Source organism: Triplophysa rosa, linkage group LG2 (genome assembly GCF_024868665.1).
Source record: "Triplophysa rosa linkage group LG2, Trosa_1v2, whole genome shotgun sequence".
NCBI classification, from domain to species: Eukaryota; Metazoa; Chordata; class Actinopteri; order Cypriniformes; family Nemacheilidae; genus Triplophysa; species Triplophysa rosa.
The window spans coordinates 19,729,192-19,846,829 of NC_079891.1; the positions used below are offsets into that span (position 1 = coordinate 19,729,192).

General features: G+C 39.0%; 10 protein-coding genes across 12 annotated transcripts; 2 read left to right on the plus strand and 8 right to left on the minus strand.

The window, feature by feature from the left end:
- Window positions 1-1,255: 1,255 nt before the first annotated feature.
- On the minus strand, window positions 1,256-14,738 carry exoc3l2a (exocyst complex component 3-like 2a). The gene is made up of 13 exons (XM_057323177.1): window positions 14,244-14,738; window positions 11,139-11,668; window positions 10,351-10,571; window positions 9,230-10,028; window positions 8,829-8,943; window positions 8,632-8,742; window positions 8,027-8,127; window positions 7,670-7,780; window positions 7,099-7,234; window positions 6,891-7,013; window positions 6,652-6,807; window positions 6,437-6,558; window positions 1,256-4,217 (listed from the first exon to the last, which is right to left on the minus strand). The coding sequence occupies exons 2-13, from the start codon at window positions 11,651-11,653 to the stop codon at window positions 3,896-3,898; spliced, it is 2,832 nt and encodes a 943-aa protein (XP_057179160.1). The 5' UTR covers window positions 11,654-11,668; window positions 14,244-14,738; the 3' UTR covers window positions 1,256-3,895.
- A 928-nt stretch (window positions 14,739-15,666) lies between these two features.
- On the minus strand, window positions 15,667-18,964 carry ppp1r14aa (protein phosphatase 1, regulatory (inhibitor) subunit 14Aa). Its single transcript, XM_057323202.1, has 4 exons — window positions 18,705-18,964; window positions 17,189-17,263; window positions 16,970-17,002; window positions 15,667-16,284 (listed from the first exon to the last, which is right to left on the minus strand). The coding sequence occupies exons 1-4, from the start codon at window positions 18,915-18,917 to the stop codon at window positions 16,120-16,122; spliced, it is 486 nt and encodes a 161-aa protein (XP_057179185.1). The 5' UTR covers window positions 18,918-18,964; the 3' UTR covers window positions 15,667-16,119.
- Window positions 18,965-19,426: 462 nt separating this feature from the next.
- dlb (deltaB) lies at window positions 19,427-25,588 on the minus strand. The gene is made up of 7 exons (XM_057323190.1): window positions 25,371-25,588; window positions 25,000-25,239; window positions 24,575-24,641; window positions 24,189-24,446; window positions 23,360-23,721; window positions 21,686-21,902; window positions 19,427-21,411 (listed from the first exon to the last, which is right to left on the minus strand). Exons 1-7 carry the CDS (start codon window positions 25,419-25,421, stop codon window positions 20,738-20,740), a joined length of 1,869 nt encoding a protein of 622 aa, XP_057179173.1. The 5' UTR covers window positions 25,422-25,588; the 3' UTR covers window positions 19,427-20,737.
- A 9,145-nt stretch (window positions 25,589-34,733) lies between these two features.
- zgc:153990 (uncharacterized protein LOC768125 homolog) lies at window positions 34,734-39,405 on the minus strand. The gene is made up of 4 exons (XM_057361458.1): window positions 39,306-39,405; window positions 37,552-37,724; window positions 36,949-37,419; window positions 34,734-36,824 (listed from the first exon to the last, which is right to left on the minus strand). Exons 2-4 carry the CDS (start codon window positions 37,679-37,681, stop codon window positions 36,382-36,384), a joined length of 1,044 nt encoding a protein of 347 aa, XP_057217441.1. The 5' UTR covers window positions 37,682-37,724; window positions 39,306-39,405; the 3' UTR covers window positions 34,734-36,381.
- Window positions 39,406-39,623: 218 nt separating this feature from the next.
- On the minus strand, window positions 39,624-45,333 carry capns1a (calpain, small subunit 1 a). The gene is made up of 11 exons (XM_057328566.1): window positions 45,247-45,333; window positions 43,971-44,043; window positions 43,709-43,745; window positions 43,120-43,212; window positions 42,962-43,019; window positions 42,812-42,876; window positions 42,380-42,448; window positions 42,028-42,106; window positions 41,318-41,434; window positions 40,335-40,393; window positions 39,624-40,194 (listed from the first exon to the last, which is right to left on the minus strand). The coding sequence occupies exons 2-11, from the start codon at window positions 44,015-44,017 to the stop codon at window positions 40,168-40,170; spliced, it is 651 nt and encodes a 216-aa protein (XP_057184549.1). The 5' UTR covers window positions 44,018-44,043; window positions 45,247-45,333; the 3' UTR covers window positions 39,624-40,167.
- A 1,922-nt stretch (window positions 45,334-47,255) lies between these two features.
- alkbh6 (alkB homolog 6) lies at window positions 47,256-52,390 on the minus strand. The gene is made up of 6 exons (XM_057362407.1): window positions 52,096-52,390; window positions 51,945-52,013; window positions 51,802-51,862; window positions 49,456-49,607; window positions 49,245-49,343; window positions 47,256-48,308 (listed from the first exon to the last, which is right to left on the minus strand). The coding sequence occupies exons 1-6, from the start codon at window positions 52,156-52,158 to the stop codon at window positions 48,039-48,041; spliced, it is 714 nt and encodes a 237-aa protein (XP_057218390.1). The 5' UTR covers window positions 52,159-52,390; the 3' UTR covers window positions 47,256-48,038.
- A 5,297-nt stretch (window positions 52,391-57,687) lies between these two features.
- On the minus strand, window positions 57,688-78,494 carry nova1 (NOVA alternative splicing regulator 1). Of its 2 annotated transcripts, none has more exons than XM_057352766.1 (4): window positions 77,699-78,494; window positions 69,561-69,704; window positions 64,946-65,112; window positions 57,688-64,186 (listed from the first exon to the last, which is right to left on the minus strand). In XM_057352766.1, exons 1-4 carry the CDS (start codon window positions 77,853-77,855, stop codon window positions 63,170-63,172), a joined length of 1,485 nt encoding a protein of 494 aa, XP_057208749.1. In that variant the 5' UTR covers window positions 77,856-78,494; the 3' UTR covers window positions 57,688-63,169. The 2 variants fall into 2 exon arrangements, with proteins under 2 accessions (XP_057208749.1, XP_057208757.1); XM_057352774.1 differs by lacking the exon at window positions 77,699-78,494 and adding an exon at window positions 74,228-75,369.
- A 317-nt stretch (window positions 78,495-78,811) lies between these two features.
- On the minus strand, window positions 78,812-94,405 carry micu2 (mitochondrial calcium uptake 2). The gene is made up of 12 exons (XM_057352785.1): window positions 94,174-94,405; window positions 93,194-93,335; window positions 88,740-88,771; window positions 88,459-88,534; window positions 88,230-88,277; window positions 86,930-87,012; window positions 86,354-86,407; window positions 86,062-86,156; window positions 84,647-84,818; window positions 80,683-80,791; window positions 80,038-80,195; window positions 78,812-79,772 (listed from the first exon to the last, which is right to left on the minus strand). Exons 1-12 carry the CDS (start codon window positions 94,369-94,371, stop codon window positions 79,671-79,673), a joined length of 1,269 nt encoding a protein of 422 aa, XP_057208768.1. The 5' UTR covers window positions 94,372-94,405; the 3' UTR covers window positions 78,812-79,670.
- Window positions 94,406-95,411: 1,006 nt separating this feature from the next.
- Window positions 95,412-97,838, plus strand: rhogc (ras homolog gene family, member Gc). Its single transcript, XM_057355834.1, has 2 exons — window positions 95,412-95,713; window positions 96,041-97,838. The coding sequence occupies exon 2, from the start codon at window positions 96,064-96,066 to the stop codon at window positions 96,637-96,639; it is 576 nt and encodes a 191-aa protein (XP_057211817.1). The 5' UTR covers window positions 95,412-95,713; window positions 96,041-96,063; the 3' UTR covers window positions 96,640-97,838.
- A 618-nt stretch (window positions 97,839-98,456) lies between these two features.
- taf1 (TAF1 RNA polymerase II, TATA box binding protein (TBP)-associated factor) lies at window positions 98,457-114,831 on the plus strand. 2 transcript variants are annotated; one of them, XM_057355815.1, is made up of 41 exons: window positions 98,457-98,745; window positions 99,280-99,394; window positions 99,476-99,599; window positions 99,726-99,842; window positions 99,931-100,056; window positions 100,199-100,437; window positions 100,564-100,785; window positions 100,875-101,159; window positions 101,346-101,532; window positions 101,708-101,815; window positions 101,929-102,096; window positions 102,383-102,510; window positions 102,611-102,718; window positions 102,818-102,991; window positions 103,110-103,283; window positions 103,849-103,953; window positions 104,079-104,279; window positions 104,425-104,566; window positions 105,073-105,203; window positions 105,294-105,374; window positions 105,644-105,793; window positions 105,907-106,026; window positions 106,110-106,285; window positions 106,372-106,598; window positions 106,681-106,885; window positions 106,957-107,122; window positions 107,244-107,455; window positions 109,280-109,388; window positions 109,492-109,590; window positions 109,672-109,849; window positions 109,930-109,997; window positions 110,072-110,194; window positions 110,311-110,403; window positions 111,793-111,877; window positions 111,964-112,031; window positions 112,122-112,238; window positions 112,497-112,601; window positions 113,649-113,747; window positions 113,826-114,036; window positions 114,123-114,273; window positions 114,415-114,831. In XM_057355815.1, exons 2-41 carry the CDS (start codon window positions 99,281-99,283, stop codon window positions 114,644-114,646), a joined length of 5,928 nt encoding a protein of 1,975 aa, XP_057211798.1. In that variant the 5' UTR covers window positions 98,457-98,745; window position 99,280; the 3' UTR covers window positions 114,647-114,831. The 2 variants fall into 2 exon arrangements, with proteins under 2 accessions (XP_057211798.1, XP_057211807.1); XM_057355824.1 differs by lacking the exon at window positions 112,497-112,601.
- The last annotated feature ends 2,807 nt before the right edge of the window (window positions 114,832-117,638 follow it).

Consider the following 117,638-nt stretch of genomic DNA (forward strand, 5'->3'; position numbering starts at 1 on the left):
AACGAGTTTGGCTTTCTACCAAGAACCTGTCCCTTTATATTTAATTTTATATATTTTTTTCTAGTCTAGTTTTCGTGCGTGTCTTGTGGCTGAAGTTGGTTCCTGAGACGGATTTACTATTCTGGACCCGACCCGCCTTTCTACCCTCACCTCTGCCTGGGATTACGAGTGTGCCTTCCCCCTCCGGCTTCGGTTCGCGCCTCGATTGACCCTCACCCGGCTGACTACTCTCTGGATCTACCCCTCGGACTCTGTACACGCCTCGAGTGACCACCCGCCTGTTTGACTCCGCCTCTGTCTTCTCCATGGACTTTCCCGAGCTTGGCTCGATCGTTATTGTTTTTTCCTTGTGTTACTCATCCAGTAAAATTTTGTTGCTAAGACTGTATCTGCATTTGAGTCCAGTTCTTCCGTGCATGACAGTTTTAAGCTAAATTAAGAGCTTTCTTAGAGGATTCTTAGATGCTTTAAGAATACGGGCCCTGGTGTTTTGGAAAAAAAGTCTTCCAGGGAGTCTTCATTTCAGCAATTTCTGAGATGCTCTAATTGGCTATATGCATGGGTGACTTCCGTGTTTCACGTTCAGAACCCTCGGCAGTTTCCAGTTGGGGAGTCACCGTGAAATTAAACAGGAAAATTCTAAGTGTTTTACACAGTGTTGCAGTGATTATTAAAAATGATTTATCCGTGCACACCATTATTTTTTCAAAATTCATTTGCACTTGTAATCTTTAATCAAAAACACTCTTCTCCCCCTCTCAACAACAACTCTTCACCACATGACGTCAGCAACAAAAACGACGTAGGACTATACTCACTGTCCAATGGCCAGGCATTTTTAGCCCCCCCCCAGGCCCAACGTACTTCAAAAAGGGAAGGGCAAAATAAAGCCCGCCCTACATTGTTTCGAATTTCAGAAGCCGTTTCATATATCGGATATACGTCACGATATGGAAAAGAAGTCAATCGCAACTTAAAGCAGAGAGAAATGGAAAAATTATAAAATAGTTAAATTTAGCAGATGCTGTACCTTGCGGCACACAGCAGTGGCATATAAAAGTGCTGTTCTAACGTATTGTCCTGCCTTGATTTCACTGTTATGATGCATGCTGTGCTTTAATAGTTACACTTCTTTAATAAGTAAACTGTAAAAAATTGCAACAAAAAAAACTTTAAAAATGCGCTGTATTATAATGCACGTTATTACACGGCTCATTTGAATGCTTGATTCTGATTGGCCAGTCGCGACATTCCAAGGGTTGCAACCGCTCAAAACTAACACAGTTTATTGAGAGGGGCAGTTTAATATTACACAAAATGAATTATAAATATGTCTTTTAATAACATATATGACATTATATTTACAAATGATTAAACCAATTTGCCTGTTCGTGATGTTTGAACATCGTTTCTTACTTTAAAACCGAAATAAACGTGGAAGGTCTGCATTCGGTAAAAATGAGATAATAAAATATTTCAAATTCACATGTTATGTCCAGTTTTTTTCTCATGTGGCAAGTAGCCGTGTAATAAGCGGTATAATGTACAAGCAGCCGGCTGTTATCGCGAAATAAGCCGCTTCAGTGTGATAAAAGACCCTCCGCTTCACGGCACACTGTCGGGTCTTATTTCTGTGATAACATCCGGCTGCCTGTACATTATCCCTTACATAACGCACAAACATTAAAGTGTTTAATAAAAAAAATTACATCAAAGGGTAAAAATGAAATCACACTAAACACTGAAAATATGACATAAAAACCTTGCAGGTTAAAGTGCCTCTTTTTTTTACTGCATTAATCTACAAAATGTAGTAAAAGCAAATGTCAAATTTATCGAGGAAATCTAAATGCACAATTTTTATTTCGGAGCTTCTGTAGTTTCATAATACTGAAAGTGAATGCCCGCTATTTTAAGGTTATTTTATTATTTTCGTTCTATATATGTTTGTATGTGTGTGCACGCGTTTCTGTGACTGCAAGATTGTTTGGGCTAAAACGGAGCTGTTGTGTTGAAAAGGAAGTGACTGCCTGTGGTGGTGTGTATACTTGGCTCTGATAAGAGGACTCGTTTGGCACCTCTCAGAACAACAGGAATAGAGCAGTTACCCAAAACATCCCTCTGCTGACAGGCGGCAGAGCTCAACCTCAATTTAACCTGAACCCAGGTAACACATACATCCACACAACAAAAATAAACCTGTAGAGAGCAAGTAATTTTGCAAGGCTTATTAAGGCATCCTTTAGCTCCCCCAGGAACACTTAAAAGGACACTTTCTTCTGCAGAACACAAAAGAAGATCATTTGAAGAATGTTGGTAACCGGCACCCATTCACTTGCATTGGTTTTGTGTCCATGCAAGAGAAATGAATGGGTGCCGGCACTGTTTGGTTACCAACTTTCCTTAGAATATCTTCTTTTGTATTCTGAATAAGAAAGAAAGTCATACAGGTTTGAAATGACAAGAGGGTGAGTAAATGATGACAGTATTTTAACTTTTGGGTGAACTTTACCTTTAAATTAAAAACAACAAAAATTCTACTTGTATTAGGTTTTACTTTATTTCAATGGGTCTTTATTTCTTATTTACCTTAAAAGCTGAAAAAATATCATGTACATTGTCAGAATCTTTCATCATTAATCTCAGTGTTGGAGTTGTATAGATTAAACATAAAAACAGATCATCAGAATTTAAAGCCACTCATAAAAAGAGGAATTAGCATGTTTAAATGTCACAAACCAATCAAGTTTAAACTTTTTTAATATTTGCTCTTGTCTAAATCATATCATTTGAAACTGAAAGGTGTATGTACTGTTGTACCCGATGACATCACTACATGCCTCTGCTATGCTGAGAGATTCTTGCATTTACACTACATTGCTCAAGTTATCCAATTCCGAACGGTTTCCTTCAGTGTGGTACAAATCGGAAAAGAGGCACAAACGTGTAGGCATGTAAAAAGCACATATAGATTTAGGCAGCAACCGTATGTGGAAATAAATTAGAAATGTGCATTTGTATCATGTCAGCAGACAGATTGGATATCCCCATCTATGCAAGTCATACCTCACTGAAAAAGTAACGTTGGTAACCAACGTAAACCTTGGTAGATATCAACCACTATCATTACTTTTTTCATGACTATTTTCATTTCATAAGTATTTTGTTTTCATGACTCTTTAAATGTGCAATGAAAGCAAAACCTTGTATAACCCATTTTACTTTCTTTAGCCTTCCAGGTATGCCTTGGAATGTTTTGATGATGTAAGTTGGTCATCAAAAAATTAAGATCAAAGTCAACAAATCGGAAATGGGCATCAAGACCTGCAGTGTATATGCGGCCTGTTTCTGTAAGCACTGAGCACAGCCTATACAAGTTACTACTAAAATTCTCAGCTTTAGCACATCTTCACCGTACTACTGTAAAAGTACTTTAAAGTACTGTGCCACTCTGCTTTAATCATGGGTTTGTTCACACAACAGAGATCCAGATACTCAGTACACAGCAGCCTATTAACAGTCTGTTAAAAGCCTGAGAATTATAGAATATTTCCTGTCTTTTGAAGTGCCCACTGGTTTATTTCACTGCAGCTGTGTTCTGAAGGACAGGCCTTATTGTGATTTTACTTCTCATCTTGTTCTCCCTTTTGACCAGATTCTGCCCGCATACTCATCTAGCTGACTGAGAACAGAACAGACTAAACAATTCATTTAATAATTTTCCTGTCAGGGATGTCAACAATGAATGTTTTCAGATAAATATGCAAACCTTCCCCTACTTATTTTATTCTTATGTTGTTGTATACAAACAATACATTTATTTATTGTGTTGTATTTGTTGTTTATCTTTTAAATAGAATGCTGTACTGTGTAGTTATGCTGTACTGTATCATCTTTAAGGCTCATTAAAACGCTTTGTGCGCATCAACTGTGGTCTCCCGTCTGCGTGCTTCTCTTTCCGGCTCCTTCTGCTGTGTTTACGATGCGGTCTGGCACTGCCGACCCACGATGACACAGTCAGAGCACAGCGGATCAGAACCAGCCCCAGACAAGGCATGTCTTTGGCCACTGCGATTTCAGAGAAGAGGGCGCGATCTCTGGGCAGATTAATGGAGATGTCGCTGGTCTCGAAGTCCCGGACGACGGCTAAGATCTCCTGGCGGTCTGTCTGATGCACCATCCCGCGGACGTTTAACACAGCAGAGATGTGTCTCCTCCTGTGAGGGGAGATGTTCAACAAAACAGTGCTAAATAAATAAACTGCTATTTAGTTTGAATTGTTTAAATGGCTCTTTTTTATTATTAAAGAGAAAAGATAAAAGGTTTGACAGTATGGACAAAGGTTTCTTCATGTAAATATCGTAAAACAGTTTTTCTAAAACAACGAAAATCAAAGTGTTATGAATCAGTCATGCAGGAAGTGGGCAGTGATTTATGATCAAAACAATATTTTAGAAAAAAAAGTGTGATCCAGTCTGAAAACCAGGCTAAAGTCTCAATCTCTATCTAATATTTATTTATTTTAAAGTTTTACTTAATTAATATTACATATAGGAAATTATAGTCTGTTTAATATTTGAACTGTTTTTCTCTCTCCCTTATCTTAAATGTGTGCTTTAAATGTTTTGCTTATAGTCAATATGTTCATATGTGTAACAATGAAAATTGTAAAAAGCGCTATATAAATAAAGTTGACTTGACTTGACTTAATATGATTTTGCCAGGATTTCAACCTTTGACACGATGAAAGATATCAAGGTTTATTTTCACAGAATGTTCTTTACATTACATCACAAATAATGACTTTAGCTGGGTTTTCACAGACTGGGTCACAAACATGCTTAAAAAGTAGTGTGTGATTCCTATTACTGTAGGCCAAAAGTGATTATTTGTAATGTGTCTGTCCCTGAGCACTGGTCATCTTGGTTCATAATGTCAAAGTCAGCACTCTATACTGCAAAGATGGCTTGTCCCTCATATAGATAACAATGTGACAATGTGTATCTGTGACACACTTTATCATAGATAGCCAAAAACAGGAAGGAGTGCTAAGCACAAAGAAAAGTTAGCTAGCCTCGACTTTTTGCTTTTGATCTTTAGTTTGTGTGGGTGTGTGTTTGATAGGAGCGTGGCACCAGTCAGTCTCCTGTGACCTGGCAGGAACAGGAAGTACTCCAGAGCCACTTCCTGTCTACTGGGGAGGGCCGTGCGTCAGCAAGCATTGAGCACTGCCAGCCGGTGACTGAGCACACACATACACCTCTCTACATCCAAACAAAAACACTGGACTAAGTGGGGTCACATTTCACCTATTCCCCTGTTTACTGCCTGCTGCTGCCTCCCGTCCACTGGGTCCCTTCCACATAAAGGAAAGTTGGCACCGAGATAGAGCACTTCAGTGACTATTTTCAGGCAGACATTCTTAGAATGACCTCAGGAAACAGCGAGGTGTTGTGAAAAATAGTCCTCAACTGCACCCGGAAGTGAGAGGGAAACATGTCAGATTTTTCATGAATGAAAGCACTTTAAGACGACAGGGTTCAGGTGCGACCCTTCCGCAGGTCTAAAAGTGTTCAGCAAAATTGCAATAATGCATTTGTTATGTAAAAGGGCAAAGTGCTGTAAATTAGAGCGTTGAGTGCCAGAGACAGAAAGTCAAGTGTGGGATTTAGTTGCAAGTCTGAAAAGAAAATAACTTGAGATTTGATTTAAGGGAAAGTTTACCCAAAAATGAAAATTCCTTTATCATTTAATCACCATCATGTCATTACAAAACTGTATGGTCATGTTTTCTGCAGTACACAAAATAAGATATTTTGAAAAATGTTGGTTGTTAAACAACATTGGCCTCCATTGACTTTCATTGTATGGTCACAAAACCAATGCGACATTTATCAAAATATCGTATTTTGTGTTCTGCAGAAGAAAGAGATTTTGAACGACATTAGATTGAATAAATGATCACAGTTTTTTTGGGGGGGGGTGAACTAACCCTCTGAACTCAAAAGCAATTGACTTGAGACTTCATTTAGATTCGTAAACATATGACTTTGACTCGCAAGCCTTTACATCTGACACTTTTCAGATTTTAATAATCCTCAAGCACATTCTTTATCCTGTAAAAAATTATAGTTAAAAAAATGTGCAGTTTTATAAAACTAACCTGCAACATAATAGAAAATTGATACTAAAAGCTAGAATGTCTGCTGAGTGCTTTATAACTAATAATAAACATAAAGCTTTCCTTCCTTTTACGGTCTTAAATGTGAAATGTGCATCCTGTTCTACATTTTACTTCTATTTTATCATTTAGCTTTAGTGATTGTAAATTCTTCCTGAGGCCTGACCTTTCCTCAGAATCGCTTAGTAACCACTGCCATTCTTATGAATCATTATATGTTCATGGAAATATTCTTTATTTGTCCGCTGGTCTTACCGTATATCTGGAAACTCCTTCACCAAAACTCCAACCTCCATCTGAATAGAGGGTGTATCTTCCAGCACTATGATGTCTGCCAGGTGAACGATCACACTGTCCAACCAGGATGCATTTGACTCCTGAAAAACATAACCAATTTCATGTTAACTATCATTCATTTATTATTTTTAACACATTTTAAATTAAAACTACTGCGTGATAGAGCCACTCACCAGATCTTTAAACAGAGCCTTGAGTTGTTTGGCTTCATCTTGCAGACGGAATGCCACTCTCTTCCTCATTTTGAGTGATGTACAGATGACCCGCCCTCTCATGATGGCACGCACATATTCAACCAGGACCCGCCTGTGCACCTCATTCACCAATGTCTGTCAATCAAATTTACAATCAGTCAACCAACCAACCGGTGAGTGTGTGTCTAAGAGCATAGTGTTTTGGACGTGAGTCATACCTGATATGGAGGGCAGTCCATTCTGCGAAACCTTTTAAAGTGCTGTTTAATGGATGTCTCAATGCTCTCGTAGGCCTCGGTGTTCTCTAGCCACTTCCTCTTTACCAGCTTATCATAGAATGGCTGGAAACATGTCAGAAAAATCATCAATTAAAGCATTGAGAACCATATCGTGTGGGCGGAATGTGAATATGTGCTTATATCTCACCCTGATATGTTCAAACAGTATGTCAGCGAGAACTCGCACAGACTGGTTGACAATTCGCTCTAGAGAGGAATGAGCTCGCTGAGAGACGTCCTCACTGCCGAGAGTGTCACACAGACGACAGCGCTCCACAAAACTCCTACACAGTTCAAAACAGCATAACTCTAAAATCCCACAGACTTACATCATCTCAAACTCATAGTCTTTATTATCATTAACATGTAGTATTACTTAAAGACTTTTTCAACAATTAGCCAATAATTATAAAATAGACCTTTTTCTTTATGTAAGTTACCAATGAAACTATTTTACAATCCTATGTATGTTTATGTATAATAAAATTTAGAACATTAATATTATGAGTAAAATAAAACATGATATCAACCCTGGTGATTCTTAGAATAAACCATTTTCCCCTCAGGAACATCCCTTTATCAAAATTAAAACGTTGACCATACAAAAAACATTAATAAAAACTAAAGACTATTTTTCTTACACCTCTCAAATTAATCGCCCATCCCTACAGGTTGGGAAAGACTGGACTAGACTGATATATAGAATAAAGATGAAAAACCTGAATGGTGGAACGCAGTTGACAAGAGCAATTGTCCTGGAGACATAACCATCCCCACCATCCCCAAACTCTGACTGTGTGTTGTGGAACATCTCAACCTTTCTCTGGAAACTGAAATACAACCACACATATATAAATATTTTATTAGATATATATTTCATGTTTCTGGAGCTTTTGAAGTGTCTAAATACCATTGATGAATAGTCATTAAAAGTCAATAATCATAATAATCAGTTCCAAAACATTCTACTATTTGTTTTTATATTCATACTGTTATATAATACTATTTATACTTTTTATATGACTTTCAACATCATCAGAGTGTTTATGATCATACTGTATGCTCTTCCATTTCACCTGTGCAGAAAATCTGCAAGTCCATTCAAGGTGCAACGAGCAATGCGGGCTCCTAATGGCTGACTGACAGCTGTTGATCTGTCCAAATCTACTTTTAGCCTCTGGAACACACATAATGTGACACAAAGAAATATGAGAAATATGAAAAGACATTCACAAATATCTTTTAAAGGGACTTTTTTAAAGGGACAAAAATAATAATCCTGTCATCATATACTCGCTCTCATGTCATTCAAAATCTGTATGACCCTTTCTTCTGTGAAACAAAAGAAGATATTTTGAGAAATGTCTCTGTGGTTTTGTGTCCGTACAATGAATGTTAATGGTTGCCAGTGTTGTTTAGTTATCTTCAAAATAACAGCGTTCTTAAAAATATCTTCTTTTGTGTTATGCAGAAGAAACAGGAGTCATACAGGTTTGGAATGACTTGAGGGTGAGTAAATGATGACAGAATTTTCATTTTGGAGAAGAACTGTCCCTTTAGGCACAATCACACATACACACCAATATACAGTACATAAGTACAAGTAAACAAGTAAAATAGAAAGCATGCATGCATCACTTTCAAATAAACATGGTCACTGCATTGATGCTGTGTGGTTTACCTGTATAATCGATCGGGCAAGGCCAGACTGATACTCTTCAATGTGCAACTTCTGAGCCCAACGCTTCTCCTCCTCTTCCAAAACCTGAGACAGCTCAGTAGTCACCTTCTCCTGGAGCACAGAGAGCATGATGGGAGTTATTTGAACGGTTTGTTTCCAGATGTTAGTAATCGATGCATGATTTGAATTAAGATTACCCAAACATTGTCGACACAGTCCTGTTCCAGCCGATCTATGACATCATCTGGCAGAAGAGGATCTAGAGCTTCACACACTATGGTGCCCATCGCTCCAACTGTAGCCAAGACGTCCCTGTGACAATTCACAATGTCAGAGTATGTGCGTATAGATAAATGTTTTATGTATCCACAATCACAGACTGTGTGAAGTTGTGTTGTTTTCTTGTGTACAGTAATTCCCTCAGGTATTCAGCAGCGGTGTTGTTTATGATAAACAATGCAGCTGTTATTAATAGACCTGAGCAAATTCTTCCACTGGATGATTAGACATAATTGTGTGAAAGAGACTGAAGGGAGGATGTTTAAAAAAAGAAAACACACATCACGTCGCATTCACGCTCCTGTATGCATGCATGTACCTCTTGTAAATGTTGTAGATCCAGTCCAGCAGCGAATATATATCTGTGATCTGAATGGGTCCACAAGTGATGCTCTTCAGCCGTTTGGCAACAGCCTTGTGATAACTCTGCATGTAGACCTGAAACACGGCAAACTCCTCAGGATACACCGCCACCACATTGCGACGTGCTGCGTCCATGTCTTCCACCACCCTGCCCCTCAAACGCTCCAAATACATGCCCATCTGACCTGCAGCGATGCCCCCCGGCTGTGGAAGACACCAGTTGGCTGCCTCTACCACTGCCTCCACCCACCTTTGACGCATCCTCCTGGGTCGCTTGGATGGTCGCGCGCCCTCACATGAGACGGGGCGGTCTTCGGAATGATCTTCAGCTTGAAGGTTGGACTGCGCCTCTTGATGCATGGCCCAGACCTTGTCAGCTTGTTCCTCTTGCTGTATGACCAGCACCACAAGACCCAGCTGAGGTCCGGTGCACGGTTGCCGTAGCGACTCCCTCACCACATCCCACATCTCTCTCTGAAGGGCCTCGTAAAGGAGCTCAACGTCTTTCACTTTGCGTAGCCCGGCGTCCCACATGCTTGGACCGGAATCATCACTGCCTGTAACAGCCAGCAGGGGGAACCAGGGAGATGAGGTCAATGTGTGAGTAGTGATACTGCTGGATGTGGTCGAAGTGGGTGTGGTTGTGGTTTGTGTCAAGAGGGAGGGGTCAAGTTCACACTCCCTCTCGAGCTCCTGAATGTGGGTGTCGGCAAGCAGCAGGTCTCGCTGATTAACCAACTGCAAGATCTCCAACACTAAAAGTGGAAAAGAGAGAGACGTTCATTTCGTTTCTTGCCTCCGCCATGTGTTTGAACACTTGTGTGTTGTTGTGTTTGGAACAGACTGTGCACAGTTCCGATTTTCGGTGAGGAGCTTATCAGGTAGGATCTGCTACACAAGGAAGGTGTGCAATTTCCTGTCTCTGCGGAAGTATTTGTTGATTGGCCGATGACTCACTGAGACTTTGGACCATGTTACTGATCGTTAAACCAATGTATTATGGGTAGAACATTGAGACCTTTGACATGTGAGCGTAAAAAAGTTCCAGTAAAAAGTACAAACAAGTACACAGGTTACCTGATAGTGGCTCCCTGCGTTTGACTGGCTGTTCTTCCTCTACGAGCTCTTGCTCGGACTCCTGGGAGCTGTGGTTTGTTAGTGAGTCTCGTCTGAGCTTGCTCAGACTGACCATACGGAGGAACGAGGGACGTCTGCGACTGTCTTCATCGTTTTCAGTGCTCAGATCACCAGTAGGCAGACTGTCTCTGCGTTTGCTCTCTTTACGCCGACCTGCCAGCCTAAAGAGAAGAAAACATACAATGTTCAACTTCATCACAGAAATAATGGATCCACATTTATGGTCATATTGATGCATCTTTAATCTACAGACCCTAAGGAGTTTGGTCTAAGTAAAACTGAGGATAACTTTTATCAGTCCATGCATTTTTCTGAGAATCAAACTTGAGATGCACCGATATATCGGCCAATAATTGGTATCGGTCGATAAAAGCAATTTTTCACACTATCGGCCGATGGTTTAAAAACAGCCGATATATCCTGTCTATCAAAGACAGGAAAATGCAATGATTTTGTGCTCTGTATATAGAAAATGTTAAGAAACATCACCAATTTAATTTTCAATATTAATAGTCATTATATGAATTAATAACATTCAGAAAGTTGATAAATATTAATTTAATTTTCAGAATCGGTATCGGCAGATTTCACTCTGAATCGGCTATCATATCGGTGGAGACATTTAGTATCAATGCGTTTTTAAATCAATCCCATGACTGTTTTTGCTAGCATCATGCTCTACCGACAGGAAATCGAGAAGACAACACACATCGCATTCACACTCTCACCTTAGTAAAGTCATGATCTCCTCTGAGGCTCTTCTATAATTCCTTTTTTTCTTCTTATCCGAGGAAGGTGTTGCCGGGAGAGTGGCGCTTCGTAGTGAAGGTGCAGCACCCCACACATTCCTCCCGGTGATGCGAAGCCCCTTGCCTAACTTTCCCAGGGTCTTCAGCGGTGACGAGCCACAGATGCGTTCCAAAGTTCCTCTCTTTTCTTTGGATCCTTCGGTGACCTTCGACACTTCACGCTGCTCTGCGTTTGCCTCATTCTCCAGTGCCTCACTCACCTGAGATTGGTAGTCTTGTCCGTTTTCCCAAACTCCACCGTCTTCCTTATTCCACCCTATGCCTGCCCATGCCCCCTCAAACGGATTGAGATCGGATGGTGGCAGAATGAGTTCCCCGTTGCTATGGTTACTTTTAAGGATGAGTTCACCATTAGCAAGGTTACTCTTTTGAACGAGATCGCCATTGCTCTGGTTATTCTTGAACCTGCCAGGTAGCTTCTTGAGGATGGGCATTCTGGCGCTGGTTAACTAGAAGAAAAAATGCACTGCAGTTACTTTCATTTTTAATGAGCTATACATGAATCATAACAGCGTAACATCATATATAAAGGTGCTGTGTGTAATTTTTGGGGAGTTTTTATTAACATAAATGCAATACATTACTATGTCGTCAGAGGTGTTTAAAGACCTTACAGAAAGAAACGTTATGTTTTTATTACATTAGAATGAGCTATTTCTACCTACATACACAGCAGGTCCCCTTACATGGAATTCACCATGTTGTTTCTACAGTATCCCTAAACGGACAAACTGCTCTACAGAGCGTGTTTCGTAAAAACGTTATCTCCTTTGGCAAACTAGCGAAAATGTGAGGACATCTTAGTGTTGTGTCAGCCACCGTAGTGCTTCGAAAGGGAGGAGTGGAGTGAGCCGTTGGTTGCAAATTTCATACACTGGATCTTTAAGCCATGATACATTTGTAAAAAAATATTCTCTAACAGCACTCCAAGAACAGTTGTGTCACCGAACAACCGATTTCAATTTAGTTTAATTTAGGGTTAAATCTAAAGTCTAAAAATAAAAAAGTATTGTTAATTTATCACAAGTATAGTCAACTATTCATCCTGCTTTAAGGTAACCAGAGTCGAAACCTCTTCAAACCGCCTTTAACAGGTCACTACTAAATGACTTTGCCTTGTTGCATTCTCATTGTTCAGTATTCCGGTGAGCGGAGTGCATTAACAGCATGATGTGTGTGTTTGTCTATGCGTTAGCAATTTTTAAGCACCTCTAATCAAATCTCAGATCCAGATGTGTCAGAATAGTTTCCTGTCTTCAGGGTTTCTTCAGAACATACACACTCAAGCACACGCAAAAACAAAAAACATTCACTTTCTTTCTGGAATGTCTCTCACGGGACCAATGAAGCATCTACCAACAAAAATGCAACAATCTAGATCTGTTACAGACAATCTGCATGGGACAAATTGTAAAAAAAATTGCAGACCCTTTCATACAAATTAACATTGTGTTTTAAAGATTACTGATGATATTTGAAATAATATTGGGGTACCCCATTGATTTGGTGCTGTGGTGGACCTTTTTTGATTGAGTTCTAGAATCTTTGCTTTGCATTATTGAGATGTTTTCCTGATGTGGTAAAGATTTTGGATGATAACTAAAAAAGCCCTAGATCAAACTGATAGGGAAACTGCTCAATTATCATTAAGTTGTAATTTATGGCAGACATGCTTATATTTCTTAATTTGTTTTTAAAGCATCCCAAGTGAAAGCTTGGTCAGTGTTTTAGTTCTTATACCGGCGCCAGGAAAGAAAACCATTTGTAAACCATGTGTAAATGGTTTTGCTCTTGTAAGGAAAGAGATGTGTATTTCTCTAATAATATTTGTTTGTCTAAAGAGAGACTAAAATTAAACAAACAGTCAAAGACTAAAGATCCCCTCACAATTACTGCAATTAATACAATTATTTGATGATCAATTTTGGATTGCAAGTGAAGTTAATTTCGTTAAAACCAATGTCAGGATGGGCTGTGTTCACACTGTATAACTGTCTATGAATGCACTCTGCAGCATAAATATCAGTGTGCAGGGCAGTCCATGTATCTCGCCTCTGTTTTTTTCTTCTGGCTACTGGGGTTAATATGTTTATTAAGACAAAACACAGCAGACAACATGCCAGTTGTATAAGGCCGCTAAGTGAGCACTGTGTCTTAACAACTATAGTTTAACTGACTAGCAATTATTTAGGACTAACCAGTCTTACTTGTTAGATTTTAATTAGACCAATCTATCTTTTTATGTAACTGATGTAAAGAAGTTATGAGCAGTCTTGAAGAAAAAATTTAGATGGCTAACTTGCAAGAATAGACGGTTTATGCAACTGGCCCCTTGTCATTAGGTGATTTGATTTAATCATTATTGTAAAACAATTCAGTATCACCAATAAGAGAAGAAAAAAAAAAAAAATTACACAGATTATTATACACAAGAAAAAATATATCAAATACATAAAAAATGACATTGAATTACATTATATTAAAGCTTCAAACATTACCAAGCATGACCATTTTTTGCCAGAAAGTTGTCTCAACTAATTTAGTAACAAAATTAGATGAGAATAAAATGAGAAAGAATTAATTCATAATTATTAATTAAAAAAAAAACTTTTTTCTTATAATCATCTCAATCTTTTCACACACACTTTTTAATAGCTATTTAAAATCAGGGAACAGCTATGTGAATCTGATATTGTCAAAAGATGGAAATTTGTAAAACACCAATAAATGACATAGTTCTGTTTTTCTTTTATTTGTGTTTGTATTTTAGTATGTATTTTTTTTTTAATTGTGGTGACTTTTATATTCACTTGTTACTGTTTTGTTTTATTTACTATACTTAAAATTTCACTTCAATTCTAAAAACATGCACATGTGTACATATATGCAAACCTTACATCTGAAGCAATGATCTGAGAAATGCACCAGCTAGATTTAGACAGAAAACTGTAAAAAAAACTCATTTCACTACAAAAACAAACAATAAATGTTTTTTAAACAAACATACAACACCACATATCTTACCTTATGTTGAAGTGGGCAGTCAGCTCAGGGCAAATCCATCCCAGCGTCTGTGAGTGAAGTAGAGAGCCTATCAGTAAGACAGAGACAAAGTATGCCTGTATGTGTGTGTGTGTGTGTGTGTGTGTGTTTTACTCTCCAAGATTTGGGCCTTCTGCTGGAATGTCGGAGGCAGCCTTCACACTGCTACCAAATGATGAGGGATTTTCCTCAGGAAAAAGAGACACCCTCCCTAAACAAACACACACAAATCTTCACACACACACATGCAACACGTGTACACATTTATATGCACACTCAATATACAATATTAATACACTCTTAAAAATAAAGGGTTTAAAAGGTTCTTCACAGCGATACCATAAAGAACCATTTTAGTTCCACAAAGAACCATTCAGTCAAATGTTTTTTTAAAGAACCATCTTTTTCTTACCTTTTTAGAATCTGAAGAATCTTTTTTCACCACAAAGAGCCTTTTGTAAAACAGAAAGGTTCTCCCGATGTTAAAGGTTCTTTATGGAACCATTTAGACAAAAAAGGTTCTTATCTGGCATTGTGAAGCATATTTTTAAGAGTGTATACAGCCATTCACACAGTAGGACTCCAATAGAGCCTTTTGATTCCACTTGATCTAAGATCCATAGTGAATAAACAGCTAATATTGCCCATAATTCTAAATAAAAAAAATCTAATTAGTGTCTTCATTGAATTAGTAAGTTCATTCATAGAAATAGTATACATAACATAAAAAATATAATGAAAGAAGCAAAGCTGAAATACACAGTGTGCGTCTTGCCAACAACTGTCACTTCAATACGCATGTCCCAGTATTTTTATGTATATACTTTTCCATAACAAAAAGTGTACATACTTTTAGTGCATACTATGTATAGGTGAATTGGAACGCAGCTCATGAACCACCATCATACAATTTTTGTGTAAATGAAATGCAACAGTTCATGCACAAAAACAGATTTGCAAAGAAATGTAATTTTAAACATCCGTTTAGGGCCATTTCTCTAATTCTCAAAAAGGAAAGAGAAATTAAAATTTCTAAAAATATATAATATAATATGTAAAAAATAAACAAAAAATAAAATGCTGTTGACAAACAGCACAATTGTTCGTCAACAGCACAGTTATGATTTTTGTCATTTGCATTTTTTTGACAAACAACATAACATAAGAAAAAAGAAATAGCAATCAATCTTGCCTCTACAACTTGTAGTTAAAGGAATAGTTTATCCGAAAAATCTTTCATAATTTTAACCTTTATGCCCTCGCTTGAATGTACTTGGTGACCGTTTATTTTCAGTGCGTGTCTACGTACCTCTGCTTCTGTGTGTTATTTCTGCCCTCTGGTGTACGCTACGTTATAGCACAGCGTATTTAACATAAAACCCACTCTTCTGCCATTAATACCACAGAAATTCAAAATAATGGTTACTTTTTTATTAACATTTTATTCAATCAAATCTACCAGTTTCTAAAATATTAATAAAAGTGTTAATATTCCCATACATTAACAACTGTTCAGGGTATGGGATTTAAGAATATTAATGTGAAGAAAAAACTCCTTTATAACAATCAATATTACCAGATTTAGCTTTACACAGTGAGAATAGCACGTAAGTTTGCAGTCAATCAAACTTCAGTCAGCCAACAGCATGAGCAACGCAAACATAACCATATATTAATTTATGCCAGCACTGATGGTGATTATTTCACAACTTCACTTTAGTTAATTAAAATTAAAATTTGTAAACATAAACCTCTGGCCTTATTTTTTCTAGTTAGATATCCTATGTTTTCAGAGTCTGTGTGTTAGGCAGCTCAGTCCATTGACCACAATGTTCCAGACCTCAGCACCGGGATGCAATCACAGTGTCTGATGGGTTCGGTGTTGATGGTTGTCTCTGTGATGATGAATGTTACCATGGTGATGAGGGTACGTATGGAGGCAAGGATGCTCTACTCCCTCATTCTGCAACTCGTCTTGTTTATGGAGACCCTGCAGCTTCTGCAACAACTCTGCAATGAAGCCCTGAACACAAAAATCTTGCTGCTCAGAACACATACATAAACTTCTTAGCATCTTAGCATACACAAGTTTGGTACCCTCACAATTCACATTTAGCAAAAACTAGCACAAAATAAATACATTGTACATAGGTGTATGTCTACTGGTCAGCGTATGTTTCACAATCAAACAGTCAAACTTGGAATGCTGAGAATTTCGCCCTGGTATGTCTCTCTCACACATTGAAGCTGAACACGTTTCTTCAGATGTCAGTGTTCTATGTGTGTAGTTTGTGTTTTTAAGTGGTCTGTTCCATCCTCACTGCTGATTCAACATGATGTGTCAGCACATCAGCACTAGCTTACCCAGCGATACACACACAGGCGCCATTCTGCGCTTCTCACACACACAATAGTAACAATCATGTACACGCTAAACAAAAAACTGAGAGTAAACATTGTTAGTCCTAATGAAAGAATGTCTTTGTATAACAGCGAGCAAAATTACAAGGAGAGAGAGAGAGAGAGAGGGCAAGACAGCAAAAGAAAGAGAACAAATGACTATTGTGAGAAAACGTGGTAGTGAGTGTCAGCCACTGAAATGTCCCTCAGAAAGAGAGAGAGAGAGAGAGACCATAGATGGGTACTGAGAAAAAGTGAAAGAATAATCAGAACAGAAGGAGAAAAGAGGAGGAAGAAAGAGAGAGTACCTCAGTATTGCTGGTGCAGGCTTGCAGAAGCACCTGTAAAACAACCACAATTAAAACTCTTTAATCATTCAAAATCATCATTAAAAAAAAATACAATACAGTACGCCTTCAATATATTCACAAACCTTGCAAATTTATTTCATTATAAGGACTTCAAACTAATGTGCCAAGAAGTAGGCTATAGGATTTAGTGTAAGTGAGAAGAGAGGATTATGGGACCTGTAGTTTCTGTGTTCGTGTTTCATCACTTGGGAGTTCCAACAATTCATCAATGTTCACTTCCTCTGGCATGTCCTCCAACATAAACAAACAACAACAAAGTTATTTCAATATACACTTCCTTCATCATTTAAAACCAAAATACATCCCTCAAAAATGTTATGTGACTAATATTATCTAACCGCATTATGGCTCAACTGCTGAAGTTCCAACATGTCCTCACTCTCAGGTATCTCTCCAAGTTTCAAGAGCTCATGGTATTAGACACCCCAGCAATTAAGCATCTCAAGGTTTCAATATTCCATAATCGCAGTGGAAAACTTTGTCCATGCGCATCAGCTGAATCCCAAGAGCACAAAAGGAAATTGAGATAACAGACCACATTACACAACTCCAGAGGGACATCACTGTCCTGTGTTACTGTGGGACAGCCTCATAACCCAAACAGCTTATGTTTTAACTTCCGGCTTGTTGTTGCCGTTGCTGACTGGTTCTCTGGGGGTGTCCATGTAAGGTAGCAGTAGAACCAAGTGATCCCCCTCTGTAATTGAGGGAGAGTAAGCAGGACCTCCCCCGGTACATCCTGAAGCCTGGTCTTCCTCACCTTTTATGGGCAGTCAACATCAATATCTGAACATCTTATATGGCGCAACATTAATCACTCTTACACTTTTTTTAAAACTTTGTTAGTGTTAATTATATAGAGAGATTTATTCGGTTCAACTCGGAGGACAAGGTCTTTAAGATTCACATGTCCTAATCATCCTTTAGATTTGGAAACAAAATGTTTTAACAGGACAGAAAGGCAGACCTTTCAAAACATGTTAGTAAAACTGTATATTATTATTAATCAGACAAACAAATATTCCAATATAAAAGCAAACATTCATTTACTTTCATTCTGTCGTGGTTTTAAAATGCCATCTTAAAGGACAACATCACCAAACAATCTTATTTTTTACTATTCAACATGGCAAGACCATGACAGTTATTAAAATTAAGGGGATAGTTTACCCAAAACAATGTTCTGCTGAACCCAGAGGAAGATATTTGGAACAATGTTAGTAACCAAACAGATCTCATCCCCCATTGAACCCCATAGTATTTATTTTCCCTTTGGCAGTAAATGGAGGTTGAGATCTGTTTGGTTACTGACAACAAAGAATTGTATACAGGTTTGGAACAACCTGGGGGTGAGTAAGTAAATGATGACAGAATTTTCATTTTTGGGTGAACTATCCCTTTAAAGAAATATAGACGAGAGTAAGACGAACGTGCAATCTTGAGTCTAACTTGAGAGTTGTATATTAGGTAATTACAGTGTGGTCAATATTTTGGAGAAGGAAACATTTCAGCAGTCAAAACTTTCAAAATAACGTACGACGTCGACATGTCCTCGTACACGACCTCTGATGTGTTTTTCATTATTATGCATTTGGTTTATCACATCCAATCAATCAACACTGCCTGTAGCTTCTGGCGCAGCGTCAACACACACCTGTGCGTGAACACTCACCTTGCCCTCGTACAGCTCCTCGAGCGCTTCGTCAATCCATTTCTCCACGTCCAGCCTTTTCTGAAGCTGCTTGCGGTTGTATTTGACCGTAACCCGCGCTTGTCTTTTTTGCAGGTGCAACCCGTGCTCTCGAGCGGTACCTAAACCTGGGGAATTACAATCGTGTATCTCTTTTAAATCCGGCGAATGACTGGCATGTGTCTCCTCTGCCATGTTACACTAGTCTGCGCTTGTCGGGGAATGATCGAGCGCGCGGAGCGGAGCTGAGCTCAGAGTGCGAGCTCTGTGAGATGATTGGAGATTTACAGTAACGGGACGCTTGCTTAGTCAGCACTAGTTTATCTGATACTTTAATGGTTAGAAACGGATATTAAGATGATAAAAATGTATGAATAACTTAATAAAGCAAAAATCTGTGAGCAAGTAGGCTAAGTTAATTTGCAAAAACATGGTTTCAAATAATAATAATAACAATTAAAAATCAAACTGCAGTTGGGTTGTTTTGATTATGTAATCATAAAAATATAGCTAACTAGCAAAATAAAACACAATAAAAACATGACATAATAAAAAACATGATTTGATGAACTTTTAAAAACAGAATAAACCCTTCATTTGTTTTATAGGCAAGTGTTGTCTGTAGACAGAACACAGAGAACTAGATGTTTCTTATATAATTTATTTCAGATTTTCATTAAAGTAAAGTACATGTACAAAATAAATTAACATAAATTTTTACAAAGACATGACAATGATTGAAAGCAAAAGTACAAAATGCAAAATAGAAACTTAGGTGTAAATTTAGGATTAAATTAATCTAGCAAAAGTAATAAACATTCATTAGACATAAACTCCATTGAAAAATCTGATTTTATGTAATTTAACATTTTTACGATCCAATTACGAACATTTCCCCATCTCATTAGAGGAAGAAAACACGCTGCTTAATACGCTATACAAAACTTAAGCAAATCCTTCCCATTTGGTCTAAAGAACGTTGTTTAAACATATTCCTGACTGTGTTCTGCTAGCTTCCTTTCTCTACATATTTTTATTCTATTTTTTTAGAATGACAACATGGCAGATTCAGCTGAGTGAAACATTCTGACAAACATTCGGTGAAATAGTAAAAATAAAGAATTGAAACTATTATCCTCCTGAGAAAAAGGTCTTTGACAGTTTTTTCATTACTTTTATACAGACTGAGCCTAGACTGGAGTGCAATTAAACCAGCTCTTCTGTTTTACTTTTGTCTCTTTGAATAGAGGTATTTCATTTACTTCTCTTTGTACAGAGTTATTTTAATCCCTTGATCTTTGTATAAAGATATTAGTTCTCTGTATCTAGAGTTCTGTAACCTAAAGCAGTTCGGTTTTCTGTCTGTATTCTATTCACAGAGCCCAGCACACGTGTGCATGTTGGTTTCATTGTTTTTTGGTTTACAGAGTCGTCCACCCATACAGATGGTAAAGGTCCAATCCCATATTCAGTTGTTAATACATATTCATGCATTCATTCACCTGCTCATTCATTCATTCATTCATAAAAATTAAGACAAAAGCAAGTGCTACATCCAAATTCTTAATCCCTGCATGTGAGTGTGTGTAAGACATGTTTGTGTCTTTCTGTGTATGTGTTCATGCGTGTACTTTCATAAGTGGGGAGTGGACATGTAATTTGTACATAGATTTTTTGCTTAAAATGTATTTGTAAATGCGTTAGGGAAAGTGTGTAGGTCTTGTAACAAGTCACAATTTTTCTTCCCCGTTTTTAATCATTGTTTTACTTTCATTACCTTATTTTAAATAATCCTGTGGTGTGACACCTGTAGTAGGCTATCATAATGAATATAAAGTCTCATAACAATACATAATATTTATAAAAGAAGTTGCAAATTACTGTTTAATATAGCTGTAGATGAAGTATTGCATGTCACACCACAGGACACATCAGCCGTCCAATATTATTTTCTGTCAGATACCCATGTGAATGCATATGAGAGTTTGTGTGTTTAGCTTCGTATTAACACACACTCATCTGAGCCCTCCTCCAGCACTCCACAGGAAGTCCTGCCCTGCAGGCAGTGTGTTAGATCCGGCCAATGAGAGACTGAGTCTGCCCTCCGTGTTGGTGGGTTTCACCTGACTGACAGAATGATTATATGAATCTCTGTCATAGGGATAATGCTGCCTGTCCATATTATTCACTGTCTCCAAATCATTAAACACAGAATCGCACAGTTGCTGTCTATGTAACCTATGTCTCCTTCTCCTGATCACCACCAGCCCCACACACCCCCCCAAAAACACAGCTAGCACACCTAACACACACGACACTGCCATGGCTGAAGGGGAGGCCTGTGCAGCTCGAGGGGCCATCTTCTCCAAACCTCCCTGCACAGGGAACTCGCAGGTCAGCCCCATGAACCCAGGCACACACTGACACACCGGCCCTGAGAAGTGTGTGAAGCATGTTCCCCCGTGTAGACATGGGTTTGTGACACAAGCATCTGCTCGGAGACTGCAGTTTTTACCGGTGAAGCCTAGTGTACAGGTGCAGGTGTAGTCGTTTACGCCATCAATGCAGGTTCCAGCGTTTTGACACAGATAGCGAGTGCAGTCGTCGATGTTTGTCTCGCACCGGGAGCCGGTGAAACCAGGGCGGCAACGACACAAAGCGCTAGAACCCAGATCCACACATTCGCCACCTTCAACAAAAGAGACAACAGCGTTGCATTAGAGTAGGTATAGTAGAAGAGGTGAGGTTACACATCATCCTGAGAGTGTGGTGGAATAAGTGTTGTTTCGTTCAATGAGCCTTCAATTATCAATTAATGATTAGGTCACATGAAATATTGCTGGTCTTTCAAAAAAAGCTGGCTAACCAAAGAGAACAGAAGTTTAAAACTTCCCTTTTAGAGATACTGTTGGTGACCACCATTACTTTTCAACAGGGTTATATACAAAAAAGCTCCATCTCACCATTAGCACATGGTTTGTGACTGCAGCGGTCCAGTCTCTTCTCACAGTTGGATCCAGTAAAGGTTGGGGGGCAGCGGCAGACGTAGCCACCAGTGGTTTTCTCCTCACATGTGCCTCCGTTAAAGCAGGGGTCATCTGCGCATGTCATAGCGATGATCTCACAGTTCTTCCCATAGAATCCCTGAGGACACGTACAGGAGTAATCGTTCTCCAGATCCTACAGAGAAGGAAAAAATACATATTTTAATGAAGCTGAAACACTAAGGAGTTTAAGGCTTGAATAACTTTTGAAAAGTGCAAATAAAGCACATCTGATCATCTGAATTTACTAGCTTTTGAACAGATATTGAAGAAGAGATGTCTATTTAAGATGTACATAAGTGACTAGAAACATTTTAAATATTCTGAATAAATATATGTGGAAGGTTTAAAAAGATATAGCCCAAGAGAATGACTATTAATTATTACTACACAAGAGCATCAACAAATATTAATAACAGATAAAACTGTTTGCTTTTCATGTGAGCTTTTTGTTTTTCTATGAACGTTTTGTATATTAGAATAAAACATATTCAGTTGTTAAATGGTGATGTAAGGAATACTGTTTCCGGGTCCAAGCATCTATTCATTTCAAGCGGGGCTACACCCTAAACAGCTATTAATGAGCACTGTTTACTCACATCCCATATTTTATTTATTAACTCACACAACAGTCTGCAGGCTTACGGAACCTCTGACATCAATATTTGAATAAATTATGAAAAATGAATCACTGACTGGCCATGTCGGATTTCGTTACAAAGATAAAGGTTAGGATCTTGGTTTTCCGATAGTTTTACAGCTCGCCATGAGCGTATATTAGCATTTTTTGTTGTTTGCCTATAGCATCTTATTGAGCATTTGGACCCGGAAACAGTATGACCTTCCATATATGGTGGTGCGTGACGTCAGAATAAACAACCGAATATTTCCTGATGTGCTGAGCTTTCCCTTTTGGCCAAACAATTTTGTCAAATAAATACCCTAAAAAATTAGCGGTTTGTCCATTTTGTACCACACACCCCATTTTGATAATGATAATCTAACCTTAGGGGGCATTATTGTGCAAATCTCCCAATGCCCCTGAAAATCAATAAAATAAAGAAAGAATATTATATAAATTAGGTAAAAAGACCTATTTATAGGAAACTAAACAAAATAATGACAATCAATTTAATGACATTAACCATGTAAACTCATTTGTTTCATTAGTGGTCTCTGACTATTAGACCCCACCATATATTTAAAGCTCCAGTGTATGAAAATTAGCAGCATCTAGCAGTGAGGTTGCGAGTTGCAATATGGAGGCTCACACAGAACTAAAATGTTTTCACATTTTCGCTTTTTTGCAGAAGGAGATAACAAATTTACGTAACGCGCTCTGTAGAGCAGTTTGTCCATTTAGAGCTACTGTAGAAACAACATGGCGAATTCCATGTAAGGAGACCCGTGGTGTATGTAGATAGAAATAGCTCATTCTAAGGTAATAAAAACATAACGCTTCATTATGTAAGGTCTTTATACACCTCTGAAGACATAGTTATGTATATTATATTGCATTTCTGTCAATAGAACCTCCAAAAAATTACACATTAGACCTTTAATGTCATAATGATCATATGACGTTCGACTTACATTGCAACTGCCTCCATTTTTGCAGGGGTTGCAGTCACACTCATTGATCTCCAGCTCACAGTTTGTGCCACCGTAACCCGGCCGGCAAGTGCAGGTGTAGCTTCCCTGTCCGGTGTTGGTGCAGGTGGCGCCGTTAGCACAGGGTTTGTGGTTGGTGCAGTAGTTGAGGTCCTGGTTGCAGAAGAGGCCGCCCCAGCCCTCCTTACACACACACTGCCACGGCTGTGAGCAGGTCCCGTGCAGGCACCCCGGGTAATGCACGCACTCGCTGCAGGAGGGCCCCTGCCACCCCAAACGACACTTACACTCACCAGGTGACTCGCAGTAACCATGCCTCTCGCTGCAGTCGGCAGAGCAGATGGCTGTGGGAGGAGAGAAAGAGAGGGGGGGTCAGGCACACCACACACAGACAAACCCCGCCCCCCGGAGTGGGCAGATGAATGGGTGTGTTAAGTGTTGGGGCCAGCAGCTGGTGAGCTGACAGAGGTAATGCACTCTTTTGTATGTGAGCTGTGGACAAGCGTGCACACACACACACAGAATGATTTGAGAGTGTGTATCGTTGAGTTTCATTGTTCTGCTGAACAAAAGGAGTGCAGAAGCTTTGGAGAAGCTGCTCAGCTTCCATCAGGCACACACACAGACTAGATAACGGGGATGTTTCCCTGCTGCTCAGGTTCCAACACTGAACAAACACACACCATCATCTTCACTCACATATAAATACAGAGTAATCAGGAAGGGCTATTTCTTTTCAGTCCAGACATGTTGTCCCGGGGGACTGAACAGACATCTGACACACAAAGCTAAACACACAGGTGGCACTCACGGTCAGAGCAGTAGTCTCCCCGCCATCCTTCCAGGCATTCCTTGTTTCCATTCTCATCACAGGTGTAATGTCCCAGCGTGTCATCACGGGGACGGCAGTAATCTGAACATGCCTCGCCGTGGTAACCCTCATCGCAGAAAACGTGATATGAGTAACGGAGCTCACTCTGTTCGCCAAAATGAACATCCTGAGACCAATCCTCCCCGATTGCCAGGCGTCTCCGCGTGGCTAAACGACTGATCAGGTTGTTTTGATTCTCTGTGGTAGAAAAAGGTACGAATAAATAATACATTTGTAAATTGCATATTGTATAATGTAAATTGTAATTTAGTGAGGTATCGTCAGTATCTTTCCTTTCTGACAATCTTGGAAACAGGGTGACCCACCTGTGTAGTCATGATGCTCTTTGGGAGACTCTGCATTCCATGCCTCAATAATAAGAGAGAATGTCCCCTAAAAGAAGATTTGATTATTAAAAACAAGAATAGAGCAGATCTTCACGTGGTCTTTGCAGGATGATGAAACTGAGAAGCTATACCATCTCAGCAATTAAATATCATATTTCAAATGATATTCACATCTATTTCTAATGAACTGACATGTAAACATTTGTTTACGATTGTTTACCTGTACTATGTAGTTGGTTGAGGACACCTTATGTACGTTATGCAGTAATAAAATTGATATGGGTCTATCTATTTTATTATTAGGCCTACATATAGACCATCTGATTAAATACATCATACAAAAATAACCATTGTTTGCTAGACTTAATCCAGTGTATAATATTACAAACGTCAATAAAGTTTACCGGCCACTTGAAGTGGAAAGGGACGCGGATGGCAGCGCTGTTGGCTATAGAGCTCTGGTCCGCTCGGAGGATACTCGTCTGACCGGTTCCGAAAGTGCACGGCGGTTCGGCGGAGATCACGTCTTCTGAATGCTTAAGACAAATCCTGAAGAAGATGTTGCAATCTCGAGTTCTCCTACAATATCTCCTTGATGTTATGAACGAGTGAACTTTCAATTCAAACACTCCCGATGAAGCCACCTGTCCAACAATAGAGAAACCACAGGTGAGTATTGCCTCTTTTGATACAAATAAACAATGCATTTATAACAAAAATAAACAAAACACTTAATTAAAGTAAAGAATGAGCATGCGAATCAAATAAGCCTTACCAAATGCAAAAGCGACAGAGACAGAAGACAGTACAAAGAAAGATGCGCCATCCTGCTCAGTGTCCCAGTTAATCCAAAACTTCACGCAAGTATCTTCATCCGTTACTTTCCAAACGTCCTCGTGTTTAGAGTTCCAGAAAATAAATAAATAAATAAGAAACGTTCTACTAAATCCTCGGCACGTCCGTAGAAGTCATGTGTGATTGAGGAAAACAGCCCTCTCACCTCCGTTCTTCAGCGCGATGCGGCTCGTCTTCATTGAATGTCTTGATAAATGGGCACAGTTATATACATCTCGCCCCCCTCCGGATGACGTCAGAGGGGACATATGGCCTAATATTGGGCTGATTAAATTGATCTGCTCGATGTGGCAGCGGGGCTGATGAGGTCTGAGGTAGGGTTAAAGTTGGCCACATTGCTGCTGGCATAAACAGAGAATTGTAGTGACAGGTATTTAGACCAGATGGCCACAGAGTGGCTGAAGTATGCAAAGGTGACGAAACTTACTTTAAAACAGTGTGTGAAATATTACAAAATGTAACATTGCAAATCTTTAGTCCCCCTCTTTTAAATGAGTAAGAAATAAATCAAAATATTTGCAAATTCAAGTAGCCTATATTTCTTACATTTTATATAGCAATGTAGTTATGTGTTATATAAGTAAAATATATATATATATTGGAAAAGTAAGAAGTTTGAAGTTTGTGAATTAATTATTTGTTGTATTAAGTTTATACATTGTGTAAATAACAGCTGTTATGTTCCTTAATAAATTTATTTACAAAATAAAAGATAAAACCCAAAATCAAATAGATTTTGCCTCAATAAATTATAAAAACGTAAGTAAATAGTAGGTTGTACTTTTTATCACCCCCACACCCCCCAACCCAAATATAACCTTGATCCACCGGCGCGTGCGGGCCGCCGGGGCCGGGGAAGCCATACGTTTTATGTGGACCGTTCTGTGTGTGTGTGTGTCTTTTGTTGTGCAGTGCTGCATGCAGAGACGCGCAGACTGCCCTGCTCTGGAGGATGGGTGGGGAAATATCATCATGACGCTTTTGTGTGGGTCAGCGACAACAGCTGTATGTTAACAGGCGGCACATGGTCACTTATTGTCCACCCCAAACCGCCCGGACGCACCCAACCGGCATCTGTTGCGGTCGACAAAACCCCTCCAGCTATTCCACCTACACTCGTTATAACGTTTTTTAACTGTTTATACGTAGGTCTATATGCTCGGTTTATGAAATATCAAAAGTAACATCTGCGAGCAAGTATATCATTCAACACAACCTAATTCGATTTTGAAGTAGAGCAGCAGCTGTGATGTGATACGTGTGTGTGCGTGCGTGTGTGTGCGTGCGTGTGTGTGTGTGTGTGTGCGTGCGTGCGTGCATGCGTGTGTGTGTGTGTGTGGGTGTGGGTGCGTGCGTGCGTGTGTGTGTGTGTGTGTGTGCGTGCGTGCGTGTGTGTGTGCGCGGCGTTTGAGGAGGTCGGACACACTCGTGCTGGCTGTGCTGTTGTTATGGTAATTAGTGACGCGTGCCTCAGAACTCTTTCAATGAGCCATAACCATAATGCATCACTTTTAATGTATTTAAAAGGAGGCCTTACAAATAATTACTTAAAGACCACAGATATTTGAAAATAAAATATACAAGTTGGTGACAACAGTCAGTCAGGGACCGTGGAGACGTGAATTACTTGTAACCTATTATTAATCAGTATGCAACAAAAACTTGTGCTGGGAGGGTGCATGTCTACAAACATAGTGTTGTTTTCAATTGTCTTATGCGATGTGCCAGTAAAGAGCTTGAGTGAGTTTGAGATCAATAATAGAAATAGTGGAGTGTGAATGTTATTCTGCACCAGATTTCTGTGGTCCGTGGATAATGAGAATGCACAGGTCACTTAATGTATGTTTTTGAGATATTGGACATTGAAAGAACATCTAATGTTAGGAAAGGTAAACATAGATGTCTTGTGCTATTAATCCAATCACACCATTAAGTTTCATTCATAATTATTCTTGCATTAACTGTCAACTATAAAACATATCAATGTCTCAAAATCATCAAAAGACAACTTCAGTATTTTAGGTTTTTATGCAGCTTTTTGCAGTAAAACATAATCCAAATCAGACATAATTAAACACAAACATACGTGCCATGCAAGAATTTGGCAAGTGCTAAGTTTAGTTTCTATGAAAAGCAGGTCACACATGGTCCAGCCGAAAACCTTAGGATTTGGGACCCCTGACATCTGCATCTTTGAGAGAAAGGGGACCAAAGAGAGAGTTTCCAAAGCAGGATTTCAAAGTGCTTAGGCAGAGGTAAACAAGTACGATTGGAAACATAAATTATAAAAGTATGTGGACACACTTTCATTTCATTTCCGATTCATTGAAACTCAAGTCTGTTAGCAGTCTTCACAAAATGAAGTAATATGTCATACTACACTGGTTTGTGACGCATGGGGCGAACAAACTACAAGAACGAAAACATGAATGCTTCATGGATTAACCTTTTAGGTTTGTAGATATTTATGTGCCACAACCTCATGCTTCAGTTATTTTATCACAAAATCAGTATATTTTACCTTGTAACTTATGTTGTCATTGTAGCCTATATTAAATTCTTTCTATTTTTAATGTTTTTCAGATATTGCTTACTAGTAATGTGATCTTTTAATCAGGAACATTATTAACTTAACATAAAAAACTAAACTATTTGGGAGATGGAGTTGACATATCTTTCTTAAAGAAACATGTTGCCCAAAAAGGAGAATTCTGTCTTTATTCACTCACCCTCAAGTTGTTCCAAATCTGATCTGATGTTCTGATGAACACAGAGAAAGATGTTTAGAAGAATGCTTGTAACCAAACAGTTGGCTAGTTGACATTGACTATAAGGAAACATTGCTTTATAGATGTCTTTAACAGTATGAACTTTAAAAGTATGAACATAGCCCGGTTCTGTCAACTTTGCACTGGTGACTTATAAAGCATCGCGTTAACTTTAAAATCTTGCTTATTACCTATAAAGCCCTACATGGTTTAGCTCCTCAATACTTGAGTGAACTCCTCTTGTATTACAGTCCTTCACGTGCATTACGCTCTCAGGCGTCCTATCAGTTGGTAATACCTAGAATTTTAAAATCAAGTGCAGGTGGTAGATCCTTTTCCTATCTAGAGCCTAAACTTTGGAATAGTCTTCCCTGCACTGTCCGGGAGGCAGACACACTGTCAGTTTAAATCTAGACTAAAGACGCATCTTTTTAATCTTGCATACACTACTCTTCCATAATATAAATCCTTTGAGGGTTTAGGCTGCATTAGTTAGATCAACTGGAACCAAAAACACAACTGATGTACTTGTTGCATCAAAGAGTGCAGAACAGTACTCTACTCTCAGCCAGTCTTGTCTCATTGTTCCAAGGTTACCACAGCGAGCCGGATGCAGTTCATGGCCAGACCTGATGGTAGAGCGGAGAATGGGTAGCGGCGACCTAACAAGAGCTGAGATGATAGAGCTGATTTAAAGAAGGATGCGGTCACCTGACACGTCTTCACCACAAAATTTCAAATGCTATTAGATTATTAATGATAATCTTAAAACTATAATTTACCTTATTAGTAAGTTTATTTATTTTTATTTAGTCTTGTTGTGCAAGCACTGTCGAGCTTGTGCAGAGGCAGCAGCTTTTGCCAGAGGGGAACTGGAATCCCCTGGTTGGGTCTGGGTTCTCCTTTGGTTTTTCTCTCGATTAGAGTTTTGGGTTCCTCGCCACCGTTTGCATACTGTCCATTTGCCTGGCCGGGGGGGCTGCTTTAGAATTTTAAAGTTTTACTTAATATTGCATATAGGAATTTATAGTCTGTTATATTTGACCTGTGCTTCTCTCTCCTTTATCTTAAATGTTTGCTCTCACTGTGTGTGCGTACTTGTTTGTGTACGTGTGTGCGTGCGTGCGCATCCGTGTGTGTGTGTGTGTGTGTGTCTATTTCTATGTGTGTTAGTACGTGCGCATATTGTGTGTGTGGAGTGTTTTGTATGTGGGTATGTCTGTCTTCTGTGTTTTCACCTATTTCTTGTTTTTACAGGTACAACTTTAATTGTTTTGCTTATAGTCAATATGTCTTATGTACAGCTGCTTTGTAACAATGAAAATTGTAAAAAGCGCTATATACAGTAAATAAAGTTGAGTTGAGTTGAGTTGAGTCTTTGTTCTTTTGAACACAAAAGAAGATATTTTGAAGAATGTTGGAACGCATATGTTCTAGGGCACTTTTGACTATACCATTGTAATTTTTCCTAGTTTGTATTTTACCATTTTAGTAATTAATTTTATATTTAATGTTGGCTAAAACTGTGGGAAATGTTTTGTCACATGTTTGAAAAACCCAGAAGTTCTTAAACATCAATAATTCTCATGCCCAGTGTTTTGCAAGTATCTGTATCTGTTCATCTTAGAATCTGAGTAAGAGAATAAGTTTGCGTTTGCATCTGTGTCTTCATTAAATTATTGCATGTGTGCATGTTGACTCATTATCAGTGTGGTGCAGATGGGCAATGAATGATTTGTGTCTCAAATGTGTGTGTTTGGGGGATGGTGGTCCCTTGGGGTAGGACACAGGCATGGCAGGAGCATGGGAACTCCAGAACACCCCACACTCCACATGCATACATCAATTTTTATGACCCCATATCTAGATAACTCAGATCCCCACCAACATACACTCACCTAAAGGATTATTAGGAACACCATACTAATACGGTGTTTGACCCCCTTTCGCCTTCAGAACTGCCTTAATTCTACGTGGCATTGATTCAACAAGGTGCTGAAAGCATTCTTTAGAAATGTTGGCCCATATTGATAGGATAGCATCTTGCAGTTGATGGAGATTTGTGGGATGCACATCCAGGGCACGAAGCTCCCGTTCCACCACATCCCAAAGATGTTCTATCGGGTTGAGATCTGGTGACTGTGGGGGCCATTCTAGTACAGTGAACTCATTGTCATGTTCAAGAAACCAATTTGAAATGATTCGAGCTTTGTGACATGGTGCATTATCCTGCTGGAAGTAGCCATTAGAGGATGGGTACATGGTGGTCATAAAGGGATGGACATGGTCAGAAACAATGCTCAGGTAGGCCGTGGCATTTAAACGATGCCCAATTGGCACTAAGGGGCCTAAAGTGTGCCAAGAAAACATCCCCCACACCATTACACCACCACCACCAGCCTGCACAGTGGTAACAAGGCATGATGGATCCATGTTCTCATTCTGTTTACGCCAAATTCTGACTCTACCATTTGAATGTCTCAACAGAAATCGAGACTCATCAGACCAGGCAACATTTTTCCAGTCTTCAACTGTCCAATTTTGGTGAGCTCGTGCAAATTGTAGCCTCTTTTTCCTATTTGTAGTGGAGATGAGTGGTACCCGGTGGGGTCTTCTGCTGTTGTAGCCCATCTGCCTCAAGGTTGTGCGTGTTGTGGCTTCACAAATGCTTTGCTGCATACCTCGGTTGTAACGAGTGGTTATTTCAGTCAAAGTTGCTCTTCTATCAGCTTGAATCAGTCGGCCCATTCTCCTCTGACCTCTAGCATCAACAAGGCATTTTCGCCCACAGGACTGCCGCATACTGGATGTTTTTCCCTTTTCACACCATTCTTTGTAAACCCTAGAAATGGTTGTGCGTGAAAATCCCAGTAACTGAGCAGATTGTGAAATACTCAGACCGGCCCGTCTGGCACCAACAACCATGCCACGCTCAAAATTGCTTAAATCACCTTTCTTTCCCATTCTGACATTCAGTTTGGAGTTCAGGAGATTGTCTTGACCAGGACCACACCCCTAAATGCATTGAAGCAACTGCCATGTGATTGGTTGATTAGATAATTGCATTAATGAGAAATTGAACAGGTGTTCCTAATAATCCTTTAGGTGAGTGTATATGTCCATGCAAACAGGCCTGCAATAAGCCATACAGACTTTCCTCTTACCAAACCATCAAGCACCACAGCGTCGAGCTAAGTTATGAAAACTGCTGTAACTAAATTAAAACAGGGTATTAAAGCTGCCAACAAAGAAAATAAAACTCTTACATCCTCACACACATACATATAAATCTAGTTTAATGCATAGCGATGTCCATCTAGAATCCTGATCTGAGAGAACATGCCAGACCACGCACATTCATACAATCACATCACCGATAGATGACACTCAGCTAAAAGATTTCCACACGTCATGGCATCTGCTTGCCGAGGAGACTGGCTCCCATAGGACATTTCACACACACAATATATCTGCCTGCGTTAGTGACCCATACCGGACCAGCATCCTGAGGACGCACACACATCTAACTACATCTGTTGGTCCCTGGGGACAACAGACCAGTCCTTTATACGCACACACATGCATACACACACGCGTACAAAATCTGCTGGCCTTGAGGGAAAAACTAACCTTTGCCCGATGATCAAACTATTTAAATGTGTGCAGGACCAGAACTGATGTGTGTGTGTGCAGCTGCTGTGTTTTAAGCATGACAGGAATAATCTTACCGAAACTGATCTCTTATATTCAGACTAGGACACACAAAAGTGTTGCATAGTTGAGGTGTGGTCAGCTTGACTGCTCTGATATATTGAGCTGTGGTTGAGTCTGGCCTGGGTCATGTTCCCATTCTGTTCACTTTTCTCTTTTCAGTTTGTTTTTACTGTTGCTATAATAATAATAATAATATGTTTTATTTATATAGCACATTTCAAGAGCCCAAGGATGCTTCACAAAAAGGAACATTCACACAGTCAAATTTTTTTTTTTAAGTCATCATATCTACAAATAATTGACAACAACAGATCACAAAAACAGGTAACATTCATACAAACAGGGTCAAGACAAATATCAACAAATAATTGACAGACAATAGATAACACAAATAGATACACACATACAATTACATAAAAAATGGTCAGTTAGCCTACAGGTGAGAAGTTCGGAAAAAATGGAAACTGTTAGTCTGAGAAAGTATTGAATAGATGAGTTTTAAGTGGAGACTTGAAGGTCTGTAGAGTAGGGACAGCACGAAGACTACAGGGCAGCCTATACCATAATTTCGGGCCTAAAATACAGAACGCCCTACCGCCCACTGTAGAGAGCCTGTAGCTAGGCACAACAAGAAAGCTGTCATTGCTAGATCTGAGAGTCCTGGCAGGAGCATATGGTGGCAATAACTCAGCAAGGTACTGAGGTGCAAGGCCATGACAGGATTTGTACACTAAAATAATACTTTAAACTGAATGCGATTTGCCGCAGGAAGCTAGTAAAGTTGATGAAGGATGGGAGTGATATGTGACAATTTTTTGTTAAATGTAAGTACTCGAGCAGCAGAGTTCTGTACCATTTGAAGACGATCAATACTTTGGCAGGTAAGCCACATAATAAGGAGTTGCACTAATCCAGTCTAGAGGTAATAAAAGCATGGACTACAGTTTCAGCATCATGAAGACTGAGTGAGGGACGTATACAAGCAATATTACGCAGTTGAAAGAAACATGCTTTAACAGGAAGCACATAGATGAGAAATAAGAGTGGACCAAGAACTGAACCCTGTGGTACACCACAAGAGACAGTAGCTGTATGAGATCTATACTTATCAATCCTTACGAAACTCTGCCTATCCGATAGATATGAAGTTAGCCACTGAAGAGCAACACAAGTGATACAGATTTCAGATAGTCGAGAAAGGAGTACAGAGTGGCAGACAGTGTCAAATTCTGCACTTAAATCAAGTACATTTACATTTACATTTTATCCAAAGCGACTTACGTTGCATTGTATTATACATATTGATTCTGACTATGCGCAAGGATAGCTAAGTAGCACAAGGATACTGTAGGCACCTGAGTCAGAAACCAGGAGGAGATCATTAACCACTTTTAAAAGCGCTGTCTCAGTGCTATGTGAGGGGCAGAAGCCTGATTGAAACGGCTCATAAACATTATTTTTCTCCAAAGGATTCTCAAGAATTTTAGCAACAAATAGGAGATTTGATATCGGTCTAAAATTGTTCATAGCGGTGATGTCAAGACCAGGTTTCTTAAGGATCAGAGTAATGGCAGCTACTTTTAGATCCTGTGGGACATAACCAGTGGTGAGGGATCCGTTTATAATAAGCGTAATGGATTGAATGAGCGATGGCAAGACGGTTTTGAGTAGGTATGTTGGAATAAGATCGAGCGTACATGAGGCAGAGTTCAATTTCGTAATCAGTTGTTTAACCGCAGATGTACTTGTGAGCAAGAAATTGCTAAGAGGATGATCTACTAGGGGCGAAAAATGGTGAGGACAGACAGATGGAGAGAAAACTTGGTAGATGTTATCAATTTTACTTTGAAAAAATGACTGGAAATGTTCACAAAGATCAACAGAGCCATTAATTGCTTTGGAATATGGTTTAACAAGTTTGTTGAGAGAACAGGGCTTTTGGTTTACACCTAGCTTTGTTAATAACAGTGGAGAGGTAGGAAGAGAGTGCAGTATTTAATGCTTCTTTGTATAACACTACTGACTCTGAGAGAGCAATGGCATGCATTTCAAGGAACGATTTTTAAAAAAGTCACTATCATTAACTAACTATCATTAAAAAGTCAGAATCCCAAAACTAAAATAATAGGAGCTCACATATTCAATTACAGGGTAATCTACTGACAGTTTACTTTTTGCGTTTAACAGAAGAATAAACAAAAAATAGATGAAAATAAAAATGTTTAACTCGTTTCAGATGTCAGAACAGGTGCACTGAACACAACTGCACTGGCCCACAAGCAGCTCAAACAGTTTTGGGCGAATAAGGTGGAGTTACATGGGGCCCCGCTGTGCATCTCAAACGCTCCGAGGAGGAAAACAGGGCCTCACAGTAGAGGTAGCGTTGGGCTATTAAAGAGCCCAGAATGACAGATGCAGGATAAAAGAGAGGGCAGGAGAATCAGCAGGGGTGAAAGAGAAAGAAGAAAAGGTGAAGAGGTCAGCCGACCAACAGAAGAAGAGGAGGAAAGACAGTGTCGTCCTTAAAAAACAAGAATCGATAAATTTATCTGCTGTTGCTTCGCAAATACCGTCTCTTTTGTACCAGATGGCAGCTGATGTGTGGCCGGTTCCATGAAGCTATCATGTCAAAACAAACTAACAGCATTTTCTTGAACAAAAGAAGGACCAGCTAATAAGAGAATAAGAGGGATAGGTAAACAAATGTTGGCATATTTTTTTTACTTTTTATTGTGTGAGCTAAGCTATTCGTTTATTTTGTGTTTTGTGCATCATATTTGAACACAATGACAATTTGTTAGAACATGATCCAATCACTGCATGCACTTACACTTAAAAAAAATTGTACCTAAAAGAAACCCAAATTTAAAAAGAAAAAAGTCTGGTCTGTGCTGTCCAGTCTACAAGTCCTGTATGATAAATGACTGATACACTATACAGACATTCACAATCGCTTTCCACACAAGCACATTAAAGTACATTTCTTTTCAACAGAGGTCCCTAACCACACAATACAGCTACCAGCTGCCGTCTACACAAAGCACTCTCCAATCACAGCTCAACATCAGCACAGACACACACACACCCAAGATACCGCTCTGCACACCGGCAGCTGTTTAAGCAGAGTCCTGCGCAGAACAATGGTTGAGGCCTAATCACTTCACCTCCAATCCTGCCTTAAACTTAGACAGCAAAAAGCCATGCGTTCTTGCATTCTCATGTTTATACACAAACACACAAAATTCACTTGACATGACATCAGCAGATATTAAAACTATTGCAGACGTAAAAACATTGATCAAATTAAATCTTTGTGACACCTGTTGAGCTTTGTTTTTATTTACAAGTCAGACATGAAAACTTCCACAGATAGAAAAGGGAGTGACATTGAACACATACAGCAAGTGATTATTTATGATCATTACAAATGCACCAAGTGTCAATAAATAGGCTTGCTGCCATCTAGTGACAAATTTACAACATTACAGCTCAAAATATGAAGATGTCAATTTTCAACACTTCATTAACATCAATGTATATGGAGTACCAAAAGAAATTCATTATTAAAATAATTTAGTTTCATTGATGGTACTTCGACCTCCTAACATACAATATTTCATACAATCTTTCATTCTCACTAAATCCAATTTTGTAATTTAAATGTTGAGAACTTTGAGATCATCATCGTGATGCATCACAAACATAGTTTTTAGTTTAACATCATTAGACTTTATTAAAGCTGCAAAGTAAACTGAACTACCTAATGGATTGTGTTGTTCACACACTTAAAAAAAAAGTTCTTGTGTGAATTCACCCATTAGTTTTAAAAACATGAAGATATAATATTTTTGTGGAAGAAAATATTGCTGTAGGTTTTAAAGGGATTTTCGTTTTTGGGTGAACTGTCCCTTTAAACATTCATAACTGTTTTGGGACATTTTTTCCCACTAAAAACGAATTTGCCCTGCTAAGATAGACAACATAAAAATGTTTTTGTATTTTAAAACACAACAAATTTTTTCTCAAAAACACAATTAAGTGAACTTAGTAATAATTATTATAAAGCAGTGTTTGGGCCCACTATAGGACCGGTCAAGATCTTCTAAAATTAATGAAAATAACTTAAAAAAAAAAACTAGCTAAAACAATTAAAAGGTATTTAATGATGAATGTATGAGGGGGATCTTCAAATTTTATTGAATGTTATTGGACAGTGGGGGGAGGGGTGGGATTGGGGGGTTTGAGATGAAAAAGGTTGAGAAAAACCAGAGTTATAATGCAATTTGTCCAAAAAACAATGATGACATTGCACCCTCTAATGGTCACAAGCATTCCAGCAAGAAATCTGCATGCAACAGCACACATTACCAATGAACACTGTGATGTTTGTTGCTCATCATTAGGTTTAGGGGTTTAAATGACACTGTTGTGATGCTAAACAGGACTTTTTTATAATGCCGGTTTTCCGTTGACCTTTTCTTGCAGTATCGTTATAGCACCAGAGGCGAAGTCTCGTAACACCTGCACTGTTTCCCTCTGCAGCTGCAGCGACTCGCGTGCAAACTCCTGCTGTGTTTCTGCTAGCTGTTGTATTGACTCTGCAAGAATCTCTAGTGAACGAGATACTGTGCCCAGAAGTGCATTGGTGGTGTGCTGCTCTTGCACACTAAGGCTTGCGCTCTGCACTAACCGCTCACGTGAACTGTCCGTCTCCACCATTGAGAAAAAAGCTGTTTTAGTAGAGGCAGTGGCTGTGGAGGAGACGTGTCCAGTGTTGCATCTAGTTGCAATTCCATCCTCCTCAGAATAAGAGTTAGTGACAGATGCCATGGAGGATGATGGGAGGTGGTCACGGTTATCTTCGTCTGAATCTACCAAGTGGGGTTCGGGATCTGCAAACAAACAATTAAACAAAATGTAAATAAAAACAATAGGTACATTTAACATGAACATTGTTATTTAACATTAATGAAATAAATAGATATGGTCTGATTTGAGCACATTCAATGTGTTTACCTCCAGATTTGAAGCCATCATTGTGAATCGCTGGAATCCCAGCTCCGCTTGTTGCAGGAGGCATTCCTCCCATTTCCATTCCTCTGCCCGGTGAACTGTGGACTGACCCCATCCCCATAAATGCCCCATCTTCCTCCTCCTCATCCTCACCCCCACCCTCCTGCTCATCACTGTACACGCGAGATCTGGATCTCTGAGTAGCTTCCCATGGTTTCTTGTCCAATTCGAGTATCGATTCCACTATGAGTTCTATCGGAGAGAACTCCATATTGGTCCGTGCCAACCGTTGAGACAACACACCACCAGTCTGCAGGGCAGCCACTTTACGCTTTGTGTCACATTTAAGGTCTGACCATTTCTTTACAACCTCCATGATCTCTCTTTCGCACTCTCCGATCTCATTAACACGTGCTGTGATCTCTGCCCACTTCCTCCTCTTGACATCAGATGGGACGCCTGCGTTAAACTTACCTATGCAGAAAAAGATTCAGTGTTAACGTAAGTTTGTGCATTTATCTGTAATTTTCTCCAATTGTGGTATGTAAAATAACATCGTTTGACAAGTGTGATGATGTTTGCTTGTCAAATGCATGGAAAACTCACCCACAACAATGTGGCGATTCTTCCGCACTTCATCCAGAAGTATGTGCACTTCACTGAAAGAAAAGCGTGCTTTCCTCTTTCTGAAGCGCACTGTGCTGTCTTGGTTGAGGTAGGGCGAAGAAAGTGACATTTTTATTCCAAATTCCACTCTCTCCAGCTATGGGGTGGGTGGTCTGTGAACAGTGAAGATTTCATAAACAGCGCTTGTAAGACCCTGCACTTGAGTAAGTTATGCCACTCTATATGAAAATACTTCTATTGTGTGTATTTCAATCTGGTCTGTTTTTAGTTTTCAGATAGCACACAAGGCTCAGCATCAGGGTTGGAAATCAACAGGGGCTTGGGGCAAAAATGGCCAACAGATTTAAAGGCAAAAAAGCCATGTCAGATGCAGCTTCTGCAGTGTTAAGATGGCTTTTGTTGGTGTTGATAACATTTTATTTATAACAGCCTACAGTATGTCATTATTCTGATTTAAATTAATTTGACATAAAGGACAACTCCTATACAGCGGCAGAATAAAATAACCATTTAAAAAATATTTTCAGTTTTTCTGACCTATTTATAGGTATGCGTTTAGGTAAAATGGTAAAACAAAAACCTTTCTGTTAACTACTAACAATATTGCTCCAAAATTTCTAATGTAAGCATTGTTTCTATTTTCATTTATTTACAGAAAATAAAAACAGGAGAAACAGGTCAAAATAACAGAAAAGATGCTCTGTATTTTTCAGACTTCAAATACTGCAAAGAAAACAAGTTCATATTCAATTTTAAGCAACACAACAGTAATATTACATGTATTTAGGAAAGGTTCTAAATTTTTATCAAAGTTGTCATATGTCTGCTGTTTTTTTGCTGTTGGATGACTTTATGTCAGACCTGAGGTTTGATTTTGTTGAAATTCAACAGAATGACCACAATACATCTAGAAATGCTGATTAAATGACCATTTGGAATGGTTTCTTATTTTTTTCTACGGCTGTATAATAATAAGGTAAGCAAATATAAAAATCATCATTATAAAGGTGAAAATGCCGCTGGAAATCAATTCCAGGGGCAAACAGTGCCCCTAATGGAAAAGTTAATTTATGATCCTGCTGTAAATAAAACCACATAGCTGTGAAACGCTCTCTCTTCTTTGGTGTGTGGCTGTGTGCAGGAAGCAGTCTACGAGCTACTGTGTTTAAAACAACTAAAATATACGCATTTCATCTTTTGGTGAAATATTGATTATTAGATCAATATTTGTTCAGATCAATCAGATTAACAATTCACTTGATCTTAATTTGTTGGCTCCAATCAAAACACCGGTTCGCACATTCGCAGTTTCTCCTGTTGGCTAACTTACACTCAAGAGCTTCTGTGTGCACATGCTCTTACTGTAAATTCACCAGTATTACGTTCAGTTTTCCTCTTTGTTTGGTTCTTCGTCGCGATCTTGTTATTAAACCGAACACAATCCCACCCACACAGCACACAAATGTTTTACGAGCAAACGTAAAATAACGCTTTTTTCCTGGTTAGAGAATATACGCAGATTTCTCATTAGGATACAAAATTTTTACGCCTTCGGACATTTCGCCCTCGTTTTCCTAACAGCTAACGCAAATTTCCACCGTCTAGCTAGTTCAGCTAGCTAGCTATTTATGTCATCACAGTCACTTTTTGGTCTTTTTTATCCGATCTCAAAGCCCTGAAACGTTATGAGCAAGTAAAAGTACTTCATGACTCCAAATGCATGCCATAAATACCTTAAAGCGGTCCAAATGTAATGAGTATTTAGCGTTGAACCTAGATATCCCGAAACTTCGTAGAGAGCAGCGCTGCGCATGCGCACTGGCTCGACTGTTCTCTCACGGTGGCGTACATGTTTGTGTGCAGTTACCACATCTGACCACTCCCTTAACTGTAGCGCAAGTGATCGCTGTAGCAGCTCACCCAACGTGTTCAGCTCACACACGTTTAATTAAACGTTAAAACATTTCGTTAGTATCACGAACAAGTTTCTGGGCTATAATCACACCAACTGCAGCCAGTCCACATGTCCAATATATTTGGGGAAACAAACGCAAAGTATATTATTTTAATAAAAACAAACATCTTTTCAGATGTAAAAGCAAAGAAGAAAAAATATACAAGTTGTCCTTTCTCATACAATTATTTTAATTCAATATAAAATTAAATTTGACACCAGGTTTTCATACTGAGCTTGCTTTTCATGGCAATGATTTTGCATATTTTACATCCCTCATTTGCTTCATGCAGATATGGCACCAACTGAGAAAAGCATGTTTTGCACACATACATAACACAGTTTTGCATATTTGTGACTTAAAATATACTAGAAAATCAGTTACTTTTCTATGTCACATTTTAGTAATTTATTTTCTTTGGTTAGTTTTCTACTGTACAGTTCTAATAAAAGTAAAAAAAAATGCTGAAAAGTTAAGTGATGTAACCCCATAATCCCAGTGGTAGACCAAATTCATGCCAGTCTTTCCTTAGCAACAGGGCAATAATGTGAAGCAAGATATGAAGCTATGAATGCATGAAGTAACAGCATAAAAGCACTGGGATGATAGTCTTCGACAGCACTGTGGGCCTTCACACTGCTCAGGAGTACATGGTCAGCTGCAGCCACTGTAAAGAGAAACATTTCCTTTTGTTAATGTATACAACTTTGATCATCGGTAAAAAAAGAAAAGATACATATAGACATACAATTTCTAAGAAAACAGGTTTGTTTTGAGTAATCATAACATAATTTATAATTTCCTTACCTCTTGAATGTTGACCTTGATTGTGCCATCGTTGTCCTTGTCAAGAGTCTTGAAGGAACCTGGGAAGGACACAGATGACATGAATGAGTATTCTAAAATGTAGCTGTAAAGCTTTTTATACAATTGTCATTTGGACAAATACATTAACATGACTACCCACAACTACAAGTCAATGCTAAGTGATAGGTTGCTTTTGAAAATGGATTTATATGTTTATCTGTCACAATTTATTTCATGTGCAATTTATTTTGTGTTCTGCGGAAGAAAGTCATACAGGTTTGAAATGACTCACCAAATGATGACAGAATTTTCATTTTTGATTAAACTATCACTATAACGGTTTTATACTACCAGAAGTATAAGTAGTTTTCCAGACTAGGGCAAATGACGTCAAATGCATGGATGCCAAATTTACACAATGCGTGTCAATTAAATCCAATTTGTACATTGTACGTTTGATGTGATTTTTATTTGTTTTGCCCAACATGAGCTCAGTCACCATCAGACTAAGGTGTAATCAATCTGTAGGTATCTTTCCGATACATAACCAAAATTGCTTTCGGAAGTTTTCTGACTTTCGCCCATAGACAGCAACGCAACTGACTTGCAAAGCGCAGAATGTCACTTACATTCTTACATTGTTGTCTATGGGTGGGGATCAGAAAGCTCCCGAACCTCATCAAAACCATCTTAATTTGCGTTGCGAAGATGAATGGATTGTCAAACAATTTAAGGGTGAGTAATTCAAGGCAGAGTTATCATTTTTCGGCGGAGTTCCCCTTTTAAATGTGTACATGTAACTTAGTCAGTTCTAAGTACACTTACAAAAGCTGACAGTTAATAACCATAATGATTTCATGGGGTCTTTGCTTTCTCTCTGCAGTGTGCCTATCCAAATAAAGACATTAAACGAACAAAAATAAGGGTCACAACTGTTTTTGTTTTTCTTGATTATGACCCAAAACCTTCTAGAATGAACTTACGGCACATGGCATCAAGTCTCACAAGGCAACCAATGTAATTGTCAAAGTCCATGTTTCCATTCTCATCGCTGTATCTGCGAATAAGCATCTGAAAGAGCTGATCATTCAGAGGGAAACCTGTAGGAGATTTAACAATATAAAAAAGATTACGTAAATGAGAAAAAGTAATCTCTACAATGTGTGTATATGATCATCAGGGAAACAAGGCTATTATATGTTAGACAAACTATGTACAGACCCAAAACAAGTAAAGAACAAAAGCTTTGGTTTTCCATTTGTGGTTAAATTTAAAAAAAGAATGTCCACATACAGCCTTATTTTTGTAACCAGACAGACCTGTGCTCATCATCGGTGTATGCGCTGGCCTCTGGAGGTCAGATGGGGTATCAAAAAGAAAGCATAGTGTGTCTGTACAGGTTCACAGTCGTGTAGTTTTGCAATCTAGAATGTTTGCTTGTGCATATAAAATAGCAGCAGAAACAAAAACCACGCTCTAAGCTTAACACTGCCAAAAGTCCATTAATAATTTCAGGCAGTAAAATGAAATCTTAAATACTGACTTGGGGCCCCTTATGTATACGTTAATAGTGATTTATTAACCTAACCCTTTCAGATGGGGATGATGAGAATAATGATGCCCTAAAACAATGTCATGGAGACCTATAGTACAATGAAGTGAATTCATCATGTCATGTGACACGAGTTCTCACCTGCAGCTTTGAAGGCAGCTGGAAGCTCATCTGCTCCAATAGTCCCTGAACCATCCCTGTCATAAGTCTTATACACTCCCTGTAAAACAGACAGTAGATTATTTTAAATGGGTCGCACAGTTAAAGTGCGGTATTTTTTAACCCCTAATGTTAATGTTTGGTTTCTATTCAACAATTTAGAGGTTTCATTTAGTTTTGGTAATTAACAATATTATTATGGATAAATTCATAACAATAATTTTGAGATACAGATAACCTCAATAACTCATTAATACTAGGCCTAGCTTTAAAACCACACAAAGATAAATCCTCCAGCTGTAGGCGATTAAGTATTTTAAAACGTTTTACTCACTTGCCATTTCTTGATGTTGTTCCAGAGGTGTTTAAACTCATGAAAGCCCAGTTTACCTGTGCTGTCACTCTGCAGCATGGTGTCAAGGTCAAACATCATCAACATCAGTCTCAAAGCTCTCACACAACCAAGACAATGACAGAAAGAATGGCCACGTTTTTGGGACACATGTATCGTGACTAAGAAGTTGTGCCTGTAGAGATCAGCAGATTTTCACACAACTGGAACAGATATTAAAAGTGAAATATTTTGGATCATTTGAAAATGCTTTCCGATACCAATTAGAGTGAAACTCGCTATATGTAACATATTTTAAAATCCAATTAGCAGATGTCTCTCCCAAATGATCAGCAAATTTGGACCTGTTTATTACTGTATTTGTTCAAATGTGTGTAGTGTAAGTGTTCAGATAAATGAAAACAAGCTGGATACATCCATGACAGCCACCATACTTCTGCACGACTCAATGCTAAAGCCATCTGTTTTCAGATTTCCATCTGCGTGAACATACAAAACAGAGACAATGAGCATCATGAAGCACACACTGCACACATCATGTACACACATATACACAGCACTCACGTTTGGTGATGATTCGGTTGAGGATATTCATCAGTTCGTTGGGACTTACTTCCATGTCCTGAAACCAACAGAAATGTTATTTAGATTTGTTATTTTATTTATCTTTATTATATGTGCTTATTTATGAATGTCTGTTTGTGTGTTTGTATAAGACTAACATCGCCAGCCAGCTGCTGGAATACTTTGCGGAACTGTTGCTCTTCCGCACTCTCATTGGCCTCAGCATAAGCCAGCGGTCTGCGCGGTGGGGGCTGGGGAGAGATGCCAATAATATCAGCATCTCAATTGCACACATTTTTTTCTGGCCATATATTTAAAAACCCAACTTTTAACCCTAAACAATAAAACTTAAACGGATATCACGAATGAACCATAAACAAGTTTGTACAGCATTCATTAATCTAGGTTAATGGCAACTTTTTAAATATACTATTGTTTGTTATAAATTCATAATGTCTCATACAATTTATACAACGTAAAAGGTTAAGAATGTCTTAGTTTATGTAGAAATACATTTTAACCAATAATTCCTAAATGCTATATTGTATTACATCGTACAATGTAGATACAATATACTATAGTAATGCACATATATTGTGCAATCATGATGGTTCAACATAGCTTGGGCCCAGTATGAGTGTATGCAAAGCAAATATATTGGCGGTACAACACTACAGGGATATTTCCTGAAACAAAGCATCAAAAACACCTGTGTATGACATCATAATGAAAGTTCCTGTTACTTACAGGATCTGATGGCACAAACTGAGCAGGGTCGATGTTGCTGTGAAAACAAGAAGACTTAATTATGCTTTCAAATCATTCCAGCCTCAGTCAGATTCAGAACTCACAGCTCTATAAATGTCCTTCGGGGTCAATATTTCCATATAATGAATACTCAAATGAAACACCACCACATTAGTCTTAAACACTGAGATAGTGAGCACCTACAGAATGATTATTGTACCTACAGATGAAAGATAGCAAGTCTATAAGAACATTCTCTCACCTGACCACATCAATAATGCCTCCAATGAGTTTTTTGGCTAGATTCATCTTGTGGCACAGTTGGTATACTCAGTCTAAGAGGTAGAGAGAAGAAAATAAACTGTCTGTAATCTGTTACAAAATATCGGAATTTACAAGAATAAGACCTAGGCACACTTGCCCAGACTCAATAAATAAACAAAAAATAATTGTAACATTTTTAATAACTCATAATAAGAACCATAATTAATGCTTAATAGATAACTACTCCTTAAAAATAGAACAGTGTTTTTAAATGAATTCTTCTGTATCTTCAGCAAACACTGTGAAGGTAAATCCCTGAATAGGCATAATACTGATAACACAATAGGTAACGTTAAGTAGGGCTGTCACGATAAACCGACGATAAATATCACGTGATTTATGCACAGCTTTTGAGTGAAGTACGGGAAAATTCTGCTGCATCCGAAAGCCAGAGGGCGCTCTAGGACATCTTTTTATCACTGTTACTCAAGCCTCATCAGGTATTTTTATGATAATAAAGTATATTTATAATGATCATGTTTGACGGGTGTTGCTTTTTCAAATGCACATTATAAGCGACTCGCACTGCTTTTACATCGAGCAGCATTTCCTACTGATCCCAGAACCGTGCTTCATCCACACATTGCATATCGCAGCCGGCTCGAGTAAATAGGATTTGTTGGTATCGCGATAAATTATCGTGCAGCCCTGATTAAGGTTTACTTAAATATTAGCATAAATCGGGTTGTGAATGCCCATCAACATCTCTGTGCTGACAGAATGCTGACACACCCACTGCAAATATGTCCACAACCCACATTAATAAAACCAATTCAATGGTCCAAATAATCAATGTATAAACTAACCTCAGGTGCTCTTTAGTAAAAGTGTTTTGTCACATATTGAGAGTTTACAGTAAACACTTCTGGGGAAAGCGTATCGTAAATGCGAAGCAATGACAATATATTGCAAACCAATGACAAACTCTATTTAGCCAAGAACTTCCCTTGTAATTTTCTTTAAGAAACACTTGTCAACGAACTATGTTATTTGTGCATAAATAAAAAACGAACATATTTTAGATGCTACGGTAAATGCTTGCGGAAAAAAAACATGCTAACACGCTAAATGAGCAACCCTACGTGACTCCGCATAAACTCGATAAAAATGGCACGTAACATTAATTAAAAAAAAACTCTGTTTGTGCTATTGTACATGTACACATATTTATAAACCCACCCTTTATGAAACTCAATCAGAAAAATTCAACTCACCAGTCAAGAGCTGGAGCTAATGTGTCTACACACGGCAGTACAGTGCGCAACTGACAAGCTACGACACATTCCAAACGAAAGTTACGCAATCGGCGTAATGAAACATTTAGGCACACAAACAAGCATTCACAATTTGCCAGAGGTGTAAAGAGTACCTGAAAACCATACTTAAGTAAAAGTACAGATACCTTGCAGTGAAAATTACTCCGTTACAAGTCACCAATTCCAAAACGACTTCAGTAAAAGTCTTAAGATTATCTGATTTTAACAGTACTTGAGTATTTTACTCATACTGAATGTAGGCTCAAAGAAGCACTAGTCCTCAACACTTAAGAGACATGTCAGTGAAAAACTAGAAACAGTTGATCTGTGAGGAGAGCAATCGCATTTATTTTCTTAAATCATAAGACTGAACGCCGCAAAATTGCAACAAATCATGGTCGACCCCATAACCTACGTCATTACAAACACCCAAGTCTTATTTAAGCTCAAGTGCTCACAAGTAAACCAAACTCCTTCAAAAAGGTCTCTTCAATATAACGGATAAATAAAATAATTTTAAGTAAAATTAAAAAGTCAAAGCCTTTTTGCACTGGACATGCTGGTTTGGGCCTCATCGCCCGCTGCAGTCATGTCCTCATTTCACATACACTGTTAGCCCTTACCTGCCATTTCTACAGTAATATATTGGCAACACTGTTGCCAGCTAGTTACTGTAGGTGTTTTACTGTAAACTACTGCAATGGCTGTTTGAAGATACATTATTAAAGAATCTATTAACGCACTTAAGTCACACAGTCTTAGATGAACAAGTGTAAATAACAGATGAACACAATAAATCTGTCAAGATTTCACCAGAGGAGAATTAAACACAAACATCAATAACATCTTCACATATTACAGACACCACTTTCACTTTATTTCTGTCATCTGTGTAAGATCTTATTGAGATTTAACTCTAGTTCATAGTGGTTCAATTATGTTTTACATTTACATTTAGTCATTTAGCAGACGCTTTTATCCAAAGCGACTTACAAAGAGTTTAAGGAGCAATAAGCGATATGTCATACAGGACAGGCTTTAAGTCACCATTATAGTGATCAGTGTTTGCTTTGGTTGGACTCTTTCACTTTCTTGTAGCTTTAAAATGTACACTTATACAATAACACTGAAAGGGACTTTACAGGAACCGCAAATTTATGTTTGCTTAGAAACCGAAGATACATCTGAAAGAATTTGATCATTAAATAATAATAATATAGCATTTAAGATATGTTTGGTAAAGTGATTACATGCTATAATGGAAAGATCTCTGTCAGAAAATCTTTCTTTGCAATTGAGACACAGTTAAGACACTTGACATACAAACCTCATCAATGGTGACAAACAATCATGAATGAGTTTTGTACTATGTACCCAGCATGCATTGCAGCATGAAGCTGTTCAGTTGATTGTCACCATTGTTGAGATTCATATGTGGATTGTTGATTTCTCTGTGTCCGACTCATTCTATGGGTTAATATTTTGTCTATATAGTGTGAGAGCACTTTTGAAAATTGAAATACTATACATTCTCTTTACTGGTTTACGTCACTTCATGGCAATAGTCCCACCACATGGTCAAATTTTGAGCAAACATCTTTAGAGCACATTTAGGAAGAGTTAGTTTTAAAAATAAGAGCTTTTGTAGATGTGTGACCTACAGTAACTAGCTGGCAACAGTGTTGCCAATATATTACTGTAGAAATAGCGGGTAAGGGCTAACAGTGTATACATAAAACCGCCAGCGATTGACATCTACCTGATACTGCACTCGTATTCATGTAAAGAAGCCATGTTGACAAGTTTTTGTAAATTAGGGCAAAATCCACAAGATTATAGTACCTTCATTGCCCTGTAAATGGCAATATTAATTATAAGATAGGTACCATGCAAAATGTAATGTGTAATTGCATTAGTCATTACAAATGTAGTGGAGTAAAGACTATAGCCTACTTGTTCAAAAATGTAGTTAAGTAGAGAGTAAAAGTTGCTTATATCTTTAATACGAAGTACAATTACATATATTTACTCCAATACTTTACACCACTACAATTTGCGTTGCGCAAACGTAGTAGAGAAATACCTAACCATATTTCCAGGAATTTTAGGGGCAGACACTTGGCCAACTAGTTTGCATGTATGAGCCTAAAAACGTTAAAGCAGTTTTCTTTTTAAGTTGTTTTACTAGAGCCTGCAGAAGTGAAACAATTATGCAAGCTGATTTGAAACAACAAGTATTATAAAAAGCAATATACAAAACGTGACTTGATCTTGGTTGCATCAAAAAAACAAGTCAAACATACATACACAATATATTTACTTAGTTGCAAAAGCAGTCATTTGCTTTACTGTTCTTAAGATCTTGTTTGTATAAGATAAGACAAGCCTTAAGACATTTTAGTTCAGGAAGTATTCTGAAGAGAAAAGTTTCTTAGTCAGCTTTCTCACCAATTATAATATAGACATTTTAAACACTAGAGTACCACCTATATTTCATGGCACAGTATGTATGGCGTCATGTATTTTATGGCAACTTGTGAAACTTCTCCAGGGCACATTGTTATTATTACAATGTCAAACAATAAGCATAAATGCTACCCAGTAATGAATGCCGAAGATATCCTTATGCTTTGCCTTACAGCATATTGTTGACACATTTGTGTGTTGCATTTAAACACTTTACTTGGGGGGGTTTGACAGGTTTAACCGGTTTATCTAGTTCACAGTTCAAGCAAGTCCTTAAGTGTGTGTTACTTCTTGCCAAGTAACAGATTGGCCCGAATGACTTTGGGAACATGACGGATGGTAAGCGAGACTCTGGTGCTCCGGGAAAGTGTGTCTCCCACCTGAGCCCCTGCTGAAGAGAGATTTACCACGTGTTCTGACAAAACATCATCATAAACTCCTTTGATACCATGTAGGTAGCATTTATACATGTCATCCTGAAGAATCAGTAGACTTTGTCGCTGTACCAGCAGTGACAACATGTAACGGCTCTCTTCTGTTTGAGGAATTTCGGTCTGGGTGGAGAGGGAGAGAAAGACATTGATGCATTTGTACTTGATAGTCAAACAGACCCTTGGCCACTTTGATTTAAGATCTGGTTTTCTTTTTTGTTCTTCTGTGGAAAATAGAAAGTCATACAGGTGTGAAATGACAAGAGGGTGAGTAAATGGTGACAGAATTTTCATTTCTGGGTAGGGCTGTCACGATTATTAAATAATCGTCTTATCGCGATTGTTTGACCTCATCGCGATGGTTTCAGATCATCGCAATTATTGCACATCTCTATAGAAGACACTAGGGGGAGCTGTAGTGCATCTGCATATTGCATATTTTATTGTATATATTGTAACTAAAGCATGGTAATACTTGTAAAATGTACCACCACAACACAATCACTTAAAAAAAACTAAAGCATATACCATAAAAATAACCTGCAGTACAATTTGATATTATTTCATTGTGAAAACCAGTCTACCAAAATCTCATTAACATAGAAGTAAACTTTTATTGTAGTCTTGCAAGTGAGAAAAAAACAGACTAGAAGCTTTTCTATGACTGATAGCATTTGTGTCTTCAATTCAAGTATTTGGCGGTTGTATTATTGACAGGTAAAAGCCTAAACCTTAAGTATGATGACCCAATTTCTTCCTATGTATTTCCAAGAAAAAGAACATAGTCTTTATATTCAGAACAATATGGTCATTTCAAAGATGAATGAAAAAGGTATGAGAATTAAAAGTCAAAGCTCTAAAACAGACAATTAATCGTCATAATCGCAATGATTTATTAGACAATTAATCGTCAGCCAAATTTCATAATCGTGACAGCCCTATTTCTGGGTAAACTATCCCTTTAACCACTTGTGACTGGATGACCTGAAACCAATCATAATGGCAGGTGTAAATAGGTCCTTTGTGAATCAACAATAGGATTAGTTTTTCTGTTGGTACCTGATTCTGACAAACAGGCCTGTAGAAATCCAGAAGTGTATGAGAGCCCAGAGTGATAGTGGTCACTGTGGGGTGATACAGTGGTCCATCTTCATGCGGCTTAAAGACAGAAAGAATATTACATGTCAAAAGGTGGGTGGTAACAAAAAAAGTAACTACATCACAAAGTCATACAATAACTTAAATTAACAAGAATTGTCCAATATCTTACCATGATTCCCTCTCCAGGCTTGTATTCATTTACAAGAACATGATTTGCTGTTTTTCCTGCAAATGCTCCAAGCAGAGATATTTTCTCAGCGTACTTCAGCAGCCAATCAGGGAGTTTCTCAGCAACCATTCCTTTGGGATGCGGCAATCCACCTGAAAGAAGGACAATATTAACACATCCAGCTCAGCAATGACCACTGAATACTTGTAGAAGTGAGATGATTTGATGCTAATCAATGATCAAGTTACATTCATTTATAAAGAAATATTTCTGAAGGACATTTCTTTCTGGAAAAATATTAATTTTCAACGACACACATTTTTGATAACACAAATCAGGAATAAAGACTCTAAAAATTTGAATATTATAATTTACTGTAATATAAATGTAATGATAGTGAGTTTAAAGTCACCGTGAAGCGGAAGTTGTGATCGTTTTTACTTTTGTATTCTGACACATTTCCAAGTTAAAAGGAATTTCAAAGGAGAAAATTAGTGGGCGTGGCTTGTGTTTTCACTGCAAATTGATTGGATGTGTAAAAACAGCTGTTGCATTGATTTTGAAATGAAACTGGCAGCAGACTAGTGATGGGAATTATGATTCATTTGAGTGATTCGTTCTTTTTCAGTTCGTTCACCAAAATGATTCGTTCAGAGACCATTTCTATAATACGCCAGCAGGTGGCGAAAAAGAGTTGTGTTATGTCAACGAACGTATTGATGGACGTATAAACTGATTACAGGCTTTATTAAAATGTACGTCTCTGATCTACTCATTAAATAAATAAAATAGGTCTAAATAAGTGGTTCAGATGACCAACTCACAAGGTTTTTCTGCATAATTAAAAAGTTAATTGTTTGATCATTTACACATTCATAAATCTGGGATTATGTTAAACGTAAAGTTTACGTATTTGAAATAAACAAGCATGCAAAGTAGCCTACCTGTAACTGCTCTTTGCATCCGCTTTCTGCTGATTGCTGAACAAGACTCACATGCTAAATGACCGACCTACAGTGTCACTCTCGTTCATTTCGTTCATGAACGACATGTACCAGTTCGTTCAATTCGTTCACGACCGAGATCTCTCTCTCTCTCGTTCAGACTCAACAGCGATTTGGTCAGTGTGGGCGTATTCGTTCAGTGGAAGATCTAACCAATTACACGTCCCTTTACAGCCGGAACTGGAATGCTATTTGCTGACGTGACGCGAATGAGAGCTAACCAATACTTTTTTGTTTTACAGTTTTTAGAGAAGTGCATGACATGAATTAAACGTAATGACGTCGTTTTTATTTGAAAGAACAATAAATGATACAAAATGCACACAAAACACATGTGCTTGCAGTACAATAACTGAGTAAACAGGGCTTGACATTTTCCATGCAATAAAAATGACAATGTTAATTTGTCTTTGTTACATTTAACCATCAGCTTGCATTATTTTCGTAAGGATCTTTACATTGTGTCCGTTTCTGTACTTGTTGAACAAGAGACCTCATCTTTCATTTCGTTTACGAGGCAGAAGTAACAGCTCGTTCACGAACGAGAATCAGCGGGTCCTTTCGTTCTCTTACGAACGAGATGACTGATCGTTCATTTCGTTCACGAATGAGAATCAGCGGGTCTCGTTCAGACTCAAACACAAGCTCGTTCAGTGAAGGGCGTATTCGCTCAGTACATTCAACCAATCATATGCTTTGTCAAAGCTCACTCTCGAACGCCATTGGCTCGTGCTTTAGACACTCTTTTAAGCCAAGACGCTCTATGCTCGAGCGAGAGATTTCAGTTATCGAGAAATATGAGTCATTGCATTTCGTGAGCGAGAATGATTCGTTCACTTAAAAGATTCGTTCAAAAAGAACGATTCGTTCACGAACGAAACATCACTACAGCAGACTGAAGGCTTGTTCGACTTGATGAGGCGCCGCAAGATCCGACAGGCTAATGACATCAAAATACCGCGAAAGCGATTCGAAAAACCATAAAAAGTTTGCTTTCGAATCGCTCTCGCAGCACTTTGATGTCATCCGCCTGTCTGATCTTGCGGCACGCATCAAGTTGAACATGCCTTGACAGTTGAAGGGGAGGAGTTAACGGATGCTCCGGCCAAGCAGTCTAATTTACGTAATTTCAGATGGATAGTCATTTCAGGGCGGAAGTGCATTTTCAGATTTTCAGATTATGAGGGTACATGAAGTTTAAAAAGAAAATGACCTACATTGATAAGCTATTTAGTATAAACGCTGCAATATTTCATGAAAAAATAAGAGTTGTCATTTTTAATTTCACTGGGACTTTTATTAGTGCTGTGCATTCATTTATAAAGTAAAGTTTGTAACAAACCCCAGTTTTGTAGCCTCCGCCCTGATAACTGCGTCCATTTGGGTTTAGGAGATGAGTATACCTTTTAAAGCAAGAGACACAAATATGTAAAATTCTCTGTTACATCACTTACGTATGTTACGTATGTTAAGTCCTAACGTTACCTGCTTCAGCAGACACTCCTCCTCAGCCTCCTTAATGAAGTTTGGAATGTAATACACAGTTGGAGGAGCCTAAGTACAAAACACTTAGGTAAGAAAAACGAGATCAATCTTTGTTATAAATTTAGACAAAATTACAATTTACGGTGTTTACCTTTCTCACAATGTATTTTTCCAGGTCTGCTGCAATATTACAAGGATTTGCCATCGCTGTCATTATGCGAACGTTAATACGAACACCTGGCTTGTCATGCTGTAGTTTTTCTGATTTTATTTTTTAATATACAGCTGAGAAGCGCGTCTAAAAATCAAACTACGTATGAAACAACACAGTCAAAGAAATGACTTCAGTATTGTTCACAATGATGCTAACATAGTTAAAAAGTTGAAGAATGAGCACAAACATCCATTGATATGTACTATCCACATATCAGTGGTACTAGTATCAAGTATTTTTCCTCGTTCATGCTAACATTAGACACACAACTCAACATCGCCGTCTATAGGTTTGGAGCGGTATTGCAACTACAGAGGGCGCTGTTGGATTGAAATCAACCGCTGGGAATCTACGCATTTAACATAAATCCACACGAAAAGAGCATAATGTTTTAGTACAGGAAGTAGATGAAACCCTACAGGAAATATGATTTGGGCTATGTGTAAAATATCAGAAACCAAATGCGTTTTCCATACAAATACTGTGGACTCCAAATGCCAAACTGTAGGGACTACTTTTCTCCCCCTCTGTGTTTCTCCAGCTAAAATACTCCCCTTTCTCTCCGTCTCTCTCCCTCTCTCTCTCTCTCTCTCTCTCTCTCTCTCTCTCTCTCTCTCTCTCCCTTTCCCATCTTTTTTCGAACTCCCAATTTGAGCCTGCAGCGCTGCAGCTCCGGTTTCCATGGCAACGGTAGAGCAAGAGCCACATCTTGAATCAGCCATGGTTTCCTTCATTAATAGTTATTGATCAGGTGTGATGATGCTAACAACATCAACTCCAGGAGCACATTGCAGGACTGCATATGCCTTTATCACTTTTGACCACTGGACGCAGAGAGGAGAAAGAGCATGCAGATGTCGATAGTGGCCACTGCAGTGTTTCATCTGTGTCCGTTTCATGTAGATGTAGGGAAAATAAACTGAGTGAGGCCAATAACCGTGACATATGAGTGAAATCATAAAATGTGACTAACCAAAATGTACTCCATGTGTTTTATTCATAAGCCTGCATTAGTTTTAACTGATATAACCACATTTACAGATATTTTGATCTGATGACAGCTCCAAACAAAGTAGTAAGATTGTTTTTACACTGAATCCCTTGCTAGAGCAGCATGAGTAAATATTGTACCATGTATTTACCTGGTTGTACTGGTGCGTTTTTGGAGGGAGTTTGGGTTGCCAAGGTTACGCAGAACTACTGATGAAATCGTGACAGGAATATGCCTGTGTTCTGACACACACTGCTCAAAGCCATGCTCCACACAAACTTGTCGCCTTGACAACATGATTTAAGGATGAGATCCTCCCCTCCACAACTATCTTTGAAAAACAGAGACCTCTAAGCAGCGAGCAAAGCTACAGTAATCTCACACATTACTTCAGCATGGCCATAATGCTGAACGTGTGTTGCGTTTTGCAACAACAGCAGATTTTCATGCAATTCCAATGACCTTGAATGTTGATGAAGGTGACACGGCATCACGTTTATTTAAAATGTATTGCAATTAATTCTAAAATGTCCAGATGAAATTGAGCCATATGACAAAACATTATAGGCCTACTGATTGCTGTAAGGGTTTTCAATTAAATATACAGTATTGATTCTGTCTAAACTTAATGTCATTAGTGTAGTCTATGCAGTGAGACTTTAAGATTAATTGCATTGCATAAATAATATTTTCACAGACATCCAGGAGGCCTTGGGATTTGAATATTTAATGTGCATGATGTGAAATAGCATGTGTTCAGTAATGTCTGGGGTCTGTGAGACATTTTTGTCAATAATCATGTCTTATGCTGGCGATAATCCAACGTAGAGCCCTCTGTATTTGAGTCTGTGTAAGCATATAAAACGTGGTAGTAAATTTACAAGCTTCCACAATGCATACAGCACTTTTGAATAAAGGGTTAGTGTGAGAGAGCAGAAGAGAAGAGAGAGAGTGCGCGTGTGTGAGGGGAGGGGAGCAAGTGAGCGAACAAAAAGACCAGAGAGTACCAGATGGTTCTGAAATCAAAATATGCCATGATTATTTGTTGCTATTTCCTGATTCCAAAAAGCGTGTTCAGGAGAAAACAAACAAAATTCAATACTTTTAACAATAGATCTTTAGTATCTTAACATACAAACTGAATGTAAAGAATCCAAGTTATTTATGTACATCATGAACACCACTGCACCAATTACCCACCTAACAGGTGTTGAAATATCAACAAGTTAAAACATTTACATCTGAGAAACATTACACTCTCTATTAAGCCTCTTTCTGTCACAGATACCAGATGCCTGATTTATCGCGTGAGTAGGACATGCTTTTAATGAGGTGATGTGTGCAGAGAAATATGTACTTATATTTGGGACCTGTGAAGACATTGTGTATTGCATTAAACAAGACATGGAAAGATAAGGCATTGGCTTATCTAAGTTTGAGTTCCCACTCTTAGGGGCGGTTTCTAGGCCTTTGTTAAATAAGGATGTTTAAGTCGTTTTAAAAGAACATATCTTATAAAAACATTACTGGTGTGCATCTCGAGACAAAACAAATGCACTAAAATATTTTAAGATATGTCAGTGTGAGTTGTTTTCGATCAAGACACCTCTAACATTTGAGTTAGTCTGACTAGTCTTAAGCCCTGTCTGTGAAACCGCCCCTAAAATGTTACAAACCAGTTACATTAATTTTGTCTGCATCATGGACGTTTTTGCTTCTAGACAGCTCAATCCAAATTTAATAGAAATTTTGTTTCAGGACTGACAATGTTCCCAGAGGAAAATGTTATTGCTCAGAGGTTTCTCTTTATAAACCCATTCGATTTGATAGAGTTCTCTTTTGTGTTTTATTTAATATCAACTTCAGCCTGGATGTTTTTTTCCTAAAATTGCTTAGGAGAAATTAACATTTTTGGATTTGAGTAAATTTGAGAGGAGATTAATTATGAGAGGTCATATTGAGATCTTCAGTAATATACATTTTTGGACACTTGACAAATCTGAGCTCAGTCATTGTTGAGAAACCCTAATGGAGACATTTGTGAGATTTCTGGCAAGAGACTCAAGCAAAAGTTTCCATGTATCTCAGTAATGTCTTGGATAAATAATTAGGATATTAAAGAGATCTCATCTTCGAATTTTTATGGGTTGAAAAAATATCTACAAACATGCAACAGCATTAACAAATCCTAAGATTTGAATTCTAAAATTCTTCTGTTCTAAAGGACTAGACGAGACTGAGAGCATCTGTTAAATTTCTTCATTGTAAAAGCACCGCTCTGTTCATTTATTCTAATCTTATATTGGACGTAATAGGTTGCCATGAGCTCTGCTTAAGTGAAAACGAGCCCTTGGGTGTGTTATAATCAAATGTGTTACTACTGAACATGAACAGAAAACAATTGATTTTATGACCCACAGAGTTCCTTTGGGTCACTAGATTAATTTAAGTCATTTAACAATATTAAATTAATGCATCCTGTCCCACTCTGTGAAATGCTGTGTTTTTTTTTATTCCATAAAAATGTATTGATAAAATGAATATAAAAGAAAAAATTAAGAAATTACAATGTGGATGGTTTTGAAACAACATCCACAAATTGTATTAGCTGTCACAAGTGCTATATCAATGAATGTTATTGTCGTTTTAATGCTATTATGCTGTGTGTTTAGCTATAGTTACATTTTACTGTACTAAATAAAAACAGTCAATAAGAGTGCTTCAGTCTCTGTAAATATGTTACTGCTTCCTGTAAAGTACTGACACAGTACTCTTTAATATAGGCGCCGAAGCCTAGAATTGCATTCTGGGAAACATTCTTTTGATTTGTTGCTTCCAGGCATAATCAAGTAAACATAGCACGTATGAACATGTATACAAAACTGCAAATTACAGCGGTCTCACTGCCATGGCAACTGCAGAGGCATTCAAGACAAAGTGATCACTTAATGCTGTGTTGTACCATCTCAACGTTATCATATTAAGGCTCAAAAATGGTTAAGGAAAACCAAACAATAACAATAGCAATACCAATGTAAAAATTCTACAAATTATTTCACTTGATGAACGTATGACGTGAAATGCGAAGGCCCCAGCTTCTCTTTTTGTCTTTTGTGCAACAAAACAAGGTCCATTATAAGCTCTTTATGTTATTAAGTTGTGAAGATGACCCTCAAACAGAGAATTTTTATTATTATTATTATTATTAATTCATTATTTATAAATAAAATATATAACATAGCTAAATAGCTCTTAAAAATGCTTAGTTTTTCATTACGTTTATATGCGTATGGTAGAGGAGGTTTTGTTAGAGAAGGAAAGGACGATTGAAGTATGGCTCCAAGAGGTATCCAAGGCAACCAGGTAGTCTACTACAGCAGCAATACCAGATATTTAAAAAAAAATACTTGGAGGTACATGACAAACATACAAAAAATCTCCTGTTACTGTCACTTTCATATTTCAGTCTTAATACTTTTTTGAGACCTAATTTGTGTAAATGATCAATTTTGTTGTTTGAATGTCTTACGTATCTAAAATATGAGCTTCTTGGTTTTAAGCGACCTAACAGCATCACAGGCAGACGTTATGATTCATACAGATCTTGCCATTCATCATAAAGACACTTTAACCATGTCGTCAAACTGCAGTGCTGCAGGACCATACCACTTTCACTCAGCATCACCACACAACCTCTCTCTCTCTCTCACTGTGTGTGTGTACAGGTTTAGCTATATTTTTGAGAGTCAAATGTCCTCAGTAATAAGTGTTTTAACATTACAACCAACTTGTGATGACATTTTACAGGTCCTCACTATACATAAAAATGCTCATAATTCGTTTTTTAAATCTAATGTCTTGCACATGTTTGTGTGATTGTTAGGTTTAGTTGTCGGGGTAGGGTTAGGGGATAGAATATATCATAAACCTGATATAAAATCAATGGAAGTCTATGTCCCCACTAGCAAACCTGTGTGTGAACAGAGAGCTTCAAGACTGCTTTACTGGCTCTGCTTTCACAGACAGATTTAGGTAAAAAAAAATGGTTTGTGTATTTGTAAAACATTGGCTAAATTTAATACAAATAAAATAGAATGTAATGGAGTGGTCATCATAGGAACTCTTATTTTAATAGTGATTTCTTACCAGACAATCTTTCATTTGATATTATCTATCTGCTAGATTTTATTTTGCTTTGTTAAACCTTTGAACTAAAAAAAATAAAAATTTGCTTAAAAATAATGCATGCAAAAAATGTGCAAGGTTTATGAATATTTTAATCTATATAAATGTATATAAATGAGTAAAGAATTATTATATACAACAATTTTACGAATAGTTTATGACTATGTTTTTTCTCAATGTTATTAATATTTCTTAATAATCTTTCTTAATTATAAATTATTAACTCAAATTTCAAATTAATAGAAATGATTTATGGTTTAAAGTGTCAATAAGGGATGACTTGAGCTTTACTGGGGTGCTGTGCTGCGGGGGTATCCGAGACTGCTTTAATGAATGAACACAAATACTTTTCAGAGGTTTCTGCAATTTATTTTCCATTCCTCTAAACCGAACAGAACGTACAGTTTTGAAAATCAAAATAACACCTTTCACTTTCAAAGCAGTTCAGCTTCACACAGTTGGCAATTACAATGGTAACAATAGTGTCTGCATGTTCCTAGACACTCACAAACACACATCCATGCAAACATTCTCATTCTCTCTCACACACACACGCACGCACACACGCACACACACCAAAGGGAATGTTACAGGAGAGACAGTGGAATGCAAGACACTTATCATACACTCTCCTTCTGACCTCTCCTCCCCGAAATGAAGAAAAATACAAAAATAAAGACACTTTAAAAAATTACAACTCATTTACAAACACCAAAGAATGCAAATCATAAAAACACAACAACAGGAAAAACAACAATATATCTGTCAAAGTTTTCCATGTTAAAAACAGGTTGCTTGGTTCAGTTTTGCATCCAGTAGAAGGTTACACTGTGTGTGTGTTTGTGATGGGACCTAATGCTCAGTAAAGTGCATTTGATGCATCAGCAGTCAGGAGGAGAGAAATGAATTTGGGTGCTAATGTGGCTCTGGGCCTTCCTAACACTGACAGATATGATTGAGCTACATGAACTTCACAACCTCCGCCGTAAACGTCACACCTAAAAGACATTTAACATTGAAATAACATTTTGTTTCAGTTTATGCAAATGTAAATACATTCATAAATTACATGTGGGGTTAGGAGAATCAAGCTGAGAAACTAGAGAAGTCTGAAACCAATGAATGCAGTTCTTCACATAACCAAACGTGACCGAACTCAAATGACGTTTCCATGCATGGGTATTTCCCCTGAAATTAGAGGCCGAGAGATGTCTCGCACGTATGGGTTTCGCTGTCGTGAACTGGAATCCTTTCGCTTTCATAAATTCCTGATTGACTCCAGTTCCCATGGTTACGCTGCAGTTCTTAGGCCTACGTGTGCTGGCCTTTCGAAGGCCACACCCATCCGACCGAGAAAAACATAAGCAGTAAAAACCAGAGGAGAAACAAAATGCAGTGAGAAAAAAGAAAGAGTGCTCCGTTTGTGACACATGCAGAACTGTGTCTCAGAGCGACATAAGACACAGAACGATTTACTTCTTGTTTTTTTAATGCTTGTCTGTTTGTTTTGATTTCCCACCCCTCAATAATTCACTTGGATATCATGCAATAGAGACGTGCAAAAAGATAACACCTAAATCCACAAAACACACTTTCATAAATGGCCGTGTTATGAATGCTTAATAACGTGTATAACGTGTGTATGCCTACTCCATGCCGACCTACAAAGACAACATGACTTAAAAGCAGTGCGGAAGCCACAGGTCAAACGAATGCACAGGATGCTTCTACTGAGTGTATCAAAACCATATGGATGCATAAAACAATGCTTCTCTTAGTCTATGCAGCTATGGGGTAAAACAATACTAACATTGCGCTATGTCGTCTTTTTTTTCCTTCATTGATTATCTTTTCAAGATTGGAACTAAAAGATACTGATCGATTGGCACTAAAAGATACTGATCGATTGGCACTTGTTCGATGCTTCTAAATAAGTTATTGATATTTAATGTTTCACACACCTACAGTACATGTTGAGAAGCTGTGAAGGTCTAGTTTGGCACAGGTTGACTATTATTACTGCGTCTATGTAATTAATATTGATACACCTCGTTTATACCCCTGTCAAAAACGAGCACAATCCTAATCGACGGACCAGACATTTTTTCAACTAAAATATTTCTGTATATTTCACTTATCAAATAGCAGCAATTTTTCATTTTTTTTTTCAACTTACGGTATTACAAAAAAGTACATGTAAACCTATTCATTCAAAATTTGTAGTAAATCCAAAGGCTCATACAACGGACATAACAAAACACAAAACTTGACAACATGCTACAATATTGCTTCCAATAGTTCTTTACATTTTAAGTCGATCTAAAATTATCAGTGACGTAGATATGGACACCAGCACTCCAAAGAGAGCAACTCTAATGCACAAACAAATCGCAAAGCTAATCTTAACCAGGCTTGATTGGCACTTTCATCATCCACACGAGTATAACGGATAATCACACACTGAAACCAACAGCGCAAGACTGCATTTAGACCACAAACTAGAGGAACTACATCAAATTACACAAAGAACATGAGACGCGACGGATTCCACAGTTTCATTTTTAAAAAAATGAAGGAAAATGCAGAGATGAGCTTAGATAGGTCTCAGAGAGATAGGAGAGAGTACAAACGATGATGGCATCGTTTGAGGTTGAGGTGTGGCTATCACATCCATCTCCCTTATATGTTATTGTTTTTTTTGTTTGTTTGTTTTTTGTTCTTTTTGAACGTTTCATTTTTTTACCCAGAGTTCCTTGCTCTGGGTTCACACACCTCTCACACTTCTCTCAGAGCACAGATTCCCTGTTCTAACTAGTTTAAGGTAGAATTCAGAGTCATCTTCACGCAGAACTTCGGAGAGCATGAGAATTTGATCATGATTATTAATGTTTGACTATGTGGCGTGTTAGTCCGGAGGTACGGCGTTCACCACGCAGGGCACCATACCCATCAACCCAGCAGGTACACGCAGACCTCCACAATACACACACGCAACACATCCGTGGCGACCGGCAGCCTGGAGAGGAAGAAAGTGAGAGGAGAACGAGACAACACAAACGCTTGATGCGAAATGCTGGAAGAGCAGAAAAGACAGAAGTGGGAGGCATAAGGGGACAGATAGAGAAAGAAAACGAGGTAGTGCAAAGATAGAGAGAGAACAAGAGACTAGAGAGCGAGAGACACTTAACCCTAATGTCATTATCTCTAAACATCAAGCTTATTTTCAGCATACATAATTGTGGTTTTCCAAATATAAATTACGATACCCTTAATAGTTAATAGTCGTGTTACCCTCATATTGTTGCACCGACTGTAGTGCTTGTGCTTCTGAAATCAGGTACATAGTCTGATCTCCAAACATTATTGAACAGCTATTACTTTGAGAACCTGATATTCTATGGCTGGTAATTAAATACAGTAAAGTGTATGGCATGTTCAACTTGAAAACAGCAACCATGAGAGATGCAAAAATACTGTTAGTGGTAACATTCCCCACAATTATGCAATGGATATAAATAGGTTACTCTCTCCCCCTCTCAATCTCGATCTCTCTCACTCTCTTCCCTCCTTTTCTACGTTTCCGCTCCCCCCTCACAGAACAGATTAGAGGGCTGGTAGTTGGAGGGAGATGATGAATGTCTTTTAGAGTGTGTATGTAGGTCAGCAGTAGATTGGGCTGTGCGGTGTTGTTATATATAGAAGTCCAAGGTTCAAATGGAGATCTGCTAATTAATGACAGGCCCAGGCGCTGCGGGGGAATCTGACCCTCGGTGACCTCCGTATTCGCGAAAGAGCAAGGTAAACTACAGGTAGACGCTCGGGCCCGCGTTCTTGTGCTCGGTCGGTTTCATTGCTTTCTCCCGTCATGCCGTGTCGTAATGGGCTCGCCCTCGATGGTGTGAAATATGTACAGTACATTCCATAGTTGCGATGGCGTCAGGCCGCTGGATTCACAGTGTGGTTCAGAGGCGACCGCTCGCCCCGTAAGGGACCTCCCGCTCGCTCCCCATGCAAGAGAGAAATGCTGGCAAGACCGAAAATGCTGTTAGCAGCAAACGCTTTGATGCGGTGTGGAATTAATAAAACCCTTCTGTGCAACTGATGGCCTGTTGAGCAGTCAAAAATTAAAGTCTCCAGACACGGGGTAGAAGGAGCTGTTTTTCTGACGCTATGGCCTGCAGTCTCGATGCTGTTAGACGTTTGGTTTGTCAAAGGAAGCAGGTGTAAGATCGGTTCGCCTTGCAGTAACACTGTTTTACAGAAGAAGGCTGAAGGTAGACAGTCATTGGAGTAGCATCCTCTGGCCTTCGAATGGGTTGGAACGGGTTACAAAAGCTGTATGTCATTTCAGTCTCTCGTTCACTACCTCAACTGCACCTCTGCTGCCAGCCTGACGCAAACAGGGTTCAACCGTGATGTGAACGAGGTGACATTTGTAATGCACCCAAGACTTTGCTGCACTGCATACAAACTGGAAATCTTTCTCCTTTTCTCAAACATGAGGTATGACAACCTGAGCTCCTTTCAAAACAAAACAGGCACAGACATTGCCTGGCTCCTCCAATCATAGGAAGAGGAGGAGTTAAGAGGTACATCTGTCTAAACAGGTCCGATTCTTTTTTCAAGTTCAGGATTCTAAGGACTTAAATTCCTTGGTAGTGTGTCCAAAAGTTTTCTGTAGTAAGAGATAAAAGTTACCGAGGCAATACAGACGCGTTTAAGGTCGTTCTGTTTTGCCTCTGCTCTGGCGGGATCTTTTGAATATCCACTTATTGTTAGTCTCATGAGTAAATCACAAAACGCCCCCTAATAATTGACGAAGGCTAACCCATCAGTTCTAAAATCAGTAAAATATGACAACAAAATCTCTTCAGAGTTTGATCTTTTGTGTTTTCTTATAGCACCAAAGTGGGATCCTGTGACTAAACTGCACTTGCAAGTAAGTTTGTATGTAGATGTATAAGTGTGTGATGTATGTTTTACATTCCTTTTCTCTAATGCCGAGTGTCTTTTGATGTATGTTTCTATGTCTGTGGCTGAAGTTAAGGTATCTACTCTCAACAGCATCTCAGTTTGATACTATATGTACATATAAAAAACCAACAATATCAGGAAGTCTTTATACATTCAGGTCAACCTGGAATCACAGGTTTAAGTAAGTCTAGAAGTGACTGAGTGTGAATGTGTGTGATCCAACCATAATGGAGAATAATCACAGAGATGTAATGCAGATCAAAAGGATTAAGCAGGTGTTTCAGATTAAGCCTTGGTTGAAAACAATAAGGGGGAAATCAAGAGTTAGTACAATGTTTCATAAGTATCTTCTAAGTATGTGAGCCATCAAGATGACCTTTTTATTTCAGACCTGCACTATAGCTGTGAATTTAATATTATTAAATATCTAAATAGGGACCACTTTAAACCTTAATCTCTTTGCTCGGGGTGTGGATAAATCATGAACTAAACTGTGAGGGTGGAAGCAAAAAATTTAAATAGAATCCAAAAGACCCCGGCTAAGAGAGGAAGTGAGGTTTTAGCTCCTCCTCCTCCGAGTGCCCTAGGGCACAATATATTCGGACCTACACAACTTTAAAAATACAGCAAAATTTCAGTCACAAAATATCACATTTCTCCCCAAACAGGTAATCTATTCACAGTTCCTTCATGATCTTTTTCATTTGTTTTGTTTTTGTCCTTATTTTGAGTTGAAATACTTGGACATGTTTTAGCCCCGACCTGTCCCATTCCTCTCCCTCATTCGTCCAGTCATCTGTTCAATTCTCTCTTTTTCCTTCGGTTCCCATTTTTGTTGTTCCCCTCCCCTCCTGTACATCTCTAGCCCACCTTCTGAGGATTGGTGGCACGGACACCTTGCTCGTATGTGATTCGCTGGCTGATGAGATACTGAGCGGCCTGTGTTGCGGCTGGTGACCCCGTGATAGTCACCTTGCGATTGCGTGTGCCTGGAATGAATTCTCCCTTCTTGGAGATCTGAATTCGTGCACCTGTCAGCTCCTGATACTCTACCAGAGTCTTGCCGCCTTTCCCCAAAATGGCACCGACCAAGTTCTCCGGCACAGCAATCTCAACCACTTCCTTTCCACCTTCTGCCAGCTTCTCTGTCCCTAACAGAGATGATGCCATCAGTTGGGATGAAGGATTCAGGTAACCATTAGATGCCCCTGTGGCGGCCGCTAGAGAACCCAGTGAGAACCCCCCTAAGCTTGGTGCAGCGGGATGACCGCCCCCAGAGGCTTCACTGGCATATGTGGCAAGCAGGTTGGCTGCGGCCGCTGCCGCAGGATTGGCACTAGCTGCAACGGCAGCAAGCACTCCAGACGCTGCGGCCGGGTTGAGGCCTAGGCCCAACGTATTGGTGTTGTAGCCATAACTGGCCAGAGTGTTCAGGGCGGATGTAATGGTGAGCAGATCGTTACCGGAAAGACTAGACATAGCGGTAGGAAACCCTCCCATTCCTGCAAGGCCTGCCTGGCCGAGCAGCGTGGAGGCTGTAGCCGCTGCTGCGGCGTTGGGTAAGACCTCCGTAGAGTTGGCAAAGGGGGAACCGGTAGGGTTGGAGTTGGCCACGGGGCCGGTGATGTTAGAGTAACTGATATTGAGACAGCTACTGCTCTGTGGGTCCTCCTGGATCTTCTGAACGATGATCTCCACAGCCTTGCGGTTCTGCTCCGGCTCACCGCTCACAGTCACGACACGCTCCTGCAGATTGATGCCCTCAGGCTTCTGAGAAAGCTGTACCCAGGCTCCCGATTGCTCCATCACAGCTTTAACTGTAGCCCCACCCTTACCGATGATGAGCCCCGCTGTGCTGTTGGGCACGATCAGTTTAGCCTGTGGAGGAGGGGGAGTGTCACTTTGATTGAGGAATTACACACATTACATGCATGGGACTGCACACAGCCCCAAAAATAGACACTGCTATATAAACTCAGATACGTACGTGAATGTTTACCTTCTTGTGCACGCTTCTGTAAATTCTGATAATGAGGATGAGTGCAATGTGTGACTCGTATATAGAATATATAACCATTCATGCTTGTGTTTAAGTGTATATACTAGCATGTGTTTGTGTGTGACGTGTGTGTAAGTCCTGTCTCCTAAGTCATTGCTTATATCAGCCATTTGTTGATCCCTGGTCTTACATTGCAGCTGCTCTCTCTCCCTCGCTCCCTCTTTCTCATTCTGCCAGGATCAAGCAGGTAAAAATAACCCACTGCTCTATCACTTCGCTGCCCCTCTCAGTCACTCCTTCCCTTGGGAACAACCACCAGCCTGCCCTGTGCTCTGCTTCTACTGGGCTGGTACATTTGTCCGTGTTGCTCATCACTGTCAGATAGCTGTCAATGTCTGTACTGTCATTCCAGAACCAAACAATAGTAGGTTACTAGACTAAGCTGTAATTCATTCGAAAAACTGATTTCATGTTAAATTTTAAGTCCCCTCTTGAATTTTACAACTGCTTAAAAGTCTGGCATGTGCAACATCATCATCACACTTTTATTTCTAACTAATACTCATGACTAGGAAGTTGTGTAGTGGGTTTGGCGTGGACTTTGTGTGGTAGTGGTAGAGCAGCCTCGCAAAACAAACCTGTTTAACTCGATCGGGGTTCACAGTAGTCTGTGGCTGGAGAATGCTGACCGGCTCAGTCTTTTGACTGCTTTGAGGCATCTCCCGGACCTTTTCAGCGATGAAGTTATGGACTCCATTCAGTGCTTCTACTGTACCCTGAATCAAACAAACGCGCTCTGTCGTACCTGAGCACATACACACACACACACACACACACACACACACACACACACACACACACACACACACACACACACACACACACACACACACACACACACACACACACACACACACACACGCACGCACACACACACACACACACACACACACACACACGCACGCACGCACACACACACACACACACACATACACACACACACATGGACAAATATAAAAACACATTAGTATACAAAGTATGCATGTAGAAAATAAAACCACAAAGTTTACATATCAAGGGGGTTTTGTTATAAATGGTTTAGACATGTCTGTTATTGACGGGGTGTAACAATGTATTGTGGCATGATATATCGCAATAAAAAACATGACAATATGACTTTTTTCTATATGACATCTGTTTCATTTTATTAGTTGAGCGGCCATGTTTTATTTTGTGCTTTTGCTGCTTTACGAAGCTCTCTTGTAGGGTTTAGCTTTCATAAATCCTTTATTATTTTTTTCTTATGTCAAGGTATATACAGAAATCATGGAACTAAGACTCTTTCCATACATTTTAAGACATCATCGCCACTTCAAGTTTTCATCGGTTAAATTGGCAACACTTTAACTTACATTTACTATACACTGATTGTAAAATAGCATGACTAAACAGTCTTTATTAATGCAACATAATTCAGAAGTGGGAACGAAGCTCCAGAGTATTAACTAAGTGACTAACCCAATGCAAGGTTTATTACAAAGAGAGACGAGGCTGCGCTAAACGCCTTCCAACACACAGAACAGTATGCCTCACAGCTATTCCCAGAGACCTCAGCCATGGTTCCAACTCTTTATCCTCCAACTATTTGCATGGAAACTTGCATTTCCCCATTAGTCAACGATGATGTTTAACAACCGGGTGTAAATGGACCACCCACTCTATTCGGCTACACAATGATTAAATTCAGGCAAACTTAAGCATATGACCTCTTTGGACAAATATGAAAAGATGACACAAAATGTAATACCTTGGAAAATGGCATTTAAGACTTTTTAATACTTTTTAAGGGCCTTCATTTTCTCTTAATTTATTGATCAACTTTTAATACTTTTTAAGACCTCGTGGACACCCTGTATGTTAATACTTTGATTTTCCTGTGACAGACATGTAAAGTTTTTTATTAATTTGCCTAAAGAAGATTTCATTTTTTATCAATGTTATTTAAAATTGTTAATATTTTGTAAATAAATCTATTGTTTAATGTCATCATGTTCAGAATATTGTGATGCTATCATATTGTAAACTCACTATCATATTGTATCAAATTGTGAGCTGAGTGTATTGTTGCACCCCTAATTCCTCAGATTTAATGCTTCAAAAATATATTTTATAATGTCATGGAATCACTCATAAACGATCTAAACAAGCACTTTCCTCATTAATTATGAATGTACGTATCAGGGCCACTGTAATAGGGCAAAAAGAGGAAACAACTTTTGCCTGCATGATGTAATTCATGCTGAATGCATCAAACTCTAAACTAACCACATCACTCCCGCTGGACCTGCCACACAAATGTTCAACACACACACACAGACACTCTACTTATCTCTGGCATCTCACTGCCCTAAAGCACTCAACCTGTCCAGAATACTGCTGTAACTGTGAAAGAACCCACAGTGCTCTGACCGGGCTGGAACGAGTTCTCCACAGCCAGAGAGATGAAATCTACAGCGAGTTATTGTTACACAATCTTCTGAGTATTGTGTCGGCATGAATTCAGGCTGGGATTTGTTCAGTCTTGTGGTGGAACCTATCATTGGATGTCCTAAATACTGTCATGACCATCTTCTATTTCATTCAGAGAGAGAGAGAGATATTGAAAGCGAGGGTATAGGTTGTTGCTTGTGTGTGTTTGTTTCTGGGCAACAGTGCGCACATGCATACTTGACCGAATGTTTGTTCCACGGCTGTGATGTTATTTTTTAACCACCAGATTGAGTATCACACATCTGCTCCGTAAACTCTTGCTCTTATCTAAAGCACAGCACCCATGCCAAAGAATGTGTCTGTGTGTGTCAAAAACTGACACAAAATGAAGGCTTACATAGTATGCACCAAGCCTGGATGTGTGTCGGTAATTTCAATGTTTCTCTCTTCAAGGAAGTGAGACTTATATAAAGGTCTGCAATTCAATAAGTTAAAACAGAATTGTAATTTGCATAGGAGCGACGGACTACGGGCGCGTGTGGTAAAGGACACGCTGGCTGGACTAAAGCCGCTCGGCGGTAGGTGAATTCTTTTTATAGCTCTCCCGGGAGCCAGAGAGAGTTTAAATGTTTCCCTTTCAGCGTCTCATAAGATAAATGAGGTCTGGAAGAAACGCTGCTATTATATCAGAGAGGAGAATGATTGAGGATGTGCTGGTGTTTGTGCCAGAGCAGCGTCGCATTGTTTACTCTGCTGTGCTGCGTATTTTATTGACTGGTGCTATGACATTATACTGTTGGTACAAACAAGGAAGAAATAAACAAGAAAACATCTATAAAATTGCTCAAAATATACATAGGGTTAATGACAGGTAGGAGCGCAGAAAACACACGGAGCGTGTAAAGTGTGTGTGTTAGAAAAAGGGTGAAAGACTTAACAGGTGTTCTCAAGTTGTAAAATGTGTGTGTTTAATGAATGAAAACATAGGTATTCAAAGACAAATTACATTGACAATATTTAGTTCTGTGCTTCACAGCAGCACACAGGCGTCTTCTCTCTTTCTCACACGCTTCCTCTCCCTATGGGCACATTCTCTACTGTCATTCTCTGCCGATTTTATTTTTTCACGCTACAGCATAAAGCAGCTTTTTTATGACATACATGCTGAAATAGATACTATAGTCAATGACACAGACAGGCCAACATCTGTAAACAGACTCACACTCAGTACACTTTACTACAGTGGAGATAAGATTCAGAACTCTTTCAAGCGTGCTGCTCCTTAAAGACGTTAATGACTTCTGCCAGAAAGATTCTAGCCATGTTAGTTTGCAAAAATCTAGAAAACCAGTGTATTAGAGAGAATGAAGGCTTTTACTAAAAAAAATCTTTATTCTCCAAATTACCATCAAAGGCTTTAATAAAAACCAAAAAACAGCTTTATAGCCTGATGCCATGGGAGAAACTTCCACAAAGAACTTTCCATTTTCTTTTTATTAAAAATCCTCTATCATGTAACATCAAGGACATGCTAATCTGAAAATCACCAAAGAGCACCATACCAAGAAAAATACTTCCTTTTAAAAAGAAAAAAAAAAACATTGCTAAACCTTTATTTTTAAAGGATGTGTAATGTGAATGAGAGTAATGGATGGCATCATTAACTCTGACATCTGCTGCACAGAAAATGAAATGATTCAACTGTAAGAATTTAGAACATAGATCTAATAACCAGTGGTGTAAAGTATTGGAGTAAATGTACTTAGTTACTGTACTTAAGTATCTTTTTGGCTACTTTGTAGTTGTACTGAGTATTAAAGATATCAGCAACTTTTACTCTCTACTTGACTACATTTTTGAACAAGTATATGTACTCTTTACTCCACTACATTTGTAATGACTAATGCAATTACACATTACATTTCACCTGGTACCCATCATTCTTTTGCGGCAGTTTATTTTTGATACAGAAGAATTAATATAGCCATTTACAAGGCATTGAAGGTACTATATCTTGTGGGTTTTGCTCTTACTTACTAAAACTTGTCAACATGGCTTCTTTATGTGAATAAAGAGTGCATTATCAATTAGGGTTAGGATAGGGTTATCAATGTCAATCGCTGGCGGTTTATGTGAAATGAGGACATGACAGCAGCTGATGATGAGGCCAAAACCAGCATGCCCAGTTTAAAAAGGCTTTGACTTTTTAATTGGACTTAACATTATTTTATTTATCCGTTATATTGAAGAAACCTTTTGAAAGAGTTTGGTTTATTATGATCACTTGAGCTTAAATGAGACTTGAGTGTTATGGTGTCCACCATGATTTGTTGCAATTTTGAGGTGTTCAGTCTTATTTTGATTTAAGAAAATAAATGCGATTGCTCTCCTCATGAATCAACCGTTTCTTGTTTTTCACTGACATGTCTCTTAAGTGTTGAAGACTAGTGCTGCTTTGAGCCTACATTCAGTATGAGTAAAATACTCAAGTACTGTTAAATTCAGATACTCTAAGACTTTTACTGAAGTCATTTTTGAATTGGTGACTTGTAACTTGTAATGGAGTAGTTTTCGCTGCAAGGTATCTGTACTTTTACTTAAGTATGGTTTTCAGGTACTCTTTACACCACTGCTAATAACATGAAGTAATAAACTATAGGAGTGTTTTATTCATAATAATCATAATAGCGCTAAACTGAGATGTGAGATGTTCATTATTAAAGTTTAATATCCTTAACTTGAATGTGTTTATGTGCATGTTACCTGGGTAGAAGTCTTTAGATTTTGATAGTTTGATGGTTGCTCCAGTCTCTTTCTGAAGCTGAACGATGGTCTGGCCTCCTTTACCGATGATTGAACCAGCAGCGTAGCTGGGAATCAACACCTTCAGGAAATATTCACCCTCCTCTGCGAACACACACAAAACGCAACAATAGAGATAATAGCATATTTATAAATCTCAGAACGTCTTTTATTATGTAATATAGTCCTTATTTCACTGCATCACATTGTTTAAGAGAAACAGAAACATGTGAGGCATATATCTGCCAACATAATAATAATATAAATAATTCATACTAACAATTTACAAAAATGCTGTATTTCTTAACAATTATTTAATGCATTAGCTAACATGAACTAACATGGAAGAATATTTCTACTGCATTTATTAATCTTAATTTGTTAATTTCAGTATTTACTAATACATTTTCTTTTCAAATGTTGTAACGTTAACACTAATTAATGCCCCATCAAATAACCTGAATAAATGTACTGACATTAATTAACATGAACAAGGATTAATATACAAACTATATTGCTCATTGTTAGTTTATGTTAGCTAATGCCTTTACATATTAACAAATACAAACTTGTTGTGTAAAGTGTTACTCAATTAATGATCCATATAAATGAATTTTGTTGTTTACAATAATATAATAATATATATATTATATACAATAATATATGTAAAATAAATGAGCTGTTTTTTACAATAGTATAGTTACTGAAGAATTTATTCATCCATTTAGGTTAGTAATGTGCATTTTGCAGTTGTGTTGTTTAATTCAGAGGATTTTAGGGATTTGACACAGTTCTTCAAAACTGTAGTAAGATTATGTAACAGTTTATGAAGTCAAGCTGAGACTACATGAACGTAACATCATGTTGCCTTACTACAATTCCTCATTTTGAAGCAATATATAAACTAAACATGAGTGGAGTACCGCCTGCTTCTTCACTTTTCTTTATTATAATTTCTCTCGTTTTTTCTCTCTCCCTGATGAGTTCCTACCGATTCTGCCTCTGTCCCACTTTTTCCCCATGCTGAGATAAAGTGACCTGCTTTGGGTTGCTAGAGGTCTAAATTTAACCAACTATCTTTGCATTTGTGTCCTTCGCTATCTTCTTCGCAATCTGACTTTCTCTCTCCGTAACACAAAGGGTCGGGCGGATGACAAACCACTCAGATCCTCGGCATGGTGGTACAGTATTAGAGACAGAAGTTGAGGTTTTAGGAGCATGTGGGGCGGGTGGTGTGTAGGCAGCCTGTAGCGCTTCGCTATACTGAGGCCATGGGCTTGTGGGTAATTGCCTGGAAGTCTGTTCAGGCAGGAGCATATGGATGCTAAGTCCTCAGATTTGTCCTGAAGAACCCAGCCAACAGCGCATAAGTCAGTCAGAGATTCCCAAGAGGATGAGGCTTCCCTCTTCCACCACAATATTAGACATCTCAAACACGACATATGAGTCCATTGCTGAAGTTAGGTAAATTATGAAGTTCCTTAGAAGGTGATTTTAATGCTTGGATTTAACCGAGAGTCATTCTATTGCTGTCAAACTCCTTTCACGCTATTACTAAAAATGAACATTCAAATATTTTGCTATATTTTGACTATTATGACGTCACAGGGGTTGTCAATTACTATTTTATTTTAACTAATATTTTTTTACATTTATTCAGTTTGCAGACATTTTCACTGAAAGCAACTTACAATACAAAGGAATTAATTCTTAGAAAGCAGTAACATAAGGAGTGCTAAAGAGTTTAAAGTATTGAGTACAGGCTAAAATTAAATAAAAGTCAGAAATTAAAGCGAGATAAAGTCAAAAATGTATATATACACCATTTATAAATATAGTAAGTGCATTAACAGGATTTAGTCAAGTGCTCACAGTGAATTTTCTAGCAAAGATAGCGTTTTTTTTTCAGTGCATTAGTATATTGTGTGAGAGTACGTGTAGCCAAGAGGAACGGGTACGAATGTGCATTTTGGGTTTGTGTTTTAAATCAGTGTCTTTCAGAGACTGTGGTAAATCCAAAAGATAAGATGGGTTTCACAGACTCATATGCCCCCAATCTTCAGCAGCTGACCCTGTATCACTGCAGAGAGGAGGGGAGAGAGACGGAGACACAACGATGGAGAGAGAGACTGCAGGATAACAGCAAACACATTTACAATAAATAAAAAGCCAATCATATAAAAAACATCTGAATAAAATATAGGAGACGTTGATAATCTGATCTGAGCGATTTGCTAGTAATAAAGAATGGAATATTCTACATGGAGGAAAGGACTCTTCAGAGAGTGGTAGAGGGGAGAGGACAGATGAGTAGAGGAAGAGAGGGGAGGGTGCAGCGAGAAGGTGAAAATATTATGGTCTCCAAGCAACTCTGATTGAGTCTCTTATGGAAACACTTAATACATTCCAAATCACAGTGAAGTCCGCTACATTTCACACTTCAGCATTGAGCGGACTCTGAATTCACCTATACACTACTCTGCTGGAGCGAGTCAATTCATTGTGTCGTTCCTCTAGAAACACAATGTAGTTTCGAAGGAAGGTCAGACTGGTCAATATGAAATCAATCATCCTATAAAGACAGTCTCATTAATAGCAGAAAATCTGGAGAAATTTAATTATCGCACACCAGGAGGGGGATGGCACAATCATTAAAGCAAACATTTGTTTCAGTTGTAATACGTATGACATTAAGACAAACAGAGAAAGAAAGAAAGAAAGAAAGAAAGAAAGAAAGAAAGAAAGAAAGAAAGAAAGAAAGAAAGAAAGAAAGAAAGAAAGAAAGAAAGAAAGAAAGAAAGAAACTCGCACGCAGCATAAGTCACTTATACGCAGCTGAACGTGCAATGCACAGTTAGAAAGATACCCGAGCAGAATTTAAATGGAAAAGACAATTCGAGAAAAACACAGAGGGACTCAAGTCACTCACATTTCCCCACATTCCTAAGGAAATGCATGACAATGTGGGAAAGGGGGAATAAAACTGTATTCCCGTCTCTGTTATATAGATCTAAAAGCGGTTATCTGCAGCACTAGTATTCTTTTGTTCATCCCCCCTCTCTCTCTCTCTCTCTCTCTCTCTGTCACTGAGCGGCTCTGCTCTGTGCTCAGTCACTAGAGAAAGAGAAAATCATTTGTTAAATGAATAACTGCAAATGTCAGAGGGTGAGAGATTTATTATTCTCTGCACTGGGACTGACCTCATGGTTTCCTGATAAAACATGCGCCACGTCTGACAAATACTTTATCTGGTGACTACGTCATACACAAGCGCTCGGAGGGCCGAAACGACACGATAACCACTAACTCTGTTCTTAGGGCCCTTGAGAGCGGGTAGTAGACATGATGATGATGATTGGGATGGAGGCGTGCAGAGAGGTTCAATCTGTACCTGTCCTCTGCAGCGCTCCAGGTGCGCAGTGGGATACGCATTACATCATTGCCTCACCCGACTCAATGCTTTCTGCCACACACATGACTGACAGGTAATGATAGGATTCCTGTCCACCACAATATCTGCAGCCGATGAAAACACACACACAAACATACACACGCATGTACACACAGCTGGGCAGATCCCGATCTTATCAATGACTGTTTTGTTAAAGGGGAGGGTGCGAGTGTGAATGGAATGAATGCACACAGTGTTAGAGACATGGTTTAATGAGGGAAGTTTGCAGTGAAAGGAGGAAGAGGACAGGACGCAGTGGACACATGCTCAGGAATCCATGATGGAGGTTTTTGAAGAACGCAGCCGGAGGGGTGCGTTGAGAGATAAGGAAAGTGCAAGCGCTTTTAGAAATAAAAAGATGGAAGGGAAAGGGCAATCAAGGCTTTCGCAATCACTGAACTATGTCTATCTGCAAATACGGGAATGCAAATCTCGGGTTCTCGCCGTACATGCTGACAGACGTTTACCAGAGCGGCGACGGCTTGGGGACTGCATGACCTTGGCCGGCAAGGAGCGAAAACTTCACTCTCTCCATCACGGGTAGCCATCTATTGCATCACAATTGTTTCCACAATGACTTCGAGATGGCGGAAAGATCCAACAGGAAGGGTCCATATCGCTTACCTGTTGTTAAAAGGCGAACCTAAAGCGCATTCAGACTTCAGAATGGTGCTCATCTCCCGTGTCTTTTAACTCCTGTTCTCCCTGCTTGAGGCAATGATGTAAGGAAAGCTGGCGTAACAGGTTTTCAGCAGTGAGACTCTGAGTAAATAATACAATCTGTTGCTGCTGTTTGCCAGCGAGCCATACTTGCACAGCCGCTAATGCAGCCAGACGGTTGCGGGCTCGAACCTATGATCACACACGCATGGCACATGCAGTGTGAAGAGAGTGTCATGCAAACACACAGAGGGAGTGGGTCAAGAGGCTTTGCATTGTTAAACCTCCCACCCCCAAGCAACACACACATACTCTACATGTGAAAAGGAGGGCCTGTCCTAGGCACACTGCAAGGACAACCAAGCCTCTCCTTGCTAGAGAATGAATGAACGGACACTAACAGAGGACAGGAGAAGAAAGGGCGAAAGAATGAGGAGTGAAAAGAAAAACGAACAACTCATCGGCACGCACCTCGCTCGCATTCAACAAGTCAACAAAAGGGGATAGAATCTCTTACCCATTCTGCTGTACTGTGCTGGAGGTGGGGTTCAGATAGCCATGGACGCTGAGAGGCTGTACCAGTGAGCGATGCCTGACCGCAGGCTGATCATAGGAGCTCTGCCGCCGTCAAGGAATGTGGCCAGTCAACCTTTTTCCCCAGGTTCGTATCCGAGAGGGGGACAACGTCAGCGCATCCTCCCCTCCATACCCGCAGTCAGCCCCCGTCTCTCTCTCTCTCTCTATCTCTCTCACTATAGCCCTCTCTCTCTTTCTCTGATTGTGTGTGATGGCAATGCAATTGCTGTGTTTGTGAGTATGTGCGTGTGTGTGTGTGTGTGTGTGCGCGTGTATGTGTGTGTTTGAAGCGGAGAAGCTTGTATTGTTCAGGCAGAGGCAGACTGACGGGGGGAATCTTCCTACTGCATCACCCTCTGCTTTCCTTCTCATCCATATTCAGCGAGAGCTCCAGCCCTGTGCTGCATTCTACAGAGAGGCACCTAGCGTGTCCAATCACCCCGCACCCCTCCCCAGCGTCACACACACATACACACCAAGGCTTTCTTCCTCGTTGCACCCCCCCCACACTTTGACGCAGCACTATAAAAGACGTAGCGCCTCGCTTACGTTTGGGTGAAATATGAAAAGGTAGGATGGAGGGAGGCTGCGGAGAGCGAGAAAGAGGAAGCGAGAGAAAAAGTGTAAAAGAAAGTGCGAGGGAGTGACCTTGCGTGAGCAGAGAGGAGGTATAGAGCGAAAACGGGGAGGCGGTGGGCTCCTTGGACGGCCATGTTGGAAACACAGCGAGAGAGAGAGATTTTTGAAAATGGCAGAAAGGATCTGCCGCAGAGCGCCAAGGGGACGGCCAACTAAATTACTGCCTATAAATCCTACATCGCCATACTAGACCAGCCCGCGCGTCTACACGCGGTGGGGGAGGGTGTATAAGATTGGTCCCAGGGTCGTACTTCATTTGCATAGGAGCTTTATTCAGCAGAGGTTGATAAATCCTCTACATATCCATAGACGTATACTGATGCGCTCTGCTGGGTGTCTCGGATGCAGCATGCAGAAAGCAGACATGCTTCTGTTCAGGCAAACCGATCACGTTCAACGCATCCTCTGGACATTCTAGAATACATGAGCCCTCTCTCTCTCTAGCCCCTCCTCTCCCCACCACCTGCCCAATTCACAGTCAACTCACGTCACCACACACTGCAAGGGCACCTGTGTCCTTCTCTCGCTCGCTTTCTCTCCCTCTCTCTCCCTCACACCTTTTGATATAATACTAAACAGAACAAAAACCGCCAACATAAATAGCTCTGCCAAAACCTCCATTAGCAACATTAACATAGCATTTCAATTGGATCTGGTAAAAGGCGACACACACGCACGTACAAAGTAACCGCATGCGTGCTGGTGAAATTAGCATCAGCGATCAATGGTTGTTTACAGAGGGGGGCATAAAGAAAGCTCTCAAATACTGACCATCCTCTTCTTCGCTCTCTTCAGGTCAAAGGTCATGTGGGGGGAAGAGGGGTGCCCACTGATAGGATTATGCTTTAATTAACAAAGCCAGATAGGTGGAGCGATAGCATGAATGATGCGCTAAACTGCCAGTGAACAAAGAGGTAACTTCCACACTGGTCTATAAACTGTGCTTAATGAAATGCTTGACATAGGCCTTCATACATAGTTAATGCTCTGAAGGCAACATGCCCACAACACAATGCAATAGCATATCTTGCATATGATCATTTATTTTTTCATTTTATAATCACATTATTATTTTATTGATATTTGGCAGCACCAAAATATTTATGCAACAAACAACAAAAATATTAATAATAGTGTTTAATGTATAGCAATCACATGTAATTATGAATGTCCTTTTTATCTTAAATAAATGTATATGTTAAAATAAAAGTATAAAATGTATACTTTTAATGCACTGTAATTGTAATAAATAGCATAACTGCATTCATATTAGTCCAAAAGCAAGGCCTACATAAATAGATAATGCTCTGAAGGCAACATGCCCACAACACAATGAAATAGCATATCTTGCATTTAATAATTTTGTTTTTTCATTTTATAATCACATGATTATTTTACTGCGATTTGGCAGCACCAAAATATTTATACAACAAACAACAAAAAGTGTATAATCGTGTATAATGTATAGCAATCATATGTAATTTCTAATGTATTTTTATCTTAAATAAATGTATGTTAAAATAAATATATAAAATGTATACTTTTAATGCACTGTAATCGTAATAAATTGCATAACTGCATTCATATTAGTCCAAAAGCAAGGTCAAATATTAATCTATCAATATAATTTAAAAACATTTAAAGACCAGGACTAAACTAGTTTTATTAGTCAATCAATAACTCTTGTCAGTTTAGTACATAAAGCCTTCTGAACTCCAGGAACCCTATTCATAAAAAAGCCTTTACTGTAGGTTAAGCTCTCAATCTTGTAAATCATTAAGTTACAGAGTGTTTTACTATAGTGTTTTTCCTCATTGTTATGTTAGCATTATATTTATTTTGGTCCCAACTCTCCACAGCGGTATAGCTGCCGTTTCACGGATCAGGGTCACAGCAAAACTCTACACATAACTTTACTCATGTGTGCTTAACGGAGACTTTTCGCATGCTATTCAAAACTTACAAATACACAAGCACGTGGAGCCAGTCTCCAAAAATTCATGAGAGAATTCGAGTAAACAATTCGTGACCTTCTCAACTATTATTTAAAGACCAGTGACTCAAGAAGAAATTTAATATAGATCAGATCTCACATATTCACTCCTACCGTGCCCTACAATATAAGACGATTTAAACGTGCATGCGTACATAGGAGAGAATGACAACAGCTTCGTGTACAACGATACCCACAGCTACATGTGATGTCAACTTTGGTCTAAATCGAAATATAAATTCTTTTGAATATTTATTAAGAGCCCCACATGGCGCGAAAGGGATCAAATCTTTTGGTCTCCATTGGAGTCTGTTACTGCATATGAATAGGGATTGTGTGCTTTCTCCCCTTCATTCATTTTATGCTCAATTTAACTTGACTCCCAGATGAGTTGCCACGACCACATGCACTGAACATCATCCCATCGGTTCAGACAGGGTCATGATGGACAGACGCACCCGGACGCATATGTTGTATTATAATTTACTATCAACAGGCTATGGAAACAAGAACTGTCTCTTAATTTTAATGGTACTCCAAATGTCGTGATTTAAAGCCACTTTTCTTATTAAAAAAAAACAAGAAACCTGAAAAATAAAAATCGCAAATAATTTCATGCTCTACTTTGAACAAATAACGGTATTAATGTAGGCTTATGCAGTATGCACGTGTAAAACTAGACTACGGTACACACAAGCAGACTCTAGCGTCTCGTTTGACATGACTTATTTGGAGCAGCAGGCCCGCACTGACTGAACAACCGTGAAGTGTCGAGCTCACCTCCAGTGTTAGTGCGCTTGGTGCTGCTCGCCTCGGTCGGTGTTTCCAGTGGTCTTTTTCGGGAGTCGGAGGGGTCCGAGTCCATGTGTGGTAACTGTAAGAGGTGCTGATGAGTGGAGAAGATCCCGTTCTGCTGAACTGCCCCGCCAGCCATCATTGTGTCACCGGCTGGAGTTTACACCGCGATACCGCACCGAAATTGGTTAGAAAAACCATAAGTGGTGATTAAAACCGACAAGAGTCTCTACCTCGAGCCGTCCTTGCGTTTCTTGAAGCTTCAGATGTCATAAACTGCCATGCCGAGGTCTCGCGTCGCGTGTCCGTTTCTGCTTCGCTGTCCACTATTGCTCGTAGGGAGAAGCAGCGCATTAAAGCTCTAAATATAAAAATCCATTCAGTGAAGTCTATTCATTAGCGCGCAACCGACACTTGAGACGTCTCTGTGTTTTTAGCGAAAGCACACACTCAAGCGCGCGCACACACTCACGCGCAGCGCCCTCTCCAAAAATTGTTAGGATTGATCGCCTATATAACTGACAAACTACGAGAAGATAAACAAATAAAAAAATCACGCGTGGAGCGCCAGGCAGAGTTTAAAACGTGATTATTTCGCTTGCTTCGTTTCAGTCTCAGCGTAAAGTTTGGGGATGTGATGTGCTGCTGTAGGTGTCAGTCCGTTTATTTTGGAGTGTAAAAAGAGATTTTCTTTCAGAGATGCGCGAGTCTTGGGCAACGCGCGGCGGCTGCTCGGATGACAGAGCTCTCGCGCAGCATCCCTGGACCAATTGTGAGCTAGAGCGCGAGAGCACTCCTGACGTCACGGGCGCATCTTCTAAGAGTTTTTTGTGCGATGGACGGAAGTTTCATAAAACCTGTTAACAGTTATTTTGAACTTAACTTCATAGTCTTTATTAAATGTATGTTTGTCAATGACACGGTGCTTTAATGTATAATCTTTGCATTTCGTAATTTACTAATACAACACTGTTTAAAGTAGCCTAGCTGTAGTTTACAATAACTACGAAAACGTACGGTGAAAAACTGGGGATTTAAGTGTTAAGAACTTGGTGTTAAGCATTTCTTCACAATTTTAAAGAACTGATAGCCATGGCATGACATTTAGTCTTTTATTAATGCACACTAGCATTTGCCAGACAGCATGAAAAGTATGTGGTATAAAACGACACATATTAATACAGTGATCCTTTAATACAAATTGTATAGGCTACCTGTACATCAAGTCAAAAATAAGAGCTACATTTTACCTCAACAATAACACAAAAGGAGACTTAGTATTTGAAGGAAGAGATCTCGATTTCACAGTCAACCCTAATGCAGTTGCACAACTGAACAAGATATTTCAATGAGCTTTATGACAACGGAGTTGCTCATTTAACAATTTACAGCCTATAAATTACAGCTGCCTCAGTAAATTATTTTGTATTTTACGTGTTCATAAAACATAAAAATGCCCAAAGGTCATTCAATCTAGATTGAATCTAGGAATTTGACATAATGTGTGATTCATATGCAGTTTTCCACAGGATTAAGTTATAAACAGCAAAGGCTCATAATAGAGAATAATAAAGGTTGTAAACACCACACCAATGTCACCAAGAAAAGTAAAGGCTAAATAAAATTAAAAAAAATAGTGTAATCTTTTTGCAGTGTGCCAGCCTCAACTTTCATTTCACGAAGTAATTCAAGGCTAATGAAAAATCACAGTTTTGGCAATAGCTTTTAAAAATTTCAGATAACCTATTTTTCATTAAATGTATTCACAATTTTCAACAAATCACTTTAAAAGCAATATATTTTGGACCTGTGTAAACATTATTAGGAAATGTATACATTTCAAATTGACAACACAACAAACTTTGGTGCTTGTAGGCAATTGTGAGTAATATTCCTCTTGAAAATAATATTGAATTACAAATATAACCCCAGGCAGACCTTTAATGACCTTTTTCCGTCAGACAGGGCTACTAGCTTCCCGAAGTGCCTCTTGAGCTCCTTGTAGTGTCTCTCTTTTTACACACTTCCAGTACCCAGAAAAATCATTCTGAGGTTGAACCTATGGAACGTACAAGTGCCTTCTAAGTTTACTTATTACTGCCCTAAGAAATCAGCATAATTAAACTATTTTAATAACTTTTGGCTAGAACTGTTCTCCATTTTTGTACTGATGGCATATACACATAGTATCAATTAATGCATTTCTTACCAATAATATTCGTAACACAACTTTTATGCAATTATTAATATACATTGTGATCAAACAAAAAAGTTAAATTATGTAAATCAATTATCATCAATTAAAAGGCTATATTATTTCTCACCCTTAGCCCACGAAGTACTCTGTCTTTCATCACACCGAGGAACTCTTTATGACTCAGACAGTTGTCCCCATCCAGGTCAAAGATCTTAAACACTGTATCCAAAACATTCTCTGACAGCTCATGACCTGTTGCTATCTTCACCGCTCGTTTAAACTGAGCTATGGTGCAACAGAAAGAGGGAGAATATTATGCATTTCCATTACTGATTCTGCTCAATTAAGAATGTGAAATGGCCCATCCATTCACCTTATGTAGCCACACCCACTTTCGCCTCAAACAGCATGACAAAACAAAGCTGATGTTTCAGTAAATAAGAAATATATTGTTTACACATTAATATAGTTATGTAGAATGCTGCAAATAGTTGACATGGATAACATGGTCAACTCAGGGCAACATTCTTTTTCTATGCTGTGGTGGTTGGATGGTGTAAATGTATTGGATCGATGACATGAATGTGGCCCAAAATAACATACCGGGATATATTTAACTATTTTGTGCTGTCCTTTGGAGTAGATGGTGCTGCTGTATAATTATAAAATCACTGAAATCACGGTAACCGGAACAGCTGACACCCAGGTCATCACAGTACATAAGGTGTAAAGATTTAAAGGCCATTAAATATTTTCACCAGTCCAGTCTTACCCATTCCTATTGGCTTGTTGGCATCATTAATCATTTTGATTGAGAAGGCAAAGTCCTCCAGATGGTTGGTAAAGAGACAGAATTCTTTAAATTCATCAAAGGTGATGCTCTGAAAAGAAAAAAAGAATTCCCAAATAAATACACATTTTTAAACTTTTAATACAACAGGGTATTAAGATGCATTTAAAGGGTTAGTTCACCCAAAAATGACGATTTTGCCATATGATATTGTTTCTTCCACACAAAAGATGTTTATTAGAATGTTAATAACTGTCAGACAGACAAAGACGGACTACTTGTCACATTAATGCTAAATTTACAATACTTGGTATTTAATGCTAAACTTACATCACACGACAGCAGTTTGAAGTTATAGCTGCACTGTGACTTTGATTGGAGGTTGCTGGGTGGGTGTTTGTGGGGAGTGGGGGGGCTTGTTGGTTGTGGTTTGGGGAGGTTCATTTGTTGGGACTGTGTGGGTCTGGTCTGGTTGGTCTTGTTTTGTGGTCGATGTCGGACAACAGAGGAATAAAGTAAATTATGCCATTACTGTTTTTACATGGTTGTTCCTCTGTTGTCTGTTTTTCCTCTGTAGACTGCATTTATTTATCCATTTATTTATTAGATATTATTTATTAGAATGATCTTGCTTGGTCTATAAACACCATGCACTGTGCTGTGTTTTACCTTTCTGTGTTTTTCTTATTTGCTCCTGTAAAGCTGCTTTGGAACAATGCACATTGTGAAAAGCGCTATATAAATAAAATTGAATTGAATTTACCCTAGAATGACAAGGACTGGCAACCAAAAACTGCAAACAAAGTTTGCATTTTCACAGAAATAAAGTAATGAGGGTTTGGAAATACGTATGGTGGAGTATATGTTGACAAAATGTAACATTTTTGGATAAAATGTCCCTTTAAGCTGTTATTAGGCATCAATTAAGATGTTATTAAGCATTGCCTGACTTCAGATTACTCAGATAGATTTTAAGATTTACAGTACAATATCCAATATTCTTTAGCCACAATCTACTGTTTTACCATCACAATTAATAACCATGTTGATTAATAAGATGTGCATGTGAAGTGGAAAATAAACAACTTATTGTTTATCACTAAAAATGTTCTTCTCTCAGTACATTTAAACTTAAAGTGTATTTGTGTTACAGCTGAAATTGGCAACTTTTGCATAACTTTTGCAGAGTTGTTTTCTTTATGTAGCTGTGCTTTGGTACTGCTTTTCACCAGAAAAGATGACAAGTGATATATTCCACAAAACGGGATACGACTGCTCATATTTGTAAGAAATTAAAGTCTTATCTTATTGTCATAGTTACGCCACCTCTACACGCCAAGGTCGTGGGTTTGATCCCAGGGGATTGCACATACTTGGAAACAAATGTATAGGAAAATGCAATGTAATTCGCTTTGGATAAAAGCGTCTGCCAAATGTATAAATGTAAATGTAAACGAATATTGCATTTAGCATTGCGTTAAAAGGAACCTTGGGTATAAAGAGATGTTTGGCTTAATATATTAACAATGGCATTGACTTTATAATTAAAAAACTGTGTAACTGTCACAGTATTAAAGAGCAGGTTTCAAGGTTTTTGTAAGTGTCCTAATGTTGTATTAGAGTCCCCAACAACATGTTCAAATGCATCAAAGGTAAAAAAACGGTGCTATTTTCTTAAAATAAGCATTTAGTATCTATCCATTTCTCAAAGATCCCTAAACGATTCCTCCGAAGTTGTTCAAATGTTCCGCTTCTCTAAGCTCCTCCCTACCACGAGTCCAGTGTGCTCCGATTGGCCAACTGGCCCAATCCAATCAGTTGTGATTGGTCTTTTTTCACACACTGCGTGTCAGAAACGAAACGCCCATTACCACAGTTCTTATTTCAGGAAGGTTTTTGTAAACAAAGACGCTGTGTGTAAAAATGGCATCAGTATTACCATATCACAAGTTTTTATCTTCATAAACTTATCTTCATAAACCATTCAGACTATTGTTTTCTGTTGATCTTTTTTCGTCATAGCTGTGGGAAAACAACAACGGCTCTATCCAAAAGTTGATCATTACTTTGATTATACAGAGAGGAGTAACTGAGCAAGTTAGCGAGAGCTTCCAAAGATAATGCACACACCTTTACAAAAATGATATAGTGCTGCAGTCCGTTTTTAAAATAATGACAAGCAAACCGTTTTGTTTGAAGGGGATCGTGACCACAGCTAAACTTTGCACACTTGACAAAACCATAATGTGAGACACGTTAGCAAAGTGCTACCGTTACTAAACGATAAAGGGATACAGTTTGTACAATACTACGACATGTAGAACGACAACAGTCTACAATAACCGCCACATTATTAGGTAAGAGTTTGATTATTAAAACTGTAACACTGTTAACTTGTACGTTGTTTACCTGGAAACCTACAGCTGTACTAAATATACAACACGGATTAGCACAATTACTTTAACGTATATTGTAAGCACTCAATTTAACATGTACACATAACGTATTTATCATACTTACAGCTTGTGGTTCTGAGACGCTTGTTAGTCCAAATAAAGTTGGTATTGACTTATCTTTAAGGGTCTAGCAGCTGGCAAATCCCACATTGAACTCGCCAAAATTTGAGAAGCAGTCGTCGGTAAAATGACAAGCACATTACACAAGGTTGGAATTGTACTGCAGTGGTATCGTGGAGAAAAAAAATTAACTACTGATCCTTCACATTGTCATCCTTTGGCAGCGAAAACAAAGAAAATTTGCGTTCACAGCACAAAACACAGCGTCCCCTCGACATGTTGTATACGCAACACTACCTGAAGTTCTAGTGGGCAGGTCAGAGTGTTCCTGTTTCGCGGGAAGGCGGGGATTGTGCTGATGCATTACACTGTGACGTATCGATGTTACACTCAAAAGATTCGAAAGCCTAACGATTTGTTTGGGCGGTTCGGAGTCGACTCCTTACTTTGGAAGCCAATATCTTAATTTATCATGGACTTTTTGGAATAACAACTTTGCAGATCGTCAAAATTGAAGGAAAGCTACGTTACACACTGAAATGCCGGTAATTTTATGAGATTCATGAAACCTGCTCTTTAATAAACTTTGAAAAAAAGTTTAACCCTGAGGCCGCCATTTTTTTGCGTCAAAATCTGTGACGTCAAATGGTTGCAACCTAAACCTGTTCTCTTAGCGCTACAGCGAAGCACACACGTTTTCCATATATAGCAGTAAAATATGAGACGTCAAACATAAGATCAGATATATAAATACACAGGGACAGTAGGTGGCGGTATGTCCTCTTGACACAAGCCAGCCTGCCTGCCGTAAAAGAAGAACGTGGTCAGTAAGCATCTGTTCAAGGTAAACATGCATTATTCCATAGCTTTAAACTACCGTCTTTAAGACATTTACGACATCATCATCCACCATTATTGTATACTTTATACATTATGAGAATATACTGATAAACACTAATAAGATGCTTGCGGTTTGGTTATTTGTTCTGTATTAGATCACACGTGAATATTAGCCCCTGATAACCTGGGAGAAGAAAGTGATCACTTCTATTGTTATCCCCGATTTACATTACCTTCACTTCATTTACATGATGTGTGAGAAAGCTGGTTTGAAGGACCAGTATAAAGTGTCACTGTTAATACTGTTCTGGGTTCATTCTGACTCCGCTGAACCCAAAGTGCATCCTGTGCTTTGTAACGCTATAAACTCTTTCATGAAGATCTTCTTCGTCCTCATCATTTTTTCTTGCATATTATAAATCGTTTGTTATAAGCTTGAGAATCTGGGTAAGATATGAAACAATTCTGCACATTTTTTCAATGTACTTGCCCAATTCATTTTCAACAAAAATGTAATGAACTGCAGCTTTAAACAGCAAAAATGGTCAATATTCAAGGCATAATCAGTGTTTGTGTTTAAAACATGTTACCTGTCCCGTCGGAATCCTCTTCCTTAGGTTTTCCCAGTAAGCCTCATTGTCTTCTTCATTGGTGTAATGAAGCAGCCATTCAGCGAAGTCCTCCCGCCTCATGGTCTTCATCCCTTTAGAAAACTGTAGGAACTCCATTTCTTGTACCTCTGCCTGCAAGTCTTCCATAAAACTATACAAAACAATAAAAAAAATCCTTGAATAGCAATACATATTGCAAAGTGACAAATACTCATTATTCAAAAGTTTATGAGTTTCTTTAAAGCAGTGTTTTTTTTATAAACAAATCTTTAAAGTCCCCGTGAACCAGAAGTTGCGATCGTTTTTACATCCGTATTTTGACGCATTTCCGAGTGAAATGGAATTTGTAATGAGAAAATAGCGGGCGTGGCTTTCGTCTTTCTCTGCGATTTGATTAGATGTATAAAAACAGCCGTTGCATTTTGAAATGGAACTGTCAGCAGACTGTCATTACAGTCATTACAGGAAGGAAGTGCATTCTCTGATTTTAACTAAAGATTATGAGGGCACACGATTTAAAAAAGAGAATGACGTACATTGATAAACTATTCACAATAAACACTGCAATGTTTCATGAAAAAATAGCCATGTAATTTTTAAATTCGCTGGGACTTTAATCTGAGATATATAATACACAATGTATTCAAAAACAACACAAGACAAAAATATATGCTGTTATGACCAAACATATTACCTCCTCTCTCATGGCTCTGCCTCACTTAGTCATGTTTTTCTTGGTCCTGTGGCAGAGTCATGGCAAAGCCTTTGGTTATGTGTGGAGAGAAACATATTATTGTCCTTTTGACAATAATATGCTTTCTCTCCAGTGTCTCGTCATTGGCCCCGCCCCTCTCGTTTCCTGTATTGTTTCCCGGCCGTGTCTGATTACCCTCACCTGCCCTGTGTCGTTATCCTTCGTTTGTCTTCCCTATTTAATGCCCTCATGTTTCTTTGTCCTGTGCTCGTTGATTGCATGTGTATGTACCTGTGTACCCTGTACTTTGTGCTTGTTCCTGGCCGTACTAGTGTTCAGTGTGAAGATTCCGAAGTCAAGTCAAGTTTTTGTAAGTCTGTTATTTAGCGTTTGTCTAGTGTTGTTCAGTTCACCCAGTCTTAGTTAATCTATGACCTGTCTGCTTCATGTTATCTTGTTTCCTTGGTTTTTTCCCCATCGTGGGTGTTTTGTTTTATACTTTTGTTTTTGTTCAATAAATATATTCTTGGTTAACCCCTTACGTCCTTGTCGCCTGCAATTGGGTTCTCCGCCACGCAAACCTTGACATCTTCAGAAGTAAGTTATTTTTTTCAAACAAAAACTAAATCTAAGTGGAAACACTTAACAATAATGTTAAAATAATCTAATGCTGTGTTTAGTTGGCATAATTTTGTTTTACCTGCAGAAATCCTTGTATTGGAGTTTTTTGTCGCCATTTTTCCCAAAGAACACCACCTGTAGTGTGGTATTGACCTCATCAGCATTGTTTAAAACCTGTACATAAGCACAAAATGCTGAGGTTCCACCAATGACAGTACGTATAAACATTTTATGTAACAAAGTTCACTACTTAACTATGAAGTGTTTCTATAGAGATATGAAAAGAGCACAAATGGCTCAATCTGATTTTTAATTGACATATTTTGCTTTATTGCATTGAAATGTAGTAGTCACTAAAGGCATAGACTCACCTCTGACCCATCCTTCTTTAGAAATGCTTTCCTTGGTCCAATAATTATCTTGAGCTTCAGAGAAAAGTGTGAAGTTATTAGATTGCTAGTAAAGATCTAGTCATGCATATAACTGGCCCAGATCATGGATGATCTGCTATGAATTTTTTTTTGTCGTTTTTTGCACAGTATATTTTCTGTACATTTCTGATGCTCCTACCATGCACAAACCATGCCCACATACCTGCTGCACATCTGTGTCATCTCATGCCAGCAATAACAGAGACACAAGCATTATCAATAAACATTAGCAGATAGACCCTAATGATCTCCAATTAATTACATACCATTCACAACACTTAAGCTAAAAGTCCTAAATTGATTTATTGTTTTCCTCACATTTGAACAGAGCTAAATGTCTAAATATAAATGTTAATATACAAATGCTTGACAACTTTGTTTCTGCAACTCTTAACATGATTATTGTTTTACACAAAACACATGCAATATTTTACACATTTTACCACCATATTTTTCAATTCAAAGGAATCTAATTATTGAAATATTGCTACAATCTGTGTCAAAGACATGCCATACCTTCTGAAACTCTTTCTTGTCCACATGCTCATTGCCATCAATATCAAGCATTTTGAAAGCAATATGAAATCCTGTTTCAGGTTCTGGAATCACAATGCATTCAGTTTGATATACTGTAATATATTGATATTGTGGCATGGTAACTAGAGTATACCATCACAAACTCAGTTCAAAAACTTTTCAGGGCAAGCACTATGTACACTATGCACATGTAGACAAAGCTAAATATGTGGCTTTGCCAGCAGATTAGAAAAACTAAGGAATAGTTAAAGGCTGGGTAACCGATTTCCGAATTACGCTTTAGACAACTGAGTCGGGTCGAGTACCAAAACAACCTTGTAGCCAATCAGCAGTAAGGTGCACAATGCACAGGACGGACATTAGCCGAGCGCTGATGAAAGCAAAAGATGGGGGTAGGGGTGTGTTTTTTTGGTGATTTGAACATCAACAAAGGCTAAGAGAAATAGGACACCCCACCTTTAAAGGAATAGTTCACCTTCAAAATGAAAATTATGTAATAATTTACTCACCCTGTTGTCATTTTAAACCTGTGTGATTCTGCAAAACACAAAAGATATTTTGAAAAATGTTGCTAACCCAAAACCTATTGTATGGACACAAAAGTCTATAGGGACCAAAGGTTTTCTGTAACCAACATTTTTCAAAATATCATCTTTTGTGTTCTGCAAAAGAAAGAAAGCCATACATGTTTGAAATGACAAGACGGTTTCTAAATGACAGAATTTTCATCCTGAAGGTGAACTATTCCTTTAATGTAATTTACTCATTTCTTTTGCTTGTTTTCGGAAATAATATGCAGGGACTCTATTCTTTGCAGATGTGTACCGGAAGTTAAGTTTGAGCCACAAAAGCGTGCATGCACGCAGTAACGTTTGCTTATGTTGTTGCTTTCCTGCGGCTCAGTGGTTAGAGCATGGCACAAGCAACTCCAAGGTCATGGGTTCGATCCCAGGGGATTGCACATAGTCAGAAACAAATGTATAATACAATGCAATGTAAGTCACTTTGGATAAAAGCGTCTGCCAAATGCATAAATGTAAATGCTTTGAAACGGTCTATACATGCAAAATAAAACTTAAACTGTCTCTACTTAAGTTATTTTCTGTCCATGATCAGTGCAAAGCCTCTTACTTCTGTACTTTATGGTCTTTTGATTTGTAGTTAATCAGTTACAGAACCATCCAGTCAATCTTAAGGAATTTATTGATTCTGGTTCCAGCTGCACTTGAGAAAACATTATTTACAAAGCAAAGACCAGATACAGATAGTAAATACTTACTTGTAAGAATAGTAAGGAGAAACAGGTATTCTGTGTAAGAAATTAACCCTGAAATAAGAGCAGGATGAGTTCAGACCAGGAGATGAATAAATATAGCAAATGTTTCAAAATCTTGTCGTTCTTTTCAATATTAGGTTTCAATCACAACACTTCCTTATTAAAAGAGGGTGAGTACAAACACACTTGGACTCTATGGCATATCTGAGAAATGTCTTTGCTTAACATTTACCTTTGTCTCCAATGCCTCTGAATAGGTTATTTCCGGCTTGAGCCTTAGAGGCCACCTTCACTATCTCTTCCACATCCTGTCAAGGGACCAATCAGATTATGAGGGGAAAGTAACAAAACAAAGACCAAAATACTTGCTGGATTTGATTGCATTAACAGAGAGATTCTTGCACAACCCATCATGTTCATATAGTTGTTCATGTAGTAACAGTACTTATTCAAAGCTCCTTCATCTCTTCATGTTTGAAGCTACTTTCACATTGGCTTAAAAAGTTCACTTACCGCTTTGGTCAGGATCTTTTTCTGCAGTTTGCCTGTAAGACAGAAAGAGCAAGGATTTTGGTAACAATATTTAGCAGTATAGGAAACAACAGCTTTGAGGCCTGTAGTGGCATTTAGATAAGAGTGTGGAATAGATTACATGTGTTACTTATACAAGATCTAACATACAGAGGTTATACTTTAAAAAGCATGTGTCCTACTGTATGCATTTGCACATCTACAGTGCTGTGAAAAAGTATTTGCCCCCTTGCGGATTTTTTGTTTTTTTTTGCATATTTGTCATGCTTAAATGATTCAGATCATCAAACACATTTTAATATTACTCAAAGAAAACCAGATTAAATACAAAATGCAGTTTTTAAATGATGGTTTTATTTATTAAGGGAAAACGGAATCAAAACATTTCTGACCCTATGTGAAAAAGTAATTTCCCCCTTGGTAAATTATGAATTAACTGATGAATTGAATAACTAACGGATTTCAATTTCACTAGCCACACAAGCCTAATTATCGCCAAACCTGTTGAATCAAGAAAGCACTTAAGTAGAACCCGTCTGACAAACTGAAGTAGTCTAAAAGACCTCAAATAGCAACACATCATGCCACGATCTAAAGAAATTCAAGAACAGATGAGAAACAAAGTAATTGAAATATATCAGTCTAGAAAGGGTTAAAAGCCATTTCTAAGGCTTTGGGACTCCAGCGAACCACAGTGAGAGCCATTATCCACAAATGGAGAAAGCATGGAACAGTGGTAAACCGTCCCAGGAGTGGCCGGCGTACCAAAATTACTCCAAGAACACAACGACGACTCGTCCAGGAGGTCATAAAAGATCCCAGACAGGGCTCTAGAGCGCGACCAATTTGGTTGCACATGCGACCTTATTTCTCAACGGGGCGATCTGAGGAAAAATCTGAGGTCACACCGGTGTGACCAGCCGTTCGAGGGAGAAAAAGTCTCCGCGACTCTGAAAATCTCCCTGTGATTCAACAACAGACACACATTAGGCCCATATCGTGGTCTAAACCAATCAGAGATAGTGAAGGGCGGACCCCCCTCTGATTGGCCGTGGTCCAGATTTTCCTGTACAGTACGTGTGTGTACCAGAGGTCACGTTAACCGAAAATTCTGTCATTGACAGATTTTTTTTACCAGTGACGGAAAAATCTGAAGGCCGTCCGTCCGTTATTTTGACGGATTACAATGAGGGCAATTTGTAACTCCCTGTTTCCCTTCATTAGAGCGTGATATGCTCGCGAAGGTACGTGCGTGTTTTCACATGTCATTGTTACAGACTAGACATATGTGATGCAATCTGGGAAAACCCGTCGGATGTCGCGCTGGGACGCCTATCAAAGTAATATACATATCATGAAGAATGAAGGAGTATCAATGCACATTTCCCGCCAGTCCTGTGTAAACTACGGCATGCAAAGTTTTTTATACAATGTTTTCTTGAGATGACAGAGCTCCCCGTCTGCAGCACCGGGAGTTATCCGATCGCAAAACATACAAGGGATGATCATGAGTCCAGACACTATGCACATGATAAACAATGTAAAACTTGCTTCACCGCTTATTAGTTGTTATCCGTAATGTTTACTAGTTTCCTTGTGTAGTGATAATGGCAGAGCTCTCGTTCTTTAAGTGTGCCCTGCACCATTTTCCTTACTTTCGTTTTATTCAAACGGTTTTGTACAGTATTTTTATAGACTTCAACACTGGGAAATGTTTTTTTTATTAAATTGTTATTAGAGTAAGTCTTTTACTACTCTAAAGTGACTTTTACTTGTGATACTGTTGTGCTTTTATTTTCATCACTTAACTTTAAACCCGTTTTCCTCCAAATTCCGTTCCTGAAAATCCTAGCGCTTCAGCCGACCTCAGCCATAACTTTTGTTACAAACACAAGGTATGAGCAAAATAAAAACTGATTTGGAAAGGGCTTGAATATGGTATCAAAACTGTAATATATAAATTTGCACCATGTGTTGGGTTTTCCCAGATCGAATCACATATGAACATAAACATTAAATATATAGATATATAAACAACAACGGCTTTATTGGGCATTCAGTTGTATTAAAATACAACAAGTTCCGAGATGCAAGTACAGCGTGATGACATCACGAACATACTAATTACCACCTAACGCCACCTTTCACCATAGTGACGGGTAATAATAGATTATGACGGATTTTTTAAGAGCCTGTCAGTCAAAATGAGGGACAATAAAAAAGTCTAGCACAACCTCTGGTGTGTTCGTGTGAAAATGCGTGTGCTGCAGTCAGACAGAGAGGTGAGGAGCCTATAGGCCCGTCAGTTAAACAGAGTGGATGTAGCACGGACGATGAGAGAAGATGAAATGAACAATTGACAACTTTTTCGTGAATAATGTTAAGTTAAGGCCTGATCCGTCCGAAAATCATAAGCAATGCTCTGACACGGAGCCATCAACCTCCCAGGTTATGTCAAGCCCTGGTCTGTTTATCTTGAGATGTTTTAAGTTTAAATTTCAGTTCAGTGAAGCACTTTAAGCACCAACACTTCTTCAGTAAGTTACCTTTCTTGTAGAATTGTGCTTCAAATAAAGAACTTTATGTTGACCAGATTGTTAGTTAATCATTTACAAGTCAATTTTGCCTTTATGGACAGCGATTAAAAAAAAAAGTGAACTGGTAAAACTGCGGTGTTAAATGTGATGCGGTCGAAAATTTGGGTGCACCTAACTTTTGTGCTGGTGCACCTAAGAAAAAGAGTTGCAAAAAGTTAGTCTAGAGCCCTGCCAGAACAACATCTAAAGAACTGCTGCAGGCCTCTCTTGCTTCAGTTAAGGTAAGTGTTCATGATTCTACAATAAGAAAGAGACTGTGCAAAAATGGCATCCATGGGAGAGTTCCAAGGCGAAAACCACTGCTGACCAAAAAGAACACAAAGGCTCATCTCACATTTGCTAAAAAAACATCTTCATGATCCCCAAAACTTTTGGGTAGAGATGCACCGATCGCAATTTTCTTTGCCGATTTCCGATTTTATTACAAGTGAAACCTGCTGATTTTGATTTTTGCCGATTCCGATTTTCTATCCACAAACTATAATTGACAGTATACTGTACAGTATATAAAACCATATTCACTTTTCTTCAATACACATTTTTTTTTATTTTCATTGAATAAATGATTGAACATTACAATTTCCCTAAATGCAGTTCTCCAAGCTGCATTAAATTACAGAATCTTCTCTTTCCCAAACAACTCTTAAATTGAATAACTCTGTGACTGAAAAGTACAAATAATAAAATATAACTAAACATGTCACTTAATTTACCTTTTTCATTTTTGTACTCATCTCACAAAAGTCTAAGATAACAATAAAATACTTCAACTTTATTCTCATCTGTTTCCGTTTATGAAACTAACATTTTTTCTGAAATGTCAAATAAATTGTGGTGCGGGGGCTGTGACGTTCTTGCCCGCATCACGGGAAACAGAAGATCGGCTTGGAATCTGCGAGACGTGAGACTGACCGGCCGGTCACCGGTCGGGCCGATCATACGAAAAACCGGCCGATTCCGATCTCTTGCCAGTCAATCGGTGCACCTCTACTTTTGGGCAAATATTCTGTGGACTGATGAGACAAAGGTTGAACTTTTTGGAAGGTGTGTGTCCCGTTACATCTGGCGTAAAACTAACACAGCATTTCATAAAAAGAACATCATACCAACAGTCAAAAATGGTGGAGGTAGTGTGATGGTCTGGGGCTGCTTTGCAGCTTCAGGACCTGGACGCCATAATTGATGGAACCATGAATTCTGCGCTCTACCAGAAAATCCTAAAAGAGAATGGCCGGCCATCGGTTTGTGACCTCAAGCTTAAATGCACTTGGGTTATGCAGCAGGACAATGATCCAAAACATACCAGCAAGTCCACCTCTGAATGGCTAAAAAACCCAAAATAAAGGTTTTGGAGTGGCCTAGTTTGACTAGGCCACTCCTTTGGGTCCGGACTTAAATCCAATTTAAATGCTGTGGCATGACCTTAAAAAGGTTGTTCATTCTCGACGACTCTCCAATGTGGCTGAATTAAAACAATTCTGCAAAGAAGAGTGGGTCGAAATTCCTCCACAGCGATGTGAAAGACTCATTGCCAGCTATCGCAAACGCTTGATTGCAGTTGTTGCCGCCAAGGGTGGCACAACTAGTTATTAGGTTTAGGGGGCAATTACTTTTTCACATAGGGTCAGAAATGTTTGGATTGATTTTTCCCTTAATAAATAAAACCAGCATTTAAAAACTGCATTTTGTATTTACTCTGGTTTCCTTTGTGTAATATTAAAATTTGTTTGATGATCTGGATCATTTAAGCATGACAAATATGCAAAAAATCAGGAAGGGGGCAAATACTTTTTCACAGCACTGTACATACCAGTGGGTGTGTTTGTGTGTATTACTTACGGTCCATCTTTTCCAGCAAGACTGAATAGAGGAAGTCTCTGGGTGTCATATATGGCTCTTGTTCATAGAACATAGAAGCAAACTGGTAAAATCGCAGACGTCTGGTTGACACAGGGGGCACCGGAGTCTCTGCTTCCTTGGACTTGGAAAAAAAGTGACAAGCTGCATTCATGAACTGTGCACCAGAACACTAATCAACATTATCAAGAGCTAAACATAACGTTTTAGAATAGTGAGACTTGAAACGTAATCAAAAGGTTATGCTTTTGTAATGTTGAAAATTTGATTCAATGGATAAATCCAAAGCATACTTAGATGAACTTTATATGCATCATCTGTATCTCCCTGTATATTGTTGTCAAAACAGCACATCACCAGAGCCACATATTTTATTTTTGTTCTTTGTTATATTAGTCAGTGGCAATTGTAGGATTACCGGGCTACAAAAAAATGTTCTTTTTATCGCTTAATCGTCAAAGGTGTGCAGGCACATTAAAATAAAATGACCATTAACCAGTTTTTTTAAGGAGTTACTGTACATGTGTACATAAACATTCACTCGTTAAGAATTAGATAATGAATCAATTAAGTATTTAAGCTAGCTGACACATAGCGTTTCTGTTTACTGTTGCACAATGCAGCAGACAGAGCCCCACCTACAGTACAATGTTACAACTTTCCCATATGTATGCATATAAACAATATATTTTGATGACATACAGGACACATCCGGCTTTTTACTCCCCATACAAGGAAACATACAGGGATAAAATTCATTTATTTACATATGTTAATGTCTCCCAATCTTACATTAATACAACCAACAACCATTTTTATCTAGAATAAGCATACTTTTGACCAGCAAGCAAACAAACAAACGTCGGGTCAGATGGGGGCCATAACGTCCTCAAATTATTGGATAACATTAAGACATGTTTTGGAAGTGGCTGAAAAGTTGTCAATGAACAAGTTTTTCTTACCTTAGCGTCCTCCGCGTACACGACGTGGGGCCAAAACTTGCATTGCGGTTGATACGTATAGCGAACGTATCCGCTTGCTAACACATAACCCAACATACCAGCTCCAACAGCACCGCCATACCATATACTTCTGTTAGACGACACATTTCTTGCAATATTGCGCAAACTAGTACCTAACCTGGCCCACGTCGCCATCATTCTGCTACGGGAAGTTTTTATCTGCCTCCTATGGTCGATACTGGAGTGGAAGTTAAAAAACGCGTTGATTTAGCGCCTCCATCAGTCTGACACTGCATCTGCACTGCTAGGCTGACCGGAACTACATTTTAAAAAAATATTCAGTTTTCATTAGAAAAGATTTTCCCAATGCATTACAGACACTTCGTTTAGTTGTTAAACTCAGTTGTAAAACTTTACAAAACAAACACAATTGTAATTCAGATTGCATTCAGAGTAGGACACACATGAAATAAGTTACCTTATTGGTTTACTTAAGTTTCACTTTGATTTTACCTGCTGATTGATATTTTCTAGCATGAGAACGCAGGTGAAATTTTACGTAATTTGGGCAATATGGGACATTAAAAGACTACAGTCTGGGGGAATTTATATCTAGATGATAAGGATGGTAGGATGGTCAGCATTCTGAAACACCTGCTTATAAGAAATAACTTATATATGCAATGTTTACATGTGTCATATTGTCATATATACATATCTGAAGTAATTTATTGCATTTTAGTCTGTGTAAACATGAATTTGGTTGTCTTTTGTTTTAAATTATTCCAGCAATTTAAGTACTAATCACAACTCTGTACTAAACTATACATTTATCTCAAATATAAAAGTTGAATAACATTAGGCTATATACAGATGCTAAACAAAAGCATTATGGAATTGTTCTCAAGTTAAAATTCATAGCTGTGTGAAGTTTGCACATTTTTAACTGTCTGTTTACACCATAGACGGTTTACACCAAGGAGCAAAATATGTAAGCTTCTGTGGTGAGCTAGTGCAGTTCTCAAACTTCTCAAACCCCCCCCCCAGATGGGTCCAGAGGGAGACAGTGGTTTTGTGGCATTTTATAAAATATAGACATTTCTAATAATTTTTGTGCAATCAAACAGAAAAATAATACCACCAACCAAAATAATTGAAGTTCCAGCATTGTATAATTACTCTAAAACTACCCTACACTTCCCACAGTCCTTTGCGACATGGGCGTGTACCTCAAAAATATCGTCCTTTGCCCGTAGTTGAAGAATGAGCCAGTGAGAGAAAAGGAGTTCGAGTCACATTTTAGATTTTGTTTTATTTACTTTACCTCATGTTTATTTGAACATTGTCTTGATGTTTTTCATGTGCGTTCTTGGTTTGTACGTTCGTTACGTGTAGTTACGTGTGTTTGCTATGTTTAATAACTGATTTATGTGAGCCTCATCCGCTAGTTGGTTAGCAAAGAGCCTCTGCCGCTGCGATGATGGAAACTTGAGCTGCTAAAAGCAAACACTGATTCAGCCCCTCAGACCACCCAAACGCAGTGAGTTTTTCTTTAAAAATACTGTTTTGGCCAAATCTGTTAAGATTATGTGGTGCTGCCGCACTGTATCCCATAACGGCTGCCTGTAATACGGCGGATCTGGCTGCTAACATACTAGCTGAACAGATGTATTACATTGTTTTGGTTCTTTCTGGCTTGGGGCGTATTGATATGATACAGTAATGATTGCTAGCAATCTATTAATGCATGGACAAACTCTAATATTCAGGGAATTGCCTGCTTAGAACTGCTGTTTGGCTTTTACTTGATTTTCTGTAGTTGTAGGTTGGTAGATATTTAATGGGTTTTGAACTCTCTCTCTTTTAGGGACCCCTGTGCTAGACAGCAAAATGCAGACCATAAAGTGTGTTGTCGTCGGTGATGGCGCAGTAGGAAAGACCTGCCTGTTGATCTCCTACACCACCAACGCCTTCCCAGATGAATACATTCCTACGGTGTTTGACAACTACAGCACTCAGACCTGCGTGGACGGCCGTGCCGTGAGCCTCAACCTGTGGGACACGGCCGGTCAGGAGGAGTACGACCGCCTGCGAACCCTCTCCTACCCACAAACGCACGTGTTTATCATCTGTTTCTCTGTGACCAGTCCTTCTTCTCACGCCAACGTTAGGCATAAATGGCACCCAGAGGTGTGCCACCACTGTCCGGGTGTGCCTGTGCTGTTGGTGGGCACTAAGAGAGACCTCCGGGCAGACAAGGAGACCCTGGAGAAGCTTAAGGAGCAGGGAATGAGTCCAACGACTCCCCAGCAGGGCAGCGCTCTAGCTCGCAGCATCGGTGCGGTTCGGTATCTGGAGTGCTCAGCTCTTCTGCAGGAGGGAGTCAGAGAGGTTTTCAACGAAGCAGTCAGGGCTGTTCTCTACCCAAATGCCAAGAAGCACACCAAAAAATGTGTGCTCTTATAACTGCAGGAAGGTGTGTGTGTGTGTGTGTGTCTGAGAAAGTCAGTGAGTTTTTATGATGGGTGGAATGTAAGTTTGTAATGTGATCATCTTGTTGATTTGACTCTGCAAGTGTGTGTTGCTACCACTTTATGTTTGTATATCTCTACACTACAGATAGCAATGGGTGCATAGACTGTTAATGAGAGAGCTTGAAACTGATACTGTGTGTTTGTGTATTCGTGTTTAAACTTTATACATATCACCTAGGATGTAACTACAGGACTACAGTGTTGAAATCTGAAGTCCAGCAGAAATAGGCAGTGGGGTGGATTTGACTTTTGCCTTCTTATAATGCCTTAAATCCAGCATATGCAGACAGCAAAAAGATTTTTAGGTAATGCTCAGAGGATATTCCATGCACCAAAGCGTGAACTCAGTCTAATGTGTCTGGTGGTCTTGATTCTCCTTCAGCACATCAGTACAGACAGATTGAACCATCAATGCCAGCCATGCCTTTATTGTGAGTTGTTAATGATCTCTGTTTGATTGATTGGCTTTTAAATCAAGTAGTGCTGTGTAAACCCAGTGTGCCTTTAGCGGCTTAGCCCGAGCTTGGCTCCTCCTTTTACAACTCACAACTCCTCTGCTCATTTCATCTAGGGTGCTACTTTGGTGCCAGCTCACAAACATTTAGTGCTGGAATACTGTATGAGGGCTATGTTAGTTCACAGCTAACCTGCCTCCTTACGTAGCTGCAAATGAAGGTATATATGCTGTTTCGACACTCTTGAGGAAAAATGAAGATCTTTCTGTATTTGGAGGCTTTTCCCTTAATCCTCAGAATTTACAACCCCGAAGCTAAAGTGCCACTAATATTTGTATAATGTTATATTTTACATGAATGTTGATCCACTCAAATGAAGTGCCCCATTAAGAACAGGTGAAGGAGGATGTAAGCTCTTTGTCCTATACCTTTCATGAGGTTTAGGCTTCAGTTGGGTCCACATTTGCATTTTATATATTGAATGTCTAGTACCTTTTGTATTATAAACAGTGTTTTTTTTTCAACCAAAGGCTGCTTTCTCAGCCACTTTTGTGACACTAATAATACACCAAAAATGCGCTCAATTTGTTTTTGTATTAAAGCTGTTTTTACTTCTTAAAATTGTCTTTATTTTTAAATATATACCTCCAATTGCATGACAAAATAAACCAGTTTTACAGTCAAATGGAATGGTTGATTCATGTTCTTTAATATTATATTAGAACATGCGTGTTGATGTGCATATGAATGTAATGGGGGAGAAAAGGAGGGAACGAAAGAGAACAAGTTGGGTAAAGAAACAACAGCTGCATCTCACTGAGAATCTTTACAATGCTTTCATAGATAAACAAAAGTGTCAGCTGTTTGTGTATTTGTGGTAAGGCATTGTTCATAGAGTAATGATCTAATGTTTAGACCTGAATGTTTGACATTTACTTTGGGACAGCGTGTTGTGACAAGAAAGTGCTCTGGCATTATAAAGTGTACCATGAAGAAAGCATTTCAGTAACTGTGGTATTTTACTAATTTACTATAAAGATACTACAAAATACCATGGAGTAATAATTTAGTAATAAAACTTTACCATGGTATATCCTAACTGAAATAAATTGTATTATAGAACACCACATTGTTCAATTTTAATTCAGCTAATGGAGCAACATTTGATCACCATAGCAAATTATTCTGAACAGAATTTTCTAGTAAATATTAAATGTGTGGTCCACCACTACAACCAGAGAGAACGCTGTCGGTGTGACGCTGCTATTACATCTATACACCTACAGGGGGAGACCTGCAAACCGGAGGTGATCCGCGCACACACACAAACAGAAACACAAACAGCGGCATCTACCCGCGCTTGCAGCAGAAACGATTCATTCATTTGTAAAACATTTTGTCTTATTATAATCCATCTACTAACCAGACTAAAGTTACGTATCGGACTCTTGAACACGTGCATTCGCATGACTGCTATGCGCAAGCATAGCTAACATCTAATCAGTCCGGGTCAGGAAGCCGTTCATTCGGTCAACCGCTCACTCGAGCCCGAGGATCAAAGGCCTTCCAGAGGCTAATAACAGGTACGCGCATTTAAAATTCATAACACTGTCCAAAGTGGGCGTGAGATTAAAAACAGAGAATGATGATGAGGCAGGAGAAAAAAAACGTGTGTGAAGGAAAGTGTAAACAACCCGTTCTCATATAAATTACTGACTACTGAAAGTAAATGATACTTTTTTAGCTTCTACAATTAAATCTGTGTTGCCGTGCTGTATTGTTGCATAGTTGACATTTCTTATCTACTGGATATGTTTGCATTTAGTACGTTTAACATCATTTTACAGTTACTAACTAGCTATTTATTACTTATGTGGTAAAGGTTATTTAAATGTTTGATCATATGAGTTTGCTTTGGTAAAGACTGTGGACTGATACCTTAAAGCACTATTCATAAAATATCTCCCCAAGTTGCTTCCACTGTCATTTACTGAAATAACTAGTTGCTTTGGATAAATGTCTATACTTCTACTGGCATATCTGTGGCAGTATGATATAATATCCTCATATTTTGGTTGCTTCATGGATTTATCTATTTACCCTATTTTCATGATTAGAATGTCAGACTCGGACAGCGATGAGGATCAGGACCGCCCTTTCCACCTGACAGGGTTTCTGTTTGGCAACATCAATGAGAATGGACAGCTGGAGGACGATAGTGTGCTTGACACCGTGAGATAAATTTTAAAAAAAAGTCTGAAGAGGAAAAACAAACCTTATATTGTACATTTAACGGCTTCTTCCCTTTTTCAGGAGTCAAAGAAGCACCTGGCTGGCCTGGGGTCTCTGGGTTTGGGTTCCCTCATAACAGAGATCACAGCCAGTGAGGAGGACACAGCTGACCACGAGGGAGACCAGAGCAACACTGATGCGGAGGGTCTGTTTTAGTGTATTTCGAAAAAATCACTCGTCATACTTTACCAAGTGCTGAAAGTTTAGCTTGAGTTTTTGGATATTTAGAAACCCCGATTTAACTTTATGCACTATTTGTGTTTGTATGCAGGATGGGTAAGGAGCACAGACGATGCCGTCGATTATTCAGATATCAGCGAAGTTGCAGAAGATGAAACCCGCAGATACAGACAGGCCATGGGTAACCTGCAGCCAGTACGGAGAACAGGTAAACAAGCATAAATGTTGCTAAAAACACTGATGTATACACAGACACGCTTAAAACTTTAATGATGTGCGTGTGTTTTTGTGTGCAGATGAAGAGGATGACTATGATGCTGATTGTGAAGATGTTGATGCCAAACTCATGCCACCTCCCCCACCCCCAAGCCAGTCAATTCCTGCCAAGAAAGAGGACACACCTGCTCTGAACAGCAGTGGTGGTAAATAAGACCGTATTGTTTTACTGATGAATCCGTTTATAAATAATAAAAGATTTATTTATGACTATTATGCAGAGTCTAATTTTTTTCTGATTATTGTAACTTTGATTTATTGTCTTTTGTCTACACTTTCTCTGTTCAGTGAGTGATGAGGGTGATGGTATCATCCTGCCTTCTATCATCGCTCCATCATCTGTGGGTGATAAAGTCGACTTCAGCAGCTCATCAGACAGTGAGAGCGAGAGCGATCGACCATCTCAGGGTTCAGGGACAGGAGGACAGAAGTGTCTAACCCTCCCTCTTGCAGGCATCATGCAGAAAGATGCTGCTAAAGCTCTTCCAGGAGTCACACAACTCTTCCCTGAGTTCCGACCTGGCAAGGTGACTGAAATGCACAAAATCTTTCCTGAGTGATATTCAAAACATACTTTATTACATTTCTGAACCCACTGACATTACGCATTTGTTTTATTCTTATGTTTGATTTTATTCTCTCTCATCCCCCAGGTTTTGCGTTTTTTGCGGTTGTTTGGTCCTGGTAAAAACATGCCGTCTGTGTGGCGCAGTGCACGCCGGAAACGCAAACGAAAGCAGAGAGAACCACACTCAGACACAGCCACAGGTGACAACGAATCAAACCCACCCGAAGGAGGTGCTAAGAAAAAATCAGGATGGGACTACGAATATGCACCTCCTCCCCCACCAGAGCAATGTCTTTCTGATGATGAGGTAATTCACTGATCCACAGCAGAAAAAGAATACACTTTTGGATGAAATGAGGGGATAAACATGTGTTGCGTGTGCTTTTTACTCTGTAGATCACCATGATGGCTCCAGTGGAGTCAAAGTTTATGCAGGTGTCTGGTGAAGGTGACAAGGTGTCTGAGGTGAGGCCAAGGGTAGCGGAGTGGCGTTACGGTCCAGCTCAGCTTTGGTATGACATGCTTGGTGTCACAGAGGATGGCGGTGGCTTTCATTATGGATTTAAACTCAAAGATGACCAAAAGCAGGACAGTACTGACGCAGCAGCAAAAATGACAACAAATACACAAGCATCGGAACCAGTCAGTGAACAGGAACCAAATATGGAAACACATACTGAGGTCTGTGAACTCAAGTGCAAGTGCACTAAAAAGATTATTTTTATGTATTATCTTTCACTCTTAGTTCACTCCTGTTGTTAAAATATATAAACATTACAACATTATGCAACCATAAATAATAAGAATTATAATTATATAATTGAGTTCAGATCAAGTCATAGTTAACGTGTTTTTATATGTTTGAAGGAGGATGAGGACTCAAAAGTACAGGATGAGTTGTTTTTAATGGTGACCCAGCTGCAGTGGGAGGATGACATCATCTGGAATGGAGAGGATGTGAAACACAAAGGCACCAAGACCCAACGTGCAAGTCTAGCTGGGTGGCTGCCCACTAGTATGACCCGTAACGCCAATGCATACAATGCTCAGCAGGGTGAGAGAACTCGGCCATAATGCAGTCAAAAACACACGAGTGCACTTAACACATTTATAATTGTGACACAGTGTTAGTCACACTGTTAATCAAACATGTATTTATACACATGTTAATATTCCTGGTGTTTTTCTGGTCTTCGTCTAAATAGAATGTGCGTGTGTGTCTTTTCTAGGTCTAAGTCGCAGTAATTCTCAGTTGGTGCCACCAACCCCTCCCCCTTTAGTAAAAACTCCATCCATAACAGGCTCCAAGAGAGACAAGCATAACCACGATCATCAAAGTACGACCATTATTCACTTTTAGTGAAGAGGTTTAAATCTTTAATATGCATAACTGGAGAGACTCAGTTTAGATTGTGTGTTTATTTGTATGTATTTGTATATTTTCATACAGTTTCTCACGAGGATGACAACCCCTGGTTCTCTATATTTCCGATTGATAATGAGGAGCTTGTGTATGGCCGGTGGGAAGACAACATAATCTGGGATGACCAGAACATGGACCTTCTGCCTTCTCCTCCCATTCTCACCCTTAACCCTAATGATGAAAACATCATACTGGGTATAGTGTTTAAACTTTTATAACTGCTTAAACATTTTTGTTAACTTAATATACAACAATAATTAAGTAATATGTAAGTTGATTTCCTTTATAATTGTAAACATTGTGACTATAAAATATTTTTGCAGATATGTTTGCTGACACTAGTGGCAGAGAAGTTGCACACTTAAGCTTTATTACTGTATTTCTATGATTTATCTTGAAAAGTGTAAACAGAACCCAGAGGTACACCCCATTCCTCCCCCTCAAATGAATCCTAACAACTGTCATTGGTTCATGTTTGTAGAAATCCCTGATGAAAAAGAGCAGCGGTCCTCTAATTCACCCTCCAAAGAAAACAAGAAAGAGACAGCCCTGAAAAAAAGTCGTATTCTGCTTGGAAAGACTGGTGTCATCAAAGATGAACCTCAACAGGTGAGATAAAAAGAGACAGGTGATGGAGAAAAAGCAACAAGCCAGAGATGTGGACAGGAGATGTGAAGTCTACTCTTTTTTTTTTTTCTATCTGCTGTAGAATATGTCCCAGCCAGAGGTTAAAGATCCCTGGAATCTGTCCAATGATGAGTTCTACTACCCCAAACAACAAGGGCTTAGGGGCACCTTTGGAGGAAACATCATCCAGGTTGGGGACACGTACAATGCATATACGCCTGTGTTGTAATAAAACGGAAAAGAGACTATAACTTCTAGCATTTTGTCTAAATTCTTATTTTTCTGTCAGCACTCCATTCCTTCTGTGGAGTTGAGACAGCCATTTTTCCCCACTCACATGGGGCCCATGAAGCTACGTCAATTCCATCGACCGTCCTTGAAGAAGTACTCATTTGGAGCTCTTTCTCAGCCTGGTCCGCACCAAGTCCAGCCCCTACTCAAACACATCAAGAAGAAGGCTAAGGTACACTAATGCCGTCTGTTTACTTGTGAAAAATTGAGTATGTGTAATAATCTACAATAATGTGTTGAACATAACATTCATTCTCATGCTGCATTTGTCTTGTATTTAATTCTCTCAGATGCGAGAGCAGGAGAGGCAGGCATCAGGCGGAGGGGACATGTTCTTCATGCGCACGGCGCAGGATCTGACAGGGAAAGATGGAGACTTGATTTTGGCTGAATATAGTGAGGAAAATCCCCCTCTTCTCATGCAAGTTGGCATGGCGAGCAAGATCAAAAACTACTATAAAAGAGTAAGTTGCAAGTTGCACACATATCAGTCCTGAGCTGTTGAAGGGAAAGTTCACACAGAAATAAAAATTCTGTCATCATTTACTCACCCTCGAGTTGTCCCAATTCTGTATAAATTTCGATGTTCTGATGAACACAGAGAACTATATTTGGAAGAATGTTTGTAATCAAACAGTTCTTGGCCACCATTGACTACTATAGAAGAAAAAATGACAATGGTAGTCAAAAGTCCCCCAGAGCTGTTTGCTTTGCTACATTCTTCAAAATATCTTCTTTTGTGTTCAGCAGAACAAAGAAATTTACAAAGAAACTTTCTCTTCTATGGTAGTCAATGGGGTCCAAGAACTGTTTGGTTGCAAGCATTCTTCCAAATCTCTCTCTCTGTGTTCATCAGAACAAAGAAATTTATACAGATTTGGAACAACTCGAGCGTGAGTAAATGATGACATCATTTTCATTGTTGGTTGAACTGTTCCTTTAAAGCCAGTAAGGTGTAATACATTGAAGATTTAGACAGTATTTGGTTTTAATTCTGTGGAGAACTGTTCAAATTTTTTTTATCTGTAGAAACCAGGTAAAGACCCAGGAGCACCTGACTGTAAATATGGAGAGACAGTTTACTGTCACACATCACCATTTCTCGGATCTTTGCACCCTGGGCAACTACTGCAGGTAATGCACATTTTCACACTACATCTGCCACAACAAACTCTACATCATATCAAGTCGTTAAATTTGGATTAATTCAGATTAATTTATTAATAATAAATGTTGCATTTTTTTTGTTTGTGTCACAGGCTTTTGAAAATAACTTGTTCAGAGCTCCCGTCTACCTACATAAGATGCCTGAGACGGATTTCCTGATTATTCGACTGCGACAGGGCTATTTCATCCGAGAGCTTGTGGATATATTTGTTGTGGGACAGGAGTGTCCTCTTATTGAGGTGCCAGGGCCCAACTCTAAACGGGCCAACACCCACATCCGAGACTTTCTCCAGGTAATGCTAGCAGCCACCCCTTCCTTCCTGTATTACTTTGATTTTTAAGAGGAATTATCGGTTTGTAGAAGGGTTTAAGGCTGGATGGAGGAATTATAAGAAAGGGCAAGACCCCGGTGTTCTCTCATTTTCTTACCTTCTGTAGGTGTTCATCTATCGTCTGTTCTGGAAGAGTAAAGATCGTCCTCGTCGCATTCGTATGGAGGACATAAAGAAGGCGTTTCCCTCTCACTCTGAGAGCAGCATCCGCAAACGCTTGAAACTCTGTGCTGACTTTAAACGCACAGGTGAAATTGCACACATCATCTTAAGTCCTAAAAGCCTTTAAAAAATCTTAAGTCGTGAAAACAACATTTGTTTTCATGGATTGTGAAGTGTACACTGAAGGAGAGAACAGAAGAACCCAGAGAAATTGTTTGCAGACCATCTGTGTGTGTTTTGTCAGACAGGGGAGGTGGCAGATGCAGAAAGGCCAGGTTCTTGTAAAGGAGAGGTAGAGCAGGAACAGGAAGTTGTGTTACAGGAGTACCACCAAACGCATCATTGTGCCATACATGACATTGCAAAAAAGAAAGAAAAAGTTATTTTATCTCTGCACATAATCTATAAATCTATGCATAAACAGTTAAAGGAATAGTTCGCACAGAAATAAAAATTGTGTTGTTTACAATCCAAGAAGAACATGTTATATTTTCCTTACCATGATTAAACCATAATTTCTAGAAATCCAGTCACATTACTAAGCTCTCTGAGTATTCTTCAAGTTGTGTAATACTCATGATTGTTCTTACAGGCATGGACTCTAATTGGTGGGTGTTGAAGCCTGATTTTCGGCTTCCGACCGAAGAGGAGATCAGAGCAATGGTCTCGCCAGAGCTGTGCTGTGCCTACTACAGTATGCTGGTGGCAGAACAGAGACTAAAGGTTAACAAAGATGCATGCATGCACACATTATTCTTATCCTTTTTATAGTGTTTGCCGTTTACTCACAGATGCATTATGGCTTTCTCGCAGGATGCTGGGTACGGTGAGAAGTCCTTCTTTGCACCCGATGAGGAAAATGAGGAAGAATTCCAGTTGAAGATTGATGATGAGGTCAGAGTTTAACATCGAGTACATTTTAATATTGCTTCCAGGGGCATCATGCATATTGTATTGTGTGAGACTAACACTCATGATCCTATAACAATCCCGAAATAAACTTATGTGTGTACAGTAATTATTACGCTTTTGGCTATTTGCATTAGATGTTAAACTTAAAAAACATTTGTATACTCAATAGCTGTGGTGCTTTCAAGATGTAGAAAGTCTGCTTCCATTGTTCACTTATGTTGATGTTTGTTTGTGGTCTTCTGTATGTTCAGGTTCGCACCGCCCCTTGGAACACAACACGTGCGTTCATTGCAGCAATGAAGGGGAAGTGTCTACTGGAGGTCACGGGGGTCGCTGACCCCACCGGCTGTGGAGAAGGATTCTCTTATGTTAAAGTCCCTAATAAACCAACACAACAGAAGGTACGTACCTCACGACCATTCAGCAGAGCTCCTGCCTATTAAACAGCTTGCTAACAAATATAAATATTTTACCACTCATACGTTTGTCACACGCTTTTTAAAAAATTTCTTAGGATGATCGAGAGCCCCAACCAGTAAAGAAGACTGTAACAGGGACTGACGCTGATCTGAGACGACTGTCCCTCAAAAATGCCAAACAGTTGCTCCGAAAGTTTGGGGTTCCTGAGGAAGAGGTGTGACACTGGCCATTTCACAACCAAATAAACAAAATTGGCTGTTTAGAACGTTTTGTTCTAACATGAATGCTTGTACTTAGATAAAGAAACTTTCTCGTTGGGAAGTCATAGACGTGGTGAGGACCATGTCTACCGAACAGGCTCGTTCAGGGGAGGGGCCTATGAGCAAATTTGCTCGTGGGTCTCGGTTCTCTGTAGCAGAGCATCAAGAACGTTACAAAGAGGAGTGCCAGAGGATCTTTGACCTGCAGAACAAGTGAGAACGTCTGAGAACATAGCGGGGTTCTGCAACATCCCACCAATTTAGTTTTGATCTCAGTTGACACAGTGTATGTGTTGTAGGGTGTTGGAGTCCACCGAGGTTTTGTCCACGGACACAGACAGCAGCTCAGCAGAGGACAGTGATTTTGAAGAGATGGGCAAGAACATTGAGAATATGCTGCAGAATAAGAAGACCAGCTCTCAGCTGAGCAGAGAGAGAGAGGAACAGGAGAGAAAAGAACTGCAGCGGATGCTGATGGGAGAAGATAGCGAAAAAGAGAAGGGCCGCAAGGAACGACGCAAAGGCTGTACGTTTGTGTGTGTGTGAGAGACTATCTATCGCTAGAGCTATAACTTTGTCTAATATCTCTGTGTGTTTGTGTGTTGTAGCGAGTGCCCTCTCCACAAGCTCTCACAAAGATGACGATGCATCCTCTGTCACCAGCTTGAACTCTGCAACAGGACGAAGGTTGAAGATTTATCGCACGTTTTGCGACGAGGACGGCAAGGAGTATGTGCGTTGCGAGACTGTACGCAAACCTGCCGTCATCGACGCTTACTTACGCATCCGCAACACGAAAGATGAAGACTTCATGTAAGTGTCTGTTTTTGTAGTGGGTGCATCAGCAAAATGGTGTTTTCATTGTGTTTTTGTCGCATATGCAGCCGTAAGTTTGCGTTGTTCGACGAGCAGCACAGAGAGGAGATGAGAAAAGAACGAAGAAGAATTCAGGAGCAACTGCGACGGCTTAAACGAAACCAAGAGAAAGATAGATTTAAAGGTCCACCTGAGAAAAAGACCAAGAAGGCCAAAGAACGACCAGATCTGAAGGTACAAAAGCATGATCTGAACTTCATCACTGATGTTCACGCTTGCTTTGATTGAAACAGAATATTTCCGATATTTGCCTACGCATAGTAATTCCAAGATTTAATACTTTTTTCATCCCCAGCTGAAATGTGGAGCGTGTGGTGCGATTGGCCACATGAGAACCAATAAGTTTTGCCCGTTGTACTACCAAACCAATGCCCCACCCTCTAACCCTGTGGCTATGACAGAGGAGCAGGAAGAGGAACTGGAGAAGACTGTGATCCACAACGACAATGAAGAGCTTATTAAAGTAGAAGGAACTAAGATTGTGCTTGGAAAGCAGCTCATTGAAAGGTAATGCACACATAGTATGTCTATGGGCTTGTTTCTAAACTACAATCTTGGTTATTTATTAAAAATTGGGTAAAACTGTAATTTATTACAAAGTTGTTATAGTTTAGTAAAACTAAAACCAATAAACTGAAATGGTTTCAAAACCATTTCTGTTTATTGAAATCAAAAATAAATTCAAGAAAATATTGGCCTAAATATTGTTTGAAAACTTAAACTAAGCAAACTTCGAAATGCATCAGCAATAAACTGAAACAAGTTAAAGTTGAGGCACTAAAATTATTAACTGAGAATAAATAAAAAATAAAATACAGCAACGTAAAAAAATCAATAAGTAAAAAAGTAAAGGAAAAAAATTACTATAAGATATTACAGTATTCATAAAGCTAAAATAAAACTGAAAACAAAACTATTGATTTTAATATTTCTTGCCTTCACTATTTTTTTTTAAGCACAAATTCATGACTATTTATAAAGTCCGCAAACGGCAACTCTTTGAAATATTAGTACAAAATAAAATATTGAGTAGAAAAAGAGTAAAAAGTAAAAATAAAGTAAATAATAAAAGAAAAAAACAGGCCTAGGACAAGTCATAAACAACTTTGTGAAAAGCAAGGCAAACAAAATAAATAATAAATAGCAAAAACACTTAACACTTTTTGGCATAAAAATAAACTGAAAAATATTATTGAAGTGGGAAATTAACGAAAACGAACGAACGAATAAACGCAGCAAACGCCAAACCTTAGAATGAAAAAACAACAGGCTACAAACAAATACGCTTTTGTACAAAACAAGGCAAACAAATAAAAAGCCTAAAAGTTCTTTGCTTAAATGGTTTAGAACAAATATATTTTAAACAAAACTTGGAGCAAATCATTTAAACAAAACGAATACAAATCAAATGGAAACATTCAAGAAAAATATCAGCGCAAACTGCCATATAAAGCCGACGGATGAGTCTTGACCTGAAACAACGAATAGAAAAATCAGTCTGAAGTTTCCAAACAGAATAAAAACAACCTCTATATTAAAATCGAATAAATAAAAATAAAAAACAGATAGCAAACAGAAACACTACAAAAAGGGGAAATTAAGCTAACTTGCGTCACTGTTTTTCCATCCGATATTTTTTTTTTATATTATGCGACAGGAACACCAGCTTGTCCACATTGTTGGAGAAGTGAGCTTCTTGACTTGTTCACAATGAAGCCGGCCTTCGAATAGATGCGCTCTGATGGTGTGGATGTGGAGGGGATACAGTGCATGCGTTTAGTTGCTTTAGCGAGCTTTGGATATCGTTCATTTTTTTGCAACCATGTCAACGGTCCCGAATCAACCTGCATGCTCCTCATAAATGGTCATCAGCATGGATATCTCGGCCTGAGTTTTCTTTTTTGGTGCGAGCTCATCCTCCTCTGTAGTACTAATGCTGTCATGATCCCTTTATTGCGCAGCTTCTGTAGATAAACTTTCTGCCATATCTGACACTGTGGAGTATGCATCTTCTCGTTTGTCAGTGTCAAGGAATGACAAGCTCTTAAAACGTGGGTCTAAGACAGCATCTTGTGTATAAATGTTGGTCGCGAGATTTCCCGTCAATTCCCAGCTCTTGTCAATTTCTTCTGCCAGTCGTATCTTCAGTGCTTTTGTGGTCAGGCTGTCATCATCGCGCAGCACCAAATGGCGTCTCTTCATATTTATTAACATAGGCAGTGTTCGCGTTGATCTCGCGTTGCTTGCTTTGATGTCATACACTGACCAAGCTGCGCAGCAAGCAATTGTGACTTTGTTATGAATGTTAATCTGTGTATTTTTGTTATTTAGTGCTGATGAAGTACGGAGAAAATCTCTGGTTCTGAAGTTCCCCAAGCAGCAGCTTCCTCCCAAAAAGAAAAGACGTGTGGGAACAACCGTGCACTGTGACTACCTGAACGTAAGAGCGCATTTGAATGTGTGTTTCTTACTGCAGTTCTTCACAGGTCTCTGTAAACCTTGTTAAACTGATTGCAACGTGATCATTCATTATGCTTTCTCAGCGTCCTCATAAGTCCATCCACCGCAGAAGGACAGACCCCATGGTCACGCTCTCCTCTGTCCTGGAAAGCATCATCAATGACATGAGAGATCTTCTTAATGTAAGATGCGTTCGCTCACTCTCACACATTCGCAGACATGAACACGGACACTAACAATCACTGATGATTGTGTTTGCGCAGACTTACCCGTTTCACACTCCTGTGAACGGCAAGGTGGTTAAGGATTATTACAAGATCGTCACGCGGCCCATGGACCTGCAGACGTTACGTGAAAATGTTCGCAAGCGCATGTACCCGTCACGAGAAGAGTTCAGGGAAAGCGTCGAGCTCATCTTTAAAAACAGTTCGACATACAACGGTACTTTGTACGCATTTAACAGACACTTACACAGTGGCTTACTCATACAAGATGTTCTGATGATCTGTGTGTGTTTTTAGGTGTAAAGCATCCTTTAACCCTTGTCGCTCAGATGATGTTGAATCTCTGTGATGAAAAACTGAAAGAGGTAGATATATATTTGACTAAAAGATTTGTTAAGAGATGAATTCACGGCTAATTGTTGTTTCCCTGTCTTTGCAGAAAGAAGAGCGTTTGGTTCGTTTGGAGAAAGCCATTAATCCTCTTTTGGATGATGACGATCAGGTCGCTTTCTCATTCATTCTCGACAACATTGTTACTCAGAAGATGATGGCTGTCCCTGATGTAAGTGATTCTCAGTTATCTGCCATATATAAGGTTTTTAAAAGTATCATAGGATGATATGGAGGTAGCAGAAATAACGTTTTTTGCTCTTTCTCCATCTCTTCCTGTCTCTGTAGTCCTGGCCCTTCCATCATCCTGTTAATAAGAAGTTTGTTCCGGATTACTATAAGGTCATCATCAACCCTATGGACTTGGACACCCTTCGCAAGGTTAGAAAAGTTTGTCTGTAACATTAAAGGTGTGATGAACTGGGCTTGTTTATTGTTTTATAGTGTTGTATGAGGTCTACTTATGACGTTGGCATGGTTTTTACATTTAAAAACATCAAAATCAATAAGTAATAGGCTATTTTCTACCCGGGTTTTGAGGCCGGCTTCACAAACGATCGGTTTGAATGGGCGTTCCGCCATGAAGACTTGGAAGTAAACGCCCACTGCTATGATTGGATAGCAGTTTGCGTAGTAAACTTAGTTGGAGCTTTGCGTATCGTTTGTATAGCCTATAGTTGTATCGCGTTTAATGATATATGACCGTACCTGTCAGCATCTGAGACCCGTGTTCGATAACCAGAAAAAAGATCACCGCGATCGCAGGTCTCAAATGTCATGAGAGTTTCCATGATAAATAAACAAACGGGAGACTCCCGGTAACTTATGGATATCACCCAGCACCCGAAATAATACCAAAACACTTCAAAACAGCCTCCATTATTCGCAAACGGTGGATAAAACCTTGAAAAATGATATATGATCCCGCCAAATCACAGAGATCCTGATTCGCACGGGCTTAAGATCACAGACAACCTCTACAATTAATACAAATGACTAGAGGTCCCCAGGTAATACTAATCTTGTGCGAATAATGCTCAGGGCACATCAAGCGATCTCTTAACAAAGCAATAGTGAAAAATGTTTTACTCACATAAGATTGCTGCGCCATTCCTATCGGATTCAATATTGACGGCACAGCACTTCTTTTTAATTTTAGTCTCTCCGCAAATCCAGCGTCGACCTGTGCCTTGTTCACGAAGGAATCCTCGGAGAAATTAAATTAACAAACGCTCCATGTTTTTCCCACATGAGCTGGAACATCTTTAAAAATAAACTTCAACCACGCATTCCTAATATCGGAATCCGAAGAAAGGTTATGCAGCGACTGTATTCTTCCACAACCAGGGATGGCACAATATTTAGCTATCTTTAACGGCATGTTTATTGCTTGCTCGCTTTATCTGGTTCCGCGCAACTTGTGTTACTTCAGAATTGTCATGCGCGAAGCAGTGGGCGGGGCTAGAGAAGTAGTCATTGATATTCTTTCTGTGGAGGCGGTGTTCAACCTATCAATGTCGTCATAGATAGGTGCATTCCAGAACCTGGTGTTCGCTGGGCCTGGTGTCAATAACAGATGTACTCTCAGTAACAAGGTCGTTTTCAGTTCTGACACTTACATGATGTTCGCGTGAATACGATTCCCTCTTATATAACAAAAGCTCGGGTTAAAATTGTGGTTTTAATTCATGGCACCTTTAAGAACCTTCAAAGAAGAATGAAGGGGAATGAAGAATATCTAACTGATTGTGTCTGTGTGTGTGTGTGTAGAACATCTCAAAGCACAAGTATCAGAACCGAGAAGTGTTTCTCTTTGACGTCAGCCTCATTCACGCCAACAGTGTCAGTTACAATGGTGAGAAATGCATATAAAGTTAAACAATTGTTTAGATTCATGCATTCACTTTCCATGGATTCATTTTGTGTTGTTTTGACCTTCAGGTCCTGACAGCCCGTATACCAAAACAGCTCTGGAAATCGTGAACGTCTGCAAGCAAACATTAGCAGAGGTGTGTGTGAGACAGAGAGTCCTTCGCTGTCCATTGTGTGCGTTTGGGTTTTTTATTAATGTGTGTGTCTGTTTGCTTTTCTTGTGTTAGTATGATGAACACCTAACTCAACTAGAGAAGGACATCTCTACTGCTAAGGAAGCCGCTCTGGACGCTGCAGATCTTGAGAGCTTAGACCCCTTGACCCCTGGACCGTACACACCACAGGTGTGTACTCGTTCTGTGTGCAAGTGTATTTTATAGCGCCTGAAATGAAGTATGTCAGCATATACTCGAGCACAGAGTAGAATGCATGCGTCTCTCTCTCTAGTGCATACTTCTGATGTGTACTGTGTAGCTGCATAACATTTCCTCACTATACATTTCTTTCCCTTCTCCTTTGATTGCTGCCTGTTTGTCTTGCTGTGTCTGGGGCTTGTACATTCTTACTTTCTATCTCTTTCTCTCTCTTCTTGTCTGTCTTAGCCTGATGTGTGTGAGAGCAGTGTGTCTGTGAGTTTGCAGGGCGATTCTAGTCTGTTAGCCAAGGCTACGCTAATCCCTCCCACCCCTGAGAAAAGAGGGGGGCAGGTACTCCTCACTCCCTCTATCTCTTTAATTCTCCATTTCTGTTTGTTTGACTGGCATGACCCCTTAAAATAGGCCTCGTTCATCTCCTTAATGTACGCAGATTTTTTTGTATGCTGCTCACTTGATTTTCTAACATTCAGCTTTCAATGTATGCATTTTAGGACTGGATGCATCTTAGTGGTGTCTCCTAAAGGGATAGTTCACCTTCAAAATGAAAATGCTGTCATTATTTACACACCCTCTTGTCATTTGTATGACTTTCTTTCTTCTGCAGAAGACATTTTGAAAAATGTTGGTAACAGAAAACCGTTAGTCCCCATTGACTTGCATTCGTTTTGTGTCCATACAATAGAAGTGAATGGGGACCAACAGTTTTTGGTTACCCACATTTTCAGAATATCTTATTTTGTGTTTTGCACACAGGTTTAAAATGACAATAGGGTGAGTAAATTATCACAGAATTTTCACTTTGAATGTGAACTATTTCTTAAGTCTGTATTTAATTCAGCATTATGCCTGGAAGTAAGTTTACCCCAAAATAAAAAAATCTGTAATAATTGAATTTACTCACCCTCTTGTCATTTCAAACCTGTTTGACTTTCTTTCTTCCGCAGAACACAAAAGAAGATATTTTGAAGAAAGTTGGTAACCGAACAGAACTGGCCCCCATTCACTTGCATTGGTTTTGTGTCCATACAATAGCTGTGAATGGGAGCCAGTGCTGTTCTGTTACCAGCTTTCTTCAAAATATCTTCTTTTGTGTTCTGCGGAAGAAAGTCAAACAGGTTTGAAATGACAAAAGGGTGAGTAAATGATGACAGAATTTTCATTTTTGGGTGAACAAAAATGCATAACATCTCTTTTTTTCTCTCAGAAGTTTCAGTCATTATATGGCTTTCTTTTGGAATCTGAAAGGAATATATACATATCCAAAGGCCTGAATTTACTTAAATCTGTCATTCACCTTGCATGTTTTAGTCTCTAATATTGTTATCCTTCTTTGTGACACTGCATTGCACAACTTTTTAACAAAATTTGTATATGTAGGGTCGTCATGGCAGAGGCAGATTGGGTGAAGAGGAGTCTGATGTGGACATTGAAGGATTTGAGGAAGATGATGATGGAAAACCTAAAACACCTGCTCCGGTATTAAATACACACAAATCGTCACAAAACTTAGTAACACCACATTGTCAGAGATTTAAGTGTTGTATGTATTTTCAGGCCGAAGAGGGAGATTTTGATGATGAGGATGAAGATGACGACGATGAGCTCCTCATGCGGCCACAGAGACTTATGCATGGGGATGAAGAGGAGGAGGATTATGACGAAGGCTCCAGCCGGCCAGCACAGGCCAGCGTTCTTTACCAGGATCTGCTGATGTCAGATGCAGAAGATGATGCCAGTGAGGAGGAGGGTGACAATCCGTTCTCATGTAAGTTTGTGTGTGATATTCATCATGTCTGAGTGATACTTATCGGCTGTGTATATAACAAGAACTCTCTTTACCCTCTATTGTAGCCATCCAGCTGTCAGAAAGTGGCAGTGACAGTGATGTCGAACTGGGTCATCAGGAGAGCACCAGGATTGGACTAGAACAGGAAGAGAGTATGATGTCATATGAGGGGGCGGGGCCTGATGAAGAGACACACATGGAGGACAGCAACGTCAGGTTAGCTCATGTGCATACAAAAAGCAAAGATTCTTTGAGGTCTGCTAACAACAGGGATCTGGATTATTGACATTAGGTCATTCCATTGAAAATGGTATTAAATTGTCAAATTTATGCTCGCTCATTGTCTGTGTCTTGTAGCTATGGCAGCTATGATGATGGAGACAGTCAGATGCAAAGACAGGCATCCAGCCCCGGAACAGGAGAACGGGATGGAGAAGAAGGGTACGGGATGAGCGAAGAGGAAGAAGAAGAGGACGAGCGGAGGAGAGGGCCTAGTGTGCTCACACAGGCCCAGCTTAGTGATGATGATGAAGACAGCGAGGAATTCCGATCTGTTGGAGGAGACAGCGACATGGATTCAGACAGCTAACACTCATTCCTGTAAATCTGTCCTGTTATTGATGATGATGTTGTACATAATTGTATATTTTTGTACTGTTCTGATGGTTGTTTTTTACATGTTATTTTTATGACGTCTTGAGTCTATGTGATGGACTGGGACAGGTTCTGTGATGAAGAATGTCACAAATAAATGTTTGTTTTTGTGAACCTTAAGCGTTGTGGGGTTTGTCCCTCATAAATTCTAATGTGTCTTTAGTCAAGTGAAGCATTTTTACCCACGTACATTTCAAGTCTATTCAGTTCCTTTCTAAGGCTTGCGATTGAACAGTAATCAACTCAACAGTTATTGATTCTTTGCAGAGGTCTACTGGAGGTTAATGGGGTCATATGGTGCGAATACGTGTTTTTCTGTGTCTTTGGTGTGTTATAAGTTGCCCATGCATGTATTAGACACGTAAAATTGCAAAAATTGTCAGAACAAAAGATGCATTCTATCTAAAAGCGAATGCTCAACCAGACCTGCCTGAAACGCCTCGTGTAACCACACCCCCACAAATCTATGTCAGTTTGTGGTATTTGACAAAGCTGGCCAAATGTACAGTGCTGTGAAAAAGTATTTCCCCCTTCTGGATTTTTAGTTTTTTGCATATTTGTCATGCTTAAATGATTCAGATCATCAAGCAAATTTTTATATTACTCAAAGAAAACCAGAGTAAATACAAAATGCAGTTTTTAAATGATGGTTTCATTTATTAAGGGAAAAAACAATCCAAACATTTCTGACCCTGTGTGAAAAAGTAATTGCCCCACTTAGTAAATCATGAATTGAATAACGGTTAAATTTCACTAGCTACACTCAAGCCTAATTACCGCCAGACCTGTTGAATCAAGAAAGCACTTAAGTAGAACCCGTCTGACAAATTGAAGTAGTCTAAAAGATCTCAAATAGCAACACATCATGCCACGATCTAAAGTAATTCAAGAACAGAAGAGAAACAAAGTAATTGAAATATATCAGTCTAGAAAGGGTTAAAAGCCATTTCTAAGGCTTTGGGACTCCAGCGAACCACAGTGAGAGCCATTATCCACAAATGGAGAAAGCATGGAACAGTGGTAAACCGTCCCAGGAGTGGCCGGCCTACCAAAATTACTCCAAGAGCACAACGACGACTCATCCAGGAGGTCATAAAAGATCCCAGAACAACATCTAAAGAACTGCTGCAGGCCTCTCTTGCTTCAGTGAAGGTCAGTGTTCATGATTCTACAATAAGAAAGAGACTGTGCAAAAATGGCATCCATGGGAGAGTTCCAAGGCGAAAACCACTGCTGACCAAAAAGAACACAAAGGCTCGTCTCACATTTGCTAAAAAAACATCTTGATGATCCCCAAAACTTTTGGGCAAATATTCTGTGGACTGATGAGACAAAGGTTGAACTTTTTGGAAGGTGTGTGTCCCGTTACATCTGGCGTAAAACTAACACAGCATTTCATAAAAAGAACGTCATACCAACAGTCAAAAATGGTGGAGGTAGTGTGATGGTCTGGGGCTGCTTTGCAGCTTCAGGACCTGGACGCCATAATTGATGGAACCATGAATTCTGCGCTCTACCAGAAAATCCTAAAAGAGAATGGCCGGCCATCGGTTTGTGACCTCAAGCTTAAACGCACTTGGGTTGTGCAGGAGGACAGTGATCCAAAACACACCAGCAAGTAAAAAAATAATAATAAAGGTTTTGGAGTGGCCTAGTCAAAGTCCGGACTTAAATCCAATTTAAATGCTGTGGCATGACCTTAAAAAGGTTGTTCATTCTCGACGACTCTCCAATGTGGCTGAATTAAAACAATTCTGCAAAGAAGAGTGGGTTGAAATTCCTCCACAGCGATGTGAAAGACTCATTGCCAGCTATCGCAAACGCTTGATTGCAGTTGTTGCCGCCAAAGGGTGGCACAACTAGTTATTAGGTTTAGGGGGCAATTACTTTTTCACATAGGGTCAGAAATGTTTGGATTGTTTTTTCCCTTAATAAATAAAACCGTAATTAAAAAAATGCATTTTGTATTTACTCTGGTTTTCTTTGTGTAATATTAAAATTTGTTTGATGATTTGGTCAAGTCAGGAAGGGGGCAAATACTTTTTCCCAGCACTGGTACCCAAGTAAGGTGGGCGTACCTGTCAGCACAATTGCTTTGGAACCTGATGATCATAGCACACCTCGCTTTTCAGAGCGAGGAGCTTTGTAAAAAATCTGTGCGTTTCAGAGAGGTGGGGCAAAGAGGAAATATAAATATGCACGATATGTGGAAAATGCAGCGTTTTTCAACCTTAAATCGTGTATACACATTGCATTACATCTAAAACAAACAAAAATATTAGTTTTAGCTGTGTCATATGACTCCTTTACATTTACATTTAGTCATTTAACAGACGCTTTATCCAAAGCGACTTAAAGAGAGTTCAGGGAGCAATTAGTGATATGTCATACAGGAGAAATAAGGTGCTAATACAAAGTTACTAGTTTCAACAAAAGCTAGACCACTACCTGTTGAGAGAAAGAGAGAGGGTTAGTGTTTTTTTTTTCATTTTTCTGTCAAGTATTCACAGAAGAGATGGGTTTTAAGTAGTTTTTTGAATGTTGTGAGAGATGTGGTTGACTGGACTGAGTTAGGAAGAATGTTCCACCAGGAAGGAGTTGTGAAGGAGAATGAGCGGGAAAGCGATTTACTGCCCTCATGAAGAGGCAATACAAGACGCCGCTGGTTTGCTGAACGCAGGGATCTTGATGGGGTGTAGGAGTGCAGGAGGGTGTGAAAGTATGCTGGTGCAGATCCAGTGATAATCCTGTAGGCAAGCATTAGTGACTTGAATCTGATACGGGCTTCAACCGGTAGCCAGTGCAGAGAGATGAAAAGGGGTGTCACATGAGCCCTTTTGGGCTGTTGGAAGATGAGGGGTGCTGCTGCGTTCTGAACCAGCTGGAGCAGTTTGATAGCCTTTGCAGGAAGACCAGCAAGGAGAGCA

Bases quoted from the DNA above. Each gene is read 5' to 3' on its own strand.
- exoc3l2a (XM_057323177.1), bottom strand. From the start codon at position 11,653: ATGCCCATCCTCAAGAAGCTACCTGGCAGGTTCAAGAATAACCAGAGC. The intron at 10,029-10,350 runs GTAACCTGTGTA...TTCCACTTTTAG, and splicing joins ACGCAGGGAGCCACTATCAG to TGTTGGAGATCTTGCAGTTG. The intron at 7,781-8,026 runs GTGAAATGGAAG...GTTGTATTTCAG, and splicing joins CTTGCAGATTTTCTGCACAG to TTTCCAGAGAAAGGTTGAGA.
- ppp1r14aa (XM_057323202.1), bottom strand. From the start codon at position 18,917: ATGGCAGAGGAGACACATGCCAGTCATTCGCCGGATTTAAAAGAGATA. The intron at 17,264-18,704 runs GTGAGTGTTCAC...TTTATGTTGGAG, and splicing joins AGGAGCTGTACGAGGGCAAG to GACATGCCAGAGGAAGTGAA. The intron at 17,003-17,188 runs GTCCCATAATCC...GTTGTTTTACAG, and splicing joins CACGAACACAGAAACTACAG to GTGCTTCTGCAAGCCTGCAC.
- dlb (XM_057323190.1), bottom strand. From the start codon at position 25,421: ATGGCGCATCTTTCTTTGTACTGTCTTCTGTCTCTGTCGCTTTTGCAT. The intron at 24,642-24,999 runs GTAAACTTTATT...ATCTTCTTTTAG, and splicing joins CTTTCCACTTCAAGTGGCCG to GGGACATTCTCTCTTATTAT. The intron at 24,447-24,574 runs GTGGGTCACCCT...TTTCTACCACAG, and splicing joins AGAGCATCATGACTACACAG to AGAATCAAAACAACCTGATC.
- zgc:153990 (XM_057361458.1), bottom strand. From the start codon at position 37,681: ATGTCACTTTCTTCGCCCTACCTCAACCAAGACAGCACAGTGCGCTTC. The intron at 37,420-37,551 runs GTGAGTTTTCCA...TTTTCTGCATAG, and splicing joins GAATCGCCACATTGTTGTGG to GTAAGTTTAACGCAGGCGTC. The intron at 36,825-36,948 runs GTAAACACATTG...GTTTGTTTGCAG, and splicing joins TGATGGCTTCAAATCTGGAG to ATCCCGAACCCCACTTGGTA.
- capns1a (XM_057328566.1), bottom strand. From the start codon at position 44,017: ATGAATCTAGCCAAAAAACTCATTGGAGGCATTATTGATGTGGTCAG. The intron at 43,020-43,119 runs GTTAGTCTTATA...TGTTGGTTTCAG, and splicing joins TCCAGCAGCTGGCTGGCGAT to GACATGGAAGTAAGTCCCAA. The intron at 40,394-41,317 runs GTAAGTTCATTC...TGTCCTTCCCAG, and splicing joins GAGACTTGATGCCATGTGCC to GTTCCTTCAAGACTCTTGAC.
- alkbh6 (XM_057362407.1), bottom strand. From the start codon at position 52,158: ATGACAGCGATGGCAAATCCTTGTAATATTGCAGCAGACCTGGAAAAA. The intron at 49,608-51,801 runs GTTTGTTACAAA...TCCTTCTTTCAG, and splicing joins GCGGAGGCTACAAAACTGGG to GTGGATTGCCGCATCCCAAA. The intron at 48,309-49,244 runs GTACCAACAGAA...CTCTCCACCCAG, and splicing joins GGCCTGTTTGTCAGAATCAG to ACCGAAATTCCTCAAACAGA.
- nova1 (XM_057352766.1), bottom strand. From the start codon at position 77,855: ATGATGGCTGGCGGGGCAGTTCAGCAGAACGGGATCTTCTCCACTCAT. The intron at 69,705-77,698 runs GTGAGCTCGACA...GTGTGTTCGCAG, and splicing joins CAAGCGCACTAACACTGGAG to AGGAGGGTGAATATTTCCTG. The intron at 64,187-64,945 runs GTTTGTTTTGCG...CCTCCTCCACAG, and splicing joins ACCCCGATCGAGTTAAACAG to GCTAAACTGATCGTGCCCAA.
- micu2 (XM_057352785.1), bottom strand. From the start codon at position 94,371: ATGATGGCGACGTGGGCCAGGTTAGGTACTAGTTTGCGCAATATTGCA. The intron at 86,157-86,353 runs GTGAGTCTATGC...GCTTATGTACAG, and splicing joins TAAAGAAGGATGGGTCAGAG to GTTTTAAACAATGCTGATGA. The intron at 80,792-84,646 runs GTAACATGTTTT...TTTTCTTTTCAG, and splicing joins AGAGGATTCCGACGGGACAG to AGCATCACCTTTGATGAATT.
- rhogc (XM_057355834.1), top strand. From the start codon at position 96,064: ATGCAGACCATAAAGTGTGTTGTCGTCGGTGATGGCGCAGTAGGAAAG.
- taf1 (XM_057355815.1), top strand. From the start codon at position 99,281: ATGTCAGACTCGGACAGCGATGAGGATCAGGACCGCCCTTTCCACCTG. The intron at 101,160-101,345 runs GTCTGTGAACTC...ATATGTTTGAAG, and splicing joins ATATGGAAACACATACTGAG to GAGGATGAGGACTCAAAAGT. The intron at 106,599-106,680 runs GTACGTTTGTGT...TGTGTGTTGTAG, and splicing joins CAAGGAACGACGCAAAGGCT to CGAGTGCCCTCTCCACAAGC.